The sequence below is a fragment of the Canis lupus genome, chromosome 15 (assembly GCF_003254725.2).
Source record: "Canis lupus dingo isolate Sandy chromosome 15, ASM325472v2, whole genome shotgun sequence".
Lineage (NCBI taxonomy): Eukaryota > Metazoa > Chordata > Mammalia > Carnivora > Canidae > Canis > Canis lupus.
In genome coordinates this window covers 29,600,389-29,744,567 of record NC_064257.1, presented here as the reverse complement: position 1 = coordinate 29,744,567, position 144,179 = coordinate 29,600,389, and the positions used below count along the sequence as shown (strand labels likewise).

Sequence of the window (144,179 nt, the reverse complement as noted above, 5' to 3'; positions counted from 1 at the left end):
AAAAAATGTCTCTGGATCTCAAATGTATTAGACACCAATTTTCAAAGGAGGAAGGAAGAGAGGGAGAGAAAAAGGGTGGGCAATAGCTCTAGTACTGGAAAAGAAAAGGAAACATAGCCATTTGTCTTACAAAATACAACTGGGACTTTGGTATCCTAAATACCATTGGGAAATTTCAGGGTATTGTTTGTATTTGTGTGTGTGTGTGCATGTGGTTATTTTTGTAATGGTTATGATATACTAAGCTACACCTAATTCAGTAGAGTGTTGCACATAACAGGGAAACCACATTTTTATGTCGGTAAACAATTTTAATTTTAAGCAAATATAAGAAATTCTCATGAATGTACAGTGAAATACCAAAAGTACAGCAATCCTCCTTCCTTTTTTTCTTCTCTAGGTTAGAAGCAGAGGAAAGGTCAACAGAAGAGAGAATCTCTGTCCTGATGTCCACGAACTGCTTGCTCCAGCTTTCTCACCTTAGGGTTTAACTCCAAGATCATTTCACCAAGTTAACCCTCAGTTACTGTTGCCAGCAGATGGGGAATCTTGTCCAAAGTATCAGAACAAGAGCAAAGCAAGCTTTCAAGAAACCTAATTACCCAGCTATTAAACAAAGATAGGAGGTAAGAAAGATCATACCCACACTAAAGGAAGCTTAGAATTTTAATACCCTCCAATGTTAAAGAACTAAACTTCTTTATGTTTACAAGATTCCCTTCATTACTCATGCCTCTACCACCAACCCCATCTCCTGCCCCAGCCACTTTATAGACACTTCATATCTAAATATTTACAAATCAGGAAGAAATAAGAAAAACTTTAATGACTGCTGTTTTGTCATACTGGCAAGGATTCCCCCTATGAGTGACAACTCATGACCATTAGCAGAGGAATTCCTGCCCCAGATAAGCATCTGAAGGTTTGATATGCTGCGATTTTAAAAGTTTGAAACAATAAACACAATTTCTTTTTTTTTTTTTTTGCCAAGTTATGTATTTATTTTTACATTTGTATAATGTAAAAACTATTCTTCAAGACAACACATGGAATTAAGAAAAAGTTACATACAAATGAACACCAAGTCAGGGAAATCTGTCAAATTTAATTCATTTCAATTCTATATACACTGAGATTTTATTTTCTATAAAGTACATTAGTGGAAAGGCAAGCAAAATATAATTCCTGCTCCAATAGAGCTTACAGTATTACTAGACATATATAAGTGTTAAGGATAAATCAAAATCTTAATTTTAAAGGAATATGTTCAAGGCATTTAGTAATATAAAACAGATCTCCCATTTAATTGGAGGTATCAGAAAATGTTTTAAGAACTGAGAATTAATTTAAAGTATACATACTTCTGACATGCAAATGTAACAAAAAGAGCATGGGCAAGAGAAGAACAAGTCAAAGACCAATGGGTAAAATTCTGTTCAGAAACAGGAATGTGTCCAATTTGGTTGCGAGACGGATAAAAAGGAGAGAAAACAAAACAAATCAAAAAAACATCGGCAAAAATTTGTAAAAATAGTTTGGGACCAAATCTAATTTTGAAGGTCATTCCACAGAATTTGTCATAACTTGGTAGGTCATCAGAGATTGTGTTTTGAGTAATTTCCTGAAGAACCATTATCTATTAATGAATTTTAGTTGAATTGAGGATTTTGCCATACTATATAGCATGAATATCTATTTTTAAGGTAGAGATTAACCAGTAATGCTATTAAAAGAGAAGTAGTTTTAATATTTATTTATTATCAAGAAGGATTATAACAAGTATTATATAACAAATATAATGTTAGCAGATAGTCTTTAATGTATTGGAGATAAATAAATAAAACTGTGTAGCAGGTTAACTTATTTAGTGATGTAGTCTTACTGTCTACAGTTACTGTCTGGTGACATGGCAGGGGCCCATATTATGTAGAACTTCTCTGTGGGTGTTACTGGAGCTATTCAAGGCTAGACAGATGCCTAGGGTCATTTCATCAAACCTGTTAACATTCCTCTGCTTTAATAAGCCTTGCTGTGTGCAAGAGAATGGAGTGCTGTAGTCTCTGATGAACATGTTTTGGAGAAAATCCTTATACCAGGTAAATGTGCAAGTGGAGTTTTCTTTTATTCAGGCAAGAATATAATCTGTTAGACTTCCTAATTTTCATAATAGAAGATTAACTTTACTATTTGCTTATGTGATCTCCAAGGGATCTGTTGCAGGTCAGCAATGAAGGCACCATTATTCCAGGTTTTTGCTAGAGAGAATACCTTGACCCTGTGCCTATCAAAGCCTTGGCAGGAGAAATTGTTTTTAGGGATACTGGCTTGGGAAACAATCTATCAAGTTACTCTTTTAGGAATTCCAAAAATGTCCGCATTCAAATTACCAGAAGAGACCATGTATTTAGACCACATCACTTTTGCCCTCAGCAGAATGACCTACATTCTGGGTTCATTCTTGGTGTTGTAAATAAACACAATTTCACTAAAGGCATCTTACTTGATAGGACCAGGCACAAACATAAACATGATAACAAAGAGATTTATTTAGAGCTAAGTTTCTCCTTCACAGTGCCATGCCATGCTTACAATCATACATATCATAGAACCCTAGAACTGAAATGGAATACCAATTGTCAGATGAGAAAGTGAGTATCAGAGAAGATAATTATTCAGGCAAGGCCACTTAAATGGTAAGTCTTAGGACTAAAACTTAGGCCTGCAGATTCCCAAGTTAGTACTCTCTTACATGTACCAATGATCCCTAAATGTTGGTCTACCTGAGAATCACCAATAGTGTCCTTTAAAAAACCAAGCTCCCAGGTTTGACTCTCAGAGCATCCTGTTTGGTAGATAATGAAAATTTTTTAAGATTTTATTTATTTATTCATGAGAGGCACAGAGAGAAAGGTAGAGACATAGGCAGAGGGAGCCTGCTGCAGAACTTGATCCCAGGATCCCAGGATCATGACCTGAGCCACCCAGATACCCCAACAAGTAGATGTTTAAACTCAATGTATTATATACTCTGTCTAGTATTTTGTGTAGGGTAGGTGTGGAAAGGAGTCTTCCACACAAGGAGATACTACTTCTTTTAAAGAACTGTGGAAGTAATGCATCTGGGTATTGTACGTAAGCAATGAATCACTAAATTCTACTCTAAAAACCAATATTGCACTGTATGTTAACTAACCAAAATTCAACTTAAAAGCAAGAATTCTGTAATGCATGAATAGATGTTGACTGAAAATTTTATATAGTGCAGGATAATACAAATTAAAAAGTACAGTTCTGTCTTTGTCCCTTCCTTAATCTCATTCTCCCACCCAAAATTATTCACTAATAACTACTGGGTGTATATGCTTCAGCCTTTTCCATACATTTACACACACAGATACACATAGGTATGTGTGTTCTTTCTGTCCTTTTGCTTTTGGACAAAAACTCTGCTTATAAAATGATCTCAGCACTTTTTTTCATCACATAGGTAACAGGGGCTATTATCATCAGCTCAGAAACAAACATAAGTCAAGGACACCTCAGGATAGATGACTGCTACTGGTAATCAGAGCATCTACCCTTGATTTTTTCAGAAATAAAGACTTCCTCACTCACTTCCTCACACATTTTGTTCAATAAGTGGTATGCCTCAGTCATAAAAAGGATTTGTGAGGGTGCTAAAGGAAAAGGAAAGGGCTCATGGTCACATTGTATAACTTGTGAATATTATTATAGAGTTCACATGTGAGCACAAGGTGCTAAATTAATTCAATTCATTGTAAGTCCTGCAAGACTGCAAATCTGTTTCTGTGGAAAGGGTTGCATGGGGAGGAGCGAAGGGTGCAACAGGGGATGCTAATACACATTCATATAAAATGTACAGCATTCAGTTTGCTTTCTCACCTTCCAGACCTCACAATCCAGCTGTCACTGTTAGCACCCAATTGAAATGTCTCTTTCTAAGGTCACCCAAAACTCTTAATTGTTCTAGTCTCTTGAGTTTTGCAGCAGTTTTTGGTTGATGATTCTTCCTTCTGCAAAGATTTCCCCTCCCTTCTTTCTCCTCTGGTTATGGTAAAATTGAGAATTTATTCTCCATCTTTACCAATTTCTCTTAAATACTCATGTACCTCAGAATTCCTTCCTAGGAGTGCTTTTATTCTTGCTTTGTACCCTCCATCTGATGGCATTCATAAAATCCTATAGCCTCAGCAATGATACCCAAATCTTCCTCTACAGCCCCATTTTACCCTGAGCCCAGGGGTCATCTCCCTAATAGTATCAGGCAACTCAAACATGACATGTATAATAGCAAGCTGGTGTCTCTCTCACCCACTTCCTACCAAGCCTGTTCCCTCTAACCCATCTATTAGTCATAAGAGTTAAAGTTAAAACAATATATCAGTTCCCTGAATTAGAAACTTTGCCATTCCTTATTCTTCTCTTCAAATCCCGTGGATTCCACCTCCAAAATATTTATTTACTCTATCACTTCCTCTCTACTCCCATTGCTATCACCCTAGTCCTCATCATCTTCACTTAGACCAAAGTCATGGCTCCCTACCAGGCATCTCTATATGAAATCTCCTTCCTCCTCCATTCCCAAACATTTTGAACCAAAAATGTTCATGTCTCTGAAACATACACATGTCACTCCTCACTGAATAACCTTAAGCAGTTTCCTGTAACCTACAGGATACAAATTTAGAATTCTTAAGATACTTCCTAACCCTGCCCCAACCTACATTCCCAATCTCTGGTCACAGAATTTAACAATTCTCCCCAGATGACTTAATCTTCTTCATATATATTTTTGAACATTTAGTTCCTTCAGCTCAGAGTGACCATTGCCGACAACTCCTTTGTTGTGCAAAATAGATTATTTTTCCTCAATAAATCCATGCCTGCCAAGATCTCTTCATAACCCCCTAAAAGGCACTCATAGTTTTTTGTGCTCCTATTTCACATCTACCCCTATCAGGATGCTTATTGTGGCATTCATTCATATATTCCTTTAGCCAGCATGTAAGTTAGCATCCATACAGTATATCATAATAACACCCATCATTTTTAAACCCTACTTACCCTAGAAAACCTACTAACCTGGAATTCTGCACCAACTTCAGCACATAGAACAATGCCTTTACATGAAAGGTTCTCAACAAATGTTTGTTGTTAAGTGAATGGATGAATGATGAAACATATATTTATAATAAAAATACCCCTGCATGGAAATTATGTTTGGTTTTTTTTTAAGATTTTATTTATTCATCAGAGACACAGAGGGAGAGAGGCAAAGACACAGGCAGAGGGAGAAGCAGGCTCCATGCAGGGAGCCCGACATGGGACTCGACCCTGGGTCTCCAGGATCAGGCCTTATAGGCTGAAGGCAGCGCTAAACCTCTGAGCCACCCGGCTGCCCCCGGAAATTATGTTTATCTTATTTGTTATGAAGCTGGCCACTAGAAAGCCACAGCTTTGACCCTATTACTAGCTCTGAATCCTATCCTCTAAAATTTGTTCATTCATTTTTTTATTTATTCATGCATTCAGTTCCTATCTAGTACCTACTGTGTGCAGGCATGGCTCTAGGTGCCAGAGATACAACAGTAAACAACACAATCCCTGATCTTCTGCAATTTACAGTCTAGTGGGAAAAAAAAAAACAAATTATAGACAAATACAGAAGTAGAATATAAGGCATTCCAGCCAGTGATGAATATTAGGGAGGGAAATAGAGCTGAAAAGGGAATAGAGAGTATGTGGAGCATGATTAAAGACTTGACGGGAGGCAATTCTTAATACAAAAGCCAAGAAATGGTTTAGGGTAACATATTACCAGTTTACACTCTAGGGGTGGCTTCTAACAAAATTCAAGGGAAATGGGATACCAAACCTACTTCCTCAGGAAAAAGAAAAGGGAGGTGGGTAATAAATAGTATATAATGCTGTGGTAAACAAAGAAGCTTACAACTCACAAAGAAGCCTATAGCTTGCCATCCCATTCTGTGGATTCATAAGGAGGACAGAAATGTTGTTGACCTGGGCATATATGCTGTAAGTTCATACCTCTCTTGAAAGTCCTAGTGCCTTGGGAAGCACTTTGGAGAAGAGGCTCAGTTACAGTATCAGAGACAGGCTTGGATTTAAACTCTCCAATCAGGTGGAGGCAGGCTTGGTAGCATGGAAAAGCAGTAGCCCAGGGTTAAGAGTTATGGAATGAGAAATGAAATGGACAGTAGGCTTGGGTAAGGCACCTTTTAAATTAATATTTAAAATTTTCGTTTATTTACCTCTTTTTCTCCTTCATAGGAGATAGAGAACCAACCACAAACTATTATTAATTTCACAACTTCTAATGATTTTACATAACTAATTGTATATATACCATTTTTAAAAATTGTGTCAACAATTTTTATGGTATAAGGTTGATGTTATCTTTAGAAAACACTATTTCCACAATTATTTGCAATAATAATATTTAGTTTAACTAACAAAAAGCTTTTGAAGGGAAAGGGAATATTCTAATTAAGCAATTTTTAGTTTCATTCCTTAACAAAATTTGGATCCTTTAAATACCACGTTTAATTATTTTATTGACATTCTGGAAGGCCTGTCTGGTATTATTTAAATTTTTAATTGGTAGAAATTATCGATGGGAATACTATTACTAAACCTGTATGCAAAGGCCAAACTCATAAAAAAGTATTGGTATGTTAAAGAGTTATTTTTGAAAGACTAAGTGATGAAAATTATGGTCATCATATGGTCATTTTAGAATTTATTATTTAGGTTACAAATTTCTTCTGGAAATAAAATAATTTCACAGATTTAAAGACTAAAACCTCCCATCCTAGAATGTGAACTAAAGAATATTCTTATAATACCATACTGGTGAATCGTGTCACTTGGAATAATAGCTTGCTTTAAGCAAGCCAGAACATGGAGGGCGGGGGCGGGGGGGGGGGGGAGGCTGAAAGATGTTTGTACAAATTATCTTATTTATCTCATTTTAAAAACTAGTTAGAAGAAGGCCACACACTACTGATGGAGAAACGCTTTCCTTCAGTGACTACTTTTACCTATTCCATACTTGTCAAGCTTCATTCTCAAGCTTCTAATAAAAAAGAGGAGCCAAAGCCTTACTAATGACCTAGAAACCCACCATAACTATCCAGGAGAAAGAAGACAGTGACTGCCATATGAGGCTTCTTAGGCCCATGCTCACAACTTAGGCAGATACTCCAATTTCCCTCCACCTGCCTCTGACCTACCCCCTCAGAGATTAAAGAATAGAGGGAAACCACGGTTCATATAATTTTCCATAATATAACCAGCTTTTTCTTGCTGCTGATATTGGTATATATCACCCAGATGCCTTGCCTGGATTCAGAGAACTTCTTGCCCAGTCTGTTTGCCTAAATCCTAATCTCTTATAATCCTGTCTAGGTTAGAAATCTCTGTGGTAGTACTGGTAGTGGGCTGGAGCTGGCCCATATTGGCTCACAATAATGGACTGTTTAAATTTCAAAACTTTTGTTTTGAGCCTGTTGACCCCACTTTGGTAGAGTAAAATCGGCTGTGGTAGGAATATTTACACCAGGGAAATTGGTACATGCTACAAATTCTCCTCTCCTCTCCCAATCCCATACCTCCCTCACCACCCCTCATGACTGCTTCTAATCCACTGACTGCATTTAAATTTAAATTTGCATGCTGGAACACCTGGGTGGCTCAGTGGTTGAGCATCTGCCTTCAGCTCAGGGTGGGGTCCCAGGATCGAGTCCCACATGGGGCTCCCTGCACGGAGCCTGCTTCTCCCTCTGCCTGTGTCTTTGCCTCTCTCCCTCTGTGTCTCTGATGAATAAATTTAAAAAATTTAAAATTTAAATAAATAAATAAATTTTCATGCTGATCCCTATTTTACCTAATTTCCACAGATGTATCATGCCTACTGATCTTTTCTGTCTGCCAGGTTCACAGTTCCTTATCCTTTAACTTACCCTGTCTTAGCATAGGCGTTATAATTTGCCAAAAGCTGCCCCAGCAGGGGAGATAAATCCCTCTCATCCAGAGTATGATCTGATATGACAGTATGATCAGTATAAGTAAACCAGAGTCTACAGGTGGATTATATAGTCACTAGCTATTCAACCTACACTATTCCTAATAACTTCTCTTTCTTGACATCCCTAATAAAAGCAATATGTTATCTGCTTAAGAAAATATCTTTTGGGAATATGGGTGACCATTAAAAATGAGAAACTATTTAGAGCAGAGAATTTTTTTTCTCTTTCCTACAACTTTTCCTATGCTTTGTTGCCACATGATTTGTCTAAAATACAGACCTTATCATGAGGTGAAAATGCTCAACAACTTTGATGGTTCTCTGTAGCTTACCAACTCAAGTCTAACCAATAAAGTGTTTCAGATCTCATTTAACCTCAGTTTACCTCTCCAGCTATCCTCCAAATACTGGCCCTCACACAATAATATTCAAGCCAACCTGAACCAGTCAAAATTTTCTATGGGCATCCAGCATTTTTAGCCATCTGTTTTTGCACACATAGTTCCCTTCATTTGAAATATTCTTTCTCTAAACCAAATCCTAATGTTCAGATTCTCTTTGGCTTCAAATGCCATTTCAAATAGCCTTTCTCCCACTGGACATCCCGGGTCTTCTCAAACACAAGTCATCTATTTACAGGAATGAAATCTCTATCCATTGAAAGTGATGAATTGCCCCAGGAACAGGTTTTTTGTTTTTGATTTGGTTTTGAGTAGGGTCTTTTTTTCATACTTCTTCATTGTTTTAAGTAATTATTTGTGTAATTATTTTTCTTTAATTCTTTAAAAGTATCTAGCACTTTCTATTATAGTTACATGAGTCTTTACCCCTTTAACTGATTTCAAAGTTTCTCTGATTCTTTACATTATCTCAGTACCACAACCCCTATCAAAATGTAGTTCAAACATGTATGCTGAGTAATTAACTGGCATTAAATCAGGTTAGAAAACCACAATTTTCAGCAAGACAGCAAACTGAATATTTCTGTAGCAATAAATTAACATTGGTTACACTTAAATTTTTAAAATATGTATTATTATGAGCATAGACATATATTAATTATTCAAATATCTGGTTTCAAATTAATATAAAGTCATTATAAAAAAACTCAAAAGGTACATAATTATTAAAACTGGAAAATAAAATATTCATCATGTTATTCAATAAAGGCATAAAAATTCTGCCGAGAATTTCATAAAATGTCTCACAGATGCTATACATATTTAAGTCAAAATTTTCCTTACATAGCTTTCATACACCTTTCATTTATTTTTAAAGAATTTTTTACATTATTTTTAAAGCCATTTTGAAATATATTTAGCACACAAAAAAGGATGTATTTAATGTGTACAACTTGATAGATATTAATATATGTGTATACTCATAGATCCATCAAATTAATCAAGGTAATGGACATACTCAAAAGTTTCCCGTATATTTTTGTATCCCTCTAATCCACTCTCCACTTATGTCCTCAGGCAAACATTGATCTGGGTTTTGTCACTATTGATTATTTTGCACTTGCTAGAATTTTAAAGTTTACTCATTTTTTTTGTCTGACTTCTTTCACTCCATATAGCTATTTTAATAGACATTCACCTATGTTTTTCTGTGTATCACTAGGTGGTTTTTATTGATTGTTGAATAGTATTTCCTTGCATGTACATGAAATGGTATGCTTATCCATTTACTTATTGGAAATTTGGGTTGTTTCATTATTTTGCTACTACAAATAAAGAAGCTGTGAACATTTGTATCCAAGTCTTTGTAGGGACATATGCTTATATACAAGTTTTAAAGATGCAGGTAGGGGGTAGGCAGAGACACAGACTTCACCTCTTGACTGGGAAGTTGCAGGCCTCTGTGGAATTGGAAACGTTGTCTCAGCCACTTTTGGAAAATTCAATCTGCAACAGCAACGCTCTTGCTGAACGTGCTTGGGATAACTTTTAACTCAGGATAACTGCAGATAGTTTATTTTAGCCCATATAAACATATTCAAAAAAACAGGCGTAATGTAACATGAAATTGTAAATTAATCTAAAAGAGAAACTTAGTCAAACGAATTTTTAAAAAGAGTGCTTCTAGCATACTGAAAATGTGTGAGATTTGGGTTATTTGGTTACATCTAATTGGTTAATAAATGGATGCATACTTTTGGTTGTAAACGTGTGAGTGAATCAAAGGTAGCTATAACCAAAGGTGTCTCTGCCTGCCTGTGTGTTAACTGTACTTATTTATGCACACACAGATATATATATTTGTAAATCTAATTTAGAGAGGTCTTTTTTTTTTTTTTTTTTGAAACGGTTTCTTTTTCATCAACTTCATTTCTATTTCCTGTTTGAGTGTGTGGAAGAGGGATGCCAGGGTGGCTCAGTGGTTGAGCGTCTGCTCTAGCCCAGGGCGTGATCCTGGGGTCCCGGGATCGAGTCCCGCGACGGGCTCCCTGCACGGAGCCTGCTTCTCCCTCTGCCTGTGTCTCTGCCTCTCTGTGTGTCTCTCATGAATACATACATAAAATCTTAAAATAAAATAAAATAAAATAAAATAAAATAAAATAAAATAAAATAAATAAAATAAAATAAAAAGAGCGTGGAAGAGCGGCACCAGGTGGCACAGTGAGTTAAGCGACCAAGTCTGTTTCAGCTCAGGTCCTGACCTCAGGGTTTTGACATCGAGCCCTGCCCTGGGCTCTCCTCCGCTCAGTGACAACTGGGCTTGAGATTCTTCCTCTCCTTCTACCCCTCCCTCTTTCTCTGTCAAATAAATAAATAAATCTTTAAAAATATAAATAATTTGGGCAGCCCCGGTGGGTCAGCTTAGCGCCGTCAGCAGCCCGGGGTGTGATCCTGGAGACCCCGAATCGAGTCCCGCGTCGGGCTCCCTCATGGAGCCTGCTTCTCCCTCTGCCGTGTCTCTGCCTTTCTCTGTCTGTCATAAATAAATAAAATATCTAAAAATAAGTAAATAATAAAAATAAAAAACAATTTTAAATTGGCATTAAAAAAAAAAAAGTGTGTGGAAGAAGAGCTTAAGAAGACCCCTCCGTGGTTGTTCCTACCCACGCAGTCGCTGGAGCAGTTGGTGCTGCGGGCGTCTTCAGGGGCAGGCGGGCCCCTCCACCCCGGCGGGGACCCGTGGAGGAGACGCAGAGGACACCTGCACGCCCTCACACCGGTCTGGGGCCTCAGGTAACTTTGGGAGCCTGAGGACTCCATCCGCCCTGAAATTCCTGCTCGGGCGCAGCCACTCGGGCGGCGGCCCGCGCTCCGCCCCCAGCCCTTCCGGATCTCCGCAGAAGCAGAGGTTCATGGGAGACGGTGCCGCACATGCGCAGAGCCTCGAGGCCCGCCTCCTCCTCCCGCGCGGCCGACCCTCTGAGGGGCCGACGACGCGCACCGAGGCGCCTGCGTGAGGGGCTGGCGCGCAGCCCCGGGCCCGGCACCCGCCGGAAGTCACGGCTGCGGAGCCGGCCTGCGTCAGGTTAGGAAGGTTCCAGAAGCCGAGGGGCCCGGCAGGCGTGGCTCCGGGGGCAGCGGCAAACCTCAGCTCCCCGGGCGGGATGTGCCGGCGGGTTGAGGCCCTGAGCTCGGCGGGGTGTGCGGTGGCAACGATGGCGTGAGCTGCCCGCAGAAGCTTCTAACAGCTTCTCTTCAGGTTTATGAGGTAATGCCATTGCCCACCCCACCCCATCCCCGCGCTTTTTTTAAATTTTATTTTTTTCCTAATTACTGCAGTTTGGAAGTCGAGGTTGGAGGTGCCTCGGTGGGTTTCTGCTGCGAGGAAATCGAGCACATCCTCCTCCTTCACTTGCAGGACATCCAGGGCTCCAGACATAATGGAAAGTTCCCTTTAAGTTACAAGGGGAAACGCAGACAATGTAATAGGGACCCCGTTCAGCATAGCGCACAAAAGAGGGAATGTCATTTTTAATCAGTAAAGAACAGCATTGTATTAGTAAAACTGATTGTGCTCAATTTATACACAGTGAAAATTTTGTAGAGGAGACAAATTCTGGATCTGTAAGAACTCTCAGTCCTTGCAGCTAAAGGTCACTGTTAGGGGCTGAATTATGCCCCTCCCCCCCATTCCTATGTGGAAACCCTAATCCCCCATAGCTTGAATGTGATTTTTTTTTTTGGAAGAGAGGACCTTTAAAGAGGTAATTAAGCTAAAATGAGGCCAATAAAATGGACCTTAATCTGATGTAAATGCCGTCGTTCTAATAAGAAATGCGGACATGCAAAGAGAGACACCCAGGGCTTATATGCACGGAGATAACAGCCATGGGAAGACGCGGCAAGTGGGCAGCCATCCGCAGGCCAAGAAGTCACAGAAGCAGCCAACTCTTCCAGCCTCCAGAACTGTGTGCAAATGAATTTCTCTTGTTTCAGTCACCTAATCAGTGGTACTTTGTTATGGCAGCCTAATAAACCAATAGTCGCTCAATCTACTATTTCGAGTTAGATATCTCTATTTTTCTAATTTTTTAAAGATTTTATTTACTTATTCATGAGAGGCACAGAGAGAGAGAGAGAGAAAGACATAGGCAGAGACATAAGCAGGCTCTTTGCGAGGAGCCTGATGTGGGACTTGATCCCAGGACCCGGGGATCACTACCTGAGCCAAAGGCAGGCGCTAAACCACTGAGCCACCCAGGCGTCCCTATTTTTCCAAATTTTCTATCAAGAGTTTTCTATCTGAAAACTAAAGTAAACGGGAGCAAGGACTGGGGGAGTCTATTCTTTTTAAAACTTCATGTTTTTCTGAGTTTCCCTCCTACACTTTTGCCCCTCATGCACTGGTGTCTGAAGTTCTCCAGTCTTGTGTGTTTGGGATCCTTTTATAAAAGACAGTTGAGTATATTCAAAGCATGGTGTTACCACGATTCCCTAGGAAAAACAAAAATATGGTTTAAGAGGAGAAGTTTTATTACAAAGTCAACTTAAAATTTAAATATCATTTTGGTTATAATTTACCCTAAAAAGTGAACAGAGTGCAGTATTAGGGCCAGAGTAAGACTGGAGTTAATAGCCATAAAAGGATTTTGCACTCTTCTGTGATTATAAATGCATTGCCCTTTCTGTACAATGATGCTGCTGCTATCACATAGTCATTTAAACATAAGCTGGCAGGAGAAACACCAGTAACAGCAAACACCTTTGCTTCAGTTAAAGAAGGAAAAATATATTCAGTTTTTTTTTTTTTAAAGTTGTGTTTGTGTCTACTTCTGTTAAGTAAGCTGGTTTGTGTCTGCGTTTTTGTGTTAATATATGAATTATGTGAATAAAACCATTTATGTGCTGTGTGTCCCTGGATATATTCTATAGTCTAAGCCACTGTTCCTTACCTATTAAATGGGGTTAATATATTTCCAGAGGATGTTGTTGGGGGTATTAAATAGGAATACATGTGCTAAACTCTTGGTGGAGTGGCCGATGCATGCAAGAGATCAGTAAAAGTAACTCTATGCTTTTATTATCATAAAGCTCAGACATTGAATTCCTCAAAGATGTTAGTTATCTTAGGGCTAGCATTATGCTCTAGAGAGTAGACTCTTTATAAGTATTATAGGTTGAATTAAATTATTGCAGGTTGGACTGAACTAAAATAGTATATTACATTTACTGTTGCTTTATATTTCTGATTCTTTCTATAAGTATTCTACTAATGCAAAGAAAAACATTATCAAGTAGTAAAGTATTTAGCTGGACAAAATTACATTAAGGAATCAAACGAAGTTTAGTCTTGATTCTTATAAACCCAATGCTTTTATTTTTTTATATTTTATTTTTTTTAAACCCAATGCTTTTAAATATGTACTTAGTAACCATGTGCTGCTATAAGCAGACATGTTTCAAAGAAAAGTAACTGTTGATATTCCAATATTTTTTTGATCAAAATATTTTTCCTTAGCTATTTAAAGTTGATGATTTTGATTTGTGATCTAAAAGCTTCAATCTTTTTTTCGGAAAAATGGAAAAACATTTTGCTAATTTTCAACTTTCAAGGGTCTGAAATCAGGTCAAGGATCAAAATTGATAGTGGCACGAATCCACTCAATTTAGCAAAAGTGTGTTCTCTCTGTTCCTCTCTAAATGTTACAGAGAATTCATTATCTTTTTTTTTACATTTAAAAAAGTGAAACAATAAGCCAAGGATATCAACATATCATGAAGTCATAAAATGAAAGCCTATTTTTTTTTCTTGCTCTTACAGTTTACCATAACGGGATTTCTAGAAAGGTGTGCCAGACCCATAGAACAGAGAGAATAAGTGTAGTGAGGAGATCACTAGGATGGAATTCAGGAATCCAGAATCCAAGCCTGACTCCCTAAAGTCATATCATCTCTGGTAAATATCGCTAAATTTCTCTGGATCTCAGCCTTCTTTTCTGGACACTAAGGAGTATGATGTATGTGTGTCCTTCTCTAAGAGGATATGATTATACTTTGGGAAAAAAAGGAGAACACAATTTAAATATGAGAAACTTTTGTATGTTGTCTATTATGGCATGTATTTTTTTTCTATGAAAGCAAGTACTGAGTAAGCCAATGCCACCTATAGATCTTGTGTGAATTTAATAATGTAATTCTAATATTTACTGCATGCGTATTATGCACCATCTATCACCTGGCTAACATAAACTAAGGATCTGAAATACATTAGTGTCTAATTTAAAGTGCCACTACTAGGTAGTCATTATTATTCTGGTTTGATGGAACAAAAGCCACCAAGAGCATCAGTCCTGTATGTTTGGTCCATGTGTGCAGGGTAAAACTCCCCAACTGGAGCCAGAGGCATAATTATTCCCATTTTAAAGATGGAGCTTCTAATGCTCAGGAGGGTGAGTTGCCCAAAGTCAAAAACAGAAGGTTAGTGACAGAGACTCCAGCACTGATGGGAGACAGATACTGGAAGTTCCATTTAACTTCTGGGAAAACCGAGACTTGGAGAGGTTAAAGAATCTGCTCTAAATTTCCCAAGTGGAAAATGGTGAAACCAGGCTTTAAACCCAGGTCTGGGGCACCTGGGTGGCTCAGTGGTTGAGCATCTGCCTTTGGCTCAGGTAGTGATCCCAAGGTCCTGGGATCAAGCCCCACATCAGTCTCCCTGCAGGGAGCCTGCTTCTCCCTCTGCTGATGTCTCTGCCTCCCTCTCTGTGTCTCTTATGAATGAATGAATAAAATCTTTACAAAAAAATAAATAAACCCAGGTCTGTTTACTGAAGTTAATGTTCTTTTCACTAAAAGAAAAAAAAAAGCACATTAGATAAGTAAAATATGCCTCTTCTTTTCATCTAGTAAACAGGTATAAATAAATCATTTTGTGTTTTACAGCTCCCTTGTTCACTTTCTTCTCCCTCCTTGGCTACAAAGCCTCTTTCAGCTCCTCTACCTGATTTAGATGGTCTCCAAAAGTCAAACCTGTCCTATTTTCTTTCCAGAGAGGAAAGCTTATGTAGTATTACACTTCTATTTTTTTTTTTGCCAGCTTTGCTTATATTGCTAAGAGTTCTTAGGATTATCTTCCTTAATGATGCCAGATCTTTGATACATTAGATTTAGGAGCACAGCTTCAGCATAAGGATGAATTGACAAAAACTCTTTATTGAGGTTCAGATAGGAAAACTTTGTACCACTTGTACCACTGCAAATCAAGATTTTAGTTAACCCTCTTTGTTCGCAATGTCCTATGGTGCCAATATTCTTTAGTGAACTTTCTCCCTAGGAAACCTTCCTTCTTCAAATTCCTTCTTTAGATTTACCGTCAGGTGCTTTAATACCTTGACTACTTTATTTCTGCTCAATGCAAACTTTTTAGTTTCTCCTTTTCTAGTTAGCACCATTGGAAACCAGATGAAAGGCAGCTTCTCACTTTGCACTGAGAGTTGATCAAGATAAACCGAGAAACACAAAGGTTACAGAGATGATATTGTACAAGCTATACTAAGGTCAGGTAACCAGAAACCCAATAACCGGGGATTAGGGTAAAAATCAGCACAGATAATCTTCAGCTTCCAGTGTTTGCTCTGTAAAGACTCAATGCTAGCCTATTTCCTTTGCTCTACATAAAAGAACCTTGTTCGGCTTTCAGAGTCCCTCATTGTCATGAAATCAGTCATTTGAATCAGAGTCCTTAAGGACATTTTCCATGCTGAGAGTACTCCTTTGAAAGGTGTCTGATTATCCTATAGTCCTGACAGCTACCCAGGTTGCCCCAGGACTTGACAAGTTATTTTCTACCTTTTGACTACACAAAACTCTACAATGTAAATACTGTATTATCAGAAATACTTAACTCACTTCTTAGACCATAAATTCTTCTATATAACAAGAAACATTCATGGATGCAGTTAAAACATCATGATTAGAAGGATGGATTTTTAGAATTAATCAGGCACAAGTTAAATCCAAGATTGGTCTAGCTCTGTGACCTTCAGTAGTCACTTAACTCCCTGCAGCTTAATTTCCTAATCTGTAAAACAACATAATTATACCCACCTCATAGGTGCATTCGATTATCTTGCTTTTCTTTATCCAAGTAATGGCAATGCTTAGCAACACCCTATATATAGATGGTTTACCAAAACCAGAAAGTAATAGTTGTGTTAGGAGTATTGCAAGGAGTACTGTGTAGATTACTATAAAGATGAAATAATATATGCAAAGTACTCAGCATTGGATGAGTGCTCCATAAACAATTATGAACTCACTTCAAGTCAATTTCTTATGCACAACTTTTAGGTTATTTGTGGTATATTTTGTGGCCTCCGGATCATATTGAAAACAAATCACAGACCAAATTCTGTAACACATAGAGACCGGTATGCTGATATATAGACAGGTCATACAACATTTCTTTAAAGCTTGATAAAGTCCCAGCTTTTTGTATAGTTAAGTGCTCTCATTAACATCTTGCGTGAAATATTTACTAAAGACAAATACATCGTTAGAAATCCTCCCACACCAGTGACTGGAATCAGTCTCTTTGTGGCTCAAGCCTTGAGTGTCATTTCTACTGCCAAAAGCTAACTTCCTTGTATTATTATACCCTATTTCTGTCTATGCCTCCAGAACAATTTTATCCAATCTATATATCCTAAGCTTTAATTTTACTAATGAGCCTTTCGTACATGAATGGTGTCCTGCCATTGTCCTGCCCAAGCAACCATTGTCCTGCTTTAAAAAATTATTTTGCAATATAGTATGCTATTTATGAGTGATATCTAACATTCTTACTCCTAACATATTTCCAACATATATACGTAAAGTAAGTTTATATGATACAGATATGGATTTTTTTAAAAAAGTAGTGGCATTAGTACCCTCTAGAGCAGGGAACTTCTAGTTAGACAGCTAACTGGCTAGCCCTAAACTGAAATTCCTGAATAGAACCCTTACAGCACCTGGGGGATATACCTTCAATTAAATCACACACACACAATACTATCCTACATATTTTAAGATAAATGAAAGATATCACAGCAATAAACAGTCCAATTTAAGCATGCATTCTTTATAAGTGAAAAAGAAAGTATATATTTAAAAATTAATTGTTATGGTAACAATACCCTTACTCTTATGTACTGTCTCACCTGGAATGTGGTCTTTAGAATAAGAAAGGTGGTATCTCAGATACCATAGGAGCCTTCATAGCATGGAATGGCAGCCCTGAATGGAAACAATAAAAAAGTGGAAGGTAGGTGACGGTGGCTCGGTGGCTCGTGTATGTGGCTAGTGATGTGGCTAGTGTATGTGCTAGTGATGACAAAGTCCAGAGTTTAGTAGCCATTTTAAAGTTGGATGTCTAGATTCTGAAAGACCTCTCTTTCCTCAAGGCCTCTAGAGAATAGGTTGAAAACTGGTCAAGATCCCCATAACCTCTAAAGATGGGGTCATTGCAAACAGTTTCTAGCTGAGGGAAAACAGACAATGAGGTACATTTTTTTTTTTTTTTAGATTTTATTTATTCATAGAGATACAGCTAGAAAGAGAGAGGCAGAGACACAGGCAGAGGGAGAAGCAGGCACCATGCAGGGAGCCCGACGTGGGACTCGATCCCGGGTCTCCAGGACCACGCCTCGGGCTGCAGGCGGCGCTAAACTGCTGCGCCACTGGGGCTGCCCAACAATGAGGTACATTGTGAACAAATGTCTTTTATCCAAATTTGATAAGTGGTCTGATGACGCTGAGAGAGACATGAAAAATCTGCTACTTGTCTAATTAAGTTGCATATCCACTAAAATAATTTTAAAAAAAGTATCTACAATGCTTATTTCAGACTGTGGAATCCACAATAGTAGAGTTATCTGCTGACTAGCCACCTTGATGGCAAACCCATTCTCTTATCACCTAAAGACACTCGCCTAAAAAAGAAAGAAAAATTCCAAATATGTGACAGCTTCTCTGATATTCCCTGTGTATAATTTTTATAGAAAAAGATAACCAGGGGAGTTGCATAATATCTTGTCATAGAGCTTTATAAAGTAGTATATTTATCCATGTCTCTACACTCTTTATTTCAGCGCCATTCAAAAGTTGTACAGAACTAACTTGTCAATTAGGGAATAAGCCATGCTCTAGAAACTTCTCATTTAAGTGATTCATTAGAGAACACATATTTCAAAAGAAGAATGTAGAAAATAACATTGCCACAGTTGGAGCCACAAATCTCTTTTAAAGACAGATAACTGAAGAGGGTAACATCACTGCCAAAAACACTAACAAATTAATATAATACACATGAAAGTGGGGATACCTGGGTGGCTCAGCGGTTTAGTGCCTGCCTTTGGCCCAGGGTGATCCTGGAGTCCCGGGATTGAGTCACACATCAGGCTTCCTGCATGAGCCTGCTTCTCCCTCTGCCTGTGTCTCTGCCTCTCTCTCTCTGTGTCTCTCATGAATAAATAAATAAAATATTTTTTAAAAATACACACAAAAGTTATGAGACACGTGAAAGTCATAACAAGGAAAATTATGCAAAGATGTACAACTGGATGATATCTTTTCAAAATGTCATGGAGAAGAGGGGCCTCTGGTAAAATATATAAAATTTGTAACATGGTATTTGAGCACCTAAAATATATATTTTAGATTTCAACAGTGTCTTATATTCTGGGAATACAGACTATAGAGAAGGATATTCTCAGAATATACATATCATTTAGAAAATCAATTTCAACTTTTCTTCTTTAGAAATCCTTCTCTGAATAATCTTTAAATCATTTTCTTATTAATAATAAATCACTGTTTACTAAAAAACAAGAGTGGAATAGTTGTTCTTTGATCTTGATTCCTTAGAGGTGGTGCTTCTGGACTAATGTTTCATGAGTCAGTTCTGGAGATGTGAATTCTCCAGATGTGAATTAGCCCTCTCTGGCCCCAGTTTCTTCACCGGTAGATTAACTACATAAATTACATTTATGAAAATTATCTTCTAGTTTTAAAAACTATGTTCATGACATAAGTTTTTGAAATCTACAAGGATTAGAAGACAAGCAAAATGTTTATATAAGTTGATTCAAATAATTATACCTCTTCCATTAGAAAATAGAGTCAAAAAATATTTGTTAAACTTAGCAGATGTAATGACATGAAAACATAGTTAACTTTTATCAAGCAGTATTTCGTATTCTCTCTCTAGAATGTTCCCATCAAATTCCCACAGCTCACTTTATTCTTTTACTCATCACATTTTGAACAATATCCTTTTCTCCTTCACTGAGTGAGTACTCATGTATTACAAATTAATTTTCTCATTAATTATAAACCTAATTAAGGTTATAAAGAATGAACAGACACTCTGCTTCAAAGAGGAAGTGTTATTTGAACTAGGATTTGAATGATGAAAAGGAGATTTCAGGCAGAAAATAGAGAAAAAGTTACTGCATGCTAAAAGAACAATGTGAACATGGGAACAAAGGTGTCAAAGAGAAGATGTTAAGAAGTCCAGTATGGCTAGTTAAACAGAAGTGGCTGGTACAGTAAATGAATCTAGGGAGCTATAAATATTGTAGCCAAATTATGAGGAAGTTTGGATTTCATTCTCCAGGTCCTGAGAATCAAAATACATTTATAGGCAGTGAGGTGGTATGACTAGATTTTTACAGATGCTACTGAAATGTTGGCAGTGAAGTTGAAATGGACTGGAATAAAAAAAGACCAGACAAGAGGACCATTGGTGGATCTGCTAAAATAGTTTAAGTAAGATTCATGAGACTGAAGTAGGGCAGTGAATGATGGAAATGGATAATATGTTTTAAAGGAAAGTATTAGTCATCTGGAGGTATTAAACATATTTGTCAGATTGATGAATATATGATATGAATTATTTCTATAAAATTAAACTAATAATTTTAAATATGCCAGTAAATTCCTTCTCAAAGATCCATTGGATTTTTCTCTCATATTCCTACTAGAATCTTGAGATAAGCTTATTCCTTTAGAATTCCTTGATAATACCACTTTTTCTTTGGGTCACAATGGCTAATATCTTCTTGATTATTTGGTAGATCTAGAGTATAATGATCTATCTGTATTAAAATTATCACCATGAAACACTAATTCTGTTGTCAATGAAACTCCATTTGATATGTGAGCAGTATTTTTTGATAACACTAAATAGAACATTCTAAGTTAATATTATGAACATTTCTAGAATTTCCCCAAAAGAGTTTAAGTAACATTTAAAATAATCGGGAACCCTGGGTGGCGCAGGGGTTTAGCGCCTGCCTTTGGCCTAGGGTGCGATCCTGGAGACCCGGGATCGAATCCCACGGCGGGCTCCCGGTGCATGGAGCCTGTTTCTCCCTCTGCCTATGTCTCTGCCTCTCTCTCTCTCTCTGTGTGACTATCATAAATAAATAAAAATTTAAAAAAATTTTTTTTAAATAATCCCTGATTTGGTATTATCCAGATTCACCTCTTTTCAGGAATTTAGTTATTTACTGACGATTTTGAAACTGGGCCTATGATTGATTTTTAGCCACAACATAAAGGAAAAAAGGCCAGTTACCAATAATTTAAGTATTTGGTATCTTTGGCAATATTTGCTAATCTTTTTTTCCATAACCAAGAAAAAAATGAACGAAACAAATGGGTTTAATGCTATTCCCTGAATACTAGAAAATATAGATTATTCAAAGAATACTCCATAAACTGATGTTTTCCATCATTTTTCAGGCTGGTAAAATTACACACCTATAAGGATAAAAGAAGTTTCACATTTTTGTAGTTTGGCAACTCCACAGGAAAGAGGTAATCTTTCCAATGAACTTTAGCAGATAAGTCCCACAGTGGATTCTGACTGGTCCACTTTAGGTCATGTAACCCTACCTCACAGGTCAGGGGATTGGACAGCCCTGGATCCTAAACCTACCTCTAAAGTGGGGCTGCAGAGGGGGAGAAACAGAACCTTGTGAATTACAGTCCCTCCTGAAAGACATGGAATCCACTGTGAATTCTACTGGAAGGAAGCAGGACTGCTGATAGAGAAGAATAGGAAAGTGTGCTTGGCAGATAATAAATGCTTACCATAGTCCATATGCCTGGATTGGAGCAATGCTTTTTCTACGTACTATTTGAAGGACCTGTAAGAAACCACTTTATCTTGTTGGTTCTCAGTTTCCTTATTTCTCAAATAGAAAAATTATCTCCCTTACATGATGGTTGTGAGAAGTTAGGGACATAGTATAAGCTTAAGGGCCTAGCACAATCCCTGCCTCATGTCTGGCATCAGTAACTTAATTAGAAGAGTATTAAGAGATTTACTGAACAGAGTCCAGTTCTGCTCACTGGACTTGACATTGAAGATAAAATAATGAGTGAGGACAGTCATAGTGACTTTAATCAAATAATCACACAGACAAATGTTAAACTGCAGCTGCTTTGCAAGTACCACACAAGAGAAGGAATTCATACTTGAGTTTATAATAAGAGGGGAGCTGACTGAATCAGAGGTTAGAGAAAGCCTGCCTAAGGAAGAGAATATAGAGAATATTGAGTTGAAATCTAATGGGAGGATGAGAAGATATTTACTAGGCAAAGAGAAAAGGGTTGACCAAAGCAGTATAAGTGGAGGCAAAAGGAAGGAGATCTGCAGAGACTCTGAAATGGGAAGGAATTATGAGAAACAAAAAGAAGGCCCTTGTCTGAGCAGGGGAACACAACATGAATTGACTTTGGAGAGGCAGCAAGGGGCCAGACCCGGGAAGCTGTGAAGCCTTTGCTAAAGTAATTATTTCTTTATCCCAAGAGCAATGACAAGGTACCAAAGAGTTTTCAGCAGGGGAAGTTACATCATCAAAAACTGCTTCGTACTCCATTTCTATCTCCCACAACGGTGGGAGTGGATGGCAAGCCTCTGGTCTGGCCTGGTCAGACAGTAACAGTTTCAGTTTGGGGGTGCCTTTTTTTAAAAGAAAGGTAGTAAAAACGACACGTGTGTCTAACACAGGGCGGTCACCAAACGGTGAGGGAACAAGAAGTGTTTCACATTCATGAGACAAGACTTACAAGACTTTACTGAATTAAACCTATCTCTTAACAAAAACATTAAACTAAAAAACATAAACTGTTTCCAACCATTAATCAAAAAACAGCATGATGGACAAAGTAGCATTGAAAGAATGCAAGTGAAGACAAGATTATCATGGAGAGACATTCTTCCAAATGTACCAAATGTTGAACTCCCTGAACCCTATAATGGGAGCCTACTATTTCTATAAGAAAACATTCCCCATGCCTCCTAGCCAGTTGGGGCACAGCCCTGCGGCTTGTTCACTTGTTAGTAGCTCCTGGTTTCCTTCTGCTGAGGCACTGGATACAGCCTGTGTCTCCCCCAAAGGCCTGCCCGAAAGGGAAATCTCAGTCTTTCTGACCCACTTTTGACCTCCCCATCAGCTTGCTGGAGAATCTGTGAATTGCATACTAGCTCTTTTTTTTTTTAATTTTTATTTATTATTTATGATAGTCACAGAGAGAGAGAGAGAGAGAGAGAGAGAGAGAGGCAGAGACATAGAGGGAGAAGCAGGCTCCACGCACCGGGAGCCCGACGTGGGATTCGATCCTGGGTCTCCAGGATCGCGCCTTGGGCCAAAGGCAGGCGCCAAACCGCTGCGCCACCCAGGGATCCCTAGCTCTTTCTAATCTCTTTGATACCTGCTTTTTTATTCTCTTGATGTCAAATAACATGATTATACAGCAAAACTGTACTGCACCAATATGAAGGAAACAAAAGATAAAGTTATGAAAGTCAGTGATGATTTAAATGTAGCTAGAGCCATTGAGTTGTGCAGGTAGGAGGAAGAGACAATTGAGAGGGGAAAGAAGGGAAGGAGGGAGGAAGGGGGAGAGAGAGGGTGAGAGTACACAATAGAAGATGAATACATTGAGTTCTGAGATGACTTAGTTGAATAAAAAGAGATTGACCTGAATGTCTGAGAGGTTCACCCCCTGGTTTCTTTAAACCTGGCCTAATTTATTAGTCTTTGTTCCTATTAGTTTCATAAAATTAGTATAGTTAGATTGATGTTTGCCAAGTTGTTTTTTGTTTTTGTTTTTGTTTTTTTCCGTGAAAGACGGAGAGAGAGTGGCAGAGAGACAGGCAGAGAGACAAGCAGGCTCCATGCAGGGAGCCCGATGTGGGACTCTATCCCAGGACTCCAGGATCATGCCCTGGGCCAAAAGCAGATGCTCAACCGCTGAGCCATCCAGGTGTCCCTGTTTGCCAAGTTTTTGTAATTCTACCAACTTCATGATTTTTGTCATATACACCTTCCCTTAGTACTTATTATTATTTATTTAATATTATACATTACCCAGCAATTGCACTTCTGGGGATTTACCCCAAAGATACAGGTGCAGTGAAATGCCGGGACACCTGCACCCCGATGTTTATAGCAGCAATGTCCACAATAGCCAAACTGTGGAAGGAGCCTCGGTGTCCATCGAAAGATGATGGATAAAGAAGCTGTGGTCTATGTATACAATGGAATATTACTCAGCCATTAGAAACGACACATACCCACCATTTGCTTCGACGTGGATGGAACTGGAGGGTATTATGCTGAGTGAAATAAGTCAATTGGAGAAGGACAAACAGTATATGGTCTCATTCATTTGGGGAATATAAAAAAGAGTGAAAGGGGATAAAGGAGAAAGGAGAAAAAATGAGTGGGAAATATCAGAAAGAGAGACAGAACAGGAGAGACTCCTAACTCTGGGAAACGAACAAGGGGTAGTGGAAAGGGAGGTGGGCAGGGGGTGGGGGTGACTGGGTGACAGGCACTGAGGGGGGCACTTGATGGGATGAGCCCTGGGTGTTATGCTATATGTTGGCAAATTGAACTCCAATAAAACAAAACAAAACAAAACATTCTACATTAAACTGTCTTTAAATTGACCTTTTAATTTTTTTCTAAGAAACAAATTGGAATCATCTGTTTGATGTGATATATATATGCATATTATATATGTATACATTTAAATATATATATTTAATTTATGCTCATTTGATAAAACAAAAAAAAATTGATCTGTATACCACCTAAAATCATCCTGGGAACCTTTACAGCTATTCATATCATACTGCTATACCCATGCTTGGAGGCAAGCTCCTAGAGCCTGCAGCAGAATCAGAAACAACCCCTCTCATACTCATTTCCCTTTCTATCAGAGTATAGTAATACATTTTAGAAGTGTAAATCCCTTATGGATAATATATATATGTAAGTGTTTGGAAGACTTTGGCATAGCAAAATTATCCCTAAGGGTTGGTTTAAATTGGGATTACCAGGGAGGAGTTATTAATTAAATGATTTACCAATACTGTCATACTTTTGTTTTCAGGCTTCTTTCCACTATTGCTTAAAATAGTTTGCAGTACCATTCTGATTGAAAGTAAAAACAATCGTTTAATACTGCAAACTTGTGATCCTTTTTCTCATTTGTTCGTAATTTATTATGTTCATAACTATAGACAGGGAAATAGTCTTCCAATTGGGAGTTCCAGTCACATGGAGCAAAACACTTGCTGAAGGACGCACAGTGTCCTATCAAGTCCACATTTCCAAGTCCCAAACATGTTTACTATTAAGTGAATGTGGTAGACAGAATAATGAACCCCCCCCCAAGATGTCAACATCCTATTTCTTGGACCTGTGAATATGTTATATTACATGGCAAAGGGGAACTATGATTGCAGATAGAGTTAATATTGTTAATCAGCTAACTTTAAAATAGGCAGTTTCCTGGATTATCTAAGTGGGTGTAATATAACCACAAGGACCTTAGAAGTAGAAGAGGGAGAGAGAGGAGGGAAAGTCAGAGTGGTTTAATAGGAGAACTCAACTCACCTTTACCAACTTTGAAGATGAAGGAGGCCATGAGCCAAAGAATGTGGATAGCTTCTAGAAGCTGAAAAAGGCAAGACAAGACAAGGAATTCTCCCCTAGAGCTTCTTTATAGAAGGAATGCAGCACTGCCAACACTTAGCCTAGTGAAATCCATCTTGGACTTACCTCCAAATGTAAGATAATACATTTGTGTTGTTTTAAGCCATTATGTTTGTGGTTATTTGTTATAACAGCCATAGAGAACTAACACAGGGAGCCTCAAATATTACCTAGTTTCTTGTTCTCTTACGGTTGTAAGTCTGACATATATATTTTTTAACAAAGGCACACTGCACTAATTAATGCAGATTTGGAATCCTACTCTCATTAAAAAAAATAATTCCTAAATTTATACGTTACTATTGTTCCAAAAAATTATTGATGTTATATCTGCTTAATATTTTTTTAAAAAAATTAATACAATTCTTTTTAATGGTCTCCAGTTATAAGAACATATATAGAAGGGTTTTGGAGAGACAATAAAATACTTGTTTTAAGTATTTTTTAAGATTATGTAGCCAGAGGGCTCTGGATTCAAATCAGACTGTACCATTTACTAGCTGTGGTTCGGGAAAATTGATCTAAGCCTCTGCTTCATCATCCGTAAAATGGGAATAAAAATGATAGGATCTGTACAATAGGTTTGAGGAAAAGATTTAACAAGATACTCTAGGAAATAGTCCTTTGCATGGCACCTGGTATGTAATTAAGAGCATCCCATAATGGTGTTAAGTGTCATCACTGTTTTTGCATTATCTTCCCGATTTCTCTAACAAATAACACCTTTCGAACATTTGCTGCTGTCGACCTGCACGTTTAATAAACCATGCCTTCCGTTTCGACGGTAATTTCTGAAGAAGGAGCAGTAAACCATTCTGAAAATAGCATCTTCCTTAGCAAAACTTAACCCCGAGTCAACGTTTTTTTAATGATGAACATTCATTCATTCACTAAAATGTTTAAAAAAAAAAGGGGGGAACAAGACAATGGCCTAACTATAGACCCCCTTGAGCACCCCCCCCCCCCGCCCACCGGGGAGGGGCGGGGTGAGCTGTTTGGTAGGCGCCCAGTGAGCTCCTGCGGCCTCAGGGTCCGGGGAGCGCCCAGCCCAGCGGGCGCACGCCTGTCCCCGGGCGGTGCCAGGTGAGCCCAGGCGGAGCTCCGAGGCCGAGCGGGGACTCGCCGCGCCCCGCACGCGGCTGCAGGAGCTTCACCCCCGGCGCCCGAGCGAAGGGACGCGCTTGGCCCGATTTGTTCAACTTCGGGGGCTTTGGCCGCGCTCCGGCCGCCCTCCCGGCCCCCCCCGCCCCGCGCCCCGCCGCGTCTGGCGTCCCCGGGGCTCCGGAAGGGAAGGAGGCGTGTCCGAGCGGGCGGGAGGGGCCGGTATAAAAGTGCTGGCGGCGCGCCGGCCCGGGCTTCACTCGCCGCCTTGCGCCCGGACCCGGAGCGGGAGCGCCGCGGAGCACGGCCGCGGAGGGGGCGCTGCGCTCGGGCTGCCCGATGCGTGGACTACCTGCCGCCGCCGCTCGTGCAATATGCTGCAGCTCCGGAGCGTCTAAGCCGAGTCGCCACACCGCTGCCTGGGCTGGATCACAGCGCTGCCTTTCCTTATGAAGAAGACACAAGTGAGTGGGGCGCGCCGAGCGCTCGCCGGCCCCCCTGGAAGGGCGCGGCGCCCCGGGGCAGGCCGCCTCTCCCGCCCCGGCGTGGGGCTGCGCCCGCCGGCCGACCCAGGGGGCGCTGGGGGGCCCGGGGGGCCCTCGGGGGAGGAGCGGGAGCGCGGAGACCCGGCCGCTGTCCCGTCGGGAGCCGCCGCCGCTAAGTTGGGAGCTGTCAGCCGGGAGCCGCGGGTCCTGTAAAATGGAAGGATCTGCTCTTTGGCCGGGGAGCGCAGGTTATCACGTGGAGGCATCTGTGTGCGCGGGGGACGGTCTCCCGTGGGTCCCGGGAGATTACAGAGCCGCTCCGGGCGCCCGGGCTCGCGCCCTCCCGACCCCAGGGTAGTGTGCACCCGCAGCGGGCGCCCCGGGGCTCGGGGGGCGCGGCGGGGTCGGGGGCGCGGCGGGGCTCCGGGGCTCGGGGCGGCGGGGAACCTGCCCGGCCAGCAGGGAAACTTGGCGCGGCGGTCTCCGCCGGGCGTGCGGCTCCGCCGGCGTTTCCAGGGAGCCGTGGATGGGCGACCACCGCCACACTGCACCCACCTTCTTCTATCACAGAAGAGAGAAAAGTTTTCTGTTGTTTTGCGTTTTAAACAGGCACCTCCAATGACAGCGAGGTAATTCCCTGTGCATCTAAATTGTGCATAGTACAGAAACAGCGGTGGGTAAAGCACCGCCCAGGGGGAATAGTACACTCCCAACCCCCCCCACCCCACCCCTTGAAGCAAATATCTGGCTTCTGGTTTGGAAAGGGCTGCCACGGGCCCCCCACCCACGGTGCCTCTCTCGTCGCAGTCCTTTCCCCTCCCCACTTCACCCCTTAGGAATTTGTGTATCCGCGGTGAGTTGGGTGACGCTGCTGTTCCACCCCCCCCAGAGGATCCATCCGAGACTGCAATTCCAAGGGGTGGAAGTGGGGGTGGGGGGTGGGGAGGAAATTGAGAATTTGGCCGGATCGTCAGTTTTTAGAGTGGCATTCATGTGCTGAAAATGCTTTACTGAATGAATTGCTTTGTATCCTATTTTAAATTGATGTGTAGGCCTGGGAAATGTACACAGTCAGAAGGAAGTAGGAAGAACCCAGCCCGATGCACAGGTGTGGGAAGGGCCGGGGGAAGGGACGTTGCCTGGCAGAAAGGACGTTTGTGCCGTCCCCAGGGCAGCTGCCCAAGACTAAGGAGCGGAGCACAGGTTCGTCTGGTGAGCAGGTTAATTCAGAGGCAAAGCACTGAACACCACACCGTGCTGTTGAAATACAAATGTTAAAAACTGGCACAGAAAGAAAAGTTTTAATGTCATTATTTGACTTGCACAAGCTTTCTGCTTTGTGGAATAATAAGGGAGGGGAAGTAATTCCTGGTTATTGTAGCATCTTCTCACGTGGATGGTAGTGATGAGAGCTGGTGGAGAAACCGCTACCTTCTAGTTAGGGCGTGGGGGGGGGCGGCGATACCTTCCTATTTAAACAAGAACACGGGAGATAGATCAGGTTAATGTCCAACACTCCAAAGGGAGACGATGTACTATCGTGTCATTTTGAGAGTCAGTAGGATTGATGATCCTTGCACCCTTGCTTTGCAAAACAAACGTGAGCTCCGTAATCTCCTTTCTCACTTTGATTAAATGACTGTGTAAATCGGATTACATGGAATAATTCCATTGAAAACTAGAAAGAGGTCGATCTAGCCTGAAACGCTGTGGCGTTAGTGACTCAGTGCTGCTGACCAGGGACATTTGAGACTGCTAAGTATTTTAGAAATGTGACCTGCTCCAACCAAGTTAAAGTGCAAGCCCTTGGGGGATCTTGCTGATGTTAAAGGGTTTGCAAGCAAAGGAGGGCAGTGCCCTTGTTGAATGAAGGCATTCATAGCCTGGGATCTAATGACCTTCAAGGTTTCCTTTAAGGATACTTCTAGCAATTCCACATTCTTGCCACTGCAAAAGAATACACTTGGAAATAGTAGGAAATCAATAAAATGTTGGAAATAGGGAAGGGGGATTAGATCCTCCTCCTCCTTCATGTTGTTAAATTTCCTAATCCAAAAGTTAGAAAGAAATTTGCTGTGCAATTCTAGGTGGATGAGGAATAGCCTAGATAAATTAGACATTAATAAGTAAGGTCATTTGTTCTACTGCATCTAGTGTTACCCTTGCCAGAGAGGAGCGTCTATTCATGTTCAACAGTTTAAATAATCACTTAGAAGGATGGCATCAAGGGAGCCTGGGTGGCTCTGTGGGTGAAGCATCTGCCTTTGGCTCAGGTCGTGATCCCGGGGTCTGAGGATCGAGCCTCTGGCTCCCTGCTCAGCGGGGAGTCTCCTTCTCCCTCTGTCCCTTACCCTGCTCATTCTCTTTCTCTAGTATAAATAAATAAAATCTTAAAAATAAAAAAAAAATGACATGAATACCAGAGTTCCATCGTAAGGCAAAGGGTTCAGTAGGTTTCCATTACCCAAGACACAAAACGAGAATTTAATAGTAGTAATAATGATAATAAATTTTAGCTTGAATTATAAGCTCTCCAAAAATCTCAGGGACACCAAGTGTTCTGGCTTTTCACTCAAGCCAAGTAAGTGTGGAAATTCTATCAACAACCACTTGAGGTTTGATAAATGATTCTGTCATTTATTTAGTGTGTGTGATGGACTTAAGTATTTGGGAAGTAATTACAGGGGCAATAGTCTTTGGGAGCAATTGTAACGGTAAATTGAATCAGGAGCCTACAGAAATGAATGTGCTTTGCATTTTTCGGATTTCTGATTGTATTTTATTCATATTGTGTGGTTTTATAGTTTCAGAAGAGAACTGTGGCTCTAGCTTAGAAAGAACATCTATTTCAATGTGCAATTGTGTTTTTTTTTTTTTTCCAATGTGATGCTCTGATATAGTGGCATATTAAATAACAATTGTGCAGCATGTTTGGCAAGACCAATTAGAAAAGTGCTGTCAGTTTAATGGGCCTGGTGCCATGTTTATCGATGTTGTACTTATATTTTGGTTTTGAGATGGTTTGTGAGAGTTTTCATGACTGCTGTCAGTTTTAGAAATACTAAGACTGGAAAAATTCATTTTGTAAACAGTATAGAAAGGCCATTTTAGGTACACACTAATTCTCAGAAAAGAAATAGAATGCTTGTTAGCTTATGTTATTCCAAAGAAAATATCCTCTTTTGTCTTTATGAAATTTGTCATCTGAGTGATGACACAAATTTATAGAAAAAATTAACATTTGTGAAAAGAGCGTTTTTAAACTTTGTCCTTAAAGTCACTAAATTTGGAATGCGTGCTTTAAATAATTCTAATTTATATAGCTCTTAATTGATACATTTTGCCAAGACTTTAAAAGTCAAGTGCTAAGTCAATTACATTTAATATAAAACAAGGAAAGTAACCATATGGAAATCTGAGGGCCTGAGCCAAACCAATTAAAATTGCTAAATTTTATTTATGTCTAACTCCTCTGATTTGAAGATAGCAATTGTGAGTCACATTTTTTTCTTTAATGATGAGTGATTAAAATTCTTCCATCACCATAAATAACATTAAAAAAAAAAATCACTGCCCAAATAGCTAGTCAGAATATTGCAGGGAAAGTTTCTTGCATGGTCCATTAAACCTCACTGCACGTGCCTTCTCCATCCATGTCTTGGGAGTACCTAAGCTATAATGGAAAGATTCTAGGCTCTTGCTTTTGAAAACTTAATTCGGATTTCTCTTTTACCACTGTAAGACAAATGACCCTCAGGCAAATGGTTAAACTTCTTAGGATTTCCATTTTATAATCTGTATGATTATCAATTAGTTATAAAGATTCTTCTCTTTTGATGATTGTAAAGGACTAAACAAAATTTTATATAGGCCTTTATCCCAGCACAGTGGTTTACTGTAGTTATAATCAGAATTTATTGTCCCCAAGAAGAGAATTGCCTAGCCGGCAACTTACAAGCTAGAGAAAAACTATTGCAAATGATCTTTAACCAGCAAAGCAGAGAGACCAAGTTTTTATAAATCTGAATCTATGGATTCAGTGTCTCCCATTATAGGTTGTTACCTGCTTATAGACTATAATTAATACACATCAAACTTGGATTATGTGAAAAAGGCTCTATGTGGCATGAGAGATGTTAAATCCTTTAAAGCTATTCTTTAAAGGTAAAACTGAATAATATAAGAATTAAAGATAAAAAAAGAAACTGGAAATATTACTACCATGTCTGATTCACTTCCATATTTCCACACTCTTGCTTTCTAAGTTCCCCTGGTATGATTCGGAGAATTTATTGTAGACTAAAGATACTTGATTTTCTAAGGGGGGCCATGCATTCATTTCTGCAGGGTGTCTTTACCAGGCAACATGCCATGACTTTTTTTTTTTTTTTTTCATTATGCAAGTTTGTGAGTTTTTTTTTCTTTCTCTTCTTGATTACCTTAGTGTTCCCTTTTGTAAATTAGGGTGTAAATTTGGATATAAATTTGGATATAAATCTGAGGAGTGATCTTTTATCTTTGTTTCCTAGTACATGAATCATGAGCAGCTGTAAGAGACTTTTTTTTTTTTTTTTGGTGTTAGTCACCTGTGTAGTCAGAACAGTTTATGAAACCAATTTTGGAACACCGGATGCTTTTATAATCTATGCTGTTTTCAATTATTTTGTATAGACTTTGTCTCATAGAAACCATTGACTGTAGCCTTATTGATTTATAGATGCAGCAAGATGTTTTTGTCTATTCACTTAAGTATGTGTATACTAAAAACTGCTTAAAGGGTTAGGAGTTTGATAAAATTGTCATTATTTCATCTCTACCTATTTCCTTCTGTCCAGAAAAAAAGGGAGATGGGCAGGGATGGGTGATTTTCTTATAATTAGGCCTCATGGTTCTTTTTTTAAAATCACAATGTGTGTCATCTAAAGAAAGACTGTTCTTTATGTAGCTCTCTTTCTCTTTTGGCTACATTTTACTATTTTTCTAGGCTGCCACATTGACTTGGATATTAGGGGATGGAGTTTTTTTACTAGTCCAGATACTAAGTTGTATGACTTTGGAAAGGCATTTTAATCTCCTCAAACCTCGGTTTCCTCAACTGTAAAGTAAGAAAGTAGGAGTAGGGGATTTCTAAGTGCCTTGCAGTTCTAAAATTCTCTAAGATACTAGTAAGATAGAAGTTTGAACCACATGGCATTTAAGCTTCCTTTGATTCTGAGATTTATGTAGCCATTGCTTTGGGTTGGTGTGAATCTAAATTATAATCATTATTTTATATCTAAATTATAATCATTTTATGATCATGAACCAGCCAGTGGGGAGAAATGAAAGAAATTTAAGTATAGACTGTTGTACTTTTAGCCATTTCACCTACTACTTGATACTTCTCTATAATAAGAATGACACTTACACTTCCTATGTTAGCAATATCCTTGGTTGAAGAGGTTCTTTCTTCTAATCTTTACATTCTCTAGGGGAGGAAGAATCTTAAGGCAAGGTCAGACAGCCAAAGGAGGTCAGTTTACAAAAGGTAATGAATGCCTCCCAATATTTGCTTCACTTTGCTTCCCCAGTAGTCTCCAGCATCTGTGTGCAGGGAGTAGAAATGGAGAGCAGCTGGTCATGCAGCAGAAGTATTAGTGGGCAGAATCAAAAGAATGGGTCATATGTGTGGCTCTGGCTCCAGAACCCATCGCTGAGTCTTAGTAGTCTTGGACAAGTCATGGGCAAGTCACAGGCAAGTCTCTGAGTGGTGGTAGTATCTGTGAATTGCACCCTAGAGTTAATCCTGAGAAGACAGGAGGGGAGGGGTCGGTCTATAGTTGGATGCACAGAAGCTGAAGAAAGAGGGAGCAGCCCTTTTGCTTCAGGGAAAACACAGTTCCCATAGATGACACTTGGCAGAGTCTTTTCTTGCCCTGGCTTTTTGCAGATCTAATATGGTCTCTCACCTGCCTCCTTTCCTTAGCTTCTCTCTAAAACTGACATTTGCTGAGGGTTGGGGCAAGCCTAGTAGCCAGCAGTAGTTTTTTTCCTTAGCAGTCGGAAGCCATGACAGTCCTTTTCTTGTTGTTGGCATGAGAATATTCGAAGATCAGTTGGCCCTCTTCTCCAGACAAGAGACCATAGGTTCGTCAGAAAAGAGAGTCTTGACGATGACAGTAATGCTCTTCTCCTCTAAATGCCCACAGAGTCAAGTGAGCTACCTACTAAAATAAACAAAACAAAAGGCAGTGATCCAGACAGTTAAACAAGTAGCAGTAGCTATATTTCAGTTACCTGGATGCAGGAATTCAACACTTGACTTTGCAGGTGTAGCTGTTGCCTTGGGGCTTTGAGAGCTCTGATTAGAATGCGGTCTCAATGGGGGCAGTTAGGGTGCCTTTTCTTTGCTCCTGGTGCACAGACAGCAGCTCAAAAAATCTGGCAGTTGCCTTGCAAAGAATGCCTTGCTCCCATGGAAAAGGGCATAAAGGCGAGAGCAAGAGCAAACCCACCGTCAGCACTCACTTGAAAAGGCAAGCCTCAGCCTCTTTCACGTTTGCAGAAAAGGCATCCCCGTTGCATAATTTTCCTCCAAAGAGCACGGCCCAGAGGGGGGCGTTGTGTTTGTCTCCTCTACATACCCTCTGTTGCCCTTCCAGGAGCCGAAGTTCATCTACTGAACAAAAGCCCTGTGGCTGCTGAGGATTTTTGCCTCCTTTTTACCTTGATGCAGAATCTGTGAAGCCTTTCCATCTAAGTGCCTTGACTAAACTCTAGGACCAAAACTCTTCTCATAATCGGCTTGTTTCTCCTAATGCAAGTATTTGAATGGTAGAGTAACCAGCCCACTGATAGAAATGACAATTTAATAGAGGCTGTCTACTGTGAGAGTCCTTCTTACCCTGAGTTTTCTACTGCTCCCTTGGAGTTCCTTTCTTAGTGCCCTCCTAAGCAACTGCCTTGTGGAAACACCCAGATTCCTTGATTTCCAAGAAGAGCATTGCTGAAAAAGTGGGTTGTGTTCTAAAGGCCTTGACCCCCTCCTGGGATGTATTGTCCATATGGATAGCTATCAAAATTTATATGCACTGCGGACCTTCATATGAGGGCAGAGGGAGGAAGGGTTGGAGAGGTTTCATATGAAACGGTTTCTAATGTGATCTTGAAAACCCAAGGATTGCAAAACAAGCCTTGGCAGTCACACATCATTATTAATGGTTCTGTGTGAACCTACAATTTATTGCTTCTGAAATAGCCAACACATTAGGGATTTATGTTTTTGATGATCAACTAAAATGTCCTGTAATTGCTTTAGTTTGGATCTTCTGGTGATTTTAGAAAACTGTTCTATTTATCTGGCCCTGCCCAGACCTCTCTGATGTGTTCTGTTAAAGTAGAGGATGGACCAACAACATGTTATTCCACTGCTTGTTAGAGAAATTATCACAGTAGTGGGGGGTGGCTGGCTGGTCCTTTCTGCCTCCAGGTGGCCCAAAATGGGCACTGAAATACAGAAATAAAAAAGAAGCTAGAAAACATTCAGAAAAAATGAAAAAGAGGTTATTAGCACAATGTTTTTAATATTAGATGAAATAAATTCTATGTAGAGAAGCACAGGGCTACAAAATAGGTTTTCTATAATCCTTGTCTTTGTGACAATTGTAACCAACTTTTTTTTTAATCTTTAAAGTTTTTCATTTTTTAACCCCTGCCCAGGAAAATATTTTTAAAATTTTAGCCCATGTTTGTTTATAATGTTCCATGACCATAGTACTATATCTAAACAATATTTAGAAAATAGTAGACATCCGCCCCCCCCCCCCATTTGAAACTTGGATCGGTGTACTCCTGAACAATTCAGTACACTTTTAAATCCCAAACTGATCTGACCATTGTTTGTACTTCTATACAAATGTCACACATAAATTATTCAGCTCGAAGAAAGGAAATTTACTGTAGTTATGTGTCAGCTGTTTGACATTTAAACGTGTAGCCGTTTTAAATAGCTTCCATCACTGTTTTATAAAATCAAATTACCCTGATATTAAGATCATGCCAAATGGCACTTAGTGGAAAACTGTTCCAAGATTAATTAATTCATAGATGTTTTCTTCTGGGAGGTAGGTACTTTTTTTTTTTTTTCAAATCCCATTTCACAGGTAAGGAAACTAAGATAAAATCTTTCCTCTACCAACTCCAAGTGGTTATTGCCAAGACTAACACCCGAAGAGACTTAACTGGCACAACCACAGTGTATCCATGAGGCTTATTATTAAGTACCTCAAAGATACACATTCTGTTTATAGGAACCTTGAATCAAAAAAAGAAATCCAATTCAGATATTAAAACAGCTGCCAGTGATATTAATGTGAACAACAAAAATTTCATGACTCTAGTTGCCTAGCAGAGCAGCTTCTACTAGATGCTAAGTAAATACATATCGAATGTTGTGGAAAGAATAGATACCTAATTCAGGTTAGGTGCTAATATTGTTGTTAGAAGCTTTTTTTTTTTTTTTTAAGCAGAAGGCAAATTATAACTACTGTCCTGAGTTTATTATACAAACATGTTTGGTTGATGACTGGAAGGGCTAGTTAAATATTTACAGCAAAATTTTCAGTGAATATGCAAATATCATTTACTAGCTAAAACTGGAGACCATGCAAGAAAATAGAAAACCTTAGATTGAGTTCTAGATCAAGTATATTATTAGTTCTGCCATTTACCCCGTCAGTATGATTTGTAGTGTTTCTCTCTGACCTTTACTTTTCTGATCTTTAAAATGGGTGCAGAAATAACTACCTGTTATAGTATTGATGTGATGATTAAGTAAAATAGTGTCTAATGAGACAGTGACTTATACTTAGTAAATAATCATTTCATTCTCTGCTAGAATCGTGAATCATGGAACATTACGGCAAGTCCACATGCTGTAAGAAATAAATTCATTATTAGCAATACCTGGCTGTGGCTATAAGGCTCGTATTCTGAATAAATGAATTAAAATAATCCTTAGAGATTTATGCCTTAACTGCCTTATTTACATATATTATCTACTTTCTTTAATCCTTATAAGCACTCTTAGTAAATTCAACAAAATTTTCCCCCATTTTGATCTCCTTAAGCTTTCTTCCCTTTCTGAAAAAGGAAATGGTTATACAAAACAGGCCAAAAGACAAGCTGCTTAAGAAGAGAAGAATAGCTAGTTAATAAATTAATACTTGGCCGCACCATGGATGAGGCACTGTGCCACAGACTGCACAGGTATATCTCATTTGATTCTAGAAAAAAAAAGAAAGAAAGAAAACGTTAAGGAGATACTGATTTTTTTTTTTTAAACAAATAAGGAACCTGAAGTTCAGAGAGATTGAGAAAATTTGCCCAAGATTAAAAGAAAAAAAAATGCAAGTAAGTGGAAGAGCTTCTTTTCAAACCAAGCCTAATTCTGAAGTCTAAATTCCTCTGAATCACTGCAATAGAATGCAGTCGTATTTAAGTATACATGCGATCTGAAAGGCTTGAGCTTGTGTGTGTGTGTGTTTGTGTGTGAATGATGTCTTCTAATCTTATACGGGCAAGACTGAGAGGAGGCAGTATTAAGAATTACTGCCAAATCCTTGGTGTCTTTCAAAGAAAATGATACTGTTTTTGGCAGAGGGCAGATTTTAAAGATATTTTAAAATTGTGTTTCAAAAAAAAACTTCTTGGGGGAAAATGATGCATCAGGGATTACTTTCATCAATTTGCTCTGACCTTCTTTCATGCTATTTTTGAAGACAATTTTAAGTAGCTATGATCAGATTAGAAAACTATTTAATGATAATACCCTTATGCTTATGTCTGGCTTTTAAAACTACCAGCCATTTAAGTTGTGACCTTTGCTTTGTACTTCCTTGTCAGCTCAGTCCAAATGCATGGATAGTAAAAGTCATTTTCTACATTGATGTTATGATTGTTTAAACAAATGACTGTCAGAGTACCCTTATCAGCAGTATCACTATGTAACTTAGCAACACTTTATTGGAAATGAAAGTGTCAGCTAGAAGGAATCATTTGAGAACAGAGGTATGATGAACCAGACACCAGTTAGATGGCCTGCTTTGCTTAACTAAGTATGTAATCCTGAGCCTCAGTTTCCCCATCTGCCAGACAGGGAGACCAATAGTACGTTGCTCAAAGGTGGTTATAAAGATTAAATGAAATTATCCACCAAAAGTCCTTAGTTCAATGCCCAGCACATTGGAAATACTAAATAAATATTTGCTATTATCATGAGTATTAAACAAATGGTAAATTTATCAATATCAATGACTTCTCTCATCAGGGAACCTTTATTGCAAAGTCTCCACCATCAGCATGAAAGGGAAAGTTGAAGCCATTCATCCAGATAAGTCAGGCTTCAGATTCACTTTACTTTTGAATAATTTGATTGCTTTCATTCCCTACTTTAACAAAAATGGAAAAAAAAGAGCTAAATGTGCATAATTATAATCGAAAGATAGTTTACCTACGAGCAAAGTTACTTCTATCATGTGCCCAAGGTCACGGAGCTAGTACAAGGTAGTGCTGCTTTATGAACCAGGCAGTCAGGAACCAGAGTCTACATTTCTAAACTCTATGTATGCTGTCCCTGGAACTAGAGGGACAGAACATGAGTCCTTTCCATGAATTGGTGAGTGGATTTCCTACTTTTCCCTGTCTCGGAAGAACTGGCGTTTTCAGCATCAGCAGAAATGTAGCCACTTGTCAAGGGAGAATGGAAAGAGCTTTTGTGTCAGAGCACCTATGCTTTCCCTCTGGCTTTTGACTCTAGCTTGTGGAGGGCGAATCTTAGGCAAATTATTTAACTTTCCTTAGCCTTTTCTTACCCAGATTTTCTCTTCCATAAAAGAATAATGCTTAGCAGCTTTCCTTTCTGCCTCTCTCCTACTTTTTTCTTCCCTCTACCCCCTATCCTTTCCTTGTTTTCCCCCTTCCTTATTTTTTTTAACTTAGAAATAGTATGCTGTTTCTCTGCTTTGTGGTTGTTATTCACAAAATTGTACTATTTTAAATAATTTTCAGGCTTAACACATATTTTCCTACTATACTGTTAAGGACAAAATTATATGTTTGTGCAAAGGGCTTGACTCACTGGCCTCAAAGACATGTTTAGGACCACAGACTTTGGAGTTAGAGGAGGCCCAAGTCCTAGCTCTGTTATCCACCAAGACCATGTGCATGTTATCAACTTTCTTTCTCTAGGCCTTAGGGTTCCCATCTGTATAATGGGGTAATAAGGGTAATAGTATGCAGTTGGAAGAATACAAAGATTAAATGAGATAATATATGGAAGTTGGCTGACCCAGAACTGATGTTTGATCGGTGGTATCCATAATCTTTGGGGCTGTATTTTACCATCAAAAGAGCAGTATACATCAGACTATATACTGTTTCATTTTGTTCCATTTGTGTGCTGGCTATAATAATTTAAAATCTTGTCATTGAAAAGCAGAAATAATGAGTGATTATGGGAAATGGGATTTTGTAATGGTGAACTAAGATTAGTAAGGGATCTGGATCACATTCAGCATCCTCCTTGTAACTAAGGATGCTGATATACATCTTGCCTATCTCACAAGCTGGTGTGTGTGTGTGTGTGTGTGTGTGTGTGTGTGTCTGTGTGTGAGAGGTAATTATTAGAGCAGTGCTCTGAAGACTGTGCTGTTCTACTCCGGGGCCTAAGGTCATATTATTTAATTCTAAGCCTTGAGTGATTAAAACATTCAAACTTCACAAATTCTTAAAAGCTTTGTGTTTATTAATGTCTTCCAGAATGAGCCTCAAACAACTTTACATATAGGATGTATTGATAGCTTTGGAGACTCCTCGATCTGGTCAGCTTTTCAGATTGGATACTTTGAGTCACTTAATTCTTGTAGCACTCTGATTTTCTCATTTGTAAAATGAAGTTTATAATAGTGTCTCATTCCTCAGGTGGCTGTGAGGATGAATGAGCCAGTACATGCAAAGGACTAGTACCATGCCAAATACCTAGGTAAATGCTAACTGCTTTCAAGCAAAATACATTTTTACATTCAAAGCTTTTTTGTTTTTTTCTTTCCTTTTTTTTTTTTTTTTTTTTTTTGCATGTGTTGAATTTAAGAAGTGTATTGGAATCAGTAGTTTGGGGGTGTTTTCAGTATGAATTCAGATTTTATTTTTTATTTTATTATTTTTTTAAGATTTTATTTATTCATGAGAGACACACAGAGGCCGAGGGAGAAGCAGGTTTGATTCCAGGACCCAGGGATTATGACCTAAGCCGAAGACAGACGCTCAACCACTGAGCCACTCAACCACTGAGCCACTCAGGCATGCCTCAGATTTTATTTTCTTATAGGTAATTGCATTTCAAGAGTAAGGGCTTGACTGTCCAGGTTTGTCTTTTCAAGTTTTGTGTCAATCAAATAGATGCAAGTGACTTCTATCAGTCAAATTGCTTTAGGTAAACAAGTGTTACATCCTTTGACAGAACATGACACTGTTATGTACCTTTTGATGGAGTGCTGACTTGTTCAAAGCACTTGTAAAAGACCACAAACAGTCCTGTGTTCTGACATCCTATTATCTTAAGGCCATTTCTAGAGGTTTCTTGACTGAATCTTTGATCATGGCTACCTCTGTGATTAAACTACCAATCCAGAAATGTGTGAAGTAATTTTGAGTTCATTCAGAGTAGATCTAGCACAAAAACTTGAACCAAGACTGTGAAACCAAGGAGTGAAATTTATTTTATTTTTTAAAGATTTTATTTATTTATTCACGAGAGACAGAAAGAGAGAGGCAGACACACAGGCAGAGGGAGAAGCAGGGTCCATGCAGGGAGCCTGATGTGGGACTCAATCCTAGGACTCCAGGATCACGCCCTGGGCTGAAGACAGGTGCTCAACCACTGAGCCACCCAGGGATTCCTAAACCCAAAGGAGAATGGAATGGAAACACTGGCATATATTATTTTGGTAAGTAGTTTAGGAGGAGAACTGGAGTATGAGGGAGCTTAGTTTGCATCTTTCCCTGAAAATTTTTGTCCTGGCATTTGGCGGGTTCTGTAGGAACATCAGAATAAGAGTTTGCTAACATGGGAGATCATGTCCTGAATTCAGTTATGTAGTGTTAGCATTTTAGTCCGTGTCCATTTCATTATCCAACAAAACAAGTGGTGATTTCTGCAGTTTTAAAGGTTTTATTTTTTTTTATTTTTATTTTTTAATTTTTATTTATTCATGATAGGCACACAGTGAGAGAGAGAGAGGCAGAGACACAGGCAGAGGGAGAAGCAGGCTCCATGCACCGGGAGCCTGACGTGGGACTCGATCCCGGATCTCCAGGATCGCGCCCCGGGCCAAAGGCAGGCGCCAAAGCGCTGTGCCACCCAGGGATCCAGTTTTAAAGGTTTTAATGCACACAATCTAGAATGATTAGAGGAAGTCTCACTATGTAACTACCCTGGTTAAAATCTTCCCCTGACTTTTCATTATGAGCAGGATAAAATCCAAACCCTCAACACCTTCTACGAGCTTCTCTGACTTGTTTGTTGCTTATTCCCCCCACTCTAAGTGGTAACCTCTAATAACACCGTGCAGTGGTATAGTGATGGACCCACCACATTGCCTTGGTCTTGAGGGTGCCATGGGCTATTCTTCCATCTTCCGTTTCTTTAGCTGAGATGTTCTCTCTCCTCAGAAGCCCTCTGTGATGTTTGTTTGCCCTTATACTTCAACTCCCACTGGTCCTGTGTTAGTGACTTTACCCTAAGCTTCCACAGCATTAAAAAAAAAAAAAAAAAAAAAAAAAAATCGGGCACCTGTATGGCTCAGTTCATTGAGCATCTGACTCTTAGTTTCGGCCCAGGTCATGATCTCAGGGGCCATGAGATGGAGCTCCTCATCCTGCTCCATATGTAGCAGGGACTCTGCTTGAGGTTCTTCCTCTCCCCTCTCACTTTGCCCCCCACTCCCAGCTCACCCACTTGCTTGCTCGCTCTCACAAATAAATAAATCTTAAAAAAAAAAAAAAAAGAAAAATCCGAGAGTGGTCATTTGGGTGGCTCAGTTGGTTAAGCATCTGCCTTTGGCTCAGGTCATGATTCCAGGATTGTAGATGGAGCCCTGCATTGGGCTCCCTGCTCAGTGGGGAATCTGCTTCTCCCCCTTCCTCTGCTTCTACCCCCACCACTTGTTCTCTCTCTCTCTCTCTCTCTCTCTCACTGTCTCAAATAAGTCTTTAAAATAAATAAAATCATATAGTGTGAAAATACCGTAGTGAAATTATCTTATTTACCTGTCTACCTGGCTAAATTGCCTCATATTGGTATTTCCAGTTAGTGACTCAGAACTTAAATCTTGAAGATTTTCTGAATCAAATCCTGATTAGTTGGTTCAGACCAAACTGTAGCATTCTGAACACCTATCAGCATTCTAAGTGTAGATCTGGTATTTCTCCTTTTTTATGCCTGCTGATCTCAGTTGATAGAAGGAAAGTGATTTGGAAGGCAGGAGGAACTTTAGAACATTACTATTATGTATAGATGTCAATAAGAAATAACATGTAATTGTCCATGCAACACTGGCGTGCATGAACATACAGTGTTCAAACGTAATTCTATTTGGAGAGAGAAATGGGCCACTTAGGCTTGTGGAAGAGAATGGAGACCATGGATTTTTTTTTTTAATTAAAAATTTTGGACCATGAATTCTGTAAAAAGGGGGTCATGGGCAAGTTGCTGGCAATCTTTAAGGAAATAATATTATAGGTTGAATGGCAAGTGACAGCAAGTGTCTGCTAATTCAAGATATATAGAAGGTTTAAGATCCAGAAAATGTTTTAGACCTAATACAGTTGCTGACAAAGAAAATACACAGTGTATCTCCCCCAAATTCTCTCCATCTATGAGAGTGTTATTGTGGATATGCCTTTTTGCAGAAGAGAAATGTGTTTGGAGAGGTTGAGCAAGTTACTCAACATCTTAACATCTAGACAGTCTGCACACCTGGTCTGTTTGCCCTAAGCCTTTGTTTGCTTCATACCAATATATGTCATCATCTTGTATTGCCTACATAGGGTATTTTTCTTCATATATAATAATGAATAAGACTATTGTAAATATAGTAAGTAGGTTCTTCCACGGCTTACCTGCATTTAAGATGCTTTTAGATTTTCTTTTCAAAGTCTGTGCTAGTTAATAGTGCAGTAGGCAAGGACAGGGTGTCCTATAGATTTAGATACTGAGGTGTATAATGTCTATTTAAGAAAGTGAAGGAAGACAGAAATGTGACAATAGAAGTTTTAGATAGTTCAGTTTGAGTGTTTAAGGATTGAAGACAGGTGTGATTAAGGAATTTAGCAAAAAAATGATGCTTCAATACTTAAGATCAAAGATCTATTTATGTGTGGAGGAAGGTTAGAGAAGGATTAATAAGAAGTGATGTTTTCAAATATCTGTGATGAGAACCCACCATGTTAGTGACCTAGAGCAGTAATACAAATGCTTTACAGTGATAGAGTAGCAATATATAGATTGTGTACTTTAAAAAATTACTAAAACTCTTTTGATGCCAAGTTTTCCAAGTTCTGAAGGTTCTTTTAAATTTAAATTCAATTAATTAACATATAATGTATTACTGGTTTCAGAGGCAGAGGTCTGTGATTCATCAGTCTTATATAATACCCAGTGCTCATTACATCATGTGCTCTCCTTAATGTCTATCACCCAGTTACCCACCCCCCCACCTGCTCCTCTCCAGCAACCCTCAGTTTGTTGCCTATGATTGACTCCCTTACAGGTTTGTCTCCTTCTCTGATTTCGTCTGTTTTATTACCCCCCCTTCCCCTATGATCCTGGTTTGTTTCTTAAGTTCCATGTATGAGATCATATGATAATTGTCTTTCTTTGACTTATTTCACTTGGTATAATGTCCTCTACTTCCATCCATGTTGTTGCAAACAGTAGGATTTCATTTTTAACGGCTGAGTAGTATTTCACTGTATCTAAGTTCTGAAGTGTTAAAGTTAGGCAGTGTTGTAGCATTGTCTATTTTCATTTTTTTCCCCTTCCTTTTCATTAATCAAGCTCAGTTTGGGGTGTAGAATGAAAAAGTTAACATTTCTGGAACCCATAAAACTTCTGAGGTTTTGAATAATTACTGTGTCACAAAGAGCAAAGTCTATCTCCTGCCCTAATTTGCAAACGAAAGCTCAAAAATACCATAAATGAGAGATAACATACAAAAATTTAACAATGAAGTAGATGTGCAAAATTATTTGTGCAGACTTGGCACTTAATTCCTACAGCAGCTGAAGCATATCTTTTAAATTTCATTTAGCTGGATGCCCTGCTCACACAGGCCTCTCTTCACTTCCTGAGGAAGTAGATCCCCATTCTCCCCCCTATGGTGAGAGAACCTCTGTGCTACCCAAGCAGTCCCTCTGTTTACATTTATTCCCCCATCCTCCTTTGATTCCTCAGCAAAGCAGCTGCTTTGAAAAGAAGCCCAAAGGATCATCTTGCAATGGCTACCCACTCACCCTCTTTCTTGACCCACGGAGAAAGTTCCTTTTTTTTTTTTTTTTTCCTCCTCCTGGCATTATTTAGAGTAAGAGCTTGAGGTTTTAAAGTACATTTTTCATATTTTGTTTTTTTTAAACTAGGGAATATTATCAAGTAAGCTTTCAAGTCCAACTTGAGGGAGAATTTTAACACACAAAGTAGTTTACATTTACTTTGAGATTGTTATCTCAGAACCCTTTTAAAAATTCTAAAAATCTGCAGTGCCAATAGTCACATCCTTATATATTGTAAAAGGTCTTCTTTTTAATTTCTGTTGTACATCTTCTTTCTCTACTGAATTTGGAGTCTCTTCCTATATAGTGGTATTATGGAGAAGGCTAAGTATAATTTCATGAATATCATGGTGAAAATAAAAGAGCTTGCCACTTATTGCATCTTCACATTAATAGACACAACTAAGGCCTATTTTGGGGGAGCAATCTGGCATGCAACTTTCTGTTTCTTGCATCCAGGTCCTGTGAGAGGGGAGCAGTAATAGCATGCCTCTGTTACTCTGAAGAAAAGGTAACATTTTTGTTCTTTAGTCAAACTAGGAATGGATCCGGATGACAAAAACCACATCAGTTCTATGAACTTTTTTTTTTTTGTTTGCTTGCTTTAGTAGCGATGACTAGTAAGTCAACCAGCGCTTTGGGAAGAACTAGGAATATAATAGTGAAAAAAGGAAAAAAGATTACCTTGTTGCTGTGCTTCATGGAGCTTATAGTCTATCCTTGGTTTTATATTCTGATTTACCATTTTCATGGAGCCAGAGAAGTATTTAAAGGCACAGAGAAGGGATGCCTGGGTGGTTAAGTGTCTGCCTTTAGCTCAGGGCATGATCCTGGTCCAGGGATCAAGTCCCCCAGTGGGCTCCCTGTCAATGAACCTGCTTCTCCCTCTGCTTCTCCCTCTGTCTCTCTGCCTCTCTCTCTGTGTCTCTCATGAATAAATAAATAAAATCTTTAAAAAATTTTCTTTTAAAAAGGCACTGAGAAAATGGTTAAAAGTTCAACCCAAAAAGCATGTAGCTAACGTCCCATTTCGAGTAATTAAGAGAAGGTTGCAACATTACTCACACTTGTTGTTAGGATTTAGCTGTAATTGGACCCTAGAGGGAAAAGTGTGACAATGGTTTATGGCCAACTTCTGATGAGTAAAAGTCTTCTGTTTATCCTGTATTCATTCATTTAAAAAATATTTATGAGAGGCTTCTCTGCTCAGCAGTGCTGTGTCCATTCTGGAAAAACAGTGAGGCTCTGAAAGTACCAGCCTTACAGTGCTCAAACTCGAGTGCAGGAGATAAATTATAAGCAAAACTGGTGGGTGATGTTGTAATTCCATTGTGTGAATATGGACGCCATCTGCAGAGAATTGAATCCTGCATTATCCAGAGCTCATCTGTGCCCCAGTTCATAAAGCCAAGTTTGTACTGTAACCATCATGGTCTGTCCTATATAAGAGGATTTGAACTCTGTGTGGGCACTCCAGTGACAGTTTGCACCACATGCAATCCACAAACGTGAAGGAGCATGCACCGTGAGTGAGGGGCAGCTCAGGGAACTGGAGGCAAAAGTGAATAACAGAATAACATAATTCACATCCTCACACCATTGACATTCTTGTCAGCAGGGACAGGTGATAAAGGAGTAAACTAATTGGGTAATGAAGATAATTTCTGATGAAAAGTGTCAGTGGGAATAAAACTGATATGAGGTTTGGAGCTACTTAAGACAGGTCACCTGGGAAGGTTGCTTTGAGCAGGTGGTAGTCTCACGGAATCCTGAATGATGAGAAGGACTTGCCTTTGCAGAGCCCAAGGGGAGAAAGCTTTCTGCAGCAAGTGCAAAGGGCTTATGGCATGAATACATTTCAAGTGTTCTCAGGAACAAAAAAAGGGCCAGTGTGGCTGTTGGGAGTATGGGGGAGAGGGAAGGCCATGTGCTAAGATTTGAGCATGGAGGTAGGCAAGTTTGCATTAAATACATAGAGCTTGGTGGGCCTTGTTCTGCAGCTTGCATGTTGTTATAAATGGAATAGAAAGGTATTCAGAGATTTTAAGCAGGCACCCAGTGCTGTTTTATATTCCCAGAGGACCACACTATTGTAAGTAGCAAGCATGAAAGCAAAGAAGGCTATTTAGGGGCCCTCGAGGCCTTCCAGGCAGGCGTGGAGCATGTGCTATAGCAGTACAGGGGGAGACAGAGAAAGGTGAATGTTGCAAGATTTATTCTGGTGGTAGAACTAATAGGACAATACAGCCTGGATGTGGAAATAGGGGAAGAGGAAAAATCAAGGATGGGGCCCAGGGCTTTGGCTTGAACCACCATGCTTCAAGTGTGGGGATGCTTGTGCTAAGTGTGGTTGGGAAGACAGCAATAATAGGAACCGTGGAAGCATCGATGGGGGTGTGCTGTTTGTCCGGTACTATCCCAACTGCTTTCCATCTATAACTCCTTTTAGTCTTCAGCAAGCCTAGGAAGTAGGTGCTATGATTAGGCCTATGTTGCAGGTGGGCAAACTAAAGCACAGAAAGGTGAAGTGACTTTTCAAGGGTTACGAGGCCGGTCGGGGGCAGAGTAGAGACTCCGAGGTGGGCAGTTGGATTTTAGAATCCCTGCCTCCCAGCCCCAACTCCACACTGCCTCTCTGTGCACGAGTAAACACGAATGTTTTCTAAAGCTGTCTTGAAATTATCATTGAAGCTCTAGTTGACTTTTGAAACTCTGCTGTTTAGGTTAACATTCACCCATTGCCCAAACAATTCACTCTCACTTTTACACCAGGTCAGGATGGGCCTGCCTGCTTTGGGAGAGCTGATCCAAAGGCAAGCCCAGGGGCAGTTTCACAACCTTTTTATCATCTTCCTGTGCTGATCTTCAATCTGCAGGGAACAGAACATACACGGGATGTCACCTTCGCTATTAGTATGACTTTTAGTTTTGAATTCAACATCTAAAAGATTAGTAATAAAATAACTATAGCACCGGCAGTCATGTCATGATCTGTCACCTACCTCTTGCAGATGCTTGACATAACACTGTCTTGTTTCAAAAACCCAAAGAAATGCTAGCCCCACAAGAAGACTGAGGCTCAGAGAGCTTACATAATTGGTTCAAGGTTACGGCATGTCAGTGACAGACTTGGGATTTGAATCCATGTCTTCGCTGATGTTTTCTGCACTCAGCGTCATCTCCTTCATCAACAATGAACTTGCAGTGAAAAGTGTCTTGTTCTGGGATGCCCGGGTGGCTCAGCCGTTGAGGTCTGCCTTTGGCTCAGGGCGTAATCCTGGGGTCCCACATCAGGCTCCCTGCATGGAGCTTGCTTCTCCTTCTGCTTGTGTCTCTGCCTCTCTCTCTCTCTCTCTCTCTCTCTCTGTCTCATGAATAAATAAATAAAATCTAAAAAAAAAAAAAAAAGTATCTTGTTACCAAAGAAACATGTCCTGGGCATGTCAAAGATAAATGCTTTGTTGTGCCGTAGGTGGTAGAGTGGCATTCACATTCTCATGGGTTGCCAAAATTGCTTTTTTTATTTTTGAATTTTAAAATGATGCTTATAATTTGCAGTTTGAAACACTAATGGAAGATTCTTAAGGAAAGTTTAGACTAACCTTTATAAGAAATAAATGCTTAATAATTTGGGTTCTTTTCTCCTAGTATTGCTTAGGGTTTAGTTGCATAAGATATAATCCATTCTAGCTAAACAAAAGTGGGGAGGTGTAATGAAATGTATATGATGGCTTATAAAAACCACTAGAAAGGCCAGAAGAGGAAGCTGAGCTTCCAGAATACTTTGGGCACCTAGAATCCAGTTAAGTTCATTGCTGTCTGTAAAACTGTTAACAGCTAGGCCGTAGCTGTTACTGCTGCTGACTGAAGGGACTCTGCCCCCACTACTGTCCGTGTGAGCAAAATGCATGCCCAACATCCAGCTCTTTTTCAAGAAAATCCTTCCCCTAACAGTCTTGTAGGGTCCTGCCTGAGTGGCAGAACCTAAGTCACATCTGCAATTGTAGCTAATTGCAAAAGAGTAGGAGAAGTTTTGCGGCCCCCACAGTGCAGGAGAGTATGCTAGGAGAGCCAATCCACAGTATCCTCTACCCTGTTCATTACATTTCACTTTTCTTTTTTAGGGTTGCTCTAAATTGGGAGTATCTAATATGTAGCCTTTGAACCAAATATAACTTTGTATATCTTTTTAGACCTTTTCCTTTTCCCTAATGATATAGTAACCCTGAGTTAGTACAGCCTAAAATAGCATGTCTCAGACTTTAGAGAATACCAGGAAATCACATGGAGAGCTTGTTAAAAGTATATATTCCTGAAATGATGCATCCTTAGAAATTAAGATTCTGTATGACGCTCAGGAATCTGCAACCTTAGTAAACACCTTCAGATAATTATACTTTCCTCTAAAGGTAAAACAGCTGACGCTTCTTGTTTCAGTTAGAGCACCTTCAGTGAAAGGAGAGAACATTTCAAATTTATTCAGCTCAACCAAATGCAGTTGGTGTGTCCAGCATACATTGAGTAATCAGGAATGCTTTTTGCTGTGACCTTTGCAAATCAGGCTTTTCATTTGACGTGATGGAGAAAATGATCAAGATTGTGAGTGTTCTTTGAGCCATGCCCCCACTGGTTTTGATGCTGTTTGGAAGCAGTTAAAGCAGAGTATGAAGATTTAGTTTATTTTAATGTAGTAAAAAAAAAAGCTTAGGTGGGGAAAAAAAACTTTGGAGATTTCCTGAGCTTGCTTCCTCAGATTAAGTTTTCTTAAAACTTAAAAGGCCCTGAGAGACCGAACTTGTCAGACTCCTGGTAGCTGATCTGACAAGACATCTGAGCATGTTTAATAGCAACCATAGGAGAACAAAAACCACAAGTTCTAGGAAATTCAGTCCTTCAGTCCAGATTCAGCACATGGGATTGGATAGCAACTGGAACCTACATTCATTTTCCATTGTTCGGAGTATACAAGATTTTATGGATTTTGCAAAATTGCAGAGCTTTTGATTTACATGAGACCACACACTTTGATTTACATGAGACCACACTTTTGATTTACATGACTAAGTGAGTCACATAGTTGAAAAAGTATAAATTACAATTTATGTTTTTGTAGCTGTTTTTGTTTTTGTTTTTTGAAAGCTGCAATGCTTAGCGTGCTTATTGTGGTTTAAATATAAGAGCAACTAATTGACATAATAGTGAACAACGCCATCTAGAAAGAACCAGTGCCCATGGAGTACTGAATGTGGATATGTGCATTTCAAAACTGTTGTGAATTTTTTTTTTCGATGTTCCTATACTTTGGCCAGTTTTGGGGGCCCGTCTCTTATTTCTATGAAAATACATACTTATCGCAAAAAGAATTAGCAACAAATATGTAAATCTAGGTTCAACGTTAAACTAGCAGCCAGCAGTTTTCTAGAGTAGTTCAGTTTATTACATATCATCCTCATAAAATTGATTAGAATTAGTCATCAGCTAGCATCTCCCTAAAGTACAGTGGATTATCCTGTTTAGGGAATTCTCTCCCTGTGTTTTTATATAACTGCTGAAGACCTATATTTATGAAGAGCTAATAACATCTATTACCAGTGTTTCTAATGAAATAATGTCTACTGCTGGAGTAGTGTCTTCTGTCGTGTATGTGTCTATTATAAAAATAGTAATAACAAATTTTGAATACCTAGGCCCTAGATTCTAGCCTAAGGTAATTCTTCACATGGATTTTCACATAGTGGCAAAGCCTCTGAGCTCACCTGGCTTCCATTAACCACAGGTGAGTTGTTCCCAGGCACAGACCATCTAAGAAAGAGGAAGACCATGTTTATCATTTTAGCTCCACTGTTTTTGAGCTGCCGCCTTTTCTACCAAGACCAAAGTTAACCCCTTGCCTTTCCAGATTGCTTGCTCTCCTTCCTTTTCAAGCTGTTCTAGTATACCCTTAAAATTTCCCATACTCATTTATCCATGAGTCCACTGCGGGTTGACTCCTAGTTTTATCAGTCCCACAGAAACTATCCTTGTCAGCATCAAATCCATGAGTTTTTTTTAAAGATCTTATTTATTTATTTGAGAGAGAGAGTACAAGCAAGGTGTGAGGGGCAGAGGGAGAAGCAGACTCCCTGCATAGCAGGGAGCCCGAGGTGGGGCTTGATCCTGGGACTCCAGGATCACGATGGGAGCTGATGGCAGACACTCAACTGACTGAGCCAGCTAGGTGCCACTTGTGAAGCATTTTTCTGCAACCATCAGGTTCATATCTTTCAGTGCTTATTTTATTGCTCACACTTACCCTTTCGTGCATTCTTTTTACAGTGGTTGCAGATCCACAGTCACCACCTGATGTGCCCTTCATGTGCTTGGCTTCTCCTTCTCATCTCCTAGACAGATGGTTCTTTCTCCTCCTTAGATGCGGGATCTGTCCTCTAGGGTTTTTGGTGATAACTTCCCATCTCCAGCCTCTACTTCTCTTACATATCAGAGAATAGCACTGCCTTTTACTCAGTCGCCTAACTCGATGCTAGAGGGTCATTTGTGATTCCTCCCCTTTTTGCCCTACACACTTTGTCAGTCACTCGAGTCCCATTCTACTTCCATATCCTCTTGAACTTATCCATTTCTCTCAACTCCCACTGCCTCTGCCCTGGTTGATGATTTCAGTGGCCTCTAAGCCACCCCCCCCCCCCCAATCTATGCTTCATTATGATGCCTGATAAGCCTTTCAAAAATAAATCTGATCTTGATACTCCCCTGCTTAAAGTCCTCCTGGAGCTACCCATGTCTCTAAGATAAAATCCAAATCAGTTGTCAAGATTGGGAGGACCTCTGCCCAGCTCTCTAGCCTTGTCTGTTTTACTGTTTATTCCTTGGAACTCTTTTCTAGTTGGATCATCAATGTGAAGTTCTGTGAAAATGCTTTGTTTTCTCCCTTGCATGAGCACCTGCTACTTCTTCTGTCAGGGCTCTTCACCCCTGCTTCTGGCTGCCTGCTATTCACAGTTGAAGAACAATTCAACTCCCAGGAGCTATCTCTGAGCCCCTCCTTCAACACCCACCGCCCTCCCCAAAGTCAGGTTGAGCTGTCCCTCCTGGACCCCTCCCCTCTCAGCCTGTCTCCCTGCTGTGTTCCCTAGCAGACACCAAAGTCAATATCTTCTTTGTCTTTATCTTATATACTTATCAGGTGTTCCATATATGTTTGTTAAATGAGTGGGCAGCTCTTAGAAGTCTGAAAGCACTCAGGCCACCTGGGTGACTCAGTGGTTGAGCATCTGCGTTCAACTCAGGTAATGATCCTGGGGTCCTCGGATCAAGTCCCGATTGGGCTCCCCATAGGGAGTCTGCTTCTCCCTCTGCCTCTCTCTCTGCCTCTCTCTCTCTGTGCCTCTAATGAATAAATAAAGTCTTTAAAAAAAAGTCTGAAAGCACTCAATTTTGTTTTTATCAAAAGGAGCCGTTCACACTTTATTTGCTCCCCCCAAAGTATAACTTGATTTACCTGAATTCCTTGTTTAGTAATAGTAATAATTTGACACTGTGACTTCAATCAAAAACTGATTCAGCTACATGGTCCTCTATGTCACCCACTGCATAGGTATTATAAATAAAATTAAGTAGTTCATGAAATATAAATGAAATCTGTTTTATTATCTGACTAACCCAGTATTTTTGTTCTTTTTTTATTTTTTTAAGATTTATTTATTTATTCATGGGACACACACACAGAGGCAGAGAGGCAGGCTCCATAAAGGGAGCCTGATGCAGGACTCAATCCTGGGACTCCAGGATCATGCCCTGAGCCAAAGGCAGGCACTAAACTGCTGAGCCACCCAGGGATCCCCCTCGGTATTTTTGTTCTTAACATAATGTAGGTCCTGGTTTAAACCCAGCCCAGGGATTTACTAGCAGAGTGTCCATAAACAAGTTACTTAATCTCACTGAAGCATGTTTTACTCACCTGCAAAATCTGGTTGGTGGGTACAAAATCTGGTTGGACCTTAGAAGTCAATATATGTGAGTCATTGTCCCTGTACCTAGTGTTTACATTTAGAGTAAGGACTGACCGTCAAGAGTCATTTTTTCTCATTTTTCCCCCATAAATTGAATATATTGAAATCCTTAAATTCCTTGTTTATATTAAAGCCATTGCCTATCTTTTTATATTAAACAAGTCATATCTAGATGTTCAGTTTTTGTTAGTAGAGCCTATTCACACATTTTACAGATCATCCATATTTTAGGATACTCTCACTTTTTCACAAAAGGATCTACATGGAGAGATGTGGAAGTGTATCTTCACATGATTTTAGTATACCAATTTGGACTTGACGCTGGTTTGAGTTGCACGTAGCTATCCAGTTAACATCCACTTTCCTGGTAGCAGACTTGTTTTTTTCCCAAACTTACTATTGAGTGTTTCTTTTGCCCCTTTGAGCTTACTGGACAATCACTAGTGAAGAACTTGAGTCTATATAGGAAAATTATGTATTTTCTGTATATAATGTCTAACGGTATATTTTTTAAATTAATAATCTGAAGGAAGAAGTCACCCAGAACTAAATGGTTATTCACTGAACCAGAATCTGTTGTTGGTTTACATTAAGATTATTTTTGAAGGATATTGTTCATGTGACCTCAAAAGACCTGAACTCAGGACTAATTACTATACCTGTATCTTGGTAACTTGCTTTCCTGGCTCTGGGTAGCTAAGCCAGTTGGCCTGCTTCCAAAGCACATTTAGGCTACAAGGGAACTGCCTGCTTCGCTAGCTGGCATTCAAGATTAAAGAGAAGATGAATGTTGTTTTTGGCAGCAGCTGCTGTTTTGTTCAGGGCAGACCTAATACCATTTTGTAGGTCTTGCATAAAGAGAATGAGCTACCCAGACTCTACTACCTTTTCGATTTTGGGAAGTGTGTAATGTGGGCCCTGGCAACGCTTATTTTAAAATCACTTCTAAAGTTCATAGGGAAGTTTGGGGGTTTTTGTTGTTGTTTTTCCTTCAAGTTTAGAAGCTTGAAATCTTCTGATTTTTTTCAAACAACATCTGTTCCCCTGATGTTCTTGGGCTGCATGCATGTCAGTTTCTACTAAAGGAAAGAAGTCTGCAAAGCAACTTCTGTGTTATAACACATGTTCAGATCAAGTAAATAGTTTGCTTTAGGGGACTTTTGCAGCTTCTTTTCCTGGCATGTGGCTTTTTATTATAAGGAAGGTTCTTATGTTCAGAAAGAATTGATGATTGCATAAATAGTCCAGTGATATCTGCTGAGCCTGGCTCTCCACAAAAGTGAGACACCGCTAAGACCTTGGCCTTTCAGGGTCTCCAGCCTCATCTTCCTGTAATTTTCCCCCTCTTCTTCCAAGAATCTTTTCAGTACTATCTGCCACTGTTTAAACCTCCCAGAAAAAGATCTGCTATATCTGTCACTCACAATGGGCTATGAATGTTAGTCACTATTCTTTGCTCTACCAAAACTATTTCTGATGTATGGCTTCGTTCTAAAAGCACATACAGATTTCTTTTTTTCTTTTCATCACATAAGGTAAAGGCAACTTGTAGCAGTGAAAGGGTTATTAGAATTTTGTGTGATTTGGGGAGTATGTGGGGGACACTTTTGACGCATGCCTCTAAATAAAAAATCTAGAACTGCCGACAACGAGATTAGTTCAGCGTGTCTGTGCAATGAAAGGTTATCATGAAATGAGAGGTTATCACACAATGAGCGTGACCTAGAGAGAAAAGTTGTACAATGCTAAAACAAAGTAGCCAAAGAAAAATGTCATAAGCAGAAGCAGAGAATGTTACAGAAAGAGACAGTGAGATGATTGCCCAAACAGAAAAGATACATTTTAGAGCAGAAGTCACAAACACAGGGACATTTTGCTTCAGCATTCTATCTCTGATAGGGTGTGTGTGCGTGCACCTCCCCCCCCCCCCCCAACACACACACACATTTAGGCACCCGTATTACCCTTGTTGGAGTTTCCAGAAATCAGGGTAGGAGGAAGAGAGGGGTGGAAAAAGAGATAAATATTTCAGTGATATATGGAAATAACTCACTTAATTGGAAATCAGTTGTTATCTGAAGCTACTCTAATACAGTTGAGAACTAAGAAATAAATAAATTGAAAAACGGTTTCTGAACCTAAAGTCGGTATCAGAATATCCATGCACTAAAGGTCATACTCCTTTGTTCATGGAAGATTGACTCTATAAAGTCCTTGTCTCTATTTTATTCAGTTTAAAGTCCTTGTTTCCCTGGTCTCCTAGATGATCCAAAACCTATGAACCGCACAGCAAATAATTGCACAGCACCTGTAGTTTGAAAGGTTTTCATTTGATTCTCACCATTGCTCTATGAAATGGGTAAGGCAAAAATTATTCTTAATTCTCATCTTATAGACTGATAAGCAGATACTTAGAAGGATTAATTGGCTTGTTTGAGGTCACATGGTAAGGGGCTCAGAGGTTTCCTGGATCCGTGTTCTACTCTCTGCCATCACACTGCCAGTTTTCAAAAGCATGTGTTTCTTCTTTCTTTCTTTCTTGCCCTTGGAAACCTTTGTTCAAATAAAATCGTACCCAGAAGCATGAACAAATAAAACAGAAAAAGAGCTGAGCTGCTTTGCTTAAAGCAGGGGTTGGGGGCCCAAATACTGATAGGGGCAGTTTCTTTCCCTTACCAGGAAAGCTTAGACATCACAACACTATGCCATTCATGCATTAATTCATTCAAAAGTTTCTTGAGCTCTGAAATTTCTATTGTTGTTGTAACAAATTACCACAGACTTAGTGACTTAAAATAATACAAATTTATTATGTCACGGCTTTTGGGGATTCAGGAATCCAAAGTTGGTAGGCTTACTGAGCTAAAATCAAGGTGTCCTTGGGACTGTGTTCCTTCCTGAAGGCTCTGAGGTAGACTTTGATCTTTGCCTTTTTCAGCTTCTAGAACACTAGCATTCCTTGACTCCTGCCCCCTTTCCAGGAATGGCAAGTAAAGTCCTTTTCATGTCACATCTTACTCTTCTTCCTTTATTGCATTTCTCTAGCCAGAGCTGGAAAAGGTTCTATTTGTAGGATTCTGTTGGACCCAGAGAACCCAGGGCAGTCTCTCAACCTTGGGGTCCTTAGGTAAGTCACATCTGTAAAGTCTATTCTTCCATACAAGGAAAAAATGCACAAGTTCCAAGAATTAGGGTGTGTTTCTCTTTTCACCCTTACTCTGCCTACCATAGGCACTGCTGTGGGCCATGTGTTGTGTGTTGCCATTGAGACTACAGTAGGCTAGAAATGGGCATCCTGACAGGAAAATATGTTGCAAGTAATGACCTGACAGTCCAGGACAAACAGGTAAACTGAGAAACCAAATGACAAAAACTAAAATAAAATCTTAAAAACAGACTTTCAAACAAGTACAGCAATTTGGAGCCACTTAGAAGAAGACAGTCACAACTACATGCTCAAAATGCTGTCTTTCCCTCACCGTTATTGAGGTTTGACTGATAAATAAAAATCATATATATTTAAGGTATATAATGAGATATTTGAAATTGCATCACGAAATGACTGCAATCTATCACCTCACAGTTACCCTTTTTCTGTGTGTGAGAACACTTGAGATCTCAACAGATTTCAAGTATATAATATCTTATTAACTATAATAGCTGTGTTGTACATAAAGCCTGCAGAATTTCTTCATCTTATAACTGAAAGTTTGTACCCTTTGAACTAGATCTTCCCCAGCCTCTAATAACCACCACTCTATTCTACTCTGTTACCATGAATTTGACTTTTCTTTTTAATTTTTTTTAAGATTCCTCATGTGAAATCATACAATATTTATGTCTGGCTTATTTCACTTAGTCTTTTATTTGATGAACCTGAATCAAAAAAAAAATAAGGTTTAATACTTCTACCCACTGTTAAGAAATAAAGGAAATGTTTGCACTATATATTAAAAAAATGTCTATAATCTACATAGAATAGTACTGGAAAATTACTTCTCCATATAAAGAAAGAAGTAAGCTCTGCATTTCAGCCCCCTCACAAGAATACTGATGAAGGACATTATCCCATGACTGCTCCTCTGTTCTAGTGTTTAGTTATGCCAGAGTGAATTGTTGAATTTTACGAAAGGTGAATATTCCATACTACTAGTTAAGTATATACAAAATTAAATTACAAGTTTATTTAACAGCTTTAAAACAAAGTGCTTGGGCAGCCCCTGTGGCGCAGCGGTTTAGCGCCGCCTGCAGCCTGGGGTGTGATCCTGGAGACCAGGGATGAGTCCCACATCCGGCTCCCTCCATGGAGCCTGCTTCTCTCTCTGCTTGTGTCTCTGCCTCTCTCTCTCTCTCTGTGTCTCTATGAATAAATAAATAAACTCTTTAAAAATAAATAAAGTGCTTCCAGAAATAGAAGTTTGTCAGATGTGTGAATATATTAACAGATATAATTTTAGCCCTGACCAAATAGATTCTTATAAAATGAGCAAAATCCCATCTTTACAGGTATTTGTATATAGCTGATGCACAGAAAAAATATATTGAGGGTACGCTGGTGAGATTATTTAGCAGTTCTTATAGAATTCTGTATTAGAATATTTTTTAAAACTGTGATAGAACATATATTAAAAATTATGGTAATCTGAAAAATGTAGAATATTCCACTGTGGCATGGATTATGGAACATACTTGTCTCCAGATGCTTGATATTTGAAAAATCATTAAAGTTTTAGAGATATGCCATTTGGAGCCCTCTTCAGTAATCTGATGGCTTTGTGAGAACGCTGTGATAGTATGGGGTTGTGAAGAGGACAGGGCTTAGGACATATTTAGGACAGGACCTATCTGGTTTTTAGCACTTAGAAGTCACCAGATCTCTCTGTAGCTCAATTTCTTCATCTTTAAAATTCAGATATATGAAATTTAAAGTTTGTTTGTGATAAGATACAGACAATGTTTGGTACATAATACATGCTCAGTAAATAGTAGCTGCTGCTCACTGTGTTGAAAAACCGGGGGATCCCCGGGTGGCTCAGCGGTTTAAGTGCCTGCCTTCGGCCCAGGGTGTGATCCTGGAGTCCCAGGATCGAGTCCCACATTGGGCTCCCTGCATGGAGCCTGCTCCCTCTGCCTGTGTCTTTGCCTCTCTGTGTATGTGTCTCTCATGAGTAAATAAATAAAATTAAAAAAAAAAAAAAAAAAGAAAAAGAAAAACCACCAGCATCTGCACTCAGCATTTTTGGACAAGTTGTCTGGATAGTACTGCCGAACCATACATACTCTTATTTAGAGCCAGGCCCTGTGATTGAGAGCTGGATCTCATGGCTTCCTGCCTTTTCAAGGACATTGCTCAAGAGGCTCCCTCTCTTCTGCTCCACATCACCCGTGCCCCCTCCTGCTGCATAATCCATACGGACAGCCTGGTGTTTCTGCCGATCTTACAGAGAGAACTCTTCCCTCCCCCCAAGGCCTTGCCACCTGCTACCCCGCTTTGTTTTTATTTAGTTAGTTTATTTGCTCCCCTTTGAAGGACAGCTCTTTAAAAGAGCTGTCTCCATTCACTGTTTCCAATTACTCTCTCACATTCTCTTAAACCCACTCCAGACTGGCTTTTTCCCATAACTGCTTCAGTAAAAATGTCCTTGCTAGTGTCACCAGTGACCTGTGTTCTTCCCAATACAGTGGTCAGTTCTCCTCTTACGTGACCCATTAGGTGTATTTGACAATGTTTGACCTCCTCCTCCAGGTAATTTTTCTTTTTTTAAGCTTGGCTTCCTCCAACTCCTTTGGCTTCTCTCTCAAGCTCCCGAGCTCTTTTGTGAGTTCTGAATCTTCCGCCAGACCTCTTACAGTTAGAGCACCGTAGGATTCAATTCTTTGTTCTTTTTTCTGTGCGTATTCACTCCCTTGATAGGTCCATCTACTCTTTTGCTTAAAATTCCATTTATACATCAAGGGCTATCATTTATATATCCAGCCCAAACTTCCCTTCTAAATCCAGATTCAAATATCCTGACCTAGTATCATCACTAAAATACCTCAGAGACATTTCAAACTTAGCACACTCCAAATTTGAGTCCTGATCTCCCCCTCCAGGCCTTCTCTACCCTCAGCCTTCCCCATATCAGTTGATGGCAACACCATCCTTCCATTTGCTCAAGCCCAAATCCTTGGAGTAACCTTTGACTCTTTCAAAATCACACTCCAGCTGTCAGGAAATCTTATTGGCTGAGCCTGCAGGAGACTTCCAGAATCTAACCACCCATGGTCAGTGAGTGCATTGCTATAACCCTTTCTTGCTCGGATTATAACAAGAGCCCCTGTTTCTACCTATTGCTCCCGTAAAGTTTGTTCTCAGCACAGCAATCAAAGTGATTTTTTTAAAGACTTTTTTTAACAGTTGTACGTTCACAACAAAATTGAGAAGAAAGTTCAGATTCCTCCTATGCTTCCTGCCCCTACATGTGTGCTGAGTTATGTAGATTTGTTAGAATTGAATAGCCTACAGTGACACATCTTAATCATCCAAAGTCCATTGTTTACACTAGGACTTGTACATTCTGTGAGTTTGGACAAATGTATAATGACATGTATCTACGATTAGAGTATTATAGAGTATTTTCACTGCCCTTAAAATCTTTTGTTGGCGTGCCTGGGTAGCTCAGTGTTTGAGCGTCTGCCTTTATCTCAGAATGTGATCCCGGGGTCCTGGGATCAAGTCCCGCATCAGGCTCCTCACAGGGGCCTGCTTCTCCCTCTGCCTGTGTCTCTGCCTCTCTCTCTCTTTCTCTCATGAATAAATAAATAAAATCTTAAGAGAAAACTCCCCTATTCCACTTATTCATCCCTCACCCTACAACCTCTGGTAACCGCTGATCTTACTGTTTCCGCAGTTTTGCCTTATGCAGAATGTCATAATAGTTGGGATTGTACATAGAGTATGTAGCCTTTTTGGATTGGCTTCTTTCATTGAAGCTTCCTCCAGGGCTTTTCATAGCTTGATAGCTCATTTCTTTTTAGTGCTGAATAATAGTCCATGGTCCAGTATACCACAATTTATTTATCCACCTATGCAGAACATCCTGGTTGCTTCTCAGAAAGACTTTGCACAATTCAGTCTTCATTTTGCTCCAGAGGAGACCGTGCTATGAAGAGTGTGACCCCACAGGACTCAAAGGAGCCTTAATCAAACTTAAACGGGATTATTACTAAAATTAAATCACATTCATCAAACAATAAAAAGGTTTAAATTTTGTTTATAAGCTATTATTATCTATGTAGGTAGCCTTGTAATCTCAGAAATTTCAGTAAATGATAATCATCATTTGGTCCAGTGTAATATCTAGGTAGCATGCAGGTATTAGTGGAAAATAATCCCAGTTTTCTTTTTTTAAATACATGGCAGCTACATAAATAGGAAAGATTTCTAGCCATGTGCAGATGGATGTTGTGTCATTTTAAGATGCCATAGACGAATGTTAACTCATAAAGGAACTCTTGCGTTTTAAAATTATCTTCACATCTCCATGCCTTTGCTCATGCTGTTTATTTTTCCTGGAATACTCATCCCTTCCTTGTCAACTCTTAAAAAATCTTCCTTGTCCTCCAAAAGCCATCTAGAGTCACATTTTCTCTCTGGCTTTTCTTGGCATCATCTTCCTGCCAAGGGTTCTCCTTCTTATGGTTAATTGGTTGTTTCTTCCTTTGTGTTCCCAAAGCATTTGTCACAGAGCGTGCATATTATTTGTGTACCTGCCTCTGAGTTGCAAGGGCACCTTCATCAGCTTTATTTCTCTAGTGGCTGGCACAGTCCCTGTCTCATAATATCTGCTCAATAAAATGGATTTGAATTTGAAGCATTAGACCTTCATCACAGATTCATCCAGCAAATACTGAGAACTTTTAATATGCAAGGTGCCATGTTACGGGCTATAAAGATACTTAAACAAAAAAAGAGAATAGGGTGCCAAATTTCTTAAAAACCTAAAATATAGTATAATAAAAAATAAGTCCTACATAAAGTAACTATAAAACACAGTTGTGTTATTTTCAAGGAGAGGTATGTGTAACCACGTGTGTATATGTGTGTGTGTGTGTGTTTGTGTGATTACAAGAATGTCTTTTTATTCACTAAGAAAATGTTTTTCCATAGTAAATGGTTAAAAAGCTATGATTAAAAACAATGATTCTTTTGATGTCTCATAAATGAGGTTAAATTCTGCCTAGATCTAAAAATACATCTCTCTGCCTCACTTCGGTGTACTGTCATACACTATTGGATTTAAAGCGCTGCTCAGGTCTGCTGCTACTTGCCAAACAGTCTACACTTAAAGTATAGAAACTTTTATTTGGTGCCTTAAGGTAGGAATTTTATACATTCCTAGTTTTTAGAAAACACCTTAAGTGGTAGATGTTGCTGCACGTTCGATCCTAAATTACCATTAGGAAATTGGTTTTAGAAAGCTTTTGACAAAAGTTAATAATGTCATAGAAATGAAAAATCCAAACCACATTTTAATTGACAATTTAAAAAAAAAACTTGGTAAGCATACTTCAGTTATTTAGCATTTAATTGTATTTAAGCCAGTAGCATTTTTTTTTTTTTTAATGTAGATTGTCTTTCCACGTTAAGGTCTAAGATGGAGTAAAGTGTTCATGGATTTTAACCCATCATCACCAGCAATTTTTCTGTTTTCATTTAGACTTGGATTATCACTTGCATTTATCTTCAGCTGCTCCTATTTAATCCTCTGGTCAAAACTAAAGGGATCTGCGGGAAACGTGTGACTGATGATGTGAAGGACGTTACAAAATTGGTAAGTAAGGAATGCCTTCAAGGCTGTGATTTTTTTTTTTTTTTTCTTGTGGATTTTGAAAAAGGTTTCATTTTTTTTTTTTCTTGTTACAAGTTAGTATTTTTCTAAGACAAGGAAAGAAATCAATGAGTTACTCTAAAGGGTTTAGAGAGAGCAGGTAGGGAGACATTTAAGATTATGGAGAATCTGTAAAACTGGTACATCACTGCAGTGACTTTGTTTCTTTGCTCATTTTTTTCATCTCCTTTACAGACAGTGAAGGACACTGGAGAGTTCTCTGTGTGCTGATGTGGCAGCACTAGCTTGTTCCCCATTATCTCTTTATTGGGTTTCTCAGTGTGTCTTATTTCCCCTCCCTATGCCTTTCTACTCTTCTCTAACAAGCCTAACAAAAAAGATCTGAGGTGGCCATTCTCCCTTTTCCAGTAGCATGAAGACCCCGTCACATGTGGGTGTGTATGAACATAGCTGGAGGAGTGATGTGTTACCCAAATGTTAAACAGACTCATCTCCCCCATGTGTTACATTGGAACTCTTGCCTCAGCCAAAGCCATTTTGCCCCGCAGTGCCCCTTGGTCTCAGCTAGCTTCATGTCATGATTCCCTTAAAATGCATTAACACGGAGAGGGAGATAATACAGCATCTAATATGCATTCTTCCTAGCTCTTCTGGTCTAGGGGAGATTTTACATGCCCATTTGAGTTATGACGTGTGATTTCAGGATGAGCAAACTTTGAGAAGCATTTTTGTAAGCGCCTGGTTCAAAGTAGCCAAGTGGCATTCCATTATTTGCAAACTCTCTAGAGAACAGAGATGATACGAGAGTAGGGAAGAAATAAGGGTTGGGATATGGAGAAAAGAAAGAAAATGATATTTGTTGAGATACTTCAATTACATTTGTCGAGATACTTGTCTTCCCTACTCTTGATATACGTTTTCCAGTTTATGTTTTATTTGGAGTTTACAGCCAAACTTCAAAACAGAAGTTTAATGCTATGGTCAGAGTCTTTCTGGCTCAGCCTCAATATAGTTTTTGTTTTGTTTTGTTTTAAGATTTTATGTATTTATTCATGAGAGAGACAGAGAGAGAGAGAGAGGGAGAGAGAGAGAGAGAGAGAGGCAGAGACACAGGCAGAGGGAGAAGCAGGCTCCATGCAGGGAGCCCGATGCGGGACTTGATCCTGGGTCTCCAGGATCACACCCTGGGCTGAAGGCAGATGCTTAACCACTGAACCACCCAGGCGCCCCAGCCTCAATGTAGTTAGTAACACACACACACACACGGATTCCTTAGAATGATGCCCAGAGGGTCCACGCTTAAAAAATATTCTCTGATGCAGTACCTGAAGATATATCAATGTTAAAAAAAAAAAAGTTATTAGTGTTTTATTTGAGAGGCTGATGATTAGAACAATGTAGCATTTGCCTACTACATACTACTATATGCCCAACTAGGTATTAGGGATGAGGTAAAGGAAGTTTTCATTTGTTTTTTAAAGATTTTATTTAGAGTGAGGGAGAGCCAGCACAAGCATGGGGAGGGACAGAGGGAGAGCCAGAGAACCTCAAGTAGACTCCACACTAAGCACAGAGCCCGATGCAGGGCTTGATCTCACAACTCTGAGATCATGACCTGAGCTGGAACAGAGAGTTGAATGCTCAACCAACTGAGCTACCCAGTGGCCCCTGTTTTGTTTTTTGTTTGTTTTTGTTTTTTTAAAAGACCATAAAGCATGGACCTCTTCCTCAAGTTGCTTATTAATTTATGACCCAAGAAACTATACTAAAAAAAATCTGTGCTTATATTCTAATTTTATATTGGTAGAAAGCACTCCTTAAATGCTTTGAATGACTCCTTTGTTCAGTGATTGAAGACCTGAGGTGCCTCACTGTGGTAAGCATCATGATCATCTGTGGTGCTTATTCAACTAACAGGTGTCTGGGCTATACACTAAGAAACTGTTATAATGATAGGCCTGAGGAAGGGCTCTGGGCATCTACATTTTAAAGAAATTTCTGAAAGGAGATGTAAGAATTACTCCTCTAGACAGTCTGTTCAGTCAAAATTTGGAGACCAAAGTGTCTTGATCCTAATTTAGTCCCAATTCTTATTTTGACTAGCTTTATCTATGTTACATAAATTTATATGGATGTTAGATTAACATGAATCTCAAAAATATGCTTAAAGTAGGTCACAACTGGGAAATTGCAGCTCTCATGGGGCTGCTGGTATAACTGTGGAGCTGAGGATGAACAGTGGAGATTCTGCAGTAGTCCTAAGGAACAAATGTCAAGTATATTGGCAGTGAATCATAGTTCAAAGATGATGGTGTATTTGACCACAGGCCAAGAATATCCAAAAATTAATACAGTATTTAAGAAAAATGACTTAAATGCATTATTACTTGCTAAGTGTTTAACAAATACTACTTAATGAACACTACGTCCTGTGGAATGTCAAACCAGTATTTTCAAGTGGCATAAGTAGGTATTACAGACACCTTCCAATATTTTCCATCTTTGTCTTTAAACCACCTGCTTATTTTCAGTCTGTTACCTATCAGCTGATATAGTGAAAAATGCCAAGAAGCATTACTGAGGAAGAAGAGCTTAGAAAAGAGATATTTAATAATATTGACACTAAAAGATAATTTCTCACCCCAAGGGCAAATGTGAAATCATTAGGCTGAAAGAAAGAGGGTGGTTTTGTTTTTTTGTTTTGTTTTGGGTTTTTTTCTCCCTTCCAGCAACTGACTCAGGGAAATTTTTTAATTTCAAGAGTTGATCTAGTGAAATTAGTATCTTTAGTTTGGATTATTAAAAAAAAAAATCAAGTTAATAAAAGATGGGACTTGGTGCCTTTGTGGCTCAGTTGGTTAAGCATCCAAATCTTGGTCCTGGGCTCAGGTCATGATCTCAGGGTTGTGAGAAAATAAAATAGGACTCAGATAACTCCTAATTAAATAAAGACTTATATAATTCACAACCCATATTTCAGAGAGTAGGAAATAGAAAAATAATCCCTGACCTCAAAATGTTCATAATCTAGTTTGGGAGATAAATCATCTCCATAAAAATATGAATGTATATCATTAATACCACAGTAACAACACATACATGGATGCCATTTAAAAGATTTCCTGTTACAACATAGCAGCAACCTCTGCCAATATGTTGGTTAAGGAATGGATTTTGGGATTTGGTAGACCTGAATTTAAATCCCAGGTTTTTGACATTAAGTATTTACCTTTCTAAATCTCCGTTTCTACTTCCCAATTTTGTCTTATAAATTAGAGAATGCATATATAAATTTCCTATCACAGTTATTGTCCTATAACTTCTTTGGATCTCAGTTTCCTTATCAGTATTAAAATTAATAGTACTTCATAGAGTGATTATAAGGATTGAATCCTTATAAGAACAGTGTTTAGGAACACAACAAGTGCCTGCTAAATATTAGCTAGTAGTGGTGGTGGTGGTAGTGGTGGTGGTGGTGGTGTTATGGGATCAGAAGATACAGGAGATAAAAGGATATCTACAGACAGTCTGGACAAACCATTTTATAAATGAGGAAACTGAGACTCAGGAATGGTGAAGACCAGCTCCTGGTCCCATTACCAGCACTGTGTCTTCTACAACTGTGGTTTTCAAACTGGCTCCTAGAGCCCATGCAGCCACTCTGCCTTCATTTGTCTCTGGATTTCCAAATAAGACTTGATTTGAAAAAAGAATCGAGCTTCTGAAAAAAATATTGGAAGTCACTGTTGTAAACTATCATTTGTAGGGTATAATTTGAGAATCATTCAATTACAGTGTTTTAGGATACTTATTAAAAGTACAGCTGTCAGGGCTCTACTGCAGAAATACTGAGTCTCAGCTTGTGAAGATGGGGTGTAGGAACCTTAATGTTTCCCACAAACATCCTAGGTGATAGGGATTCACATAGAAGTGCCAGGACTGGTTAGGCCATCATACTTCTAATGTTGAGTTTTTTCCATTTGGGGGGAAAAACAAAAACAAACAAAAAAACAACTCTTCTCATCCTTAGCCTAAAATTCATTAATTTGCTAATTCAGACAACAATGTGAGTGACTTCATAGTTCTGTGGATACAGATAATCACGGCGTCTCTCTAAGGTGCAGTGGAGCAGAGCATCTTGAAGTCAGGAGTACTGAGTTACTTGAACATCAGCTCTCCTTTTACCTTGCTGTGTGAACTTGGACAAATGAATCCCAGAAAGGTTCAGGGATTTACTTTCTGGAATTTAAAATGAGGAACAGGGACACGATCAGTAGTTCTTAATCTAGGATTCATAGACTTTGAGCGCTTGCAAATGGAACTCCAAATTGTGCCTACTTGCACCTTATATGAATTTCTAAGTTTTCATCTTCCCAGAGAAGCTGGTGATACCCCCCCAAAAAGAGAACTACTGAATCCCATAACTTGGGAGGCCCTTTCCAGCTCTGAAATTCTTTAATTCCACAATGATACTTTGTTAGGTTGCACCTTTTAGAGTAATTCAGTTATATCCAACTCAGGAGGTTGTACAGAACAAGAGGGATTTGCTCTGCAGGCATAACCTTGGTACATTCTATTTGAGAGAAACAAAGTAGGTTGACAGTACCTTTTTACCTTGTGCTCCCCCAGTAATCTCTTTGACTGAAATCATTTCTTTGCAGTCTCTACCAGTTCTATCTCTGCATTAGGTGGCAACTGGTACTGTGCCCACAAACCTGAAGCCTATTTGCTTGGGGTGATTCGCATGTCACAGAAGCACATGATTTATGACCTTACTGTCATTTTTTTGTGTTTTTAATTTCTTCTTGGACACTGTGTGCTGCCCCTAAAGTCCCCATGGTTTTCATTTGAAATCCTTCTGGCATGTTTGCCCAGCATAACAGTTCATCTATTTACAGAACATTTTGCTTGGTTTCTGAAAAATGTTGCAGGACTTGTTTTAAATGGCAAACTCAGACTACCTAAAGAAAAGGGTCAAGTATCTGGGAAGAGGATGAAACAAACTTTAAAAACTTAGATCTATGGGACAATTAGGCTGCAGCTTTTAGTGGTTGCATTCATAAAAGGAGGCATCCAAATATTGAAACCATTCAAATTGGTTTCCCCTTTTGTTCTTTGTACTGTTGCCTTCATTTGTGATCATAGTTTTCTTTCATTTGGGGGAATTTAATTAAATGTGACTGTTGCTTTTTAAAAACCTGTTTTGTTTTAAAATATCTATTGAGTAATTGTTTGTCTTCCTCAAAATGTGTAAGGCAGGTTGCTGTCCCAGCCCCATCTTATAAAGGACCTCCAAATCAGAATAGAATGAAAGCTCCGCAATTCATGGTTTTCCTGGTCTTATGATAGGCACTTATTTTAACACATGACTTTTAGAGTTTAACATAATGGGAGATTATAAAAATATCTCTGGTAAATTTCACTTTGGACAGTTTTGAATAATTCTGATTTTTATCCTGAGTATAATGTTCTTCAAATAGAATTACCACTGCATTAAAATGAAGTTTGAGTCTCTGAGTCTTCCCATTTCTAGATGAATTCAGAGCTTTTCTAAGCATATCTTCTCTTTAAGAACAGAGCTTTCAGAGACACCTAGGTAGTTCAGTGAGTTAAGTGTCCAACTCCTGATTTCAGCTCAGGTCATGATCTCAGGGTCATGAGATGGAGCCCTTATGTCTGGTTCTGCTCTTGACGCAAAATCTGCTTGAGATTCTCTCTCCCCCTCTCTCTCTGCCCCTTGCCCTACTTTGTATTCTCTAAATAAATGAATAACATCTTTAAAAATAAAAAATAAATAAAAGCAGAGATTCTATGGGCACCTGGGCAGCTCAGTCAATTAAGCATTCAACTCTTGATTTTGGCTCAAGTCATGATCTCAGGGTTGTGAGAGGGAGCCCCAGTCAGGCTCCAGGTTAGGCGTAGAGCCTGCTTAAGATTCTCTCTCTCTCTCTCTCTCTCTCTCTCTTTCTGCTCTACTGCCTATCCATGCCTATGTTCTCTCTCTTTAAACAAACAAACAAACAAACAAACAAAAAAGATCTCACCCAGTTTTGGGGGGTTGGTTTTTCTTTTTTCTACTTTGGACCTTTGAAGAACAGTGGTTTGACAGTTGGATAATTTTTAAAGTTTATTACTTTACTCAGCATTTTAATTTCTTCTCCTACGGTTGGTAGAAATTTCCTTTTCTATTTAACACTAAATTTTAGACTTGCAGTATTCAAAAAAAGGACAGAAATATATCAGAAATAATACTTGTAAAAGGCTAATACTTATACAAGGACAGCTAAATGTCCTGCTATATTACCATGCATGGCAGTCTTTATTGTGAAGAAAAAAAATCATTCTTCCTTGGATGAACCACTTAGGTACTGTGTCTCCTGCTCCTTTTTAAAGCAGTAGTTACTGTGTGAGTGTCCAGGTGCCATGCAAAGCATTTTATATGGATTCTGTCCTCTAATCATTACAACCCTAGGAGGTAATTATTTTTACCTCGAGCTTATTGATTAGGAAGCTGAGACCTAGTGATAAGTAACCTGAGCATCCCTATCTGGAAATAGGAAGTTGAGTAGAGAAGTTCGAACCCATAACTTCCTGTCTGGAACACAAGAAGATAGTTCATAATTTATGATGTCTGAATTTAAGATGTAAATGTCAACTGCAGTTTTAAGAATTATCATTGTAACCTCTTGAATTTTATTTCCTAGGTAGTAGTCACTTTATGAATAGGAAGTGATCATATTGTAGATGTTCTTATCAACTTTCTTTTGAAAATCTTTATCTTTTTATTATTTTTTTGGAGGAAGATGAGTCCCCTAACTTTATTTAGGTATTCTTCACTGAGAAGACTCAGGAAAGTCTTGTAAAGTTGTCATCTTAATTTTGTTAATCGCTGATTGTGTTATGATAAAAAAAAAATACCTTTGAAAACTAAAGACCATTGTCCTGATGAGTTAGATTGTTAGTATTAACAGAGGATGACTTAAAAGGAAAAATTTTTTAAAAAATGAAAAGCTTTCTCCTGTGTTCTTTCTGAAAACCAGCTAAGCTGTTGTATATGAGTGAGCTGGGATATTTAAATATAAGCATAGATTTTTTTTTTTTTTGCCCCCCTCCATAGCAGTGATTCTTATACTTCTCTGGGTCTGCTGAGACTCTGGAAACTGCTGAGACTCTTTCCCCAGAGATGTTCACTTATGCCCACATTTTTGTACAGTGTCAAAGGAATCAGGAGGTACTACGACTGCATTTTGATTCATATCTTGCACTCAGAAATAACTGAGACAAGTAAGTGTCTCAGCAAAGATGTCCTAGAAGCCACTGATTTTATGAGATTTAGAGACTTCAATGATACTTGAATCATGAGATCCAAAGATTTTAGATTAGTGATGTAGGGAGGGCATTAACTGTTCTTTGAGTCCTTTTGCTCCAGAGTCCAAATACCTTTAGGACATGGTTGCAGCCAGTGTCTGTTTGGCATAAGAAGGCTTTGTCTTGGCAAAGTTTTCAGCATTTCCACATGCCATTCCCTTATGTGTTTTGTTTTGCTTTTGTTTTTCCCAGTGTCACTGAGTATGGTCAATCTTAAAGACACCCAATGGGGCCCATCTGGTAGACTGAACCCATCATAAAGTGACTTGTTTTTCCAATTTTATGCATTTTACAATCCGGCATAGTATTGACATCCTCATACTCCAAACGACAAAAGCTCATTGGGATAATTTGGCTTTTGGTAGTAGAGTTTTCCATCAATTACATTCCTTTTTTTTTTTTTTTCCCCTGAACTTATTTTACTGGAATTACATTTATTTTCAAAATCTATAGTTTTGATTACTTATCCATCTAACCCTATCAACAGGCTACTTCCCTAGACTCTAAACCTCATTTCTGATTTCTCAGCTTCTAGTCTCTGTATAAATATTTAATACATGTTCAGCACTTTTCCAGTGGTCTCCTAAACTTTTCTTGGTCTCTGTTCTGTCCTTGATGCAATCCATCCTTCCAGACCAATGTTCCTGAATTTACTATCCTGATCCCTCCTCCTTGCTGGACAGTCAGTGTAGCACCACTACTTCCATGAGACAGTTTGTTCAGACTGAATTTTTGGTAATTATCCAGTTCACTCCCTTTATTTTACAGACAAGAAGTTTAACAGAGAGGAAATGAGGCAGAAATGACTTGTTTGTAGGGTTTTGGTGGTAGGACATGTTCTACTGAACTTCACTGCTTCCCATTGGGCCTCCTGCTAGCCCAACATTAAAGTCCTTCTCTAATGTAGCTTTCTTGGCATATTTCCTATCCTTTACCAACTAGAGCCTGATTTATCTGTCCATGGTCTCCCAAACACACTTGTGCTTTCCTGTTTCTTTGTTTTTGCCTGTGTCACCTCATCTACCTAGAATATCCCACTCTCTTGGAATTAATAAACTCTTCTTCGTATACATACCATGCTTAAGCACTAAGTGTTTTAAATGAGTTTCTTAGTTATTAGTCTTTATAAATTCACTGGCTAGGTTTTGTTATGATTCCCATTTTATACATGTCGGAATTAAGGCTAAAGTAGATTAAATAACTTGCCCATGATCTGCGTTAACATATGTTAAGGCCTGGATCCAACCAGAAGAGTGTGTCCCCAGAACCTGTACTATGGCTCCTACATCAAACTTGAAACTCAGAGGAACGTCTTCTAAATTCCAGGCCAAAGGCTCCTTCCCTCTACACTGCCAAACTTTCTATAGCGATCAGTGTACATCAAAGAAGCTGAATTTAATCACAGTTACCTGTGCTTTCTGAGGGCTCTTCAACACACTCTAAGTGCTCAGAAAGTCCTGTAATAATTCATGAAGCAACCATAAAAATCTACAACTTGACTTCTAAGTTCTCTTCCAAATGTAATTGGAAAGGAACCAATGTAAGCCAAGAAAGTAATAAAGGGAGACTACTCTGTAGATGACAGTGCTGAGCCAAGCACACAGGGCCAAGTTTGTATCCTCCCTCCATCAGAAAGTCCTGATGCCCACTACCTTGAAATAATAGCCCCTGTGAGCCTCCATGTCTTCATCTATAAGACAGGCTTAAAAATATATGTCTCATGAGGTTGGCAAAGACTATATATGAAAACTTGTTATAAATTATAAAGCATTTTTCGAAACTAGTATTTTCTTCCACCAGGAATTAAATATCAGTAAATCAATTTAATGCAGAAATTGTTATTATATACCACCACCACCGCACCAAGTTGTAAGATATGGAGATTTCAGTGTGGTTCAGTAAGGTTTCTATGATCTGGGTTTTGTATGTAAATTACTAAAAAAAATGGAATTGGCCATATCCCTTACATTTTATTCTGCTCATTAGGTTTATGTATACACTCAGGTCCTAAGTTTTCTGAATACTAATTCTGTCAATTTTATATAGATCGATAGACTCCCTCTTTAAGGAGGGTCTAGATTGTCAAGCAAGCTGTGTTCAGAACAACTGCCACTTTTTGTCATGCTTCTCCATCTGGAATGACTTTCACTTACACGGTTGGCTCATAACATAATAAAATGTTGCTGCTCAGTCCAATTTCAGCTTTTATACCTGTAAAAGCATCAGCTGTCTTTGCCAGCAGGGCTTACGTAAAGTGAGTGGGTCATTTTGCTTTTCAAAGATGGAGATGAAAATCCAAAAGACAAAAGAAATTATGGAAGCATGGTCAGAAATTTGAGAGGATCTAGTACCCAGGACAAATGTGCACAGAGTAGATGAAATGTTTAATAGAACAAAAGAGACAAGGGAGGCTGTGTTGTCAGAGATCTGAGTTCTAGTCCATACTTTACATGAGTAGCTGTGCGACCTTAGTCTAGTTGCTTGACCTATTTGAACCTCAAGTTAATAGAGAAGTATGTCACAGAGATTGGAAGATTGAATGTGACTATGCAGCATGTACTCCTATGAACATAGTGCCTGATAACATATTCAGAATATATTAGACCCGAGACTGAGATGAGTGTAAGGTGGTACCATTGGAGGTAGAATGGTAGTAAGCACAAAGGGATTGGTTACTACATTGGCTCCCTTTTGACTACTTATGCCTTTGCCTGTATTCTTTCCCCCAAAATTGTTCTCAGATTCTAGAAGCTATTAGCATGTCCAAGAAGAAACATACAGATTGTGTTATAAATTTGTAAGAGGTGACCTAGTCCAGCAAACATGAGCAAGGTCCTAGCTTAATATGGAGAAGAGCAGGGATCCCTGAGTGGCTCAGCGATTTAACGCCTGCCTTTGGCCCAGGGCATGATCCTGGAGTCCCGGGATCGGGTCCTGTGTCGGGCTCCCTGCATGGAGCCTGCTTCTCCCTCTGCCTGTGTCTCTGCCCCTCTCTCTCTCTCTCTCTCTCTCTCTCTCTGTCTATCATGAATAAATAAATAAATCTTTAAAAAAATATGGAGAAGAGCAAAGTTTTCAGAGAAAGGATGAAGGGGAAAATAAATAAGGTAGACTTCTGCAAGATGGAATAGTGCAAAACTACTTTTTTACATCATATATTCTCTTAAGACTCAATAGTCTAAATCAGATGTTGGCTATATTTAGCTGGAAATCGTAATTGTGATTGTATGACAGAGCTGGTGCTATATGGAGGAAAGGAGATACGGGAACCTAGAACTCTATAATGTACCAGGATATATATACCTTGAAAGTCAGTTGCCAGTATATCTCTCAAGATAGAATACAGATTATTTATGATATGTTTGGCACATTCAGTTATCTTATTTTGGAAATTGTCTTTTTGACATGGGTACTTTCGTTTCCATCTTACAGGTGAAAGAAATCAAAGTATAGAATTTAGATTTGGTTCCAAATCAGGTATTTGTTCAATATATGCCACAATGACTGATGGAAATGTGTTAGACACTTTTAAAAAGCCTTTAAAAGAAGCTAGGTAAATATTTGAGACATTTCCAAGGTTCAGGCCTCCGTAAGGAGATTGAGTTATTTTACAGAACGGAGTCTTTACAAATTATTTAAATTAGAAAGTATTTGCATCTCTTGAGTGGTAGTGTTCTTTTGAGGTTTCACAGACCTTTTTTTTCTAGGATCAACAAGTTCTCAAATTTGTATCAAAATCACCTGGAGAACATAAGTAAGATTTAGTAGAGCTGATGTGGCCTGGTAATTTGCATTTTTTAGCAGTTCCCTGGTGATGTTAATACATCACTTTAAGAATCATTGATCAAAAAAAACCCAAAACAAAACATTGTATTGCTGATTCATTGGTGAAACAGTAGGAAACTGGAAAGGAATTCTAAGACCACGGGTAGAAATTAAATTTAGATGTTTCTAAAACTCACTGGATTATACTTCTATTCATTACCGAATTTGGAATCTAAAGACTTGCATTATCACTTTATTTTTGGAGAGTGCCTTTGATTACAAAGGTAAGTCAAGAATGGAAAATCACTACGTAAATATTGAAATTCAGTGATAACTCAAAAACAATATAACAGGTTTGTATGTGTTTTTCTCCCACTAAAAACAGTATGAGTGATATATATGAATTTTCTCATGGATTTTTCCCTTTTTTCTTTTCTTCTTGTTTTGGTCTCTGTAGGTGGCAAATCTTCCAAAAGACTATAAGATAGCCCTCAAATATGTCCCCGGGATGGATGTTTTGGTACGTAAACTGTACATTTCTGAGTTTCTTTTTAGTAGCTAACAAAAAGAGATGGGATCATTCTATTGAGACAGGACAGGAAATTATCTGACAAAAGAGCTGACAAAAGAGATGGGATCATTCTACTGAGACAGGAAATGATCTGCCATTTAGGAGTTAGCTAATTGTCAGTATTTGAAGAAAGTATCCTTGGAATTTGACTTGCATGGATTTATCCTCAAATAACTGCTAAACTTTACTTAGAGATAAGCCTTTCAGCACATGTGTCCTAGACCTGTACTTCTAAAGTAAATAAGATCATCTTCCTTAGAGCTGGCCACAGATTTCTCCCTTTCCTTTAGCTTCCTCCTAAAAAAAGGCTTGAGTGTAAAATTATGCAAATTCTTTGCATACCTGAAAAGATCCTTTATTAAGTCTCTTTCCTATTTAATTTCAGATCACAATATATTTTATCTAAGAATTTATTAGTCAATAGATTCTTAGAAACTTACAATATAAATGAGATTATGATTATAAATATACCTGTATTACTGCAACCAAGAAATTTAAATTATTTTTCTGATTACAAATGATCAGAATTCATACATGAAGGAATCCTGGAAGCATAGAGATGCCTATGTACCTATCCCATAACCTTGTTAAACTTTACCATGGTGCAATATTTACTTCAAATGTATTTTTTAATCAAACATTATAAATATTACTAAAGACCCCGGTATGGCCTCTCTCCTATCTCCACTGGTCCCCACTTTGTCTCTTACAGACAATTTGACTGTTAGAAACAAGTATTCTGAACTGAAATTTTTCATCCCACCGCATGTTATCAAGGCCTGGCATGAGGATAGTATCACCTTGAGTTGAGTTGAATGCAGCAACGCATAGCTGCTCTTTTACATTTACTGCAAATCTGCACTCATACACATAAGATCCTATATTTGTATTTTCGTGCTTAATAGCATTATACTGTATATACCACTTTGCAACTTGCTAATATTTTGCAACACACATTTGACATGTAATGTGCTAATCCGTGTTGGTTCCTTTCAACTGCTGTATTGTGTTCCCTGAGTTAATTTAAAATCATTTGGGTTACTCTGCAAGTAGACCTCTTTCTATGATTTATGAAGTACTTATTACAAATCCACTGCGCACAAGCTGTGTTAGGCCTTGAGTACTTTTTGTGGGTTAGTCAATCAAAATTATTACCAGTTTAAGCATGCTAAGCACATCACTAAGTGCTTGTGCTTAAAAAGTCTTTCAAAGACCCTAAGTTATCATGTCAAGAGAACGTCAGCGACCTATTTCTTTTCCTTAGGAAAGTACTAAGCATTTTAGTTAGCATGAACTATCTAAAGTTCCCTAGAACTTGTTGCATCATGTTGAACTAGATATCTTCAAGTTAAGGTCAGTGTCTATCCCATTGAATTAGGGGGGAATGTAAAATCATAGCAGCCTGAAATTTAATTAATCTTGTCACTCAATTACTCAGGCAGCAAGTACAGTATTTGTTTAGGAAAAACTGTGGAGGCAGCACTTTACCAGATGCTTTAAATAACAAACACATCACCTAGTCTTATGTGCAAAAAAACTTTAATAATAACTAGGTGAGGGGGATGGTTGGGCCTTTTTATATAATGCTTTTTTAAATTTTCAAAATGATCTCACATATTTATCTCCTCGGATGATTAAAAAAAACCCTACCAGGAAGTCAAGATAGCTACTTATGATTTGTGTGATTTCTGTTTTACAAATGACACACTGGGGTTTACAAGTGTTTTGCCCAAAGTTATACAACTAAAAAGTGACAGTCTTAAAAAGAAACCCCAAGTCAGCTGACATTTAACCTTGGGTTATCAAATGCAAGTTTCCAAATAATTACAACAGCAAGGGAAGGTGTTCTAAGTGAAACATTTAAGTAATAAAGATGCACCATGCTCCTGACTGTAGAAGCATTTAGATCTATGATTGCCAAACTTAAAGAAATCATGCAGCTCTTAATGTTAAACTAAAAGTAACAAAATAAATTATGTTGTGCTGGTATAATCATAGATTGTGCCAAATCACAGATTTCAGTATGGGCTGGTGGTAGCAAGAGCCAAACTTGTAAAAATAAAGCTAATTCATTGCCATATTTTTTTTCTTGTTTCTGTAATTGAGAAAAGTCCACTATTATTTGAACTTGGCATACTGTCCTGGCACAACTGGAGAAACTTTGTTCTCGGCTACCACAGTTGGCAAGAAAAATAAGCCCGTGCATAAGGCTTTGGGGAGAAGCGGGGTCTTAACGCTTTGTTTTACCCTTATTTTAAAATGTTAGTTTCTGCCAAGACCAGTGGAGTTTCCCAGTGATGATTTGTCACTGGTCAGAGTCCCAGCTGCCTTATCTTTTGTTTTTAAACAATAGAGGGCGGAGTAGGAATCAGAATGGGTACCAGAAAGATTCTCTGGGGCCAAAGCAATAAAATTCTGCTTGAGGCACAGAGCAGAAATAAATAAAATCTTAAAAAAAAAAAAAAAAAGAAGGCTCTAGAATAGAATACAGTTCATTGTTGCGCTTTTGCTTTAAAAATCCGCTAAATACTCCTATGAATGGGGGTGGGATGGGGGTAAGGAGTATTTTTCTAAGAGACCTTCTAGAAATTACCTAGCGGATTCTCTCTCACTAATAGCAGGGTGTGACCAACCAGTTGGCATTTAAATCCAGTGATAATTACCAATTCTATTTTAAACTCTTGAAACTATCATATTGCCGGACTGTTAGAATTTTAAGTCACTAACCTTAAGAATCCTAAATGTTTCTGATCCTTCTATTTGCCAGTAATGTTACCACAGGAAGACCAGCACAACAGAGTGAATGTACTTAATACACTCTAAAATTATGTGCACTCTAAAATTATTAACTTCATGTTATGTGAATTTCACTTCAATTTTAAAAACAAAGAGTCCTGTGGGGTAGTACTTTGAAACTTTGTGAGTATCGTTCCCCAAGAATCTTTCACTCTGTGAGTTTAGCATCTATGGATAATGCTTGCCTGAATCAGTTAACACTATAGTGGTTATAGGGGGTGCCTCTAGCTGGCTCAGTCAGTAGGGCACGCGCCTCTTGATCTTGGGAATGTGAGTTTGAGCCCCGTGTTGGGTGTAGAGATTACTTTAAAAAAATAAATTCTGAAAAAAATAAATATTAATTAATTAATTAATTAATTAATTAAATTCTGAAAAAAGAAGGAAAAAAAAGGAGGCCCTGGGTTTTGGGACACCTAGGTGGCTCAGCAAAAATTGGGTTGCTGAATTTGTACCACACATCTGCAGTCATTCTAATGTTTATAAAATGATATAGATGATGACTTGCTTATAGTATTTGAGTAAAAAGAAAATGATCGGTTTTAATTTTAGATTTATCAGTTTTAACTTATTTGGAAATAATTTCAAATTTACAGAAAAGTTATGAGAATATTCTAAGAATACTCACAAACTCTAATCCATATTTATCTCTTTTTAACATTTTGCCTCAGTTGCTTTACTAAATGCTTGCTTTCTCTGCACAGATGTGTGTTGTTAGTTTTCTAAACTCATTGAGTCATTTGTATACATAATGGCTGTTTACTCCTAAATACTTAAGTGTGTATTTCCTAAGTAAAGGATTTTCTGTTACATAACCACAATCTGGTTGTCAGCTTCAGTAAATTTAGCAATAACCAAAATATTTGAATCTACTGGCTGTATTTCAGTTTTATTAAATTTTATCTTTTTTTTTTTTTTTTTTTTAGTATTTATTTTCCTCCAGTACAAGATCCAGACTAGGATAATGATTTGCATTTGACATTAGTATGATAGGCAGAACAGTGGCTCCCCAAAGATGTCCCATGCTGTGAATATAGCATCTTACATGGTAAAAGGAATTTTGCAGATGTAATTAAGGATTTGGGGATCAGTTTATCTGGGATTATCCAGATGGGCATAGTTTAACCTTGTGAATCCTTATAAGAGGGAAGCAGGAGTGTGGGAGCCAGAGAGAGTGATTAAAAAATGTTACACTGTTGGCTTTGAAAATGCGGCAAGGGGCCACAGGCCAAGAGATGCAGGTGGCCTCAAAGCTAGAAACGGCAAGGCAAGGAATTCTCCTGGAGAGCCCCTAAAGGAAACCCAGCCCATGTAAGCACCTTGATTTGGGCCTAGTAAGATCTGTGTTAGACTTCTGAACTCAGGAATGGTAAAATAATAAATTTGTGTTACTCTAAGCCCACTAAGTTTGTATAAATATCTCATGTCTCTTTATCTGCTTTAGGAGTTCTTTAGCCTCTCTCTTGTCCCTATGACATTGAAATTTTTGAGTAATACAGCCATCCCCTTTAAGTAAAATGTATATCTTTGAAACCTTTGATTGATGTTTAATGATTACATTAAGATTATGTATTTCAGGCCATGATGCTACATAAGTGATGAAACATCCTGAGGTTTTCACACACACAGACACTCAGTGTCCATCTTCTCCTCACGGTGCTGTTATGACCACCTGGTTAAAGTGTTCCAGTATTTCTATGTATTTACTCATTAGGAACTCCTAAGCAACATTTGAGGGAGATGTTTTAAGACCATGCACTGTTCCTCATCAAAGTTTCTCCCCCAAATTTAGCATCTATTGATGATTCTTACCTCAACCAGTCTTTACGTCACGTAAGCAATAACCAAAATTAGCAATAACCAAGATATTTAAATCTTTGATTTAAAAGATTCCTCTAAAAGGAATCTTTTCAATTCCTTTTAAAGGCAAGGTTAAACAAAGAAGTCACTGGCAGTATGTAATATCAATCTAACCATAATCCTACAGGCCACCTTCCCTTGGCAGCATCCTTCCCCGGGTGTGCAGGATTCCAGTTCTTAACTCTTCTCATCATCTTCTGCCTGGCCCTACTGCCTCAGGTTCCCTTGCTCCTCCCTTGCCATTCCAGGACTTAACAATTGAGATTTTGACCCCTCTTCTGTTTTTTTTTTAAGATTTTATTTATTAAAAAAAAATAAAGATTATATTTATTTATTCATGAGAGACACAGAGAGGCAGAGACATAGGCAGATGGAGGAGAAACAGATTCCATGCAAGGAGCCTGATGTGGGGCTCGATCCTGGAACATCAGGATCATGCCCTGAGCCGAAGGCAGATGCTCAACCACTGAGCCACTCCAGGCCTCCCGAGTTTTGACTCTAATTGAGTAGACAGTGATTAAACAAACACACACACACACACCTGATTACTTTACCCTTCCTTCTTCATATATTTCAAATGTCTGTGTGCCTATAACTCTTAAGCAGAAAAAAAATGTGTTCTGTAAGCAAGGCCCCTGAGACTCTCATGATGGGGCACCTTTCCAAATCCTCTTCCAGCCCCACATCCTGACGCGTCCCCCTGTGGCCACTGTTCCTCTGCGCATGGCTTCCTCTGTACCTGGTCAGACCTTTGATTCCAATAACTCTGGACTCTTGGTTTCAATTTCACTTCTTTAAGGGAACCTTCCTTTTCTTCTTTCATGGAGCCAAATCCTCCAACTGGAAACTCTTTTTGTGATCTCCTTCAAAGTAGCAGTTTTCCATTTATTTGTGGATTTATTTCATTGATAACCTTCCGCTTAGACTTGTAAACTTCACGAGGGCAGGGATTGTCTATGTTTGCTGTTTTGTATCGTCAGTGCCTAATGAATGATACGCACTTCATATCTGCATACCCCCACCCGGCATCCCGACCCTGAGACTCCCCTAACGGCCAGAAAGGTCTGTTTCTCCAAGAAAGTCTCTGTCCATCTCCCGGCTGTCTGGGCAGGACCGGCTCAGGCCTCCCGCCGCGGACCCTGGGAGCAGCTCGCCCGGGATCGTAGTCGCTTCGCCCGGCGGATCGCCCAGGCCCAGGAGCAGCTGGGCCCCTGTCTCACCCCTGCTGCCCGGGCCAGGGCCTGGGCACGCTGCGGGAACCCTACCCCTCCTCTGGCCGCCACACCTGCTCCTGCCCAGACTTTACCAGTCTCCTCCATCCAGACCACACCCTTGAGCCATGTTGGGGCATCTCCCTCCATTCCTGTGTCCCTATCCCCTGGCCTGGACCTCAGTGGGAGGCGTGGCTAAGATCATGTAGTTTCCTATTTATATGAACTATTTATTTTGTGTGTGTGGTTTCATACAAGAAATAAAACCTTCTGATTTGTAGCAAAAAAAAAAAAAAAAAAGTGAAGAAGGAGGTAGAAATTCCCATGCAATCTCTTGTAATTTCCTTGAGGCACAAATTTGACCTGAATAGAATCCACAAGATTATTGTGTTGAGGTGAGTGCCTGTAACTCCTCACACAATACCTGCACCTCAACATTATTGCTATCTTTTTTTTTTCAGATATATGTACATTTTATTTAAAATCTTAGGGCAGGTGGCTCAGCGGTTTAGCACCGCCTTCGGCCCAGGGCGTGATCCTGGAGTCCCGGGATCAAGTCCTGCATCCGGCTCCCTGCATGGAGCCTGCTTCTCCCTCTGCCTGTATCCCTGCCTCTCTCTCTCTCTCTCTCTCTCTCATGAATAAATTTTAAAAATCTTAAAAAAATAAAATAAAATCTTAGGTAAAAGGTATTATGCATTTTTTAGAAATCATGGTTTCCTTGAGGCTTGTGTTAAAACTACTTTCATTGAGTCATTTCCATATTTAAGAACTTTCTCATTGTCCCAGTGACTAAAGGCTGAATGCCAAATTCCAGAATCTTTGATATTCATGACTCTTCATAATCTTGCCTCATCCTAACCACCTCATCTTAATATCTATTATTCCCCAACACAAACTTGCCACCCCAGCAAAATGCACCCCTGCCTCCTAAAATTACCGCGCTTATTCTCAACTCCAAGATTTCGCTCAGTGCCATTTCCCTTATTGCACCCACATATGCCCTTTCCTCTTCCATCTACTCATTCCAATTCTACCTGCAGAATCATCCAGTATTTTGCAGCTGAAAGCATCTTCATGGTTCTCTCGTCCAAGGTTGGGGTAAGGTCCCCCTTTCTCCCCAGAGCTATTTCCTACTGTTCGACTATGCTCTCTCTTATGTGTATCATTTGGCCAGTAAAAACTGTAATCACCCCTACTCTGCTTCGCTCAGAGGATACAGTGGTCACCAGTACCATCATGGTATCTGATCTGTGGACCTTACCTTTTAGTTCATCATCTCTGAATTTTTATAGAATTTGTCCAGAAACTGTTCATTTTGGGTATCTGATCACATATTGTGTACATAGCTGTTTAAAATTGTGTTATATATTTGTCTCAAAGTGTTGTGAGAAATAATTAAGATCTGAAAAACCCAAGATCTGGAATATATACATTTGTCAGATGCTATCATTATTTTGTTTTTATGTTTTCTCTTGTGTTTTATTTATCTAAAGATCAGGGATCAAATCTTTCTCTCCACTGTATATTTCTTCACCATTCCAGCAGGTAGGTGTTACTCAAAAGTTCCTAACCAGTAAACATTTAACTATTGGCAAAAAATGTCCTGATTTCCAAATCTTGAAGGGAATCCATCTTATTTGTTTAGAGTTCTTTGGTTCTCACTAACAGTAATGAACTCAAACTTTTTTTTTTTTTTTTTAAGATTTTATTTATTCATGAGAGACACACAGAGAGAGGCAGAGATACAGGCAGAGAGAAGCAGGCTCCATGCAGGGAGCCGGATGCAGGACTTGATCCCGGGACTCCAGGATCATGCCCTGGGCCGAAGGCAGGTGCTCAACCACTGAGCCACTCAGAGATCCCTGAACTCAAACTTAATTTGAAAAAGGAGAGACAGAAAAATTCCAGTTATAAGGATGCTAAAGAACAGCATTCTAGTAAAAGGGCAAGGATGCAGCCAGGCTTCATGAAAGAGATTCCAGCCAAGATGGGAAGCTACCAGGTTTTCCTTTTCCACTCTGAATCTCTGCATCTCTGCCTTATTCTGTTCTATCTGTGAAGAATTTTTTTGTGTTCTAGTCATCTGGTGAAATGTAGCTACCCCAGACTGCCAACTTTATATATTTGCAGTTTTAGACCTGCTCAGAGACTGTTTAGTTTCTATTATCTACCAGCTTGGGGGAGAGACTTTCCAAATAGTCCCAACTGGCTCAGAGGTCTACTGTGATCTAATCAGTTCTAGCCACGGGGCAAATTCACTAGTTGTAGATATGGATCCTGAGAGTCAACTTCTATGATTAGAAGTACTTCCTCTGGAAATAGGTTAAATCTGCCAAGTAGACACTGTACGTATCCACTTCTACCTCCCATATAATAGAACATATTTATTTAAAAGGAATAAGTATAGATTGTTAAATGAATTAAATATAACATTAAAGACTATTTTTAAGTGGCTCTTTTGTGTACTCAAACTACAGGGCCCATCTTAATAAGTGGATTATATTAAGACACAGTTCAGAATATCTAGACTATTACTCTCTGGTAGAAAAAAAAGGAAAGCCATGTATGTAATCTTAATTATTCAGTAGCCACATTTTTTAAAAAGGTAAAAAGGAACAGGGGAGTAAGTAAAATAATTTTTATTGCCCTATATCCAAAATATCCTTTTACCTTATCAAAATAAATTCATGGAATATTTTGTTTTTTTATACTCAGAATCCACAGTGTATTACATACCTGTAGCATGTTTCAGTGCAGACATTAAATTTTAATCAGAAATATTTGGATTTAGATTTTCATAAAATTTACAACTGAAGGTGTAGATTCATATGTGTAAAGTTTTCCAAATATGTACCTGGGTGGCTCAGTTGGTTGAGCATCTGACTCTTGATCTGAGCTCTGGTGGTGGTCTCAGGGTTGTGAGATTGAGCTCTACATGAGGCTTCAAGCTCAGCCAGAGTCTGCTTGAGATTCTCTCCTCTCCGTCTCCCTCTGCCCCTCCCCCAGTTTACGTGAGCACCCTCCATAAATAAATAAATAGATAAATAAATACATAAATAAATAAATAAATAAAATCTTTAAAAAAAATTTTCCCAGTCACTGAATCTTACTGATTTTAATGAATTAAGTAAAATTAAAATTTTAGTGCTTTAGTCATGCTAGCCACATTTTGAGTGATATGTAGCAATTGGTGTCTAATAGCTCACATATTGGCTAGCACAGATTAGCAGACACCTTTATATTATGGAGAAACATGAAACTCTGAATAGATTAAGTGATTTGATGAGAATCACAAAGTGTGTTAATAGTTGGGACGAGACACTGAGCCTCTGGTTCATCACGTCCGCCCTTACCTCACCATGCTGTTCCTTCACCACTGTGCTATTTTATGTCTGGCTCAGGGACCATTTATAGGCCTGCCCTGGGAAACAACACATATTTATAGTGTTTGGGCTGATTACCATCTTAATCAGATTGAGGTTTCTGCATCACTTTAATTCAAGCAAGAAAATGAAAGATGCCCAAATCATGACAAAACCCAGCTCCTCCAAAAGGGAGTTAAGATTTTAGAGATTCCACACCAGGATTATAAGCACACACTGTTTTGCAAAGTGCTTTTATAGAAATGTTTGAAATTTGCCTGCCATGGAATGTTTGAGTGTAGCAGGGGAGTGTCTGTTCTCCAGCCCTAAGAGTAAATATTAGGAGAATAAAGAAAGTCCACTAAAGGCAATTGGCAGTTGCTGTTTGGTTGTGACAACTGGCTTGGAGAAATTTATTTTCCTCAGAACGACTCAATTCATTGAAATGACACAGAAAGAGCCATTTCCAAGAGCTCTCTTAATTGAGTCTAAAGACCAGTATTCCTGGTCCAGATGTGAGACCATACGACTCACGTCAACCTGGCAGAAAAAATACTGCAGCTGTATGTGCTTTGTACCACTGATAAAAGAACTAGGGGAGTCTAGATGTTCTAATGTTTCTGTTTTAAATTTGTTGTACAACCTTGAACAAACCACTTCATTGCTCTAGGCCTTTTTTCCATTTATGAAATTGGTGGGACTGGAGCAGGTGGTCTTCAGTATTCCTTCCAGATCTAAACTATTGTGATTCTAATGGCATGGCTCTAGGTTCTTTTGATTTCTTAGCCAGGAGGTAAATGCTGGAAGCACAGGAGGAAAGAAAAGAAGGCTTTGTGCCCTGGGCATTCATACCTCTAATTCTGGCAAGACTGAGGTTTGACACACACATTAAAGAAAACAAAAACAATCTAACTGGGCGGTAATGCTGGTAATTAGATTAGTTGGATTAGAAGACTGGGTGCATGCTTCTTGTGAATATTCCTCAGAGGGCTCATGGTTTATGAGTCAGTGCTTTTCTCCCCAAGAATCTCTAATAGGTACATTATCCCAACTCCTTTGTAGTGAGTTCCCACAATGTAGTTATCTACCTTAGGCCAACTAAGGAAGCACACAGGCATTTCTACATATAGCTGTGAAGTGGAGAGTAGTGTCAAGTGTGTGCATGAAGAAATGTTATAGTACATTTTGTGCAATTTCATCTAATTCCATAAAGCTAATGGTGACTGCTCTTAGAGACTCCCTCTGCATCTAAGACTTATGCAGAATAACATGTCAAATTCTTCCAGATAATAAACCAGAACAATTTCTTGAATGAAGCAGGGGATGGAGAAGAGAAAGCATGCCAGACCCAGCAAGCCCCAAGGATATTTTTAACCTACACAGGTTCATCCAAGTCTCAAATGTTATCATTTCTGGGACTCCAGAGGTGTTATATCACATAATATCTATTTTATATACTCCTATATTATCTATTTTAAATTTAGGTGTGGTTTTAGAATGTGCATAAATACTTTCATTATTGGTCTTGGAAGCAGTCCTATTCCTAGTTATGTTTAAAATGCTTTTAAGTTTAGTAGTTTTTATATCTTTTATTTAATCATTTAGTTGAATCATTAACTTGTTCATGGTGCTTTAAAATCCCTTAGGAAGTTTACAGCTTTTAAACAAATCTTCAGTGGTGGTGGCGTGGTAGCTGGTCAAGAATTATCAATGCATAATCATTGATTCAGATAGCATTCTAAAATGATACATGTTACATAGGACTTGAGAGCATACTTTTCCAGTAGTCTTAGCCAGAGTTCCTGAAATTAACCCAGAAAATGTAAGACGGAAGCTACCAAGAAAGAAAATAAGAAATTGAGAGTCTGGAGTTTAGGAAAACCCAGATTTTCCCTTTCAAAACAAGGAGTATATTTCTTTTTGTATGTATATGCAGGTGAATGGAACCTTAAATTATATTTACTTAAAGAATTTGAGAGGTACTTCTTACTTCACTTCTTTGGCCTCCTGTGTGGCTTTATCAACTTTTCCTAATTCTTCACATTCTTCCGCTAGTAGAGAACATTATTTGTATCTTACATTCTTCTGATAAATGTTGAGAGTTGATATTTATACAGAACCATTTGAGCTTAAAATGGTCTGTGAAAGCTAAGGAATAGTGACAATAACGCCTGTTATTAAGGTAAAGGGAAAAATTACATTTGGGAAACCTACAGCCTTCAATCACTCATTTCCCAGTCATAATCTTGAGTCAAGAAGCAGATCTATCATTTCACAAATGAAATACTGAGTTTCCTGTGTTTCATTCTCTTTGCAAATCATTGACTATATTCAGTTAAAAAGAAAATACAAAACTGCTTGATGATCTAGTCAAAACGGCCTTCTCTCACAGGCAGACAGGTAAAAACTGGCTGATATTTAATTAAAAAAAAATTTCTTTGGCCTCAGATCTATCTTTATTAAGTCTAACAATTTTAAAAACCTAACATGTAACTCTTGAAGCAAATTACTGAAACGATAGAACTCTGAATTGATTATAGTTTCTTCCAAGGAAATTTGGCAAGAATAAATAGCGAATGAAATAAGATTTACAAGATGTTTAGAAATGTGTTTTTTCAGCAGTATAGTAGCACAGAAGTTCAGATCAGCTATCCGTGAAGTCTTCATTATTTTAAAAGGGCAAATTTTGGGCTAGGATTAGATTGTGAGATTTCCAGGATTTAGCTGTAAGAAATTGTAAGTTCAGACTTGAGAATTTTGCTGGAAAAAGTTGATTGCTTCCGCTGTTGGATTAGGTATATGAAAATGGGGGAACCATGGGTGGCCGTAAAAGAGTCACCATAGCTAAATAAGAACTTGAATACAGAATGCAAACATAAGTTCAGCTGAAAATAGAGATAAACAGAAGTGGTGGCGGTAAGCATCCCAGAGTTCCGTGGTTTAAAAAATAAGAAACCTATAAACAAAGTCTTTTCTACTTTAACCACAAAAAGGAAAAAAAAAAAGAAAAATTAAAAACCCCTGCTTACTTAAGGCACCAAGACTGCAGAGGACTACTTTAGTACTTTAGTTCAGAATAAGGGAATTTGATTTGGTTCTTCTATGCCAGAAGATCTGAGGGGAGGATAGGCAAGCACATTGATAAAGTGAAGAAACTATCATCTAGAATCTGCTGCAGAAAACTTTGCACAGTTGCAATGGAATGAACTAATTGGTGAGGGCTGTCCTACCGTATAAATACTCTTCAAACAGTATTTACAATCTGTGCTGTATCCCATATCCCAGGAAATCTACCCCTTGCTGACAGGGCTATCTAAAAGGGAATTATCACTGCCTAAATGGAGGGAGACTTGGAGAGCGATTCAGCCCCAAAGGAAAGACTGACGTTTTGGAAAGAGACCTGTGAATGATGCTAATGTGAACTTACATGTGCTTCAGATAAGCACTGATTAAACAAAACAAAGAATCCATTCTGAACATACTTTGGAAACACAGTCTTTGAGAACTTGCTTGATGAGTTGAGTGAAATGGCCTAATTGAACTAATTCCCATTTGGGGGTTTGTTTATTCTACTTTTCTGAAGCCGGAGCCAACACTCCTGAAAGTTTTGAATGACATTTAGTGCTTCCAGGAATTGGGGCTTACCAATCTGTAGATAAACCACTTTCCTTTTTGGCTGTGTTATATTAATTAAAACTGTTCTGTTAAATTAATAGAAGATGCCCTCCCCCCCCCTTGTATAATTTAGGATAAATTAGTTGGCCTTCCCCCATAGAGCTATTCTGCTGGTGAGAAGGGAAATCAAGTTTAGTGGTTTCATTCATTTTACATGGCATCAGTTATTCCTTATGATTATAATATTTTTATTACAGCTGGAGTTATTTTAAATTATTTAGGTTGTTATAAGCCAAAACAATTCTAGCTATCCCCAGTCTTGTTTTTCTCATTTGTTACATTGTAGCAGAGTTTAAAAAAAAGTCAGAGCTTCCACTTAAAAGACGTTTATAGGAGAAAACAGAAGTTAAAATATACAAAGTATATGAACTTATTTTAAGTAATTATTTTAAATAATGTTCACTAATTTAATAAATACGAAAATACATTCTAATACACCAAGGAGATTTTTCCCAATAATCTAAACCTTTATTGGCACAGAGTCATTTATAACAGGTTGGCAAACTATAGCCTGTAAGCCAGATCCAATCCACTGCCTGATTTTATATGGCCAGCTAGGTGAGGTGAGATTGGTTTTTCCAGATGAACATTTGCAGCCTATCTGATAATAGAGAATACTTTGAAACCCAACTACACAAAATGTTGACCCAAAATAAAGAATTTCATTCTTATTGGTAGACCTCTATTACAAAAGATTAAATTTGGTTATTATGCAAAAGACATTATATTCAGTTATTACTACATTTTAATTCTGTAATAAAAGTTTTATAGAAATTGCTTTCTTTGTATAAATGTACCTACTAATATCCTTTATTTCTGCCACTTGGCATGCAAAGCCTAAAATATTATCTAGCCCTTTACAGAAAGCTTAGACCCCTGACAAGAGTATTTTTTCTCATTCATTTTTTTATGTACTTACGTACCTGTTTAACAAATAGTTTCTGAGCAACTTTCACATGCTGGACACTGTTCTAGGCCATGTTAAAAAAAAAACTGCCTTCATAAAACTTACCTTCAAATATGTACGTTCAATATCTCCTCACAACTACCTTGTTCTATTTTATTCCCATTCTACAGAGAGGTTCTGAGAATTTATGCAGCTTGTTTGGAGTTTCTCAGCCAGAGTCAAACCCAATTATACTGACTACAGATTTGAGCTTCAAACCAATGGGCAGGACTTCATGCTTGGTTTAATGCTCTGCTGTCACCATCTTGTAATTATTCATTTTGAACACAATTTTGAACAATAAATACATTATTTTGTGTTTGGCCCCACAAATTATGTAAGCTGGTCCTGCTGCTAAAGCAAAAAGTGCTTTTCCCTCAGACCACATTCTTGCCAGGGCTGTTTGTTTTTTAAATATCCACATGAATTAAATCTATGAAGAAGGCTTGAAGTATTAGGCACTTTGGAAAAATAAGCTATTTTTAATGCATTGTTTCGTATTCCAGTATTCCAGTTCACCAAAAGACTGCAAGTCCTTGAGGGGCGCTCTCCTACAATAATATATATATATATATATATATATATATATATATATATATATATATTTAAATATATAAATATTTAAAAATACTTTTAAAAAATATATATATATATATTATATATATATTTTGGTAATTCCCTCTGTGCCTAAAGCTTTTCTAAGAACACTGTGAGTAAAGTGAACAAACTTTGTCAAGATTTGGTAAGATTGGGCTCTGTCTTAATTTACTTCCATGGAAGAGCAACATTCTTTACTGTCAATACTTTGCTCAGGTCTTTATTCATTTGCAAATTTTGAAGCAGATGTTGAATCTGTATTAAACAAAACACAAGAATGACCTGTTCTGATATAAAGAAATTCTTTGTTCAGCAGTGACTGAAACATTGATGTCTTTTTTTTTTTTTTTACATTGATGTTTTTTGAAGAAGGGAGTTCCAAGTTGACTTTATTTACAATAGATGCTTTATCTTCTCTTCTTTCCATTTCTTGCAGCCTAGTCATTGTTGGATAAGCGTGATGGTGGAACAGTTGTCAGTCAGCTTGACTGATCTTCTGGACAAGTTTTCAAATATTTCTGAAGGCCTGAGTAATTATTCTATCATAGACAAACTTGTGAAAATAGTGGATGATCTTGTGGAGTGCACAGAAGGATACTCATTTGAGGTAACTTTGTATTCCTTGGGGTGGCTTTTTACTACTCTTCTCTAAGACCTATGCCAATTGATGGCAGGGGTGGTGGTGTCTTTGTGAAAATTTTTTTTAAATTTTTATTTATTTATGATAGTCACACAGAGAGAGGCAGAAACACAGGCAGAGGGAGAAGCAGGCTCCATGCACTGGGAGCCCGACGTGGGATTCGATCCCGGGTCTCCAGGATCACGCCCTGGGCCAAAGGCAAGCGCCAAACCGCTGTGCCACCCAGGGATCCCTGAAATTTTTAATTTAAAAATTTTTAACTAAAATATTTTTAAGGTGAACACAGACAATAGGTGGCTAGTTACACTGCAATGCTGAGATGTACATTAAGGCTTAGATGTCGTCATTTAACATAAAAATAAAATTTATTCGCAGTACAACGTTTAGAAAAATACCCTTTATTTCATAAATGAAGTCCTTATAACGTTCCTTTTAGGTTACAAGTGTTCATTTACTTTTAAATGGAAAATTGTCTATAATGAACACTTAGACTTAACCTCTTATCCACAGTAACCATGTCACAACAATGAGGTGCATTTTAACATCTCCAGGTCATTTGATGATTTTGTTGTCACCAACTTCAGATTGTGGGCATGGCAGTGCCTCAGGGTCTAAGCATATTGATAAGAATGATAAGCATATTGATAAGAGATTAAGAATGAGGTATTAGAGTTCAAATCCTGATTTCTGTCACGAATTACCTTTGTGAACTTAACCTTTGTGTGATCACTTTCTTTATGCCTAAAACGAGGACAATGACAGGATCCATCTCATGGAGTTGACATTAGATGATTTGTGATTAGTGCCTTTAGTACCACATCTGACAAAATAAATTCTAATAAATATATTTTAATATATCAATATTAAGCCACTCTTCTGTTGTTTGGTGTAATGTTTATATAACACCGCTGCTAAGAACTTTCTTATACATCTCCTGGTGCATATGTGTAAGAACTTCTCTAGAGTATTCAACTTAAAGGGGGAATTTCTGGGTTACAAAATGGGCACATGTCCAACCTTACGAATTGATACCAAATGTGCTGATTTATATCATTCTACCAGTATATAAGAGTCCTCTTTTTGCCATATTCTTGCCAATATTTAGTATCATCAGACTTTTTAACTTTGGGCTGTTTGGAACATATGTTACAGAGGGTTGTTTTTTTTTTTTTTTAATGAGGAATAATTATTTTAATGAGCATATCTAAAGAACAGTGTTTAATTTGTTGCTAACATAGTTTTGATGTTATGTTCACTTTACTCACCCCCACCACCACTCCATTCCTTTATCTGTAGTCAAGCCTCACACTGAACTGGGTGGGATCACATCTTGCAGTACCAGTTTGAATTATGTGTGTCAAAACAGTTATCTAAAAGTGTTAATTTTACTTGACTCTTTGGGGGACATACTTATAGTCTACTACCTTGACATCAGTTAAATCTAGAAGGAATCTAAAAAATATAATCCTGTTTTCTTCTAGAATGTAAAAAAAGCACCTAAGAGCCCAGAACTCAGGCTTTTTACTCCTGAAGAATTCTTTAGAATTTTTAATAGATCCATCGATGCCTTTAAGGACTTGGAGACGGTGGCATCTAAAAGTAGTGAATGTGTGGTTTCTTCAACCTTAAGTCCTGATAAAGGTAAGATATAAGCGTTTCTAATTTAAATGTCAAAAACAAGCTTGATTCTTGGCTGTATAGATAAGAGTCTACCTCTGACTCAAATATATGTGTAGTTAGAGAAAGATTGTATGTGTATATGTCTAATAAAAAGATGTATATCAATGGCATGAAAGAGGTGATTGGTTGATCTGTTGGTTTTCAAACCAAAGCAACACTCACTATTTTCAAATCTAAGAATTGTGTGTGGGTAAACAATATGGGAGATAGTCTCTCATAATTTTTATCTGATATTTGCTAGAATTGTGTAGTGTATGTTATTCTTCACCTCCAGTCTTCTTAATATCCCCTTTCCAAATCTTTTTCCTTAAGATCTACCTCTGAGTCATGAATTCTGATCTTCATTGGTTACTCTGTATTGAGACCTTTTTCCTACAGGGTCCCTGTAGTACAAAGTCTACTTCCATTGCCTTTTTTTTTTTTTTTTTTTTTTTGACTAATTACCAACAATTCATGTTACTTATATTTATTAACATATATAGGCATATGAATCTTTGCTCTACAAGGTGACTGTGACGAATTTCTTAATAAAAATAGAACAGGACCCACTATGAAATAAATAGGATCTGAATGATCAGAATTTGGGAAGCAAACCTTGAAAGTACTCTGGTATTGCACTTCAACCTTTTGCACACTCTGTAATTTATGTAAATCACCATACAACACTGACACATTATTGCTTTCTATTTAGATTCCAGAGTCAGTGTCACAAAACCATTTATGTTACCCCCTGTTGCAGCCAGCTCCCTTAGGAATGACAGCAGTAGCAGTAATAGTAAGTACATACATCTGATTTAATGCATGCATGGCTCCAATTAGCATCTAAGGGAGTATTGCATGGGCTTTACAGGAAATTTCTGCAATTATTACTATTAATACTGTTCTGTTACTGTTCTTCCTGTTAGTCTTTCTGAGAATTAAATATTAGCTTTGTATATAAATTATGATCACTAAATTCTACTCCTGAAATCAATATTATACTATATGTTAACCAACTAGAATTTAAATAAAAATTTGGGGGTGCCTGGGTGGCTTAGTTGGTTAAGCATCTGACTCTTGGTTTCGGCTTAGGTTGTGATTCTCAGGGTTGTGAGATTGAGCCCCACATTGGGCTCCATATTCAGCAGAGTCTGCTTGAGATTCTCTCCCCCCTTTCCCTCTGCCTCTCTTGCTTGTGCATGCTTGCTATCTCTCTCGTTTTAAAATAAATAAACCCTCAAAAAATGGGGGAGGTGGAATAAATAAATAAATATTAGCCTTGTAGAAGTGGGTTTCCCTACAACTCAAGATGATCTTTAGAGAATTGGGCCAAAATCTGCTAAGATTATTTTTAAATAAGTTATGTAATTACTTTTAGAAATATGGTTTAAGCTTTATTCATTGTCAATTAAATATATTTTATGTGGAATTTGCCTGATAAAAATGGAATTTTAAAATTGAAAATACAAATGCTGGTTTTATAGAATTCCAAGGATATTTTCAGTTTTGTGTATATGAGTATTTACTATTATGTGTTTGTACATTTGATGATTTGTTACTTTACTATAGAATTATGTTAGAGGAGAATATGCTTCTTCTCCTGAAATTTCTGTCCTCTTTGACCAATAGCCCAATTTCCTGGACGTCTTATGTCCTCCTTTCAAATACAGGCAAGATCATTAAAAATAGGTCATTGAGTTTTACTAAATATTCTGATCTTCTAGTGTCATGGAAGCTGTAGAAGTAAAAAAATTCATCCTATGATCTTATTTAAGAAAGTCATCCCTTAGGACTTAGTGGGGGGGGGGGGGGGCACTGTCCTATGTTCAGGGATGTAGATGACCTACCTGTAAGGAGTAATCAGTTTAGTACAAATCCACGAGAGCAAATCTGCAACTCAGAAGCTTTTTAAAAACCTCAAACATCCATTTGTTTTGGAATTTTTGCCATCACAACCTGACCTGATCTCAACTGAGATAAGGCTATTTATTTAGACTTTTTCCTTCTAAAAAAAAGGAAGATTTTTGTAGATCTTGTAGATTTCATTATAGAAATATTATATTTGATTACAGCATGCTACCTAGACCTCACTGAGGATATTATTTACAATATCTGAAACAGAACCTTCTAAAATCTGAAATTCTGAATTACATAACATCAGATCTGAAAAGTTTTAAAAACGGACTGTGTGTTAGCCATTAAGGTCTTTCTTACTAATTACTGATTTTATTACTCTTTTCAGAGATGCAGCTTTTGACTTCTTAGTTTATGTGTCATTTATTTCTAATCTTTATCATTTCCTTCCTTTTACTATATTTGTTTAGCTTAGTTGTAGTTGAGGTTCTTAAGGTAGAAAAATTTAATTAGTGATTTAAACCATTCTAATTTTCTGAGATAAGCACTTAAAAATTATAAATGTTCTTGAAAGCAGCTTTAGTTGCATCCTACACACTTTGATATGTTGTGTTTCTTTTATTCCTTTTAAAATATTTTTTAATCCTCCATGTGATTTCTTCTTCGATTCATGGGTCATATAAAAGTGGGTTACTTAATGTCTAAAATATGTGCTTTTTCTAGACTTTGTTTTTTTAAGATTTTATTTATTTATTTATGAGAAAGAGAGAGAGGCATAGACACAGGCAGAGGGAGAAGCAGGCTCCATGCAGGGAGCCTGATGTGGGACTCTATCCGGGAACTCCAGGATCACGCCCTGACCCAAAGGCAGATGCCACCGGGGCATCCCGCTTTTTCTAGATATCTTAATGGTTTTTAAATTCTACTGTGTTTTGTCTTCAGTATTGCAGATGCTTTTTACTAGATATGGAATTCTGGGTTCACAGATTTTTTTTTTCAGTCCTTTAAGGATTTCACTCCATTGTCTTCCTGCTTTTGTTTCTGACAAAAAAGCAACCAGAGTCTATATTTTATTTGTTCTAATATGTTCCCCAAAATTTGGGGAAAATTTGTCGGTAACTTTTTCAAATATTTTTCTTCATTTTCTCTCCAAGAGGAATCACACATAGTATATTTAATTACACACATACTAATCACACACATATTAGGTAGTTCAATATGGTCTCACAGATCATGGAGGTTTTGTTCAGTTTTTTTTTTCCCCTCCCCAATTTCTCTGTTCACCAAAATGTGTAATTTTTACTTATCTGTTTTCAAATTTCTTGGCTCTTCTGCCATCTGTAAGCTGCTGAACTTTTCATCCAGTGCATTTTAATTTTTTTCTTGCAGTTTATGGTTCATAGCAAAATTGAGGTAAAGGTACAGAGATTTCCCACACAAACCCTTCCGCCACCCATACGCAGCCTCTATTATCAGCATCCCCCACAGAGAGGGACCTTTATTAAAATTGATAAACCTTCATGGATACATCATAGCCATTCAAAGTGCATATTTTACATAGGGTTCACTCTTGGTGTTGTACATTCTGTGTGTTTGGGTTTAATGCATTTTTTTCATTTCTAAGTTTGTACTTTGTATTCTAGAATTTGCATTTAATTCATTTTATATTTTCCTGCTGAGATTTTCCATCTGCATGTTCAATATGATATTTTCTTTTTTGACCCCCGGATATACAGTCAACCTTTGAACAACAAGGGTTTAAACCATGTGGGTCCACTTATACACAGATTTTTATAGTACTGTAAATGTATTTTGCTTATGATTTTCTGAACATTTACTTTAGATCATTTTAAGAATACAGTATATAATAGATATAACATATAAAATATGTGCTAATTGTTGTTATTGGTAAGGCTTCCAGTCAGTAGTGGGCGATTAGTAGTTTTAGAGGAGTCAAAAGTTATATGTACATTTCAACTCTGCAGGGGAGTTGGTGCCCTAACCCCTGCATTGTTCAAGCTCTAACTAGTTCTAAAGCTCTAAAGTTCTTGTCTCTTAACATGTAGGTCATTTCAGGGTTGGTGTATATTGACTACTTTTTCCCTTGATTATGGGTCTCATTTCCCTTTAAATGGCCAGTAATTTTTGAATATATATACTGGATATTATCATTACTATGTTTATGAGAATGCAAATTTTGTAGCATTTCTTTAGACATTTCTTGAGTCTCGTTCAGATAGTCGTTCAGTTACTGGCAGGTTATTTTCCTTCCCAGTCTTGTTTTTAAGCTTTCTCAGAGGAAAGGGGGAGAATAGGCTTCATTTCTAAGGCATGGAATTTCTGATATTTCAGAAATCTTCCCCTTCTTGCTTGTCAGAACTCCTTTGTCTCTGAATGACTGCCAAGGTCATAGCTTCCTAGGTATTGTTTATTGCCAGGTTTTGTGAAGTCTCTCCCTGTCTGTGTACAGCTTATATTTAACCAATGACTTGAGATTCCTCCAGGGATTTCTTTTTTTTTCCCCCCTCCAGGGATTTCCATGTGGAAAAGGATGCTCCTTTTCTGCACAGCTCTTTTCCTACCAATAACCCTGCCCCACAGACTCCGGCCACATCTACATCCCGGAATTTTAGTCTCTGATTCCCTATCTCCGTGAGACCACTGAACCTTACTTGGGTTCTATCTCCCTTACCTCCTAGCCAGAAAGTAAAGACAATCATGGGCCTCACCATGTGTGTTTTTACTCTCTTAGGGATTACATTATTGAACTACTTTTTGGCTAATGTATGAAAATAACTGCCTCAAATAATTTGTCTAGTGTAATAATTACCTAGGTTGGGAAGGCTAATCTGCTATTATCATGGTTGGAAACAAAAGTTTACTTGCCTCAAAAGACAACTGAATATAAAACAACCATTTTTTTTTTTAATTACAAAAGGAATGGTTAGCCTTCTTTATTCTTTGTTTTGCTTTCTTTTCTTCTTCTTTTTTTGTAAAAAATATGGATCTTGAATAATTTGCAGCTTTTTGTCAAGAGACCTCACTCATAAAAATGGCACTTAGATAACCATCCACAAAGATTGGCTTTTGTAGAGCTTGCATTCTTTTTTTTTTTAATTTATTTTTTATTGGTGTTCAATTTACTAACACACAGAATAACCCCCAGTGCCCGTCACCCATTCACTCCCACCCCCCGCCCTCCTCCTAGAGCTTGCATTCTTATAAGAGCAACAGTCCTAGTACTTTATCATATATATCATATATATTACAATATGTATTATGATAGAAGTATGTAAATGTTTTTAGTTGTAGCATAAAGGAGGTAAGACTTTTGGGGGAATATGACCAGGGAAATTTGAAGTGACCATCCAAAAAGTGGCCATACTAGCTGGAGGACCAATGTATATGAAGGAGTCCTGAGATGTGAGTGTCCTCTCTGAATCTTATATTATCCCATGATTCTCCCTTATAGAAGTGTTCAAGTCATCCAAAAGGAATTATATGTTCAAGGTAATAGTAATTTCCTTTGTACCAAGCTAAAAGGATGTTTAAGATCCTTGTAGAAAGTATTTAAATGATACAGAAGAAATCCTTGCTTTGACATTACCGTATACATCTTCTAAAAAGATAGTCTTTCAGTAGACCGCCTGGGGTTATATCCCAGTGTTAACCCGCGGATGAGTTAATCTCTCTGAATTTGTCAGTCTAATGAAGGATGATAATACCTCCTTAATAGAGCTTCTGTGAGTTTTAAATGTGTTAACACACATGAACTTGGAGCCATGCCTTATGTATGTGTTCATCATTATTAGAACATTTAGGTATACCAAGGTTGTGGGTCAGTAATTGTGGCAAGCCTACAATAAGCTTTGAATCTCAAAGAGGAGTACTAAGTTGCAGGTTTTCTAAGCACCAAGCGGTCCATGCTCACCAGCATGGTGATGCACATAAGCAAAACCATTTGAAAAAGTAGTTTAGCAAAATCATAGTACAGTTTTTCAAGTTCTGTATTTGAGCAGACGTTGGGTGTAAGTCAAACCAAACAAGTCAGTCTCCATGAATTTTGGACAGTGGACCATTTTCATAATAATGAGATACAGTTAAAACAACAACCCAGGGATTTGGGATTACCCAAATCCTGGCCAGATGAGCTCCCTCACCCTACACGTTTTCTGGGGCGATCTTTACACAGAAGCAAAGCCCTTGTTACTAGTTTGGACTTCGGTCCCAAATACCCACCACATAAACCTTGAGGCACACAGGTTAAATCTCAGTGATCCCAGTAGATAACAGCAGTAGAAACTCTTAGGAGTCATACCACGGAAGCATGAACAACCCTTTGCTGATAACACCCTTTTTCTCTCTCTGCAAGAGAGATGGAAGTATCAGTGGAGAGAACTAAAGGCCTATCTATTAAACTCTTAATGTTAATAAGAAATAACAAAAGCAAGGTAACATTGACCTCTCAAGGAGGTGAAGCTCAGTTCCTCTGATCCCACTCCCCTCCCAGTCTTTACCAGGCCCCTCCCTCCAGCAGGTGGACTGGTGCTGTGTGTGAGTCAGATTCTAGGGCTTTGGGGCCTTAGTCCTGTGGGTGGAACTTTTAAAGTGGTTTAAAAAAAAAAAGAAATCACAGTCTCTGGAAGAGTGAAGCCAGTTCTCTTTAAATAGGTCTCATCCAACATGGATTTGTTTGGAACCCCTTCTTTAGGGGCTGTCCTACCTGAGAAAGCTTGTGAGTGGGAATCCCAGAATTGGGAATTACTGTCTAGTAAGGCGCTTCTACTTGTTACTAGTGGTCCTGATCTTTCCTGTCGTCTGAGTGGCTCAAGTCAAGATTTGGTATTTGCAAAGAACAGCAAGAATAGAGTGTTTGGCTGCCTTGATTCCAGGGCATCTGGCTACCCAAACATGTAATAGACTGTTCGATAGCACCATCCTAGCTCATTAGTTTCCACTGGAGTCTGGGGACAAAAATATCAGTAGCTTCCTTTGTTCTCTCTGTATACCTTCATTAGGGGACCCCTCCAGGAGGTCACCTGGTCAGATAGACGCTGTGGGCTATAGCAGAGTGGCCATCAAGGAGAAGTCAAACTTGTTACTGGAATTCAACCGCAAATAGCCAAATTATGTACAGACAGCGATATTAAAATTCCTAAAATGTCAAGAATTGCTTATAATTCTGAATCCATTTTTCTGAAAGAGAACACTTTGATAAATGGTAGTTAAATCCCAGACTGGTACACACAATCTTAAATAATCCTTAAAATAGCTCTGTTATTATAATAGTGCCACTTTAGTTATCTCATTTTGTAACTCTAGCTTATTTTGATGAAAGAATTCATGTTGAATTCTACTTTAAAATGCCTAAGACTTATTTCCCACGAAGCTATAGGATGGGGAGTGGGCCAGATGATATGCTAGTCTAGTCTCAAGGAAGTGATTCATGGTTCTATGAATGGAAGACCCCACTTGCCTACCCAGTCCTCCTTTCTGAAATGTAAGGGGCACTCATGACTCACCCTTCCTCCCAACACACACACCAGCTTCCTGTTAGAGCCTTTTGGAAACAGGAATCCTAGAATTAATGAATTTCTGGCTCCCATTTTTATAAATGGTGGGGAAATGGGCAATTTCTGTTCTCCCTGCAGTAGATAAGATTTGTTTCTTGCCTCTCAGGTTAAATCTGTAAGTTCATTTTCTCCTTATAAATGTTTATACACATACAGTGGTTTGGTTCTTTTACATTATGTACCTAGGTGCTTAATAGGTTAAATAGGTGATTGTAGGCTGACACAGTAACCCAAATATTGCGAAACACTCACTTTACCTTGGGTTAGTTTACATTTTGATCCTATACTTGCTGAAAGTGTGTAATTTCTAAATGTATTCCATCATCAACAGAAAACTGAAGATTTTCAGTTCTTTTCATACAAGTAGGCATATGTGTCATTGTCTCTAACAACCAACCAAGTTGTTCCTTGTAAGGAGACAGAGAAAAGGAAAAAAAAAAAAGAAAAGAGACCCTTGTTGTAGATGTGTTTTGGTGAATTCATAAATCATTCTGCTGCTCACAGAAAAGCCAAGCAGGATAAAAAGGTGTCCCAAGTTATTCTCACATGTTCTCTCTCTCACGCTCTCACTGTTACTTAGAGTAAGCAATGAGAAGACATTGGTGCTTTTAGCCATTCTTTAGTGTTCCGTGGTCTCAGGATTTCCAACACAAAAGGTCTGAAATATGAAGCCTTTAGTCTTTAGCACAGTCCTGGCATCCAGTAAATGTATACTGCAGATATGATGAGGAAACGCCATGACTCTGAGCATGAGGTACCTAAAAATACTCTAACCACAAAGTACATTTAATAACTTAATATTTGCAGCAAGCCAAACAGCTTAATGCATACTGACCTTGATCCAGGTTGCAAAATGTCCTTTTTAAAATTTCTTGGCAAGGTGTGAAGAGTGAGAAGGCAAAAAGGTTCTAGAAGATAAAGTCATAGAAGATGGATTTGCTTGATAGCATAAATCATTTTTAGGAATATGTTGTCTGTGTTCCGTATGTGTCAACATCAACCAAGACACATGTCCTTCTGTGGGTCTCATTTTTCAACTTAATGTATTTTGGAGATGACATGGACTTGTATTGCTGACCCAGAACAATACTCAGCAGAAAAATCTATGTTTCAAATATTTTAAATAGGGCTAGGTCATGAGTATGGAAACAGTTGGGAACAACCACAGCATAAAAGCAAAACCTCTAGCATGGATATGCTATGTTCACCCCTGTACTGTTTTAATTACAGGGAAGGCCTCAAATTCCATTGGAGACTCCAACTTACAATGGGCAGCCATGGCATTGCCAGCATTCTTTTCTCTTGTAATTGGGTTTGCTTTTGGAGCCTTATACTGGAAGGTAAGGGTTAATATATATATGATTAAAAAACTGCCATTTCCTAAGAAAAGATCCTACCTTAACTTAGCCTCACCAAACTCTAAATCTTAATGTTTTCCCGTTATTCCTTATGCTTAGGAGACAACCCCTCTAACTGAAAATGCACACTTAAGAAATGGGAACTGGTTTTAATTGCCTGAACTAAATATAAAAAGGAAGAAATCTACTGCAAGTCATATGATGTGCTTCAAGCCAAATAAAATGCCATTTGTATTATCTGCTATTTTGGATTTCTGTTCTTGTGTTCTCTTCTTACAGAGACCTGGCTAAAATTTTAAAATGTGCTAAATCATTGAGAGTCAACTTTTTGAAATGTCTTTTGAATTCGATTACTATTTAAATCTATCAGTTTCTTTATTACTTTTTCGTCTCCAACACCCTAAAAATGTTGAGTCGATAATACAGTGCATTTTTCATATTCTTTTTATTGCAAAAGTATTTTACATGCTGGAAACAAAACCTGATATTGGAGGGAGTTATTGACATAAAATATAAAAGTATAAAATATCAAGATCTTAAATATTATACCATTCATTGATATTCTTACAATATATATCCTTGTTCTTTTCCCAGAAGAAACAACCAAATCTCACAAGGACAGTTGAAAATATACAGATTAATGAAGAGGATAATGAAATAAGGTATTCTGTTTTGCTAAATATGTGCTTAAGTCAGCTTGACATCTCCATTTCCCATACCATGCACATGCTTACACATCTTTAAGGAGTTGTTTGCTCTCTGTGGCAGCTCCCAACATATATCAATGGTCTTTATCCACATTTGCTACCTCTCCACTTACCTGGAAAATACCTTCACAGTGATGTCTTCATGACCCATCTTATCAGTAATGGTCACCTCAGCTCCATTTTTTATAAGCAGCAGAATCTTGCTTAGACTCCCAGTCACAGAGCTCTGAAGGCCCATCTGCATATTCTTCACTTCCATGCTACCAGCAGGACATACTGATTCCTCCTCTCTGTGTCTTTCACCTCTTTGGCAATTGTTACCATCTTCAACCGTATCTTTATAATGTCTTGGCTGAGCTGCCACAGAATCTTGCTCTTCCTTCACCCTTCTGAACCATACCCTTGCCCCATTCTTCCCTAAACCCCAGTTCATAAGGTTAGTTCCTAGTCAGGATACTTGCAGTGACTTTCTCTCACATCCTTGGTATATTTGACTTCATGCTAGTGTTCAGAGCCCTTAACTTTTCTCAGCCTATCTAGTATTTTCTCAAAAGCCAAACACAAAATTACCATTCCACCTACTGTAGCTGACACTGATCACGCCTTACCCTACCCCATGCTGCCACAGTACTAATATGTTGATTTACCTCCAGTTATAGTTTTCATTTGGCATGTTACTTTCTCTTCTATTATGCCTTTAAATATATACTATGTGTGTGTGTATATTATATATATATATATATATATATATATATATATATATATATATAAGTACAGGTAGGCATTTTTAGTATGTGTATAGGCATATGTAGAGAGAATTTTTACACTATATTGAGGCAGATATAAAGTCCTTTATTCTCTTTAGTATTGCTTATGAAGGTAAACTTTCTACTCAATTTTGCCATCTTTTGTATTTATAGAAAAACTACCTTTTATAAGGCCCAGATCACGGTGTGGTGTCTAGGCTTTGTACAGAATCTCTGTCCAAAAGCAAATAAGCATTTTTCTTGTTGTTTTTCAGTATGTTGCAAGAGAAAGAGAGGGAGTTTCAAGAGGTGTAATTGTGGCTTCTATCAACACTGTTACTTTTGTACCTTGGTAAGTTTTTAGAATTCAAGCTGAAAGATTCAACAAGAACTGTACAGTGTCTTAGATGCCAAAAATTAATTAATTAATTAATTAATTACTTTATTTTATTTTATTTAGTCATGAGAGACACACAGAGAGAGGTAGAGACATAGACAGAGGGAGAAGCAGCCTCCCTGCAGGGAGCCTCGATCCCCGGACATCAGGATCATGACCTGAGCCAAAGGCAGATGCTCAACCACTTAGCCACCCAGGCATCCCAGGTGCCAAAATTTAAAAACAAAATTTATTAAGCCAATGGTTAAATTGATATCAGTAGGTTAACTGAAGCTGTTACAGTAAATTAGACATGCACAGTTCAGTTATGTATGTGCTTACATTTTGAGAGGCAAGCAGTGAGCAGTAGTCCTGATTAGTGGATTCATCTTGTATGGGAAGTATACAAAAAAATTAATAGTGGAGTGTTTATTGTTTTGAGGCCAGAAAAAAAATTAGACCAAGGGAATAGAACAAACTAGGGACTAAAATGAAATAATAGAGGAAGAATAAATACAATCAATTTCAATTAGGTGTGACTCCTATAAAATAATAGAAAGTGATCAAAGTATCTTCTAAATCAGGAGAAGAAAGGTGTCAAGGTAAAGTGCCACCCGCCACATGGCTGGTGGTAATTTGTGCCTCATCGCAAGCCAAAGCCTAGGACACAGTAAATGTAAACCAGAAACAGATACCTATTGTGATAGTGTGTGTCTTTGGAGGGCTTGTGAGAGAAAGGAGAGGGAGGAACTATGGCCAGGAGACACTGATGCTCCTCTTTCCTCTCCTGTCTACTCCCTCAGGCTGAGCTGTGGGCCCCAGATTAGCAGGTGGGGGAGGAGTTGGGGCAGGCCCCAGAATAGCTCTAACTTGACCCAGCATCAGCTCCTGCTCTTCTCATTTCCACTTCTGCTGCTAACTGGCTGCCAGTTTTGTCATGGCCATGGGATCTCAAGCACATTTATTGCAGAACACACAAAAAAAAGTCCTCTCATCTCCCTAGGTCTTCAGCTCTTTCCCTGCACTTCCTCCTAGTCACAAGATCATTTACTCTCCAGAGTTATGAGGTATATGGTCTGTGGTGAGCTTTGCCTTTTCTTTATAGGTCACTATCCTGTCAGCTTCATTTTTGTCCCAGATTTAGAAATTTAGCTCCAGATTGGAACTTCCCCAGGGAAGCTGGGTCAGAGAATTTTAGACTCCTCCAGGAGCTCACTTTGATAGTTGGAAAACATTTTTCAACAGCCCCAAGTAACATAATATAATAATTATGTCACATATTTTTCTAATACTTTAACCTTGCTATTACCAGGACTTCATTTGGGCCTTTAATCGGGCCCTTGATCACTATATCCAAAGCATAAATAGCTCTTTTTTTCCTGCTCACTATCTCACCTTCTCTCTAAGCTCATGTTATCTGTCAAATAATGTTAACAAATAGACCTTTCACTCGATACTTTTTATTTTCTGGAGCAATACTCTGCAAGCTGAAATCATAGGTTTCTAGGAAAAATAGTTTCTCTGCCATTCAACCCCAGCATGAGCCTCACTGTTGCTTCTAAGCCATTTCAGCTCCCTTAAGCTAGACATCCACAAACCACATTTTACATGGTTAATCGAGTCGTCAAGTCTCAAGTAATGTCCTCTGTTTGGTTTTGGATTGTATCGCTGGGATGCTGTTTTGGCACACAGGTCTTTAATCATGTGGTTTTTAATTCTGCATTTGTCCTGTGACATTTGCAAAATGGATTATGATGGGAAAACCCAAGGCACCTGTTTAAGAAAAAAAACTGCATTTTTAAGCAACCATAGTCAAGCAACTTATAACTTAGTTATATGTAGTTGGGCAGCAGTCAGGGACCTGTCTGGTTCTTGCTCTTTCTCCTTCACGAGCAACTCACTTGTTGCCTATGTGTTGTAGACTCTTGCTAAATGTTTGTTGAATGAGCAACAGAGTGAATAAACCCTGAATGAAAGTTAACCACTCGCAAGGAAGACAGTCCTTCTGAAACAGGTTTTTTTTTTGTTTGTTTACAAGATGAAAAAGTTCTAGATAACCTGCTGTAATGCAGAATGTAAAATATTATGCCCATAGTTAACAATGCTGTATTGTGCACTTAAACATGTGGAAAGAGGGTACATCTTACATTAAGAGTTCTTACCTCAGGGATCCCTGGGTGGCGCAGCGGTTTGGCGCCTGCCTTTGGCCCAGGGCGCGATCCTGGAGACCCGGGATCGAATCCCACGTCGGGCTCCCGGTGCATGGAGCCTGCTTCTCCCTCTGCCTGTGTCTCTGCCTCTCTCTCTCTCTCTGTGACTATCATAAATAAAAAAAAAAAAAAAAAAAAAAAAGAGTTCTTACCTCAATAAAATAATTTTTAAAAATCTTTAAGAAAGTGAAGTAGGGTTTACTTTTAGTGTAGTATATGTGTAATTTGCTGATCTGAGGCAATAGCAAGGGGAAATACAGTCATGGGAAATGACTGTTTTTCTTAAAATGTGAAATATTTCTCCTGTACAATGAATCATCAAACTAGGTTTTAAAAGAAGTTCTGGATTGTTTAGAAATAAACTCCTCACACATTGAGTAGTAGTGTGAAATGAATAAGGAATCTACGGTGGCATTCTCCTTCATAAAGTACCTTATTCATCATGTCTGCAAAGCTCTCAAGACTCCACACAGATACCACCACTTCCAAAAGGATGACTTCTTAAATTTTGGTCCCTCTAATTACATTTCATGTTATATTTCATATGACATGTAATACACATTAATAGGACTTCACAGTTACTTTTATAGACATTTTGTGTCCTCTGCTGAACCATAAGTTCTTACAGGACAGGATTTGTTTCTGAATTTCTTTTTTGGAATCCCACTAAACTATATAGCTAATACTATGTGCATGCAAGTGATGAATGAATATTTGCTGGAAAAAAATGAAGAGGATGAGAATCTCCTCTGAGAATTGCAATAATGTGAGAATAGAAATTGTGAAAATGTAAAATAGACAAAAATAGACATGGAAAGTATAGGAAAAAGGAAGACAAAAGAGCCAGCTTGTCATCATGAATCTATAGACCCCAAAGTCAAAATGTATAGGTGTCATTTGTAATCATTTACTGAGTACTCATTTGTGTAGAGTAAAGCCTTTTCTTGTCCCTATACCAGCAGATGTTTAAAATCTTCCCAGAAACTTGAAGTATAATTTGTGGAGAGGATTGTGGTGAAAGAGGAGGTTTTGGAGAACAGAATATGATGTGGTATGAGAAGAAATTTGCCAAGAAATAAAACAGTACTAAAAAGTCCCAAGATGGAAACATAATGGGCAATTGTTATTATATGTTTAAAAAATTATATCTAATTTGGGTTATAGCCATTTTCTTGGTTAATAAGGAAGGGGAAAGTACAGGGAATGATGCAGCTTTGTGGCAACAATTACTCCCTAAAGTGGAAGTTTCACCAACTAAAACAAATTAGGACAAATATTGGAATACTAGAATAAAAAATGGAGTAGTTCTTCAAATAAAAATAACCTATAATTGGAAAATTAAGAGGAGGAAGGTTTGATACTTTAAAAACAAAGAAAATAGAAGGATTATAAGGTAATGAGCTAGAAACAAAGAAACTGGCTCTAAGACAAAATATACTAAAGTTGTGTTTATTTGACACCAAACATGAAAATATCTACACAAAAAATTTAATCCAACAAGCTGATGCCAAATATACATAGGTGACATCCCACAAGAATTTTTCATATATTAGCTTGTGTGTAGCAGTTTGAGAAGAAAGAAAAGAATATAGGAAAATTGTGCTCTTTGTTCATTTCCCACAAATGATTCCAACACACTCTACTAAGTACATTGTTGGATGCAGAGCTTAATATAACCTAGTTGTGTCCTCAGATTGCTTATAGCCTACCAAAGGAAGTAAGACATATGAATATAACCTATTTTTAAAAGGAAACTAGGGATCCCTGGGTGGCGCAGCGGTTTGGCGCCTGCCTTTGGCCCAGGGCGCGATCCTGGAGACCCGGGATCGAATCCCACGTTGGGCTCCCGGTGCATGGAGCCTGCTTCTCCCTCTGCCTGTGTCTCTGCCTCTCTCTCTCTCTCTCTCTCTCTCTGTGACTATCATAAATAAATAAATAAATAAAAAATAAAAGGAAACTAGAAGTTTATGAAGTTAAAAAAGCAATAAAAAGAGCTTACAAGGAAAATGCAAAGAGATCGAAGGTAAGATCACTGCATAAGGTTGTACAGGATATGTCCTCAGCATAGGTGTGGTATGGATGGACCTCTTTGAACTGTACCATGTGCACCCGTATACAGTTGCCTTATCGGAAGGGAGAGAGAAATCAGCAATAGGAGAAAGGCTTCATCTCGTAGGTGATGGTGGTGGCATTTATACCGAGCTTGATCTTGGATGATTGATAAAATTTTAATAGCAATAGGGAAGGGGTGATCCAGATACTGCAAATGCCATAAACTGAGTCAGGGAAGCCAGAAGTGCAGGGAGTGTGTTCAAGAGTTCATTTGTACAGTTGGACTCCAGGGGAAGGCCACACAATGAGAAGTTAAAGGGCTGAGAAAAAAGAGTGTGGGCATAGGTTTGAAATATTCCAAGTACAGGACGTGGACCGTATTGAGTAATGGAAGGAGTTGTTGGAGGGCTTAGAAAAGATATGAGTGGGACGCCTCGGTGGCTCAGTGGTTGAGCATCTGCCTTTGGCTCAGGGCATGATCCCAGGATCTGGGATCGAGTCCCACATCAGGCTCCTTGTATGGAGCCTGCTTCTCTCTCTGCCTAGGTCTCTGTCTCTCTTTCTCTCTCTGTCTCTCATGAATGAATGAATGAATGAATGAATGAATGAATGAATGAATGAATAAATAAATAAATAAAACCTTAAAAAAAATGTGAGTGATACAATAAAAGCTGTAATGAGATCTTGGTGCAGCCAGACCAGATGGGTGGGGAGCAGTGAACCGGAGTCAGAGAGTCCACCAGATATTCTTCCACACAGATGAGAGACTGATGACCTGAATCAGGATGAGGGCCATGGAAATAAGAATGCATGAACGACTTTGGAGATATGCAGTAAAAGAATCCATATATTCTAATTACTGGGAGGATGTGAAGCTTGACATCACAAGTAGTACTCAAGGATGATTTAGAACCTATAGGACTAACGAGGTGACAATACCATTAAAAGAAAATGAGCTGTTAGTAAATACCAGTGGCCAGATATGTTAGACTGGAAATTCAAAGAACAGTCATGGTTGAAAATAATAGATTTGGGAAATGGGAGTCAGCTACAAAGAATTTTAATTGAGGCCTCAGGAGAAGGACTGCATTACCACTGAGAAGGCCCAGTTTGGCTGACAGTAAGAAGTAGTATGAATTGGTAGACACTAGGACAGCAGTGTTTAGTGACACACCCCAGCATGGTAAGTGTTGAAAGTAATTCTTATTACAACTAGGCTGGTGGAGAGATTCATAAAAGAAATACAACCTAGACATTTCCTGCAGATGTGAGCTAAGAGATAATAGATCCTAGAGTTGGAACATGGATGACCTTGAGACAAGTTTGGCCATTTAGCACATACAGGACTTGGCAAGATCTGTGACTCTATTGGATATTTCCTAAGAATTTCTGGAGCTTCAGAGGATTTGTCTTTGAGTTCCTTCTGTATATACATTATAATACAGAGGATAAGAAGGGATTAGACTTGAGTCCAGGCCTTGGCTCTGGAAGCCAAGCTGTATGTTCTTGGATGAGTCAGTTGTCTTTTAACTCCTGGTTTTTCAAAGATAGTAAGGGGAATAATACAACTTACTCTGCCCATTTCATGAGATTGCTAGGATCCAGGGTATCATTATAAAAATTGTAGTTTTTGTTCTATGGGAACACAGTTGTGAAATCTTCAAGTTTATTTTCTTTGCTAAGAGACCTGGGGACAAAACTAGAAATAGATTTCCAATCTTGCTTCTCTACTTAAGTTTAGAATTTTAAGCTATTCCTAACTTTTTAAAAAATATATCCTTTTGCTTTTTTAATCAAGCTTTATTTTAAAACATCTGCTATATATTTTGGATTTATGAAGTTTTCTTAATGTTTCTTATTTTTTTTCTCAGGATTTAATTCTCCTTTCCCAGATGCAGGTTCTATAGTTTCTAGAGTTCTCTGCTTGGTAAATTGTCATATAACATGGTTTTTAGCATATTCATTTACAGAGACTGGAAAAAATACTGCACTTCTTACCACTTGTACTATGGAATTGTATACAATTTATATTTAACCTTTGCACTGATCTCAAATATTTAAAAAGCAAGATTCTGGAATTGATAGATAATGACAAGGAGAAAGTATTGAGTAGGGAAGAAACAGTAATAGATATATTTATTTAGGGATTGTGACTGAAAAAAACAGTTAAGGAAGTACAGATACTTGACTCAAAAGTTGAAAATCTCAAAGCTGAGTCCAAAGGTCAGTGGATTAACACCAGCTCTGAAGAACTGAAACAATGTCAGGCTTTCACGTTTCAACAAGTATAAGCTGTGGTAGGCCAAATGAACCTCCCCAGAGGCTTTGTTAGGATGTGGTGCCAGGATTTGTCTTTTTTTTTTTTTTCTTGGCTGGCAGCATTGAAAGAGATCTTGCTGCTCCTATTCCTGTTAGGAAAAGCAATGGCTTGAACCTAGCTAGGCAGTCAAGACACTGGCATTGCTCAGTGGCCAGAAGGCTATTTGTTGATGGTCTCCGATCCACTTCACTGGATACCTCCTTCATGCTACCCTATTTCTCTCTAGACACTGCCTTTGTCTTGTAAAAACCTCTCCCCTTACCTACTACCTTTTCATAGCCTGGTTAGAGAAATTCAGGGCTACAAAATAACCCTCTTACCACAAATGGAAACCATCTGTGGTATGCAAACGGGTGTGAAAGCCACCAGGTGTTCCTTCATCCATCCTTATGTTCAAGGAATATTTACTGAGTATGTCCTTTGTGTCAGGCACCGTTCTAGGTTTTTTGGAGTACAGCAGCAAAAAAGATAGACAAATGGAGCACCTGGGTGGCTCAGTTGGTTAAGTGTCTGCCTTTGGCTCAGGTCGTGATCCCAGGGTCCTGGGATGGAGCTCCGTGTAGGGCTCCCTGCTCAGCAAGGAGTCTGCTTCGCCCCTCTCCCTTTCCCCCTCCTCCTGCTTACTCTCTCTCACTCTCTCTTTCAAATAAATAAAATCTTGAAGAAAAAAAAAAAAAAGACAAAGTTCTGTGTCCTCATGAAGCTTACATTCGAATGGGAGGAGAAAACCAAACAGTAAGATCATTTCAGATAATGTTAAGTGTTACCAGGAAGATCACAGAGTGACTAGTCATTGCATCTAGGAAAAGATTTGTCAAGTTCTTTCGGCTGTGTAAGTGAAGCATTTATTTTATCTATTACTCAATCTGTAGTTCTATGAATTCAGCTATTGAGAATGAAAAGGCAGATACACTCTAACCTCTCTCTTTTCTTTCCTCTCTAGGCGGGTAACAGTTCATGTTTGCTTCATAAATGAAGCAGCTTTAAACAAATTCATATTCTGTCTGGAGTGCAGACTGCATTTTTATCTGTTCTTGCTACCCATGACTCTATATGGATGATTCACAAATTGGAACAAAGTGTTTTACTGTGAAACTGGCACTGAATTAATCATCTATAAAGAAGAACTTGCATGGAGCAGGACTCTATTTTAAGGACCTGGGGGACTTGTGGTCTCATTTAGAACTTGCAACCGATGTTGGGAGAGAAAGCACGCGTCCCAGACTGCATGCACCATTTTGTATGCCTCCAGAAGTGTCTAATTGCTGAAAAGCCACATAGCTTTATTTTCAGTTACAACCTGCAGTTCATAGTTATCTTGGTCTCTGCAAGTAGATTTCATCCTGAATAGTGGAGAGGTAATAATTTTTCTTAAAGGGATCTGGAAAAACATTTAAAAACAAATGATAGCATCAACAACTCTACATGTAGAAAGCAGTGGAAACAAAATGATTAGAGTAGGCAGCATGTCAGCCTTGTAGATGCTAATGGTCTGGGTCTGATCTCAGTCTCTTCTCAACATAAACCTACATCCCACTAGACAAATGGACATGGTTAGCTGGATCTATCCATGCCTGGGAGCCAGTACTGAATTAGAACAGTGATGCCATCAACAAAATAAAAAAATAAAAAAAATAAACACCTACTGAATGGGAGAAAGTAATTGCAAATCATACATCTGAAAAGGGGCTAATACCTAAAATCTACAAAGAACTCCTACAACTCAATAGCAAGAAAATCTAATTTAAAAATGGGAAGAAGATCTGAATAGACATTTTTCCAAAGAAGACCTACATATGGCCAACAGATAAATGAAAAGATACTCAACATCAGTCACCAGAGCAAATCAAAACCACAATGAGATATCCCCTCATACCTTCAGAATGGCTATTATCAAAAAGATGAAAATTATTAGGATGTGGAGAGAGGGGAACCCTTGTGCACTATTGGTGGGAATGTATATTGATGCAGTCACTATGAAAAATTTTGAGTTTCCTCAAAAAATTTAAAATAGAATTGCTGTATTATCTAGCAATTCCCCTCCTGGGTATTTATCCAAGGAAAATGAAATCAACACTTAATTCTAAAAGATAAATAAACCCCTATGTTCCTTGCATTATTATTTACAATAACCAAGATAAGGAAACAATGTAAGTCCACCAATGGATGCATGGATAAAGATGTGATGTGTGTACACAGGATTATCGTTCAGCTCTAAAGATGAAATCTTACAATTTGTGACAACATGGATGGACCTTGAGGGCATTATGCTAAGTGAAGTAAGTCAGAACAACAGATATTATATGATCTCACTTATATGTGAAATCTAGAAAAAAAAGTAAATTAAAAATACCGAGCTCATAGATACAAAGGACAGATTGGTAGTTACAAGAGATGGGGTGGGGGAAGAAATGAATGAACTGGGGTTTTTGTTTTTAGTTTAAGTTGAAGAAAAACATTAAAAAAAAAAAAAAAACCTACCACTCCCCCTAAAAAACATCGATGCCTATGGAGAGAGGAGACTTTCTAAAAGACAGCTTGAAGAAGCTATGAACAATGAACAGCAGGACATTCACTGAGGAACACATTCGGCACCCTTTCCCCCTACCTCTAGAAGAGTGTAGAAATTGTGCTTGCAAAATATATTATGAAATGTTTATATTCTGAAACTATTACAGAGTTATGTAAAGGGACTTCAGAAGAATTGCAGAATGTATGAAGGTCCCATTTTCAATTTACACCATGAGAGAAAGTAAAAATTATATTTAGTATCTCAGATTAGAAAACCATATCCACATGGTATCATGGGTATTGAAAACTAGGCTACTTGGCTTTTATAAGAAGGCAAGGAATCAGGCAACTTTAGTTATTTCTTGTATAATCACCATTATCAGTTTAAAGGATCCATTTATTTAAAATTAGGCACTGTATATTCATTAATGTTTATGAATTAAAAATAGCGAGCTTTATGTAGTTATGCATGTCAGTTTGCTATTTAAAATGTGTGACAGTGTTTGTCATATTGAGAGTGACTTGGTAAGAATTCCCAAGATGGACATCATGCTTATAAAACTAAAACTTAAGACAGTATGTGAATTTCCAGTACCAATTTTTTTATAGTCAAAGGAACATCTGACTAAAGTGATTTCTTGTGGTTTATTATGAAGACTCTTTTAATAGATCATGAACATACACATTAAGGAATCCAGAGTTTTCTGTCATAACTTCATTCTTGTGATATTATTGTCACGTTCTACCCTCGATGACCATTTTCAGTGTAGTGATACAAAAGGGCATGAAAAGCTGTGAGCTTTCCTTTGATTTCAAAAGTACAAGAATTTCTGGCCAAGTTGGATTTTAGATCATATTCAAAGCAGATCCAGATACAACTCCAGTGAAGTGGCCTTTGCTCTTTCTTGTACCAAAGAGCCCAGAGGATTTCTCTGAGCCCTTCCTTCTCTAAAGTGCTGGGGTTCCTCATGAGATAGTCATTTCTCAAAGATACAACCCAGGTGCTTTGGGAAGCTGCATTGACTTATTCAGGCCCTTAACCATCCCCTGGTACAATCGATTAGTAATAAAACCAGAGATCAGTTTAATTGCTGAAAGGACCTGTCTCGGTGTGTGACATAGATTGTTTTGAGGAAAATAGATATAAATTAGTATGAGCTACGTGTGTAGGTCAGACGTAGGTTGGGAAGATTGATACTGCTCTATGTAATGGTTTGATTTATCTCACCAGTGGTTTTGATTTCCTTCGGGAGGAGAAAATGCTATTTAATGAGCTTGAGAGTACATAAATGCACTTTTGTTCTCAAAGCTAGGAGCTGGGTTTTACCACTCAAGGGCATGGTCCTAATCAATAGACTTAAATAAACAAATTCATCAAGTTATAAAATATGGCATGGTTAAGCGAGGGGCAATATATTGTGCCTAATTAAATGTATTGGCTCATTGAGAGTTATGTGAATTACCAATTTTTTAAGACACTAAAGTTCGATAAAATACATGAACAGTAGAAAAAGGCTGAACGTTATTTTGGATGCTTGCTGCTTGGGAATTGTCATATCTGCTCTGAGATAAATATATATATATATATATATATATATCTTTATTTTATCCATTACGTGTACTGAATATACTTCAGACATCATGGAAAATTCACAACTGATATTATAAACCATGAAATCACCTTTTAAATTGGTATCATGTATCTGATAGTTATCTTCTGTTAACATTTCAGAATTGCCTTTTAAAATGATCTCAGAAGTCTGCAGATTCTAAATTTTACTAAAAGCTTTGCACTTCTTTCTTTGGTAGAACACAAGCCTATAAAGAAACTGGTTCTCTGGTTCTATGATAAATGGTGCCTGCTCAGTGATATTGGAGTGTTGCTGGATTTTGTATAATGATCTTACGTGCTTACCACACTGCCACTTTTTAATAAGTCAGACAAATTCATTTTTTTCAATATAACAGAATAAGTCCCCTATTCTCTTAAAAGAATTATGTGAAGATGAAAATGTATGAGAAAGTATCATGTTTATAAGGCTTACTAAAGGTGTTTGCTTTTAGTAAGAATTAAACACATTTAATTGAGTATTAAAGTAGTTTGGGGGAAATTCTGGGCATATCTTAGGTATCTTAATTCAATTGAAGTTTGAAATTAACGGAAAATTCCATTCAGAATTCATGGATATCTCTTACTGTTTTTCTGCAGCTCGGTTTTGGTTTCAAAATGTAATTCCAATATGAGACATTTAGCCATTCTCACCTATTCGTTAAGAAATATTTTTCAAAAAGACAGTTTGGCATAGTGAGATGGATGTGGGGGATATTGTCAGAAGCCTCCACTCTGCTGTTAAATGATATTGGTAAGTCACCTCTTTGGATCTAGGTTTTTTATTTATCTATATGGTGAAGTTGGAGGTCACACCTCGGGTGTGAAACCTATTGATATATGACTGACAAAGACAATAAAATAGATCTGAAATTACTCCACATAAAATATTCTACTCTGATTTCTGTGAATAAGCAATTTGAACATAAAAAGTCATTGCTGTTCTTGTTTGTAATGTAAATAGGATCCATTAGTAAAAGTAAAATTCAATCTCATGTAGGGTGAATTGGATAACCATTTACACAAGAGATGGCTTTTTCCTTTGCTTAAGTAAACATTTTTGGATCACCTCTGAAGAATGAAAACCATGAGTACATTTTAGGAAAAGATACTATAAGATATGTGTAAAATTTGGGAATGCACCAAATTAAGCATTTAAATGCTTTTATTAAAAAAAAATAATAATAAAATAAATAAATAAATGCTTTTATTTTATTAAAAGCTTAGAGCACAAAATGTAAGATGTTCAAAGTTTTTGAGTGCCAAAAGATAATTTGTAATCCATTTGGAAAGGGGTCATCCATAAATTACATTTTAAAATTAGAAAGTGGGATAAGAATTTTAATTAAGCCAGCTTGTCTTTGAAACAGTATTATTTTGTAAAAAAAAAAAAAAAATTTCAGATTGAAACTAGTAATTTATGGTGTTTGATAACACACTTTCTGGTATTGTTGCTTCTATTAACAGGTCTGGAAATGCCTTTGTTACAGGTAAAATAATGGTACTTTCATTTCCTAACAAGATGTTTTAGAAGCAATTTCTATTAAAGTGGATATTCATAATCCTAAAATGTTTCCTAAGCATTGTAAATTTATAACTGCCATCTCCACTACATCCTTATGTTATTTTTAAAAATAAAATTAAGATAATTCTTTAAGCTAAAAAACATAGTATTTTCAATTACTTGATTTCTCAACTGTAAGACTCAAAATTTTTCAATAAAAATATCCTATATTCTAAGGATTAATGTGTGATTATAGTGTCCACTTGTCACTATTTTTTAAATTGATGGACTTGAAAAGTATTCATTTAGATGGATGCATAGATATATTGCTAGTTCAGTCATAGATTGGAGTTTGCATATTGTAATGTAAATGTATGTCAACACTATTCTAGTTTATTATGACTGAAGTGTAATTAAATAAAAAAGGTTGTAAAATGTGATGTGTATGTGTATATACTATATGTGTACTTTTTAAACTAGGTATATGTCCTGACCCTTTTTTATACAGGTTTGAATTTGAAATTACATTATATATACATATACTTTATTGTTCTAAATAAAGAATTTTATGCACTCTCATAAGTTTGACCTGTCGATATCTCAAGCTTATCACATAGATTTAAAGCATGGTTGAGGGAGCACCTGGGTGGCGTAGTCAGTTGGACATCCAACTCTTCATTTTGGCTCAGGTTGTGATATCAGGGTTGTGACACTAATCCCAAGTGGGGCTCAGCACTCAGTATGGAGTCTGAGATTTTCTCTCCTTTTCCCCTCCCCGTCCTGTTCACACTCTCTAAAATAAGTAAATCTTTAAAAAATGGTTGAGCATTTATTAAACTAATATCAAATTTTTCTACAGAAACTCATTAACCTAGATTTTGTCATATGGAGATGAAATGAATCATTTTTACTCAATATTTACTGGTTACTAGAATCTTTGATTACCTGGCCTGTTAACATTGTTTGATCTCAAAAGGTTTCTAGTGAGGAGACGATATGAAAACCACTGTACTATGCATAAAACCACACTGAAGTAATTACCTAAATGCAAAGCTAAGAGCATGTCCTTAAAGCATGCAAGAAGGAGAAATGGGGCCACCTGGGTGACTCAGTTAAGTGTCTGCCTTTGGCTCAGGTCATGATCCCGGGTCCTGGGATAGAGCCCCACGTCAGGCTCCCACTCAGTGGAGAGTCTGCTTCTCCCTCTCCCTCTGTTCCTCCCCCCTGCTTTTGCTCTCTTGTTCTAATCTTTATCCATTTTTCATTTTTTAAATTTATTTGAGAGAGAAAGGCTAGGTGGGACTATGGAGGAGTTGGTATTTGGGCTAAGATTTACAATAAGACAAATTTTGATGGAATTATGCCCTGTTTGAGCAGTACTTTCCGAAACAAGAAGCAATAAAATTTCTGGGCTTATTTGATCAGGTCAAACCAGTATCCTCTGAGCATATAATGCAAAAAGAAATATAGAGATGAGAGCACAGCCTTGAATACCATAACAGGGTAGACAGTCTTAGGGGACATGGGAAACTTCCCATTGTGTTTCTGAGAAGAGGAATGGCAAGATCAAACACCATGGTGGCTCATATGGTTTAGGCAATAAATATCCTGCTTGACCTCTGGTTGGTTTTTGACTTTTGAGATGACATCCCCTAGCTTTATGATGCAATGCTTATACACCCCTTTCTTTTAAACTGCTGATCCTGTTTCCTCTGCTCAGTGTTTATATTGTTAGAATAGCCCTCTAATTGAGGCTACACACATCACTAGTCCTTTTACAATCAGTTTCTCAAGTTAGAGTTGAATATGGAGATCTCTGATGTTGTTTTTCTCTGGTTAAAACACTTAAATGGTTTCTCATCTTCAGAAGAAAACCTAAATATCTTAATATGGCCTACAAAACCCTCTATTGTCCAGCTCGTAATTTTAGCAGGGGGTTGGGGAGGGTGAGATTGGGAATTGATTTTTTTTTACCCTTTAAGCCATAAACAATATGAGGGGTAGGACCATGAATATTTATACCACTGTATTCCCCAAATTTAAACAAATAATAAGATGTAATTGAAATAAAATTTGAACAGATACTACCTATTGCAATTGCAATGTCTGATGTTATTTTCTATGACGTTTTATTATGAACAATTTGGAACACGAATTGAGTGACAGTGACCAGGTGCTAAGAAATAGATTTCTTCATTAAGAAATGAAGGAGAGGAACCCGGGAGTTATACATAGAAGCAACAGGGAGTGGCTGTGGATATAGAGTCTAATGATACGAGATTCAAATCTGGGAGGGCTTAAGGAGGAGAAAATACAGAAGCAGCAATGAAGAGCAAAGAACCCTCTTCTGGTCCTACTACCAGTTATGGAGGAAACACAGTCACTAACTGAGAGGGCTAAAGAGATAGATAAATCCTCAGAAGAGAGCCTCCTTTTAATTTTGAGTAAGAAGATGAAGGAAAAGTTCTGAAAGTACTAAATGTAGACTGGAATTCCAAAAGGCACACATTCCATTACAATCTCAGTGTCCATGTATACTTTCCTGGTCATTATGGCACAGTGGATAAAGATTTCTCTGGGCTGATCCAGAGTGTTACACATTCTTCTAATAAATGGAAAAGGTAAGATTACAGAATAGTATTATATATACATATGCGTATACATATATACATACATAGACACATATACATGTATGGTTTGCTCATGCCAAAAAGTTCTGGAAGTTAACATAAAGTACTTAGTGGTGTTGTTCTCTAGAGGAACCTAAATTCAATAATAAAGGAAGACTTTTGCCTCTATTTTATACCCTGCTGTAGTGCAATATTGAAGTGTACAATGATGTGAGACAATTGAAATATGAATACTGAGTTTTTAATATTAAGGAATTCCCCATTTTTCTCTTGTGTGACAAGCATACTGTGGTTATGTTTTAAAAAGTTACAATTTAGTAATATACACAAATATTTACAGATTAAATATTTTTAGGTATTGGCCTAAAAGTAATATGAAAGGGGGAGTAGAAAGGGGGTATAGATAGGAGACTTAGATAAAACAAGATCCTTCAGTAGTTGAGTCAATTGAAGATAAATTATGGGGTTTACATTATACTTAATGTAATGTAAGTTACATGGGGTTTCATTATACTCCTCTGCGTACCAGTGTATATATTTCATTCTGAACTCTTGGGATTTTTATATGCAACATAAGTGATCCTTTCAACATCCTATATATTCAGGTCCTTGAACTTCTTTCCTAATGAACCAGTTCTTAACATCACCCTAACCATCTAAGTCTTCCTATAGACTTTATCATTGTAATTAACTGTAACACATTCATATCTCAATTTCATATATTCCATCTCAGACCACCACCACTTTGTATCTTTCCACTTTACTCCCTTTGACCCAGTGGGCTTGTCAGTCTATTGATTCTACCATTTTCCACTGTCAACCTTTGATGTCCTCTCTCCTCTCCTTAAACATGTTAAAATCCACAATCCAGCATTATAATTACTCTTGCATATACTTTCTTCTCCTAATCCCTCTCACGTCCTAAATTTTGCCTGGTAAATGACACCCCTGCTCAAATACAGTTCTCCATCCACTCTTTATCTGTACTTGTATGGCTAAACATGGCTGGTATACAATACACCATCATGCCTACTAATTTTCCCTAGATTCTTTCCCATCAAGTGGGTCTTAATGCTGCTCCAACAACTATAATTCTATTCTATTGCTCTTCTCTAGTCTCTTTACTTTTCCATTCTCATAGCTATTTTATACATTATTTTTTTAAAGATTTTTTTTTATTTGACAGAGAGAACACAGTAGGCACTGTCAGAGAGAGAGAAGCAGGGTCTCTGCTGAGCAAGGAGCCCAATGTGGGGCTCAATCCCAGGGTCCTGAGCCAAAGGCAGATGCTTAATCAACTGAGCTACTCAGGTACCCCTATTGTATATTTTCTCTCCCCAACCCCCCACTGCATTCCCATTCTCACTCGTAGCTCATAATCTTGATTGCTGCTTTACCTTGACAGATGATAGATGATAGATTAGATAGATAGATGATAGATGATGATAGATAGATAGATGATAGATAGATAGATAATAGATAGATGATAGATAGATATAGATGATAGATTGATAGATGATAGATAGATAGATAGTAGATGATAGATAAACAGAATTTCCAAAGACTCCTAATACCTGAGGCTGATTTTCTGTGAAGCTGGGGGAATTTAAGTTTCTGGTCCTCACTTATACACTGTAGGTCTTTTATATATCATAGGAAGGAGATAGCAATGTGTTCACATAGTAATATATTTTTGTAAAATTTGCAGCCACTTCCATTTATCTTTAAGGTATTAGTGTTCTGGTGTGGAAATGGCTTCTAGTAACACTTCCGCTAGCCACTGTGCCAATTCACTAGGACACTATGACCCAAAAGTGTATGGCCAGAGGCCATATCAGGATGCCCTAGTGAATGTGTCTTATGGACCTGGCAGGAATAGAGGCAGAAGCCAGTTTGTGAAAAATTCTCACAATCATCACAGTCACCTGATGTGTAAAATTATTAAGTGGAAGACTCAGGTTTCATTAATACCTGGTCAAATCCTTGGTACCTTTCCCCAGACAGAAAATGCTTAGTAATAGGGTATATAATTATAAGCAAAACCACACATTTTCCCCCCCTCTTAATTGTGAGGAAACAACAGAATTTAATAAAACTGCTATGCTGATGGAACCAGAAAATCTGTATATGAGGACACATGTTTTAGGCTTCTCAATGTACTGGTCTTGACAACACAGAACTGTTTAATTGCCCTTAAACAGCCCTTGTGCTTTATGTATTCAATATTCCTTCCCTCTCCCTGTACCTCTAGAAACCATTGATTTTTAATTGTCTTTGCAGGTTTTACTTTTTCCAGAGTGTCATATAATTGAAATTACACAATATGTAGTCTTTTCAGACTAGCTTCTTTCAATTAGCAATACGCATTTAATATTCATCTGTGTCTTTCATGGCTTGATAGCTTATTTCTTTTTATCATAGAATAATATTCCATTGTCTGGATGTGTCACAGTTTGGTTATCCATTTGCCTATGAAGGACATTTTAGTTTCCAGTTTTTTGGTGACAATTAAGCTCCTATAAACATTCATTTTTGGCAGACATAAGTTTTCAAATCAGTTGGGTAAATGCCTAGGAGCATGATTGCTGGACTATATGGTACAACTATGTTTAGGTTTGTAAGAAAACACAAAGCTGTCTTCTTAAGTGGCTGTATCATTTTTCATGCCCAATGGCTATGAATGATAAATCCTGCTGCTCCACATTGTCTCTAGCAATTTTTATTGTCAGTTTGTTGGATTTTAGCCATTCTAATAGATGGATAATAGTATATCATTATTATTTTAATTTGTAGTTCCCTAATGACAAATGATGGTGAGCATCTTTTCATAAGCTTATTTGCCATCTGTTTATCTTCTCTGCTGAGGTGTCTTTTCGACTCTTGTCTATTTTTAAATTGGGTTGTTTCCTTAATATTGGATTTTAAAAGGTTGTTTATTTTAGATGCAAATCCCATGTCAGATACGTGTTTTGCACATATTTGCTACAATTTGTGGCTTATCTCTTCATTCTCTTAACAGTGTCTTTCACATAGCAGCTTTAAGCATTTCTTTAAACATACTTTAAAATGTTCTAAAGAGTTTTTGTGTAACAAAATAGTCTCCCCAACATAAGGCTGTTGGGACATAATGACATTTTAAGGACTTCTAAGATATAGTTTTAAAAACTCAAAACAAAAAATCAAAACACATTAGAAGAAGAAAGACCAGACTCAGACATATTACTTAACTCCAATCTGGAAAGTGTTTTGGAATAGCTCATAAAAACAATTGAGAAATTGTAAACTCCTAATTCAAATATATTAAGTGGATATAGAGATTATGTAATCTATATATTTATCTATCAAAGACCTAGGAGTTTTAAGAAGATGGTAGGAGACTTCTGAGCTTACCTTTGCCCGTTGGATACACATACATTACAGCTACATCCATGCAACTAACTCTGAAAACCACCTGACGACTGACACAACAGACCTTTCACAGCTCATCAGAGAGAGGAAGCCACATCATGCGGGTAGGAGGGACAGCGACATAGCTGGGAACCAAGGCCTGGCAGGACTAACCACAAACAAGAAGAGCATCACAAGTACGGAAAGGCAAAAGGATCTGACCTTACACGGGCACCTCTGGCACTGGAGACCTGCACTGAGAATACAGTTCCTATAACATCTAGTTTTTAAAACCAGGGGGGCTTAATTTCGAGAACTTTAAAAACTGGTGGGGCGTAACAATCACGGCTTTAAAAACCAGCAGGTTTAACTCTAGGAGAGCCAGAGGGTGGTAGAAAACTGAGTCGCTGCCCTTAAGAAGTCAGCATATTAAATAGTTTGGCCTAAGACACAGCTTAGAAGCAGTAGTTTGAAAAGTGTCTGAGGTATATGTGAGGGAGATTCATTAAATAATCTTAGAATGTGTGCTGGAGGGGCAGGGATCTGCAGATTTCTCCAGAAACAAAAGTGCTGGTGGGTGCCATTTCTTTTCCAATTCCTCAAACTAGATAGCCATACACTTTCTGGAACTAGCGTTGACACCATCCATCTATCTTGTTAGAACCACATGACCTGCCCAGTATTCCGCTATTAACTCATTGCATCCAACCTGCCTGCCTCAGCAGGCATCCCTCCAAAGCAGCTTCTGACCCACTGCACCTGGCAGGCATTCCTAGCCATGACTGATGCACACCAAAGTGACTCATGCCCTGGTGAGAGCAGGGGAAGATAACCCCACACATCAGTGCACCTATAGTTCCTGCAGCTGGTCTTTCCTTGCCCTACCAGGGAGCAAGCCCTGCCTTGGTGCATCTGCTGCTGTGACACAGAGGCTAACTGCAGAGAACTAGGGCAAGTACCTGCCTCACCCACCAATAAGCCCAAATGGGCTACAGACAGGCCTCTCAACAATGTGGGAAGGAAACTGCCCAGTTTGCTCACAGCAAGCAAAGGAGATCATTGAAACTAACTGGGCCGAAGACAATCACAGCTCGGCCACAATAGGAGAGTGCATGCAACCCACATAGGAGACGCACTTGGAGTGCCTGGTTCTGAGGACCAGACGGCATTGTGCCATAGGGGATCACAGGACCTCTTCTACATAAGGCCAATACTTTACTTTTATATTTTTCTTCTTCTTTCTTTGTTTGCTTTCTTGTCGTCTTTGCTGGTGCTTTATTCGTTATTTTGCTTTGTATTCTTTCGTTTTTTTTCTTCTTTCTTATTCTCTTTCTTCTTTTTCTCTTTCTTTTTCTTTCTTTTTTCTTTCTTCTTCTTTTGCTTTCTCTTTTCTTTTTTTTCTTTCTTTCTTTCTTCTTTCTTTCTTCTTTCTTTTCTTTCTTTCTTTCTTTCTTTCTTTCTTTCTTCTGATTCCGCATTCCTTCCTTCCTTCCTTCCTTCCTTCCTTCATTCCCTCAGAGACAGGCAGGCAGAGAAGCAGGCTCCCTGCAGGGGAACATGATGTAGGACTAGATCCAGGGTTCCAGGATCATGCCCTGAGCTAAAGGCAGATGCTCAACTGCTGAGCCACCCAGGCATCCCAAGGCCACTACTTTCAAGACCAAGAGACATAACTGACCTACCTAATACATAGAAACAAACGCAGAGAGAAAAATAGGGAGACAGAAGAGTATGTCCCAAATGAAAGAACAAAATAAAAATTATAGGTAAACGAAATGGAGATAAACAGTATGCCTGATAAAGAGATGGTCAAAACAATGGTCATAAAGGTACTCATGGATGAACTCAGTGAGGACTTCAACAAAGAAAAAATATAAAAAAAGAGAGCTGAAGAATTCAATAAAAAAAAAAAAGTACACCAGAGGGAATCAATGGCAGATTAGAGAATGCAAAACAAATTAGTAATCTGGACAACAGGATAGTGGAAAGTAACCAAGCTGAACAGAAAAAAAAAAAAAAAAAAAAAAAAAGAGAGAGAATAGGTTAAGGGAACTCTGTGACATCATCAAGTATGATAACATTTGCATTATAACGATCTCAGAAGGAGAAGAGAGAGAGAAGGCAGAAAGCATATATGAAGAATAATAGCTGAAAACATCCCAAATCTGGGGAAACAAACAGGCATCCAGGGCCAGCAAGCACAGAGAGCCCCTAAAAGGATGAAGCCGAGGAGGTCCATACCAAAACATAAAATAATTAAAATGGCAAAGAGTAATAATAGAGATTTTTAAAATATTTTATGTATTTATTTCAGAGAGAGAGAGCTGAGGGAGTTGCAGAGGGAGAGAGAAAATCAGACTCCACAGTGAGCATGGAGCCTGACACAGGAGCCTCCACAGTGAGCATGGAGCCTGACACAGGGCTCCAACTCACAACCCCAAGATCATGACCTGAGCCGAAATTGAGATTATGATGCTCAATCAACTGAGCCACCCAGGCTCCCCAATAAAGAGAGAATTTTAAATGCACCAAGAGAAAATAGTTACATACAAGGTAAACTTATAAGGTAATCAGCTGATTTTTTAGCAGAAAGTCGCATAATATATTCAAAGTGCTATAAATAAAAAACTTATAACCAAGAATCTTATCATTCAGAATAGAAGAGATAAAGAGTTTCCCAGGTACACAAAAGTTAAAGGAGTGCATCACTACTAAACCAGCCTTACAAGAAATGTTAAAGAGAATTCTTTAAGTGGAAAAAAGAGGTCATAACTAGAAGAAAATTAGGAAAGGAAAAATTACACAGGTAAAAGCAAACATACAGTATGGGTACTAGATTAATCACTTCTAAAGCCAGTATGGAGGTTTAAACATGAAAGTAGTAAAATTAATTTTATCTACAAAAAATTAGTCAAGGATATACAAAATAAAGATGTAAATATGACATCATATACATGTAAAAAGTGAAATGGAGGTTAAAAAATTAGTAATTTTAGAATATGTTCAAACTTAAGAGACCATTAGCTCAACACACACTCCTATACATGTAAGATGTTATATTTGAACAAATGGTAACCACAAACCAAAAATCTATAATAAATACACATGCACATGCATGTGTGTGCACACACGTGTGCACACACACACAGACACGCACACAAAGAAATCCAAACATAACACTAAAGAAGGCCATCAAACCTCAAAGGAAGAGAGCAAGAGAAAAACAGATAAGAACTACAAAAGAGGATTAAGAGGTACAAACTTCCAGTTATAAAATAAATAAGTCACAGGGATGAAAAGTATATAGAAAATATAGTTGATAATATTGTAATAATATTGTTTGGTGACAGATGGTGACTGCATTTACTGTAATGAGCACTGTGTAACGTATAAAGTTGTTGAATCATCACGTTGTATACATGAAACTAATATAATGCTGTTAATTGTAATCCAATAAAAGTATCTACTTCTAAAAAAAACCCAAAAACAATTAACAAAATGACTCTAAGTACATACCTATCAATAACTACTTTAAATGTAAATGGACTAAATGTTCCAATCAAAAGACATAGGATGACTGCATGGATGAAAAACAAGAACCACCTATCTGCTGCCTATAAGAAATTCACTTTAGACCTAAAGACATACAAACTGAAAGTGAAGGGATAGAAAAACATACCATGAAAATAGAGCATAAAAAGAAAGATGGGGTGGCAATACTTATATCAGACAAAATAGATGTTAAAACAAAGACTGAAGCAAAAAAAAGAAAGAAAGAAAGAAAGAAAGAAAGAAAGAAAGAAAGAAAGAAGAAAGAAAGAAGAAAGAAAGAAGAAAGAAAGGCATTACATAATGATAAAAGGATCAATCCAACAAAAGATTATAATAATTATAAATATCTATGTATCTAACACATGAATACCTAAATATATAAAGCAAGTATTAACAGACATAAAGGGAGAAATTGACAGTGATACAATAATAGTAGACTTTAACACTCCACTAACATCAATGAATTGATCACCCAGACAAAAAACCAACAAGGACTCATCAAGAAAGAAAGAGAGAGGGCTCAAATTAATAAAATCAGAAATGGAGAAGAAATAACAACCAACACATTGAATTACAAAGAATTATAAGAGGTTATAAAAATTATATTAAAAATTGGACAACCTAGAAGAAATGGATAAATTCTTAGAAATATACAATCTTCCAAAACTGAATCAGGGAGAAATGAAAAGTTTGAATAGACCAATTACTAGCAATGAAATTGAAATGGTAATCAAAAAATTCCTAACAAACAAAAGCCCAAGACTAGATGGCTTTACAGATGAATTCTATCAAACATTTAAAGAAGTAATGCCTATTCTTCTCAAACTATTCTAAAAAATAGAAAAGGAAGAAAAACTTCCAAATTCATTCAATAAGGCCAGATTACTCTGATACCAAAACCAGACAAAGACACTATAAACAAGAAAACTACAGGCCAAAAGCTCTAATAAACATAGATGCAAAAATCCTCACTAAAATATTAGTAAACCAAATCCAACAATACACTAAAAATATCATTTGCACAATCAAGTGGAACTTATTGCAGGGATACAGATGTAGTTTGATATCACAAATCAATCAGTCACATTAACAAGAAGGATAAAAACAGTATGGTCCTCTAAATAGATGCAGAAAAAACATTTGACAAAGTACAACATCCATTCTTGATAAAAAAAACTCTCAACAAAGTGGGTTTAGAGGAAATATACCTCAATTTAAAAAACAATGTGTATGAAAAACCATGACTAACATTTGCAATGGTAAAAAAGTGAAAGCCTTTCCTCAAACATCAGAAACATGACAAAGATGTCCACTCTTACCACTTTAAAATAACATAGGAAGTCCTAACTGCAGCAGAGAAGAAAAAGAAATAAAAAGCATCCAAATGAGTGAGGAAGAAGTACACTGTGACTATTTGCAGTTGGCATGATATCTTAAAGACTCCATCATAAAATTTTTAGAATTGATAAATGAATTCAGTAAAGTTGCAGAGTGCAAAATATACAGAAATCTGTTGCATTTCTATACATTAGTAATAAAGTAGCAGAGAGAGAAATTTAGAAGACAATCCCATTTATAATTCTATCAAAAAGAATCAAATACCTAGGAATAAATTTAACCAAAATGGCGAAAGATTTATACTCTGAAAACTGTAACATTGATGAAAGAAATTGAAGATGACACAAACAAATGGAAAGATATTTCATGTTCATAAATTGGAGGAAATAATAGTTAAAATGTCTATAATACCCAAAGTAATCTACAGATTCAATGCAATCGCTATCAAAATGCCAATAGTATTTCTCACAGAACTAGGACCAATAATCCTAAAATTTGTAATGGAACTCCAAAGATCTGGAATAGCATCAGCAATCTTGGAAAAGAAAAACAAAACTAGAAGTATCACAATTCTCAATTGCAAGATATACTACAAAGCTATAGTAATCAAACACTATGGTACTGGAACAGAAAATAGACACACAGATCAGTGGAATGGGATGGAGAGTCTAGAAATAAACTTACACTTATATGGTCAATTAATCTATGACAAAAGAATCAAGAATATACAATGGGGAAAAGACAACCTTTGCAATAAATGGTGCTGGGAAATCTGGACAGCTATATGTAAAAGAATGAAACCTAGACTACTTTCTTTCACAATAAACAAAAATAAACTCAAAATGGATTAAAGACCTAAATGTGAGACCTGACACCATAAAACTCCTAAAAGAGAACATAGAAATCTTTTAGACATGACCTTAGCAACAATTTTATGGATAGGTCTCCTCAGGCCAAAATATAAAGCTTTTGTGCAGTGAGGGAAACCATTGACAAAGCAAAAAGGCAACCTACTAAATGGGAGAGAACATATTCGCAAATGATATATTCAATAAAAAGTTAATAACCCAAATACATAAAGAACTTTTACAACTCAACACACACACAAAAAATCTAATTTAAAAATTGGCAGAAGACCTACATGGACACTTTTAAAAATTTTTATTTATTTGTTCATTAGAGACAGAGAGAGGGAGGCAGAGACACAGGCAGAGGGAGAAGCACGCTCCATGCAGGGAGCCCGATGCGGGACTCAACCCTGGGACTCCAGGATCATGCCCTGGGCAGAAGGCGGGCGCTAAATCACTGAGCCACACAGGGATCCCCTACATAGACACTTTTTCCAAAGAGACCATACAGATGGTCAACAGACAAAAAGATGCTCAGCATCACTCATCATTAGGGAAATGCAAATCAAAACCAAAATGAGATGTCACCTTACACCTGTTAAAATGACTAGAATCAAAAAGACAAGTGTTGATGGGGATGTAGAAAAAAGAGAACCCTTGTGTGCTACTGGTAGGAATGTAAACTGGTACAGCCACTCTGGAAAACAGTATGAAGGTTCCTTAAAAAATTAAAAATAGAAATATCATATGATCCAATAATTTCACTACTGGATATTTACCCAAAGAAAATAAAAACACTAATTCAAAAAGATATATGCTCCTCTATGTTTATGGCAGCATTATTTGCAATAATCAAGATATGGAAGCAAGTGTCCATCAATAGATGAATGGATATGATGTATAAGAAGATGTGAGATATATAGAACAGAATGTAGCCATAAAAAGAATAAGATCCTGCATTTGCAACAACTGGATGAACCTAGATATTATTATTTTAAGTGAAATCAGTCAGAGAAAGACAAATACTATGTGACGTCACTTATATGTGGAATATAAAAATGAAACAAAACAAAAATCCAGACTCTTAAATACAGAGAACAAACTGGTGGTTGTCAGAGGAGGTGGGTTGATGAATGGATGAAATAGATAAGGGGAATTAAGAGGCCAAACTTCCAGTTATAAAATAAATAAGTAAAAAATAAATAAAAAAAATAAAAAAAAATAAATAAGTCACAGAGATGAAAAGCACAGCATAGGTAATATAGTCAATTACGTTGTAATAATTCTGTATGGTGACTACACATATTGTGGCGAGCACCGAATAATAAACAGAATCACCAAATCTGTATGTTGCACACCTAAAACAAATATAACGTTGTATATCAACTATATTTCAATGAAAAAAACCCTGAGAAACCATTTTAAAATAAATATATATGAAACAAAGTCAATAAAGATGTGAGGAAATAAATTTAAATTACTTTGATGCTAAGAAACAAACTGTAACAAAAATATATTACATTGAAAGCATTAGAAGAAGATGCAAATGTGCTATTTTTTATCTTAAAAATGTGAGGTATTGGGAATATAAGTATGTTTGTCTTTGATAATATTTGAAGTATGAGTCATAAAACAAATTAAATAATCACCTATGGAGAAAGGACATACCTGCCTCCCTTGGAAGGAAAAAGCAAGAAGCTTTTCAAAGTTTTTTCAAAGAAGCTTCTTTGAATATATTTGTGTCATAGATTTGTCCTGAACAGTGTTTGGGTCCTAATGCTCACAATCCAACTAGTTCAGGAAGTTAAAACTCAGGCTGGGATATGGATTATAGGGTTGTTGTTTTTTTTTCTTATAGAGTGATGGCAGTATTATTGTTATGCATCATATTCCTCATCTTATGTTGCTATAAAAAATACCATAGATGGGGTGGCTTGAACAACACGAATTTATTTATTCACATTTCTGGAGGCTAAAAGTTTGAGACTGGGTTGCCAGTGTGGTGAGATTCTGCAGAAGGCTCTCTTTCTGGCTTGCAGACAGCTGCTGTATTTTCATGTACCCTCTTTTCTGTGTTTGCATGGGAGGAGAGAGAACAAGCTCCCTGGTGTCTCTTGTTAGAAGGACACTAATCTCATCATGAATGTAGCACCCTCATGTCCTCTTTGAACCCTAAGTACCTCCTAAAAGCCTCATCTCAAATACTATCACATTGGCATTTAGGGCCTCAACATATGAATTTTGAGGGGGACACAAACTTCCAGCCCATGACATATTTTTTTAAATACTCTTTATCTTTTAATAATATATGCTGAAATACTTACAGGTGTAAAATTATGACAGTTTTTTAGAATACTTTGGTGCTGGTAGAGCTGGAGAGATAAAAGAGTGTTTATGGGTTATTATTGATTGTTATCCCTGAGATATAGGCGCTCCTTTTTCTTTCTATCATGTCTATTTTTAAAATTTAATTAATTATGTATATATATAGAGAGAGCATGCATGATTGGCAAGGAGGGACAGAGGGAAAAAGAGAATGCCTAGTAGGCTCGACACTGGACTCAATCTCACGAGCCTGAGATCACGACCTGAGATGAAATCAAGAGTCAGACATGTAACTGACTGAACTACCCAGGAACCTCTATTTTTTCTTTCTTCTCTAGTAGAAGTAGCATCAGTTTTCTTTTAATAGGCAGACCACCGGACACCTAGTTAACACTCCCCACCCTTTGGCCAAGGACCAAATACTGCCAACTGCAAAGCAAGGAGGAACTATATAGAGGATTGGCCTGAGGGAAAGAGCAGCCAAAACACATCAACAGAATGCACACAGCATACATCACAAAGTCTCCTGAAGTACCAGGCCCTGGACAGTATATGACCTCTTCATTTAAAGCTATTACTCTCAGGCACAGGAAACATACCAGGCTTTCCTAAGACATAAGGTGACAGAGACCTAGACAAAATACCAAGACAGAGGAATTCATCTCACAAGAAAGAATAAGAAAAGGTCATGGCCAGGGATCTAGTCAACAGTTATATATAAGTAATATTACTGATGCAGAATATTTAAAATTATTTTATTTATTTATTTATTCATGAGAGACACAAAGAGAGAGGCAGAGACATAGGCAGAGGGAGAAGCAGGCTCTCTGTACGGAGCCTGATGCAAGGCTTGATCCCAAGACCCTGAGATCATGACCTGAGCCAAAAGCAGATGCTCCATCACTGAGCTACCCAGGCATCACAACTGATCCAGAATTTAAAGCAACAATCCTAACGATATGACCTGGGTTGGTGAAAAGCCACCAGGGAGTCCTTTATCACCAAGAAAAAAGGCCTAAGAAGTAGCCAGGCTGAAATAAAAAGGATGGAAGAAATATAAGAACAGATAAATGATATAAAAGATAAAATAATGGTAAATCATGAACCTGAAAAGAAGAGGGAAAGAGAAATATTGTATAATGATGATAGAAAGGGAACTCAGTGCCTACATAAAGCATAATAACATTCATATCCTAGAAATCCCAGAAGAAGAAGAGAGGGAAAAGGGGCCAGAAGGTTATTTGAGCCAATTATACCTGAAAACTTTCCTAATCTGGGGAAAGAAACACACATCCAAATCCAGGGAACAGAGAACTCCCAGAAAAATCAACAAAAGCAAGCCAACACTATGATATAAATCATAAGTTTGCAAAATACAGAGATAAGGAAACTATCCTGAAAAACCAAGGGAAAAGAAATCCCTAACTTACAAGCGAAGACAAATAAGGTTAGCAGTAGATCTATCCACAGACTTGACAGGCCAGAAGAGAATGCCATGATATATTCAACATACCGAATGGGAAAAATATGTAGCCAAGAATACTTTTCCGGCAAGGCTGATATTCAGAGAACAAGGAGAGATAAAGAGTTTCCCACACAGGGTGACCACACAGTTAACTGTCTGTCTCAATTTCAACTCAAGACATGATCTCAGAGTCATGAGAATGAGCCTCAAAATGGACTCTACATTAGGCACAGAGCCCACTTAAATTCCCTCTCCCTCTGTCACCCCTCACCCCCATCTCATGTGTGCTCTCTCTCTCTCAAAAAAAAGTTTCCCAGGCAAACAGAAATTAAAGGAATACATGACTACTAAACTAACCCTGCACAAAATAGCACAGAGGATTCTTTGAGTGGGAAAGAAAGACCCAAAGCAACAAAGACTAGAAAGGAACACAGAAAATCCCCAGAAGCAATGACTTTATAGGTAATACAATGGCACTAAATTCATATTTTCAATAATCACTCCAAACGAAAGTGGACTAAATGCTCCAATCAAAAGAATCAGGGTGTCAGAATGGATTAAAAAACAAGACCCATCTATATGCTGCCTACAAGAGACTCATTTAGACTTAAGGGCTCCTGCAGACTGAAAGTGAGGGGATGGAGAACCATCTATCATGCTAATGGACATCCCAAGAGAGCCAGAGTAGCCATACTCAGATGAGACAAACTGGATTTTAAACCAAAGACTGTAACAAGAGATGAAGAAGGGCACTATATCATAATTCAGGGGGGGCGATGTAACGATTGTAAATATTTAGGCCCCCAGATTGGGAGCACCCAAATATATAAATCCATTAATAACAAGTATAAAGAAACTCATTGATATAATACAATAATCGTAGGGGACTTCAACGCCTCACTTACCGCAATGGGCAGATCATTCAAACAGAAAATCGACAAGGAAACAATGGCTTTGGCTGACATACTGGGCTGAGTGGACATAATAGATATATTTGGAATATTTCATCCTAAGGTAGCAGAATACACATTCTTTTCGATGCACGTGGGACATTCTCCATAACAGATCACATAGGAGGTCACAAACCAGTTCTCAACAAGTACAAGTAGATCAAGGTCATACCATGCATATTTTCTGACTCAACACCATGAAACTTGAAGTCAATCCAAAGGAAAAGTTTGGAAAGACCACTAATACATGGAGGTTAAAGGACGTCCTACTAAAGAATGAATGGGTCAACCAAGAAATTTTAAAAATGCATGGAGCCTAATAAAAATGGAAACACAACCGTCCAAAACCTTTGGTCTGCAGCAAAAGCAGTCATAAGAGGGAACTACATAGCAATACAGGCCTACCTCAAGAAACAAGAAAAATCTCAAATTCACAACCTAACCTTCCACCAAAAGAAGCTAGAAAAAAGAACCCCAAAGGAAGCCTAGAGCCAACAGAAGAAGGGAAATAATAAAGATCAGAGCAGAAATGAAATAAACAATAGAACAGATCACTGAAGCTAGGAACTAGTTCTTTGAAAGAATTAATGAAATCAATAGCCCCCTAGCCAGACGCATCACAAAGAAAAGAGAGAGGCCCAAAATAAATAAATTCACAAATGAAAGGGGAGAACTCAGAACCAACACCTAAGAAATACAAACAATTTTACGAGAGTATTATGAGAAATTATATGCTAAAAATTGGACATCTGGAAGAAATGAGTAAATTCCTAGAAACATATAAACTGGAGGAGGGACAAGATGGGGGAAGAGCAGGGTCCCCAAATCACCTGTCCCCACCAAATTACCTAGAAAACCTTCAAATTATCCTGAAAATCTGTGAATTCGGCCTGAGAATTAAAGAGAGAACACCTGGAATGCTACAGTGAGAAGAGTTCGCGCTTCTCTCAAGGTAGGAAGACGGGGAAAAAGAAGTAAAGAAACAAAGGCCTCCGAGGGGGAGGGGCCCCGCGAGGAGCCGGGCTGAGGCCGGGGCGAGTGTCCCCAGGACAGGAGAGCCCCGTCCCGGAGGAGCAGGAGCTGCACCGACCTTCCCGGGGGAAAGGGGCTCGCGGGGAGGTGGAGCAGGACCCAGGAGGGCGGGGATGCCCTCGGGCTCCCGGGGACACTAACAGGCACCTGCGCCCGGGAGAGTGCGCCGAGCTCCCTAAGGGCTGCAGCGCGCACGGCGGGACCCGGAGCAGCTCGGGGGGGCTCGGGGGCGGCTCCGCGGAGGGGGCTGCGGGGCGGGAGCAGCTGGGGGGGCTCGGGGGCGGCTCCGCGGAGGGGGCTGCGGGGCGGGAGCAGCTCGGAGGGCTCGGGGGCGGCTCCGCGGAGGGGGCTGCGGGGGGGAGCGCGAATCCAACAGCGCAGGCGCCGGAGCACAGGGCGCCGGGACACAGCCCAGGATCCGGCCTCCCCTGGGACAGGCAGAGGCCGGGAGGGCCCAGGACAGCGAGGACGCTCCTGCCCCAGCTGAGCAGATCAGCGGCCCCGCCCCGGAGCCTCCAGGCCCTGCAGACCGAGAGCTCCGGAGCTACCGCGGGGGCTGACTCCAGGGCTCCAGAGCTGGCCCCGCCACTGGGGCTGTTCCTCCTGCGGCCTCACGGGGTAAACAACCCCCACTGAGCCCTGCACCAGGCAGGGGCAGAGCAGCTCCCCCAACTGCTAACACCTGAAAATCAGCACAGCAGGCCCCTCCTCCAGAAGACCAGCTAGACTGACTGACAACTTCCAGGGGAAGCCAAGGGACTTAAAGTACACAGAATCAGAAGATACTCCCCCGTGGTTCTTTTTTTTTTTTTTTTTTTTGGTCTGTTTTGTTTTGATTTGCTTTTTGATTTGTTTCCTTCCCCCAACCCCCTTTTTTTTCTCCTTTCTTTTTCTTTCTCTTCTTCTTCCCTTTTTTTTTCTTTTTCGTTTTTCTTTCTTCCTTTTTTCTCTTTCTCTATTCTTTCCTTCTTTCTCTCCTCTCTTTTTCTCCTTTTCCCAATACAGCCTGCTTTTGGCCACTCTGCACTGAGCAAAATGACTAGAAGGAAAACCTCACCTCAAAAGAAAGAATCAGAAACAGTCCTCTCTTCCACAGAGTTACAAAATCTGGATTACAATTCAATGTCAGAAAGCCAATTCAGAAGCACTATTATACAGCTACTGGTGGCTCTAGAAAAAAAGCATAAAGGACTCAAGAGACTTCATGACTGCAGAATTTAGAGCTAATCAGGCAGAAATTAAAAATCAATTGAATGAGATGCAATCCAAACTAGAAGTCCTAACGACGAGGGTTAACGAGGTGGAAGAACGAGTGAGTGACATAGAAGACAAGTTGATAGCAAAGAGGGAAACTGAGGAAAAAAGAGACAAACAATTAAAAGACCATGAAGATAGATTAAGGGAAATAAACGACAGCCTGAGGAAGAAAAACCTACGTTTAATTGGTGTTCCCGAGGGCGCCGAAAGGGACAGAGGGCCAGAATATGTATTTGAACAAATTCTAGCTGAAAACTTTCCTAATCTGGGAAGGGAAACAGGCATTCAGATCCAGGAAATAGAGAGATCCCCCCCTAAAATAAATAAAAACCTTTCAACACCTCGACATTTAATAGTGAAGCTTGCAAATTCCAAAGATAAGGAGAAGATCCTTAAAGCAGCAAGAGACAAGAAATCCCTGACTTTTATGGCGAGGAATATTAGGGTAACAGCAGACAGACCTCTCCACAGAGACCTGGCAGGCCAGAAAGGGCTGGCAGGATATATTCAGGGTCCTAAATGAGAAGAACATGCAACCAAGAATACTTTATCCAGCAAGGCTCTCATTCAAAATGGAAGGAGAGATAAAGAGCTTCCAAGACAGGCAGCAACTAAAAGAATATGTGACCTCCAAACCAGCTCTGCAAGAAATTTTAAGGGGGACTCTTAAAATTCCCCTTTAAGAAGAAGTTCAGTGGAACAATCCACAAAAACAAGGACTGAATAGGTATCATGATGACACTAAACTTATCTCAATAGTAACTCTGAACGTGAATGGGCTTAATGACCCCATCAAAAGGCACAGGGTTTCAGACTGGATAAAAAAGCAGGACCCATCTATTTGCTGTCTACAAGAGACTCATTTTAGACAGAAGGACACCTACAGCCTGAAAATAAAAGGTTGGAGAACCATTTACCATTCGAATGGTCCTCAAAAGAAAGCAGGGGTAGCCATCCTTATATCAGATAAACTAAAATTTACCCCGAAGACTGTAGTGAGAGATGAAGAGGGACACTATATCATACTTAAAGGATCTATTCAACAAGAGGACTTAACAATCCTCAATATATATGCCCCGAATGTGGGAGCTGACAAATATATAAATCAATTATTAACCAAAGTGAAGAAATACTTAGATAATAATACACTTATACTTGGTGACTTCAATCTAGCTCTTTCTATACTCGATAGGTCTTCTAAGCACAACATCTCCAAAGAAACGAGAGCTTTAAATGATACACTGGACCAGATGGATTTCACAGATATCTACAGAACTTTACATCCAAACTCAACTGAATACACATTCTTCTCAAGTGCACATGGAACTTTCTCCAGAATAGATCACATATTGGGTCACAAATCGGGTCTGAACCGATACCAAAAGATTGGGATTGTACCCTGCATATTCTCAGACCATAATGCCTTGAAATTATAACTAAATCACAACAAGAAGTTTGGAAGGACCTCAAACACGTGGAGGTTAAGGACCATCCTGCTAAAAGATGAAAGGGTCAACCAGGAAATTAAGGAAGAATTAAAAAGATTCATGGAAACTAATGAGAATGAAGATACAACCGTTCAAAATCTTTGGGATGCAGCAAAAGCAGTCCTAAGGGGGAAATACATCGCAATACAAGCATCCATTCAAAAACAGGAAAGAGCTCAAATACAAAAGCTAACCTTACACATAAAGGAGCTAGAGAAAAAACAGCAAATAGATCCTACACCCAAGAGAAGAAGGGAGTTAATAAAGACTCGAGCAGAACTCAATGAAATCGAGACCAGAAGAACTGTGGAACAGATCAACAGAACCAGGAGTTGGTTCTTTGAAAGAATTAATAAGATAGATAAACCATTAGCCAGCCTTTTAAAAAGAAGAGAGAGAAGACTCAAATTAATAAAATCATGAATGAGAAAGGAGAGATCACTACCAACACCAAGGAAATACAAACGATTTTAAAAACATATTATGAACAGCTATACGCCAATAAATTAGGCAATCTAGAAGAAATGGACGCATTCCTGGAAAGCCACAAATTACCAAAACTGGAACAGGAAGAAATAGAAAACCTTAACAGGCCAATAACCAGGGAGGAAATTGAAGCAGTCATCAAAAACCTCCCAAGACACAAGAGTCCAGGGCCAGATGGCTTCCCAGGGGAATTTTATCAAACGTTTAAAGAAGAAACCATACCTATTCTCCTAAAGCTGTTTGGAAAGATAGAAAGAGATGGAGTACTTCCAAATTCGTTCTATGAGGCCAGCATCACCTTAATTCCAAAACCAGACAAAGACCCCACCAAAAAGGAGAATTACAGACCAATATCCCTGATGAACATGGATGCAAAAATTCTCAACAAGATACTGGCCAATAGGATCCAACAGTATATTAAGAAAATTATTCACCATGACCAAGTAGGATTTATCCCTGGGACACAAGGCTGGTTCAACACCCGTAAAACAATCAATGTGATTCATCATATGAGCAAGAGAAAAACCAAGAACCATATGATCCTCTCATTAGATGCAGAGAAAGCATTTGACAAAATACAGCATCCATTCCTGATCAAAACTCTTCAGAGTGTAGGGATAGAGGGAACATTCCTCGACATCTTAAAAGCCATCTATGAAAAGCCCACAGCAAATCTCATTCTCAATGGGGAAGCACTAGGAGCCTTTCCCATAAAATCAGGAACAAGACAGGGATGTCCACTCTCACCACTGCTATTCAACATAGTACTGGAAGTCCTAGCCTCAGCAATCAGACAACAAAAAGACATTAAAGGCATTCAAATTGGCAATTAGAAGTCAAACTCTCCCTCTTCGCCGATGACATGATACTCTACATAGAAAACCCAAAAGTCTCCACCCCAAGATTGCTAGAACTCATACAGCAATTCGGTAGAGTGGCAGGATACAAAATCAATGCCCAGAAATCAATGGCATTTCTATACACTAACAATGAGACTGAAGAAAGAGAAATTAAGGAGTCAATCCCATTTACAATTGCACCCAAAAGCATAAGATACCTAGGAATAAACCTCACCAAAGAGGTAAAGGATCTATACCCTCAAAACTATAGAACACTTCTGAAAGAAATTGAGGAAGACACAAAGAGATGGAAAAATATTCCATGCTCATGGATTGGCAGAATTAATATAGTGAAAATGTCAATGTTACCCAGGGCAATATACACGTTTAATGCAATCCCTATCAAAATACCATGGACTTTCTTCAGAGACTTAGAATAAATTATTTTAAGATTTGTGTGGAATCAGAAAAGACCCCGAATAGCCAGGGGAATTTTAAAAAAGAAAACCATATCTGGGGGCATCACAATGCCAGATTTCAGGTTGTACTACAAAGCTGTGGTCATCAAGACAGTGTGGTACTGGCACAAAAACAGACACATAGATCAGTGGAACAGAATAGAGAACCCAGAAGTGGACCCTGAACTTTATGGTCAACTAATATTCGATAAAGGAGGAAAGACTATCCATTGGAAGAAAGACAGTCTCTTCAATAAATGGTGCTGGGAAAATTGGACATCCACATGCAGAAGAATGAAACTAGACCACTCTCTTTCACCATACACAAAGATAAACTCAAAATGGATGAAAGATCTAAATGTGAGACAAGATTCCATCAAAATCCTAGAGAAGAACACAGGCAACACCCTTTTTGAACTCGGCCACAGTAACTTCTTGCAAGATACATCCACGAAGGCAAAAGAAACAAAAGCAAAAATGAACTATTGGGACTTCATCAAGATAAGAAGCTTTTGCACAGCAAAGGATACAGTCAACAAAACTCAAAGACAACCTACAGAATGGGAGAAGATATTTGCAAATGACATATCAGATAAAGGGCTAGTTTCCAAGATCTATAAAGAACTTCTTAAACTCAACACCAAAGAAACAAACAATCCAATCATGAAATGGGCAAAAGACATGAAGAGAAATCTCACAGAGGAAGACATAGACATGGCCAACATGCATATGAGAAAATGCTCTGCATCACTTGCCATCAGGGAAATACAAATCAAAACCACAATGAGATACCACCTCACACCGGTGAGAATGGGGCAAATTAACAAGGCAGGAAACAACAAATGTTGGAGGGGATGCGGAGAAAAGGGAACCCTCTTACACTGTTGGTGGGAATGTGAACTGGTGCAGCCACTCTGGAAAACTGTGTGGAGGTTCCTCAAACAGTTAAAAATAGACCTGCCCTACGACCCAGCAATTGCACTGCTGGGGATTTACCCCAAAGATACAGATGCAGTGAAATGCCGGGACACCTGCACCCCGATGTTTATAGCAGCAATGGCCACGATAGCCAAACTGTGGAAGGAGCCTCGGTGTCCAACGAAAGATGAATGGATAAAGAAGATGTGGTTTATGTATACAATGGAATATTACTCAGCTATTAGAAATGACAAATACCCACCATTTGCTTCAACGTGGATGGAACTGGAGGGTATTATGCTGAGTGAAGTAAGTCAGTCGGAGAAGGACAAACATTATATGTTCTCATTCATTTGGGGAATATAAATAATAGTGAAAGGGAATATAAGGGAAGGGAGAAGAAATGTGTGGTAAATATCAGAAAGGGAGACAGAACGTAAAGACTGCTAACTCTGGGAAATGAACTAGGGGTGGTAGAAGGGGAGGAGGGCGGGGGGGTGGGAGTGAATGGGTGACGGGCACTGGGGGTTATTCTGTATGTTAGTAAATTGAACACCAATAAAAAATTTAAAAAAAAAACAAAAAAAATAAAAATTAAAAAAAAAAAAGAAACATATAAACTACCAAAACTCATACAGGGAGAAATAGAAATTTTGAAAAGACCCATAACCATGAATGAAGTGAAAACAGTAATAAAAAAAAAAAAACTCTCAAAAAACAAAATCCCTGATCAGATGGTTTCCCAGTGATATTGTACTAAATATTTTAAAAAGAAATAATACCTATTCTTCTCAAACTGTTCCAGAAAGTAGAAATGGAAGGAAAAGTTCCAAACTCATTCTCTGAGGCAGCATTATCTTGATTGCAAAAGTAGTCAAAGACCCCACTAAAAAGAACCACTGCAGGCTGATATTGTGGATAAACATGGGTATAAAAATTCTCAACAATATACTAGCAAATCAAATCCAACAGTACACTAAAACAATCATTCACTACATCAAGTGGAATCTACTTCTGAGTTTCAGAGTAGTTCAATATTTGCAAATCATCAGCATGGTTCACCATATTTATTAATAAAGAAAAGAGTAAGAACCATATGATCCTCTGAGATGGAGAGAAAGCATTTGACAAAATACAGCATCTTTTCTTGATTAAAAACCCTCAACAAAGTATGCCTGCAGGGAACATACCTCAACATCATAAAACCCATATATGAAAGGGCTGTGTGATTCACTGTGTGATATTAGCTGTGACCCTCTTTGACATGGGTCACAGCTAATACCATCCCCAATGGGGAAAAACTGAAATCTTTTCTTTAAATTCAAGAACAAGACAGGGATGTCCACTCTCGCTCTTATTATTTAACATAGTACTGAGAGTCTTAGCCTCAGTAATTAGACTACAAAAAGAAATAAATGCATCCAAATTGGGAAGGAAGAAGTCAGACTTTTGCTATTTGCAGATGACATGATAACCTGAAAGACTACCAAAAAATTGCTAGAACTGATACATGGATTTAGTGAAGTTGGAGGATACAAATACAATGCACAGAAATCTGCTGTATTTCTATAATGAAGCAGCATAAAAAGAAGTCAAGGAATCAATCCCATTCTCAATTGCATCACAACCCATAAGATACCTAGGAATAAACCTAAACAAAGAGGTACAATATCTGTACTCTGAAAAATATAGAATACTTATGAATAAAATTGAAGAGGATACAAAGAAATGGAAGAGCATTCCATGTTCATGGATTGGAAGAATGAACATTGTTAAAATGTTTCTACTACCCAAAGCAATCGACACATTTAATCCAATCCCTATTAAAATACCACCAGGGTTTTTCACAGAGCTAGAACAATCCTAAAATTTGTGTAGAACCACAAAAGACCCTGACTAGACAAAGCAACCTTGAAAAAGAAAAGCAAAGCCTGAGTCATCACCATTCTGGACTTCAAGCTATATTACAAAGCTGTGGTGATCAAGACAATATGGTACTGGCACAAAAACGGACACACAGATCAGTGGAACAGAATAGAAAACCCAGAAATGGTCCTAGAACTATATGATCAACTAATCTTCAGCAAAGAAGGAAAGAATATCCAATGGAAAAAAGACCGTCTCTTCAACAAATGGTGTTGGGAAACCTGGATAGCAACATGCAGAAGAATGAAACTGGACCACTCCCTTACACCACACATAAAAATAAATTCAAAATTCAGGAAAGAGGGGATCCCTGGGTGGCTCAGCGGTTTGGCGCCTGCCTTTGGCCCAGGGCATGATCCTGGAGTCCCGGGATCGAGTCCCACTTCGGGCTCCTGGCATGGAGCCTGCTTCTCCCTCTGCCTGTGTCTCTGACTCTGTGTGTGTGTGTGTGTGTGTGTGTGTGTGTCTATCATAAATAAATAAATCTTTAAAAAAATTTCAGGAAAGACCTAAATGTGAGTCGGAAACCATGAAAATCCTAGGGGACAACAGGATGTTTATATATATATATATATATATATATATATATATATATATATACCCATGTTTATCCACAATTTTTATATCCCATGTTTATCTTTGACATGGGTCATAGCAATTTCTTACTAGACAGATCTCTGGAGACAAGAGAAACAAAAGCAAACATGAACTATTGGACTTCATCAAGATAGAAAGCTTCTGTACAGCAAAGAAAACAATCAACAAAACTAAAAGGCAGCCTATGGAACAGGAGAAGATATTTGCAAACAACATACCTGATAAAGGGTTAGTATCCAAAATCTATAAATAACTTATCAAACTCAACACCAAAAAACAATCCAGTCAAAAAATGGGTCAAAAACATGAACAGACATTTTTCCAAAGCAGACATCCAGATGGCTAATAGACACAAAAAAGATGTCCAGCATGCTCATCATAAGGAAATGCGAATCAAAACTACAATGAGATATCCCTTCATACCCCATCAGAATGGCTGAATTAACAATGCAGGAGATGACATATGTTGGCAAGGTTATGGAGGAAGGGGAACCCTCTTAGACTGTTGGTGTGAATGCAAACTAGTGCCACAATCCAGCATCTGGAAAACAGTATGGAGGTTCCTCAAAAGTGTAAAAATTACACTATTAGATATTTCCCCGCAAAATACAAAATACTGATTTGAAGGGATATGGTCTGATGTTTATAGCAGTATTATCAACATTAGCCAAATTATGGAAAGAGCCCAAATGTCCATCAGCCAATGAATGGACAAAGAAGATGTGTTACACACACACACACAAACACACACACACACACACACACACACACTATGGAATATCAGCCATCAGAAAGAATGAAATCTTGCCATTTGCAACCATCTGAATGGAGCTAGAGAATATTATGCTAAGCAAAATAAGTGTGTCAGAGAAAGACAATTACCATATGATTTCACTCATAATGTGGATTTTAATAAACAGAACAAATGAACACATGTGGAAAAAGAAAAGAGAGAGGTAAACCATAAAAAAGACTCTTAAGTACAGAGAACAATCTGAGGGTTGCCACAGGAGTGGTAGGCAGGGTGATGGGTTAAATGGGTGATGGGCATTAAAGAGGGCACTTATGATGGGCACTGGATGTTGCACGTAAGTGATGAATCACTACATTCTACACCTGAAACGAATATTACATTGTATGTTAACTCGAATTTAAATAAAAATGTGAGACTAAAAAAAAAAGTAAAACAAAAAATTATAAATAAATGAAATAAACTACATGCTTTAAAAAAAAAGCTCATGGGCAATATCAGTGAAAGCTGAGTTTATGCATCCCTTATGACCCAGAAATTCTACTACCTAGGTGTTCTCATAAGCGTACAAATCATAAGACGTGCACAGGTATGTTTGTAGCAGCAGGGCTTATAATTTCTCAGACCGAATAATTCAAATGCCCGTTAACAATGGAACCAATATATTATGGTACTTGCACAAAATGGAATACTATACAGCACTGCGAACAAAAGAACTGTATCTACAATATAATCTATATAGATAAAAATTTAAAGAACAATTATAGATATAGCTTGAGTCCATGAATAGCGTTATTTTTATCCTAAGAAAATTTTATTAGTTTCCAAGGCAACTAAGGGTACTAGCACTTTCAGATTGTCTCATTCCAGGGTTTCTAGACCTCAGCACCACTGACACTGTTAACGGAATAGTCTTTTGTTGTGGGGGCTACCCTATGCATTTTAGGATCTTTAGCAGCATCTCTGGTTTCTACCCACTAGATGCCAGCAGTATTTCCCAGTATAACAAAAAAAAATGTCTAAGATATGATTATATATCCTCTCAGGGACAAAATCAGCCTCCTCATGATTGCCTTAACCTAATCAGAAATTGGGATATTTTGACATGAAATTTGGGTCACTGGACGAAGTCCATCCATTCGCTTTCACACCTTCAGGTCTCAACCTAATGCTTGGAGTTTTTTTGACCGGGGCTCATGCTCCTTGGCAAGGCCTAAGTCCAATGTTTGCCAACCAGGCCTGAGAGTTGCTCAAAGTTCTACTCAGATTCTGAACCTGTCAGCTGGCAGTTCCATTACCAGTAGATATCCCAAAGAAAAAGGCGCCCTGAATGCTGTACGTATCTCTCTGTGGTTTTTGTTGTTGTTGTTGTTACCTCTTTGGTATCTTGGAAATCTTGTTTCCATTTTGTCTAGTTTGTTTTCCCTATCTGGAGTGTTGATCAAATTTACCTATGGGATTACTAGAGTGGAAATCCTCTTCAGCTTGCATTCTTTGTTAAATTCTTTCCACTGAAACTACTTTCAAGATTTCTTGTGGAATGAATTCCAGTGATCATTTTTGAATCCTCGTTTGCTGTACATTCTCTGATACACTTTTTGAATCTTGTTTTGGCTTCTTTCATAGTTGCTCTTTATTATTCTTTTCCTTCTTCATCTTTCTGTCTGGTCAATGAAGAAGTGTTCAATGGCTCAGTCCCTGGCACTCTTCAGTTAGAATACATTCATTTTTTGGTAATCTCATTCAGTCTACTCTCTATAAATAATATAGATGAAGCAAGTACACTTGATTAATTTATCCAGCCCAGATCTCTTTCCTCTCAGATATCTGAGTGAACTCTCAAACTTAATATCCCAAACTGAACTTCTGATCTTACTGCAAAAATACAAAGCCCACAAAACCTGTTTACTTGACATTTTTATTTATTTTATTTATTATTATTTTTTAAGATTTTATTTATTTATACACGAGTGACACAAAGAGGGAGGCAGAGACACAGGCAGAGGGAGAAGCAGGCTCCTTAAGGGATTCTGATGCAGGATTCGATCCCAGAACTCCGGGATCACGGCCTGAGCTAAAGGGAGCCACCCAGGTGCCTCCTAAATTGACATTTTTAAAAGGAGTCATTCATAGCTACTATCCAAATGAAGTCTTGGAAATACTAAAAATTATGCCCTAGGTTTATACTTCTATTAACTGAAAATTATTTTGTGACTAGTATTGATTACTTGCTATAGTAAAATAATTATTTATTTGATAGGATAATTTTTACACAAATAATATTTTGGAGTACATTTGGATATATATTGCTTTTTTTTCTGAATAACAGTGATTTTAGTACCTATTTGTTTGTAAATACCCTTTCATTCTGAAATAAACTCACTCAAATATGGTATTTATATTTTGTCATAAAGACTCTAGGATTTTCATCTCAGGCAAAAGAAAACCATGCACATAATTAAACATATTCATGTAATATTCATATAAAATATTTGTCATTTGAAATATTTTAAGATGTGTTAGCATAACCCTCCCTCTAAAAGCTTTCAGGAAATAATGTACCCTTAAAGAATACTGTTCAAAAATAACTCATTAACTATTTATAACTCTTTGATGTTTAATGGTGAAAACTACTATAAAATAATCTCCCTCTACTCTAAATGCATAAATGTTTTAAACTTTAAGATTGGGCAATTCTACACTTAACTACTGGATGTGTTTTTCTTGTGGGAGAAAACGGAGCAGAGAATGAAATGTTTCCAGCCTCTAATGATCTGAAGGATGAATTTTACATTCTAAGCAATAATGTCATTACGTGATTCACTTCAAAGATAGAAGACCAAGTTTCTGAAGACAAAAAGATATATTTATTTAAAAAAATACATGAGTTTTGAGATATGTACAATAATGGTTCAAACTTTATATGTCTCAACTATACCTGATGAAGAGTTTATTGAAATATCAGAAGAGTCAAATACAAGTTTTTGTTTGCTTGTTTTTTGTTTTTTTGTTTTGTTTTGTTTTGTTTTGTTTTTTTGCTAAACTACTTTTCTTGGAAGGTAAGTATATTAAAAGGCTTACTTTAAAATGCAATAATTCTGTATTTCTCTCAGCCAAAGCTCTGGAATGGCCTCTGTGATACGCATCCCTTACGCCTCTTTGACTTTTCCTTTGACCACCTTTTCCACTCACTCTTCTCTAATTACACTGAAATCCTTGGATATTCTGAGCACACTCCCATGTTGGGGCTTTTGCACTGGCTGTGCCCTATGCTTGGACATCTCCTTTCAGGGATCCTTCCACAGGGCTCACTCCCTCACCTCGTCAAGGCTTTGCCCCAATGTCACCTTCTCAGTTAAGTTCATCCTGTACACCCTATTTCAAATAGCAACCTGCCCCCTCTCTACCTTCGGCACTCAGACCAATTTAGTGTGTTCTGCATTTTTTCCCATAGCATTTATCATCCTCTAGCAGAGAGGTTCCCAAATTTAGTCAGTTCATGGTACCCTTAGTTTCTCAAAAAATGTTGACAACACCTCTAGCCAAAAGAAATAGCTAACAATTCCATTCATGAAATAGGTCCAAACAACTAAATAGCACTTATGTCCAAACAACTTACTAGCCATTTAAAAAAGTAATAATATTTATGTTTCATTCTTAATTCATCATAATTACTTACTGAATAGGATGTGTGTGCCTGTTGGACCCTGAATGGCTTGTTGACACTTGGAATCATAATGGACAACGCCATCCTCATTTCCCGAAGCACACTGATTTTTGTATGGTATTTGCCGGCTATTACAGCAACCACTAAAAGCCAAGTTTGAAAAGATAATGATGTCACCAAAAGAAATTTTTCACGATTTAATGTTGAAAGTCTGAGCTACCTCAGCTAGTAATTTGTACATTTTCTGATAGATGTTGCCATGTTTCCCTTAAAAATTTAGATAACTTGCATCATCTCTATAATTTTGCTGCAGTACCACAAAATGCCTTGGCACTTACTTTGGGAACCGCGGCTCTAATTTACTATACAATTATTATTAGGTGTACTCTTTATTGTCTCTTCATCACCATCCCTCATGATAGAACGAACTCAAGCACAAGAATTTGTGTCTGTTTTGTTCTTTGATATATTATATGCACCTTGAATAATACTCACACATGCAGGTTCTCAGCACACTTTGTAAAAGATAATTATTGATCATTTATGTTTTTCTGTTAATGTTGTTCATATTTTTGCCAACTTTATTTCAGGTGTTATCTTTTTATTGGTTTATGAGTATTTTTTACATATCTAGAAAATCAGCTTTTGCTTATTATATGCTTGGCATATATTTTTTCCAGTTTGTCTTTTTTTCTTTTGACTTAAGATATTTTTTTAATTTATTTATTCATGAGAGACACACACACACATGAGAGACACACACACACATGAGAGACACACACACACAGAGACACAGGCAGAGGGAGAAGCAGGCTCTATGCAGGGAGCCCAACATGGGACTCGATCCCTGGACTCCAGGATCAGGCCCTGGGCTGAAGGTGGCACTAAACAGCTGAGCCACTGGGGCTGCCCTCTTTTGACATTTTTATGATACTTTTTGTTGCATAGATAGTTTAAAATTTTATAATGTCAATACTGCCATTTCCCTGTCTTTATAACCTTTAGGTGATACACTATGTTTTAAACACAATTTGCCCATTTCATGATCCTAAACAAAAAATAAAAAGTTGTATTCAAATTTTCCCTAATTTATTAGGGGTCCTATTATTATTTTAAATAATTATTTTACCAAAAATTTATTAGGGCTCTTGTATAGAGCTCTAGTTTGATCCTCATCCAAATGGCTAGCTGGCTGTCTCAACATTGTGTATTAAATAATTGATCTTTCCCCATGACTTTGAAATAATAGCATTGCCACACACTAAATCCCTATGTGTATTTTGGCTCTATTTCTAGAACTGTCAATTCTGTTTTATTTATCATTTTGTTCCTTGTCAAACATCAACCTCTTTGACTTACTATGATCTTGAAAATTGTTTAGTTTTGTTTCACAAACTAATGGATCTTTAATTTGGGGAAGCATAAAGTATTATTATCCTTTGAAACTATCCTTCAAAAGTTAATTCCAACAAAACAACCTGGCAAGAATTAGAAATCATAATTCAAAGGAGACCTAAACAAAAGTTCTCCAGGGGACTTCTTTTTTATCCATTCAAGTATTTATCACAGTTCCAGACATTTTGTGGCACATAGAATTTCAATGAATCAAATACCTTCCAGCACTGGAAACAAGACAGCATGAATGAAGTTTTTATACATGAAGTAAAAACTAGAAATGACTGGATTTTTCTGGGCATGACAAACAACCGTTCAGTCATCCTGTCATGATCTTTTCAACCCAAGGACGGCAGTGATGTCATGAACTGCTATCTTATTCTTACTAAATACTCCCAAACCTCATAATACAATTAGAAACACAAAGCAAAACATAAATCATCTATTTAACAATATTTTTGAATGGACTTGGCTCATATCAATATATTTCAATGAAATATCACAACTAAAGAACATCATTAGCCTCAAAAAACTCCACAAAAACTTCATGTATCTACTTGAATTCAAAGACACACATGCATATATATATACATGCAAAGAATTTAAGGTAGCTTTTGGCAACTTGACATAAACAAACTTACAAAATGTTAAGGCTGGCTTAAAAAGTTTTTAGTAATTTTAACAGCCATCCCAAGCACTCTACACTAGTCCATTACAAGCAAGAAAGATCTAAAAAAATACAGATTAGAGAGATTTCCCCCCCTCTTTATAAATATGGGAGACACAGGCTCTTAGCCAACAAGAAATACAAGGACAATTTGCTTCACTTTTGGCAATGTACCATGCTTTCTTGAACTGATGGAAAAATTCCTTGGAAACAGACCACAACAGTCTTATTTATAGCTAGTGGCAAACAGATTAAATGTATAATTGTGCAAATGGGCCAATTAAGGTAAAGAGCACAGCAACACAAAGTCACTAGGTACAGCTTTTATCAAAGTTAAATAACCATATCCCAAGCATGCATTCTTTTTTAGCTCCCAATTTTGAAGGACTCTTGCT

At 38.1% G+C, this 144,179-nt stretch overlaps 1 protein-coding gene across 6 annotated transcripts; it reads left to right on the top strand.

The window, feature by feature from the left end:
- The first annotated feature begins 26,865 nt into the window (after positions 1 to 26,865).
- Positions 26,866 to 112,391, top strand: KITLG (KIT ligand). 6 transcript variants are annotated; one of them, XM_025439000.3, is made up of 10 exons: positions 26,866 to 27,091; positions 60,408 to 60,521; positions 72,130 to 72,192; positions 87,127 to 87,297; positions 88,812 to 88,971; positions 89,702 to 89,785; positions 97,647 to 97,756; positions 98,369 to 98,436; positions 99,503 to 99,579; positions 107,129 to 112,391. In XM_025439000.3, exons 1-9 carry the CDS (start codon positions 27,077 to 27,079, stop codon positions 99,540 to 99,542), a joined length of 825 nt encoding a protein of 274 aa, XP_025294785.1. In that variant the 5' UTR covers positions 26,866 to 27,076; the 3' UTR covers positions 99,543 to 99,579; positions 107,129 to 112,391. The 6 variants fall into 6 exon arrangements, with proteins under 6 accessions (XP_025294785.1, XP_048949843.1, XP_025294786.1 ...); XM_049093886.1 differs by lacking the exon at positions 107,129 to 112,391 and adding an exon at positions 99,688 to 103,571; XM_049093883.1 differs by lacking the exon at positions 26,866 to 27,091 and adding an exon at positions 28,142 to 28,315.
- Positions 112,392 to 144,179: the final 31,788 nt, after the last annotated feature.

Excerpts from the sequence above, each read along its gene's own strand:
- KITLG (XM_049093883.1), top strand. The coding sequence starts at position 28,157 with ATGTGTAGGCCTGGGAAATGTACACAGTCAGAAGGAAGTAGGAAGAAC. Across the intron at positions 60,522-72,129 it reads TGAAGGACGTTACAAAATTG|GTGGCAAATCTTCCAAAAGA; the intron begins GTAAGTAAGGAA and ends TGGTCTCTGTAG. Across the intron at positions 88,972-89,701 it reads AACCTTAAGTCCTGATAAAG|ATTCCAGAGTCAGTGTCACA; the intron begins GTAAGATATAAG and ends CTTTCTATTTAG.